The following is a 144,179-nucleotide window of genomic DNA, read 5'->3' as shown; positions in this document are numbered from 1 at the left end:
AAAAGCCACATGTTTATCTCAATAGCTGCAGAAAAGGCTTTTGATAAAATTTAACACCCCTTCATGTTAAAAACTCTCAATAAACTATGTACTGAAGTAACACACCTCAAAATATTAAGAGTTATCTATGACGAACCCACGGCCAACATCATACTGAGTGGGCAAAAGCTGGAAGCACTCCCCTGGGAACCTGGCCCGAGACAAGGATGCCCTCTCACCACTGCAATTCAACATAGTCTTGGGAGTTCCAGCCTGGGCAACCAGGCAAGAGAAAGGAATAAAGAGCATTCAAATAGGAAGAGAGGAAGTAAAAATCATGTCCCTGTTTTCAGACATGATCCTATATCTAGAAAGCCCCATCGTTTCAGCCCAAAAGCTTCTCAAGCTAATAAACAACTTCAGCAAATCCTCAGGATACAAAATCAATGTGCAAAAATCACCAGCACTCTTGTACATCCACAACAATGAACCTGAGAGCCAAATCACGAACGAACTCCCATTCACATTTGCCACAAAAAGAATAAAATGCCCAGGAAGACAGCTAACCAAGAAAGTGAAAGACCTCTACAAGGAGAACTACAAACCACTACTCAAAGAAGTCAGAAGTGACACAAACAAATGGACAAACATTCCATGCTTACGCATAGGAAGAATCAGTATCGTTAAAACGACCATACTTCCCAAAGCACTTTACAGATTCAATGTTATTCCCATTAAACTACCATTGAAATTCTCCCCAGAACTGGAAATAACATCCTAAAATTCACATGAAACCAACAAAAGAGCCCGAATAGACCAACGCAATCTTAAGCAAAAGGGAGAAAACTGGAGGCATCATGCTATCCGACTTGAAACTATACTCCAGGGCTACAGTACTGGTACAAGAACAGAGACAGAGACCAGTGGAACAGAATAGAGAACGCAGAAATTATTGTTGCTATCGTTATTATTATATTATTATTTTGAGAGGAACCCAGAAATTAAGACTGCACACCTACAACTATATGATCTTCGACAAACCTGAAAAAAGCAAGCAATATGGAGAGGATTCCCTATGCAATAAATAGTGCTGGAGGTGCTGACCAGTCATATGCTGAAGATTGAACCTGGACCCCCTTCCTTACACTGTATACAAAAATTAACATGAGATAAACTAAAAACCTAAAAGTAAAATCCAAAACTGTAAAAACCCTGGAAGACAACTTAGGCTATACCATTTGGGACATGGACACCAGTACCAGCAAAGATTTCATGACTAAAATGCCAAAAGAAATTTCAACAAAAGCAAAAATTGACAAATGGTATCTAACTAAACTAAGGAGCTTCTGCATAGCAAAAGACACTCTCATCACAGTAAACACACAACCTACCGAATGGGAGAACAGTTTTGCAAATGATGCAGCTGACAAAGGTCTAATATCCAGCATCTGTAAGGAACTTAACCACATTTACAAGAAATAAACCAACAACCCCATTAAAAAATGGGCAAAGGATAAGAACAGACACTTCTCAAAGGAAGACCTGCACAGGGCCAACAAGCAAATAAAAAAAGCCAGCATCACTGATATTAGAGAAATGCAAATCAAAACCACAATGAGATACCGTCTCACATCAGTCAGAATGGCTACTATGATGAAGTCCAAAAATAACAGATACTGGCAAGTTTGTGGAGAGAAAGGGACGCTTACGCACTGTCTTTGGGGAAGTGTAAATTAGTTCAACCATTGTGGAAGACAGTGTGGCAATTCTCGAAAGACCTGAAGTCTGAAATACCATTCGACCCAGCAATGCCATTACTGGGCATATAGGCAAAGAAATAGAAATCCTTCTATTATACAGACGTGTATATGTTCATTGCAGCACAGTTCTCAATAGCAAGGACATGAAATCAACCCAAATGCCCATGCCCAAATGCCCATGAATGATAGGCTGGATAAGGAAACTGTGGTACATATACACTGTGGAATCCTATGCCTCCACAGAACAGAACGACATCATGTCATTTGCAGCGACTTGGATGGAGCTGGAGGCCATTACCCTTAGCAAACTACTGCAAGAACAGTGATATGGTTTGGCTCTGTGTCCCCCACCGAAATCTCACCTTGAATTATAATTCCCATGTTCTCCCCATGTCACGGGTGGGACCAGATGGAGATGATGGAATCATGGGGGTACTTTGCCTCGTGCCGTTCTCATGATAGTGAGTGAGTTCTCACAGGATCTGATGGTTTTAGAAGGGGCTTTCCCCTTCCCTTCGCTCTGCACTTCTCCTTCCTGCCACCACGTGAAGAAGGATGTATTTGCGTTTCCATCCACCATAATTGTAAGTTTTGTGAGGCCTCCCCAGCCCTGTGGAACTGTGAGTCGATTAAATCTCGTTCCTTTATAAATAACCCAGTCTCGCCTATTTCTTCATAGCAGCGTGAGAACAGACGAATACAAGCAGAAAACCAAATAGTGCATTTTCTCACTTATAAGTGGGAGCTAAATGATGAGAACACATGGACACATAGAGAAGAACAACACATATTGGGGCCTATCTGATGGTGGAGAGTGGGAGGAGGGAGAGGATCAGGAAAAATAACTAATGGTTACCAGACTTAATGCCTGGGTGATGAAATAATCAGCACAGCAGAGCCCCATGACACACGTTTACCTCTCTAAAACACCTGTACGTTCTGGACATGTACCCCTGAACTTAAAATAAAACGGAAGACAGCCTGATACAATAAAGATTATGACTATATTAAAAATTAAGGAAACAGGCAGGGCGCAGTGGCAGATGCCTATAATCCCAGCACTTTGGGAGGCCGATGTGGATGGATCACTTTAGGCCAGGAGTTCAAGGCCAGCGTGGCCAACATGATAAAACCCTGTCTCCACTAAAAGTACAAAAATTACCTGGGCATAGTGGCGTATCCCTGTAGAGGTGGAGGTGGCAGTGAGCTGAGATCGCACCAATGCACTCGAGCCTGGGCGACAGATTGTTGTCTCTAAAATTAAATAAAAGAGAATTAAGGAAACAACATAAGGAGTATATATTATAATTCTGCATCACGTAGATGATGGGAACATCCTAATGAGAGCAGCTCATGCCATAGTCACTACTGGCTTAGGCAATAAAGGCTTTCTAGCCGTTGAGCCACCACAAGCCATGGCTGAATGTGTGGCGAGGTGACCCGGAAATGAACCAGTGAGAACCTCCCTGGGATGTTTAACCTTGCAGATTGTGAAGAAAAACGATGTGGCTCTTTCTCTGTTTTTTGTTTGCCTTTTTTTTTTAAAGAAAAATGTCTTGCTGACTTACTGATATGAATACAGAGATTGTTGTGGACAGGTCTCTTGTGCCTTGTACCAAACTAAGGGAAGGATTGGCTTGCTAAGCGTTTAAGTAGATTTATAAAATCATCATTTGTAATGGGGCTGTCCAGAAATGGTTAACTAGAGTTCAGTCACGGAGCATATCATATACGATGTTATCTAATAACAAAAATGAGCCTTTTTGTCCTTCTTAATTATGAACCGAGTTGTTAGGAGTAGAATAAGTTGTTTGTTAAAGACATGACATCAAATACACTTGAAAGCCTGGCCTTTGAAATGTCAGTTCATTGATGACCTTTATTTCTTCAGCATTTCTTAAGAATTTTCTTGTTCATTTCCTGCAACTTAATGTTAGTTAAATGCATTTAAGGAATGTCTTTGCATATATTGTCAGAGACTCTTGAAAGCTATCTTTCTAACTTGAACATAATTTTCAGTTTTGGAATCCCTTTCTCTCCCTCGTGGGCTTCCTAGGAGATTTAAGAAGATATTTTTAACCCAATATCTCTTAAAATTATTAGCCATTACCGCCTTCTGAGTTGTGATTTGTGGTTGTTATTTTGTTTTCCTTTTTTTATTACTTTTTAAAACCTGGTCAACGTTGAGTGTTGTCATATGTTTTTAATAAAACACCTTTCTGTTTCTATTATCTGCTTGGAGGCTGGGGTAGGGCCATTTCTCGTTCTCCTGATTCACGGAAGATGTTGATCAGAACTGAAGCCAGGAGCCAGACCGCTAGGTCCTTTGATGCCCTGGAGCCCTCAGTAGCCATGTCAGGGAGTTTCTGCTCAAGCCAGGTGACTTAGCCCAGGATAACAGTAGATTCTGAGATGAGTGAGAATTGTTCCACACGTGGCCACAGTCATTCCTCTGGCACAGTGGACTTGGGTTCAGGAGGTCTATCTCTCTTCAAGGATCATGAACTGAAATTGCTAAACTTTGGGAGTTTTCAGTGACACCCTTCAAAGTGCTCACGCTGTGACATGGATCAGCTGAGAAGGGCGGATGCGCTTTTGCCCTGTGGGGCATCTGTCTGTGTAACTTTCTCCGAGCCAGGCCACAAGGGGCGCTTAGGCCCGCAGACGCGCACTGTGATTGGTTGACGAGATGCCAAGCAACGGGACCATCCAGTCACCTTCAACGCAGGTAGGTTTGCTGAGAGACTCCCTGCGTGACACTTCATCCAATCAGAAGTGAAGCTGGCCCGAGACTTGGCGCCATGCTGCGTACCCAAGTGCCCCCGCTTCTCCGATCCACAACCGCCATTGTCTGGTCGTGCCGTGTAATGGCCGCTGCCTCCGCCATGGCTGAACCTTCCTCTGAGACGACCTCTGAGGAGCAGCTGATCACCCAGGAGCCCAAAGAGGCCAACTCCACGATGGCCCAAAAGCAGAGCAAGCAGAGGAAGCGAGGGCGCCGTGGGCCCTGCAGGTGCCACGCCAACTGCCGCGGGGACAGCTTCGCCACCTATTTCCGCCGGGTGCTGAAGCAGGTTCACCAGGGCCTCAGCCTTTCCCGGGAGGCCGTGAGTGTCATGGATTCTTTGGTCCATGACATACTGGACCGCATCGCCACCGAGGCTGGTCGCCTGGCCCGCTCCACCAAGCGCCAGACCATCACCGCCTGGGAGACCCGGATCGCTGTGCGCCTGCTGCTGCCGGGGGAGATGGGCAAACTGGCAGAGTCTGAAGGCACGAAGGCTGTCCTCAGGTACACCAGGAGCAAGTGCATTCCCTCAGGAGCCCCCGAGCACCACGGGAACCCAAAGGGTCTTTTCAGAGCCACCCAACATGGCCTGAAAGACCAGTGCCTTGCCAAGGAGGGGACCCCACCGGAGGTTGGGGTGGGTGGTGCCCTTCCGAATTGGGGGGCATGTGGTGTGTGGCATCCTGCGATTTTTCAAGCATTTTCCCCTCAATACTAAACATTGTCAACTCCAATATATCTGTAGTGCAGTTTGCTCCAAGGAAAAGTAGTGGGTGTTTCCATGATCGCGTTTCATTTCCTCAGTTTCCTAAGTGGTCGTTTTTATTAGTTATGTTTCTAGATTACCTTAATGGTGATATTATTATTGCACTGATCTTTACCTTTTTCTCTCTCATTCTCTTGTGACTGGATGGTGGAATTTTCCAGAACTTCACTATATGCCATACAGCAACAGAGAAAGTGAATAGGCTGATACAAGAAGCAAGGTAACCTTCCTAAACCTTTTCAACACCTCTCCCATCGCGAATCCATGTAAGTAAGCAAATGAGGCGCAGTTAAAGTGTACATACAGCTGAATACAATTTTCAAGAATCCGTTCATTTTCCAGCTTTCCCGACTCTGAGATCACTATTGCAGTTCATCCTTTTTTTGCCATGACGATAATCTTTTCGTTTCTTTTTAAACAGAAACCTTCGTTACTTCCAGGTTTGTATCAGTAGGCTTAGGGAGTGTCCACAGAAACGGCTCATGCCCTAGTGTTCAGTGGTGCAACCAATGAGTGACTTGCAGTCTATGAGCAACAGTCATTGTCCCAATGTGGGGGGAGTGAACCAGGCTGAACCCACAACAGCCTTGCACTGAAATGCAGTCTGGTGTTTCGGGGGACACTGTTGTGATTCTTCACCTGATGTTTTTGCTTTCAGTGCTTGTCATCATGGTCATTTAAGGATATGAATCCAAAGCTAGGAGTAGTATATGTTCCTTGCCCCTAGCATCAAGTTATGCAGAGAATGGTCAGCCTTTAGGAGAAGTCAGACAACGTTTATTTCCTCAAGAGATTTACATACTAATATTCATGTTAATGTTAACATCGGTTAGCTTTCATAGTGCTTTCGTCTGGGTCCCAAGTCTTTGTATTTTTAGCACTTTTTCCTATAAGTGTATTGCTGAATTTCAGAGCAGCTGTGACTTTCCCATTGCTTTTTTTTTTCAGTGGATCTCCAGCCACCCGAGTATGTGTACAAGAGAACATACTCTGGGATTGCAACCCAAAGGAATTTATTATGTTGTGCCTTGAAGCTCAATATGTGGTCATTTTTGTCAAATGTTTCCCGTGAATTTTGAAACATCTCGTAAACAGCCCGTCTCCTTCATATGTAGAACACAGTAAAGGATGGCATTCTCAGTCAAACCATGAAACGAAAGCTGGATAAATGACAAAAATCAAAAATTTTCTTGAGCCCATCAGAAGTGGGAAATACATACCCCAGAGGGCCCAACCTGTAGCCACATAGATTATTCTACCTTTGTCAGAGGACAGTTTGGTCAAGAGTGAAATGGGGGTGTGGCAGGATAGTAGCCAGAGCTTCCCTGAATAGTGCAGTTGGGCAATGTGGTCAGGTCACCTCCAGAGCTCCACTTGGGATCCATAGAGAAAAGATGTAGAGCCAAGAAGTCCCCTCATCGGGATTTCCTACTTTCTGTTTTTTCAGAATATTAGAAAAGTGTTATGAAAGTAGTTGAAGAGAAATGCTCACTGCACAAGTGGACCAAGAAAAACCCCCATGAAGACAGCAACAACTAAATCGTTCTGGACGGTGCCGCCGGGTGATCCTACATGTCTGGAGCAACACTTTGAAAACCAAAGACACTTGGCAGAACCCTGTTCCTATCCAGAAACAGAGCTGTGTACCTGGTCCAAAGCACCACATCTCACTGAGTGACTTATTTCTCATTATGCTAATTGTTTTGCTTTAAAACGCCAATCTTTCTGTCAAATGGGATGTACAAATAAATTTCTAAGTTATCCTTGCATGTCTACTGGGTAATTTGACGTGTCTTTTTCTGAAACCATATCTTGAGATATTTTACCCTGGAGTGTGTGTTTTCCATTTGTAAATTCAGATATGAACGAAGAGAATTAGTAAAACAGGGTTGACAATGAACTCTGATTGGGCTGTGGGGAGTGAAGTGTGAGAGTTCCAGGGGACTGATGCCTGTGAGTTATAGGAAGAAAGAGAAAAAGGCTGCTTTGGTGTGAAGATTGGCAGAGGAAGCTCACACATCTGCTACAGCATTTCAGGGGATGATTGAGAAGGGGAACCTAGTGAGCAATCGTGATGTCAAGCTGTAGCTTACTGAAAGCGCAAAATAAGGGAAAGAGCTTTATGGCTTAAACAACAAATAAGAAGTATCAATGTATGGAAAATAGGATGAATAGGACAAACATAGTCCAATCAATATTTTCATCAGCACTCCTTGTACCATGGAGTTCTTTTGTAAACATGAGCAGGGACCCAAAGACAGTACAGAGAAAACGAGATGAAAAATTTTAAGGAACATTACCTATTCTAGGTTCCCTAGAAATGGAATCCCACTTGCTTAGATTTGTCTGATTCTTCTCTTTTTCAGACTAGAATCTTTTGTTTTTTGAGACCTTCATGCCTGGCCTCTATGCATCCTGGGGATGATGGAATGCTGTCTGATGGAGCAGCGCAAGCTCCATTGGATCCCTGTCAGCCAGTGAGTCACCTGCAGCCAAGGAGCTACAGCCCAATGTGTGATCAGGTTTCCCGGTCTGAACTCGGAAGAGTTAGTTGTCCAGGAATGTTCAATGGGAGATGAAGGGGAAACCTGTGATTAGATGGGTGTGTTTCTTTGGTTCTACGATGGGTTGTATGCTTTTAATGCTGTTGATGGAGGTGTATTTTATTAGTTTTCTAGTGCCGCTGCAAAAATATTCCAGAGACTGTCTGACTTAAACACTGTGTATTTTTCATCTCACAGTTCTGGATACCTATTGTCACCTTTTTGTAAGGAGAGCAGCCCTGTTGGGCAGGGTCAATCCTCATAATTTCACTTTAACCACATGACCTGACTAGAGACTCTCTCCAAATAAGGTCACATTCTAAAACACTGGGGGCTGGGACTTCTTCCTGTGAATTGTAGGGAAACACAACTCCATCCATAATAGTACATCCTCTGCATCCACTGCACGGCACAAATTAACATCCTCACGTAGAAAATACATTCATTTCATCACAACATCCCCAAAGTTTTAACTCACTCCAATATCAGTTCTCCAATATCTCACCTGATAATCTTCTGTATCTGGAATGGGTGAGTCTCCAGGTATGACTCATGCTGAGATGGGAAGTTTCTCCACCACTGCACCTGTGAAGCTAGACAAGTTATCTGCTTCTGAAAGACAATTGTGGGACTGGTACCGAATAGGGCTTATCAAACGAAGAGCAGGAAATCTGAAAAACTACTGGAGTACATGGGCCCTAAGCACTTTTGAAACCTAGTGGGAACAAATTCTGTTACATTCTAAGGATGGAAAAGATTCTGCTTGGGCTCAATGGTCTGTCCTTCAGGCCCAGTGGGGTAACAGCTTCACACCCTAAGCCCTGGGCAGCGGGGTGGGAGCTCTTCCCCCAGCCTGGGCTGCTACAGCCCATCCATCCCTCTGAAACCGTGGAGGTGAGACCAATGCCTGGAACTCAGGAGGTGACCTCTGTTTCTGGGACCAAGAGAGAGATGTCCCAGTCCCCTAGTAACGTGCCCCTGGTTCTTGGGGGAAGTGAAGGCCACGCCAACCTCTGATCCAACTTTGGAGTCCTACTTCCCCGTCTCGAAAATGAAGAAATGGTCACAGCTGGGTACCTCAGTCAGTCCCTTTCTTGCAGGTACAATCCAGGAACTCCAACAGCCTCCTTTCATTTCATCCCATTTTTGTCCCCGTTCAGTCCAGTCTGGCAACATTTTTCTGGTATAAAATTCTCAAAAAATCGTTGGCTTCCCATGGAATTCACATGAGTCCAGCCCATCAGACGAGAAGTTGTCTACAGATCTTCCTTGAATATCCATATCTCCCATATCTGAATTCCTAACTTCTGCAGAGATGGTTGATTGGATCCGTGAGACACATGCCTCTCCTCTTAGGCTAATAGTTTTCCAGGCACACCCTCGCACCTGTTTCCAGGACCAGGTATCAGCATACTTTGAGTACCTTCTGAATCATCCAGTGCTGGTTTCCTTCTCCTCAGTGCTTCGTTGGCTAATTTCTCTCTCTTCTCTCCCATTTACTATATGCATCTAGGAGTAACCAGATTAAATACTAAATACTTTTCTCAGTGTGTCAGTGTGTTGGCCAAGACTCCCCCTGGTCCTCCTAAGTTTTGCTGAAAACTCAAGTCACAAAAGGCAGATCCATAGGACATAAAGCATACCAGCTTATTCGAAGTGTATCCCTAGGAGCCTTTAGTGTTAATAGCCGAAGATACATGGGAAACAATCTATTTTTATGCCTGGGCTCAAAGGAGTACGGACAGTTGTGTAGAAATATCATGGGACAAAAAGGCTATGATCTAATGCTAATAGACGGAGTCGGGGAAACCCGGCAAGGCCTGTCCATCTAGACTCTGCTTGGCCTATCTGATCACACAGTCCTTCCTCCCGGATTTGGGGCAGGACACCCTCTGGAATGGGGGTCTTGTGACTTCCATTCAAACAAGATAGGTTAGATCATTTCTTCATGGACAGTTTTTACATGAAAATGTGGAAAACATTACAATACCGTCTCTAGGTTTTGTGACTATCTTTAGAAAAAAGAGCTTCTGGTTTCAAGGACCTACCTTTGGGAAGAGGGATTCTGGTCTCTATGTTTAGCCCCTGGGGCTGAATGGGACTGAGAGACAGGAGGACCAAGAATGTCAGAGAAAATCTTCTTCACCTGAAACTACTTCTGAAGCCCTCATTTTGGGATACTGGGCCCTGAGCTCCAATGCTAGAAATCAGCTACATGGGCAAGTTCATCACTTACAATTTCTACTTTCCTCAGAGACACTCAGAACACAATACAGCCCAAACCTTTGCCACTATAAAACTAGGATCGCCTTTCCTCATGCTTCCAATAACCTCTTCCTAGTCTCCATCTGAAAACACACCACAAGCACCTTTAATACACATAGTGCTAGCAACATTTCTGTGATCATGATATATGTATTCTCTAAGTCAGAGATCCTTTCTCTACAGCAAAGAATTCTTTCTTAACCTTCGTTTCAATTGCATTTGGTGTTCATATTTCCCCCCGGCGTTTCCTAAAGACACTCTAGGCTTCTTGTGTCATGCATGTCAAAACGCTTCCAGCCTGTATGCATTACCTAGTTCCAAAACCTCTTCCAATCTTCCAGATGTTCCTTATCACATCATCCCACTGCTTGGTCACAGAATCTCTAGTAGTTTGATAGGGATATTCTGACAAAGTACCACAAACATGGCGGCATAAACAGCAGAAGTTTATGGTTTACATTTAGGCAGGCTGGAAGTCCAAATCAAAGCGCCAGCTGGGTTGGTTCCTTCTTAGTAGTAAGAGAGAAGAATCTCTTCCAGGGATCTTTCCTTGGTTTGTAAATGGCCCACTTCTCCCCATGCCACTTCACATTTTCTTCCCTGGACGCATGTGTCTGTGTCTGAATTTCCCCTTTTGGTATGAGGCAGAGCAAGTGCTCAACCCTGCTCACTCTCAAGTAGGGCGAGCTCTGCGTTCCACGCATTCTTCCACTCCTGTTCTGCAACCACTCCAGTTCCAAACAAGGTGGGTTGTACTAGGAATCTTCTCTAAATCATATTCCCCATCTCGTTATTCCTTATTTCTTCCTCCAGGAGCCCGCTCTCTCCTGGGAGAGCTGTGGATCCTCACTCAGCATTGTGTGTCAGGGTTGCCAAAGACCTGATGTGTGAGGCTTCTTTGCCTTTTCATAGGTAAGGTGAGCACATAATTTCTTGTCTAATAAATGTGGGGGCAGCATTTGGAGTGAATGGGACACTAGGAATCATTGGGTTGGGACGATAGGCAAAACCTGTATGTGTGGCCACTCTTCTGGGGAAAGATCTGGGGATAGAATAAAAACATTCCTTGGGGTTTGGAACACAAAGATTGGTGGGCAGTGAAAGCGATTTTCTTTTAATAGCATGTTTTTCATGATTTCTTCTCTTTGACATTCCTGTGCTTTTGTTTCCTGGAGACAACAGGTGTGGCTAGGCTGCATTAACATGGGAAAGAGGCACAACACCATTAGAGCATCTGTTTGGGTCTCTGGAATCATGTGAGCTAGTGGGACCTGACTCGATAGCAAGAGTCATTGAGGGCATGGGATTGGGGGTCAGAGGAGACCTGAGCTCAGACCCCAGTTGTGCCTCTTACTGGCTATACTGCCTTGGGCAAGTGGCTTGACCTCTCTGAGCCTCAGTTTCCTCCTCTGTGGAATACGGGTCTAGAAGGTGCTTGTGAAGATCCAGGGTGATGATGCAGATGGGGTGCCAGATACATAGTCAGCAACCAATGAATGTCGGCTGTACCTGGTCCCAATTCCGAGATTCACGCCCTCCGGAAATCGCAGGTGGTAGGGGTGGGATCCAGTGCCAGACAGCTCTATGAACACGCTCTCCTGGCTACCTGGGCTTCATCTGTTTGCTTAGGACTGACAGTGAGATAAGAGAGGATGATTCCCCCGCCACCTCCGCCCCCGAGCCACATGTTAGTGAAGCGGTAGAGATAATGCTGCTGTGAGTCCTGACGGAAAGTTGCTGGGGAGCATCTTTAAAGTGCTCCTGGCTTGGTACACTACCCACTAGGGGCTTTGTGGCAAACTATTCCCCCTGACTGCCACGGAACCTGGCTTCCAATACCATCTCCTCGCCCCTGCCTACTGTCTCCCTATCTGAATCCTATTCACTTTTCAGGTCTTGGCTCAAATGCTGCCTCCCCTATGAAGATGTCCTGACCCTCCCAGCCTAGAGTGACTGCTCCCTCCTTGAGTCTCAGGATCTCCAACTGTGACATGGCCATACTGTTTGCAACATACCCACAGATGGATTGTGATGAGGAAGGAAAGAGAGAGTCCATGTAGCATGCTAAGTGTAGTGTCTGGTGCAGGCCTGTGGTGAGTTCCCTGCCTCTTCCTCTTCCTCCCCTCGGAACCCGCAGCATGCAGGCATGGTGGCCTTGATCCCATGCTGTCTTCTCTTGATAGTCATTGGGGAACATGCCTGTGCTAGTTGCCCCTCAGTTGGAATGTCACAGATGATGGGGGCCACATCTCATCCTTCCTTACCTTCCAGCATCCAGCACTACAATAAACGCCATCGCAACCATTTTTCATTGGGCACCTTAGGGTACCACGTGGCAGGCACTTGGCTATGCATGTAATGCACATAAGTGTAGTCCTCACTCTTTTTCCCTTCTAGCTGTCTTTCAGGATGCGCAAGTATTGATTCTTCTTTGAATTATATCAGACAGATTGGGTCAACCGCTACCAAGGTCTCATAATGTGGAAGTGGCCCTGACAGGCATCAAGTCCTATGCTAGGTTAAGTTTCTAGTGAATGCCTGTGAATGGTTGGTTTGCAGGAGGGACAGACGTAGAGCCCAGAATAGGAGTGCCTGCCCTGTGACTTTTACCCAGCAGAGGTAGGCCTGCTTGACAGAAAGCTGTAGGCAACAAAGCCATAGGACTCAGTGGGTTCTCCAGCTCAGGTAAGGAGATATAGTCGCTCCAGGACAGGGGGAGAAGTGGAGAGGGGATGGTTCAAGCTAAACCTCAAGGCAGTTGTCCCAGGGAATTCCACAGTGGCTCCAGGATCCCCCAAAATAGTAGCAGATGACCCACCCACTGGCCATCCTCAAGGTGAACTGTAGAACAAGCCCGGGTCAAGCAAGCCTCCTTGGAAAAGCTTTGTTCGCATAGAGGATGTTGAATCCCTTGGGATTCCAAGGTGGGCATTTCACTGCCACAGATCCTTGAGAGAGATCCAGGCCACAGGATCACCCATGGGACCTATGATGCAATGAGGAGACAGGCTCCACTGTGCTTAAGTGGCCCTAACAAGTAGAAGCCAGAAGAGCCTCAGTCAGTGCTATTTATTCACCCGACACCTAAGGTCATTAGGGAAGGTCCCAGACGCCTGGTACCTTGGAGGGGCTGACTGGAGGGCTGAGCTCAGCTGGGCCTCTGCACCTCTCCAAGGCCCCTCAGAGCATATCACTGTGGTATCTCCAGCAGGAAAGGACGACTTCTTAGTTAGCAGCTCAGAGCTCTCAGACAGCCAGGCGAGGCACTAGTCCTCTGAAAGGTTACCTGTGGGACAGGCTAACATCCATCATTCTCCATGTGTCAAAGCCATCAAGGGCCTGTCAGGAGCCCAGAGGGAGGGGAAAACAGATGTGACCAATGGGCCAATAGGAGGAGCATTCAGGAATGAGCAGCCTTTCTGAGATGCAGCCCATTCAGGACACACTTCTTGAGATACTTCTGGGTGGCACACACAAGGCATGTGCATAAGAAGAGGTCCTTTACTCTCTGGGTCAAAGTGGTAGGCTCTCGAATGGTTTTCCATTGGACCTATCACTATCAGGGTGACATCTCCCATTTGGTGAATCCTCCTTCTCCATGCCGCAGTGATTGCCCTTAAGTGACATGAAGTTTCTAACCATTATAGACACACTTTCTCCCTTCTGGAGCCCTGGCCTAACATAAACAGACACGCAGAGTAACAGTAAGGAGAATATGGGGAGTCAGTACTTCTTAATAGGCACTTGACTAGAACCTGGTCTCAATATCTGATCCTCCAGATTTGGGGCCCCTGAGTGTTGCGAATTCCCTCATCAACCTCTTCTTTCAGGACTCTCCAGAATCTGACACTCCAATGACAATCCATCCCTCTCTATGGAGCCTACGACAGCACACATGTCTGCGTCCTAGAGAGGACAGGTTTCAGGTCACCGGAGGAATTTAGGGAGTGAGAACTGTAGGAGCGACCTTATCCCAAGCTGTTTGAACAAGCCCTGTGGGCCAATGGCCATGGCCCAGGAGCCACAAGGCTTTCATGGACTGAGCCAGTGGAGAGTGGGGCTTGGACTCCTCTGATTGGACGTTTCCATCCTCCCAACGATGCGTTAGTTCCAAGTCTTGAAGGTGGGTATTTCCAGAAATAAAACAATATAACCTGGAAAAGAACAGACAGAATCAGATACATTAGAAATAGTTGGAGTAATAACTTCAGTTTCTAGGGAGCTTGGAGAGGTGTTGCTTCTTGAACTGTGTGATTTACTTATGTCATCAAAAACAAATACATTTTGTGGATGGGTGATACTAAGATATTTATTTCTTCTTTGTATATGTCATATATATGTGTGTGTTATATATATGTTTTTATAATATATATATTTATATATTTTTTTATTTTTATTTTCTTATGATAGGGTCTTACTTCGTCACCAGGGCTGGAGTGCAATGGCGTTATCTCGCCTCACTGTAGCCTGGACATCCTGGGTTCAAGCGATTCTCCTACCTCAGCCCCATAAGAAGCTGAGACTACAGTCATGTGTCACTGCACCCGGCTAATGTGTGTGTGTGTATGTGTGTATTTTTTTAATTTTAGTAGAGACGGGTTTCTCCATTTTCCCCGGGCTGATCTTGAACTCCTAAACTCAATTTATTCACCCTCCTTGGACTCCTAAAGTGGTAACATTACAGGCACTATGCCGGGCCCTAGATATTTAAATGACTTCCATAATATGGGTCCTGTTGTGAAAAACAACCTGGTGGGTTACGTTTGTCGTATTAATACATCTGTTTTCCAGGTTGACTGTTGTCAGAAGCAGTAAAGCCGTTACCTTATAGGTTGCCTTTTCCGTAAACCTCACCATCAGATCATGAAGGCTCCCTAGGTGTCCATTTTCCTCCTGCGCCCACTGAAGTGAAAAATCAGATGTCCTTACTTCCCCTTGGATCTTCAGCATCAAACCCCATTTCCCCCATCTCCTTCCTAAATTTCATTAGTGTCAGTCAGCCTTGAGCTTTCAGGCTTCAAGTCTACAGCCCGCTTCTGATGCATTTTTTAATGTTGTATGGACAAACACTGGCATTTTGAAGCAACAGCAATGAGCATGATAGAAATTAGGTCATTTGTAGAGAAATTATGTTTTTTTTTTTCACTCTGATGTGCAGAGATCTTCTTTGGAAAGTGTGCACATGTCCGCAGAGATCCTTTGGCTTCCAAAAGTTTTAGACAAACTCAAGGCACCACTGAGCAGGATTGAATTGCAGTTGAATTCTGGTAGTTTCTCCTGATCTGCTTGGGAAAAAAAATGTTTTTCCAAGTCTTTTCATGATGCTTGTTTAATTCCCCAGAATAAAAATAAGTAGTGATTCTTCTGAGGTGGCTCTTTATGCTAAATCTTCACACTCATGATATATGCAAAAATGCAATATATATAATAAAATTACTCAACATTCAAGTAGACTTGAAAAAACATGGGGAGGGATCACCTTATTTCCCTTCATTAGTCACCAGTGTTCTCTTAACATACTGGAAGAGGCAGGAAATATTCACACCTACAATTCAGGATTCTTGTGTCCTATGGGTTCTGTGTGTCCCCTGTTGCCCCTGCCCCACCAAATACATGAATTGGACTCCTAACCTCTCATCTCTATTCTACTTAAAGATTGTTTCTTTACTGGGATACTCAAGTTAAATTACATTCATTAGGGTGGGCTCTACCCCAAAATGTCTAGCATGCATTGTGCCTATGAAAAGGGGAAATTCAGACACGGAGACATGCGTACAGGCAAGAAAATGTGAAGTGCCATAGGGAGAAGTGGGCCATCTACAAGCTAAGAAGGGATCCCTGGAAGAGATCTTTCCCTCTTTCTACTCAAAAGGAACCAACCCAGCTGACACTTTCATTTGGACTTCCATCTTCCATAACTGTGAACAATAAATTCCTGCTGTTTAAGCCACCAGGTGTGCAGTACATTGACAGGATAACAGACGAAACTAATAGGGACTCCATTGCCATGCAGTGGGGCTATTCAATAACCCACGTCTGAAAGAGCGGAAGCGGTTTTGGAACTCAGTTAAGGATTGAGGCTGGAAACGTTTTGGCATGCATTACACAATAAGCCTAGAGTGTCATAAGGAGACAGCCTGGGGATATATGGAGGCCAAATGCAATTCAAATGAGGGTTTAGAAAGAATTATTTGCTGTAGAGAAAGGATCTCTGACTTAGAGAATACATATATGATGATCACCAATATATTGCTAGAATTATGAGTGTTAAAGGTGCTTCTGGCGAGTTATCAGACAGAAACTCAGAAGATGTATTGGAAGCTTGAGGAAAGGTGATCCTGGATTTACGGTGGCCAGGAATTGGCCTGTATTGTGTTCTTAGTGTTTTTGAGGAAAGTGGAAACTGTTAAGTGATGACCTTGCACATGCAGCTGATTTCTAGTGTTGGAGCTCAGAGCACAATACCCCAAAATGAAGGCCTCAGAAGTAGTCTCAGATGTAACAGATTTTCTGTGACCTTCTCAGTCCTCCTGTCTCTCAGTCCCATTCTGTCCCTGGAGCATACTTTACAGACCAGAAACCCTCTTCCCCAAGGTGTCTCCTAGAAACCAGAGGCCCTTTTTCTAAAGATAGTCACAAAACCTAAAAGTGGTGTTCAAATTTTTTCCACCTTTTTTTTTTTTATGTAAAACTGGCCATATGGAGATGAACTGCCCTACCTTGTTTGACTGTAGGTCATAAGACGGCCATTACAGAGACGGTCCTGCCCTATACCCAGGAGAAAGAAACGTGTGCTCAGAGAGGCCAAGCGCAGTCTAGACAGACAGGCCCTGCCAGGTTTCCCCACTTAGCCTGTTGGCATTAGATCATAGCCTTTTTGTCCCATCGTATTTCCACAGGGCTGCCCATACTTTGTTGAACCTGAGCATATAAATCGGCAATTTCCTCTGTATCTTTCTGCCCTTATTCCAAAGGCTGCCGTGCATAAACATTAAATTTATATTCCTTTTCTCCTGTGAATCTGCCTTTCACCAGTGGATTTCTCAGCAAATCTTCACACAGTTTGGCATAGCAATCAGGGTCACCAAAGCCAGTCCGCTTTTCTGGAACCTGCAGTTAAGGGAATGCAGGAACCTGACAAGCTGACAAAGGGTGAGAATTTCTTACCAGTCGGACTCCCAGGTTCTCTCTTGGTGCAACCCAGTCGGGCAGATGGTAGAAAACAAATCTCTCTGCTTCTCTTCTCTACAAGGTTTCATGCCTGGGAGAAAAAAATCTTTGTGTGACAAGCCTGGATATACTGACCCTGGTATACTTTTACACCACTTTGTGATATGAATATTCATATTGTTTGATCTCTTTCCTGTCAGAAATGGTGTATTCCTTTGTCTTTGTCTTTCTGTGTTGTTCATAGAGAGGGTTACAGGGAGAAAGTTCCCTCTCATCTTGATCTGTGTTCTTGAGAGCTTGATTTGTGAGCAAGAGGAAACACTCTCTCTTGCTCTCCACCATGCAGGGGAAGTGATTTTTGAGTCACAGCAGGCGTCTGGTGTAGGAAATCTCTTCTCTTGGGAAGCGGAGATACTTTGTTTTGTTCCGAATGTGCCAAGCTCTCAGCAGGGTTTGTCACAAGAAGTTCCATCCAGAAGGGGCTTTGTCATCTCAAACTTTATTGCCTATGGCAGGGATCACCAATCCATAATCCTGGGAATGGTACAGGGCCTTGGTCTGTTAGGAACCGGACCATACAGCAGGAGGTGAGCACAAGCGAGCAAGGGAAGCTTCATCTGTATTTACAGCCACTCACCACTGCTGGAATTACCGCCTGAGTTCTACCTTCTGTCAGATCACCAGCGTTAGAGTCTCATAGAAGTGTGAAACCTATGGTGAACTGCACATACGAGGGATCTTAGGTTGGGTTGCACACTCTTTGTGGGAATCTAATGCCTGATGATATGTCACCCTCTCCCATCACCCCCAGGTGAGAACATCTAGTTGTAGTAAAACAAGCTGAGGCCTCCCACCGATTCTACATTATGATGAGTTGTGTAATTATTTCATTATATATTACCATGTAATAATAACAGTAATAAAGTGCACAATAAATGTAATGCCCTTGAATCATCCCAAAACCATCCCCCAAATGCCCCAAAGTCCGTGGAAAAATCATCTTCCATGAAACTGATCCCTGGTGCCAGAAAGGTTGGGGACTGCTGGTCTACCAGCGAGTCCTGGCAAACCGCCATCTCAGGAGTCATTTGCTATCATAGGCTATCTCTGAAAATGGGGAATCTTCGGGATTACTTCTTCTCTTAAGAGGCTACTGCATCCAGTCACTATTGAAATTAAGTATGCTATTAAGAATCCTATTTGTCAATGGCCAAAAGATCGATCCTTTAAATTAGCCTCAATTTTATTAAAGGGATTTTAGAGATTTCTTATTCTAACCAGTTGATAGAAAGGTAAAGTATATAAAAAGACACGTAACGGTATGACCACTATCCTTAAAACTTTGCTTGACAAAAAGAGAGTGAAAAGTCCAACCTAAAGAAAGTTAAACGCCTGTGTCTGCTCAAACTGCCCCTGTGAGAATAACAACAAAGGCCACTCCACCTTGCGGCCTTTGAATTCAAATTCTGTGCTTTCATCTCGATGCCATGGTTTACATTCCTGGACAGGAAACCAGCCCCTCTTGGTTTAGAATTTGTGCGACTTTGGGGAAGTACCTATTTCATACTGATCTCATTCCCTTCCTTGGATTGCTTTTGATTTCCTGTCTTTTTCCATCTGTGACAAGGGCACATGAGCCCATGTGGTTATTGTGTGTAGATAGCTGAGAATCTAAGACCCTAGAAAATTTTGATGAGACAAACATGTGGGCTGTGTCCTGTTAATGCCTAGCAAAACTTCCTTTTCTCTTTGAGCTGTCTCTGTAGTTTGGGTCAGTTCTGGATCTTGTGAAACTACTTTCCCCCTCTTTGGAGACACCTCCTGCATCATTGCTTAAGTCACAATCTTGGATAAACATAACTGAAAAGGTAACTTTATTTTACAAGTAACACAGCAAACAACAAAAGCTCAAAAGCCAGAAATACCAGTTGTTTGCCCTGGGTAAAGTCTAATGAGAAGAAATTTCAAAGGATTTTTAAAGAGCTGGATAGTAAAAAGTCAACTCAATATATGTTAATACTTAAGATACACTCACGTGTTGATTTGCTGGCGTGATGACTGAACAGGAACAGCTGCAGTCTGCAGCTCCCAGGAAAACTGACCCAGAAGGCCATGATTTCTGCATTTGCAACTGAGGTGCCCTGTTCATGTCATTGGGACTGGTTGGACAGTGGGTGCAGCCCAAGGAGGACAAGTCGAAGCAGGGTGGGGCATCGACTCACCCGGGAAGTGCAAGGGGTTTGGGAATTTTCTCCCCTACCCAGGGGAAACCGTGAGGGACTGAACCTGAAGAACCGTGTACTCTGGCCCAGATCGGTGCTTTTCCCACAGTTTTCGCAACCCACACACCAGGAGTTTTCCCTGGTGCCTACCCCACCAGAGCCCTGGGTTTCAAACAGAAAACTGGGTGGCCATTTGGGCAGACACCGAGCTAGCTGCAGGAGTTTTTTTGTTTTGTTTTGATTTTTGTTTTTGTTTGTTTGTTTGTTTTCCATACCCCAGTGGCGCCTGGAATGCCAGCGAGACAGAGCAATTCGCTCCCCTGGAAAGGGGTGCTGAAGCCAGGGAGCCAAGTGCTCCGGCTCAGTGGCTTCTACTCCCACAAAGTCCAGCAAACTGAGATCCACTGGCTTGAAATTCTCACTGCCAGCACAGCCGCACCCTGATATCGACCTGGGATGCTCAAGCTTGGTGGGTGGAGGGGTGTCCGCTATTGCTGAGGCTTGAGTAGGCAGTTTCACCTTCACAGTGTAAACAAAGCTGCTGGGAAGTTTGAGCTGGGCATAGCCCACTGCAGCTCAGCAAGCCGCTGTGGCCAGACTGTCAGATTTCTACTCTCTGGGCAGGGCATCTCTGCAAAAGTATTCCACAGACTGGCTGACTTAAACACTATTCATTTTTTATCTCATAGTTCTGGATGTGAATTGTCACCTTTTTATAAGGAGACCAATCATGTTGAGTAAGGTCAACCCTCACAACCTTCACTTTAACCAGATGACCTGTGTAGAGACTCTCTCCAAATCAGGTCACATTCTAAAACACTGGGGGCCAGTGCACACTTCTACATGTGCATTGTATGGAGACACAACTCCATTCATAATAGTACATCTTCTGCATCCACTCCCCTGCCCAAATTAATATCCTCACATAGAAAATACATTCATTTCATCACAACATTCCCAGAGGCTTAAACCACTGTGAAATCAACTCTCCAACATCTCATCTGAAAGTCTTCTATATCTGGAATGGGTGAGTCTCCAGGTATGACTCATGCTGAGGCAGAAATTCTCTCCATCGCTGCACCAGTGAAACTAGACAAGTTATCTGCTCCTGAAAGACAGTTGTGGGACTGGTACAGGATAGGGTTTATCATACCAAAAGCAAGAAATCCGAAAAACTTACTGGAGTCCTAAGCACCTTTGAAACCTAGTGGGGCAAATCCCATTACATTCTATGGGTGGAAAAGATTCTACTTGGGCTCAATGCCCTGTCCTTCAGACCCAATGGGGTAACAGCTTCACACCCTAAGCCTTGGGCAGAGGGGTGGGAGCTCTCCCCGCAGCCTGGGCTGCTGCAGCCCATCCCTCTGAAACCAAGGGTGTGGGACAAATGCCTGGAATTCAGGAGGAGACCTCCATTTCTGCGAGGAAGAGAGAGATGGCCCAGTCCCCTAGTACCGTGCCCCCAGTTCATGGGGGCAGTGACAGCCATGCCAACCTCAGACCCAACTTTGGAGTCCTTCCCTTTCTTAAAAATGAAGAAATGGTCACAGCTGGGTACCTCAGTCAGTTGCACTCTTGTCTGTACAGTTCGGGAACTCTAATAAAAGCTTCCTTTCATTTCGTTCCATCTGTGTCCTGTTCAGTCCAGTCGGGTAACATTTTTTCTGGTATAAAATTCTCAGCTACTTGTTGGCTTGCCCTGGAATGCACATGGGTCCGGGTCATCAGACAAGAAGTTGTCTACAGATTGTTCTTGAATACCCATATCTCCCATATCTCAGTTCCTAACTTCTGCAGAGATGGTTGATTGGATCCATGAGCCCCATGCCCCTCACCTCTTTAGCTGATGGTTTTCTAGGCGCACCCTTGCTCCTGTTCCCAGAGCAAGGTATCTGCATCCTCTGAGTACCTTCGGAATGATCCAGTGCTGGCTTTCTTTTCCTCAGTGCTTCCTTGGCTAATTTGTCGCTTTTCTCTCCACTTTACTGTAAGTATCTAGGAAACATCAGATCAAATCCTAAGTACTTTCCTCAATTTGCCAGTGTAGTGGCCGAGGGTCCCCCTGGCTTTCTTAATTTCATTGAAAACTCAGCTCACAAAAGGCAGATGATTAGGACATAAGGCATACCTAATTATTTAATGTGTATCCCCGGGAGCCTTTAGTGTTAATAGCCGAAGACACATGGGAAAATATCTATTTTTACGCCTGGGCTCAAAAGAGTATGGACAGCTGTGTATAAACATGATGGGGGAAAAAGTCTACGATCAAATGATAATAGACTGAGTGGGAGAAACCCAGCAAGGCCTGTCTGTTTAGACGCTGCTTGGCCTCTCTGAGCACAGTCCTTCTTCCTGGGTATGGGACAGGACCCTCTCTGGAATGGGGATCTCTTGACCGACAGTCAAATGAGCTAGGTCAGATCATTTCTTTACCACCAGGGTTTTACACAGAAAGACTTGCGAGTTGGAGAATCAGATTAATGTTTTCAGTTTTTATGAACTGGCTGTGTGGGACAGGGTCTCTGGTTTCGAAGACTTGCCTTGGGAATGAGGGATTCTGCTTTCTATGGCTAGCCTCAGGGGAGAATGGGACTGAAAGGCAGAAGGGCAGGAGAAGCTCAGAGAGAAACTTGTGCTTCTGAGGCTACTTCTGAGGCCTGCATTTTGGCTTACTGTTTTCTGAGCTTCAACCAAATGTCTCAGTATGAATCTTCCCCAAGGAGTAGTTTCACAGTGCAGAAACTGGGTTGTTGGATTGTCTTATACAAGCCTTGAACCAATCTTCCTGGATTGAAAATAGGCCAGTCCAGTTAGACAGTTAACAGTTTTTTCTCATTTTAGACAGTAAATTTTTAGAGGGGCTTCTACCAGAGTTAGTCCGATGTATGATTCATGCAATCAGATATTTAGTAGGAGGCATTTCTATGAGAACAATGACAAACACAAGTTAATGGTTAGAACAGAGTATAAACTCAGCCTTCGAGTATAGAGGGCAGTCAGTTGAGATTTTTAGATGCTCTGCTTGAAGCATCTTCAGCTAAAGTGAGAGGAGATAGTCACAACTGGACAGATTCTTCTTGGTGTGAAGTTTGCCTCAGGTGTTCCAGTGAGCCTTTTCACGAGTCTGTACCTCAACAAGCCTGAAAGCTGTTCATATCCTGCTTGCTATAGTCATTTCTCTCAAAGTGTATATCAAATTTTCTAGTTTCAGCTTGCAGGGCCTTGGGGGAAGAGCACTTTTAGTTTTAGGGATGCTGAAGTCAGTAAAAATGGGGGAAAAGTTGGAATCATTCGTTTGGAGACTCATAGCCAGAAAAGAATTCAGGATTCATTCCAAATGGTAGGGAAAGAATCTGAACTGAGAAACAGTGCACATAGCTGGAATATAGTAACAGGTATTTTGTAGATTTTTTTTGAAACATGAATTTCTTCTCTCCAGTTTCCCATTTTTATTAAGGATGAATCACAGTAGGGCCAAATTGTTTGCAAAACAAGTTTCACTCATTATACTTTGCTTGATTATTGGCATAAACTGTAGCAAGAATAATGATTGGTTGTATAGGCTCTTTTCAGTGGGCTTTGTAGAAATATTTTTTATAAGAAACTTTAGATTGGCCTTTTAGAAGCCTCGCAAGTTTATAAGGGCAATCTGAGGATTTATCTGTATATGTAGATATCTGTATGAATTTTGAGAATTCCTCTCTTCTCAAAGTCCCCAAATTACCTGAGGTTCCTGGGCCTGTCAGAGAGTGACATTCTTTACTTATCACAGGAAAGGAATGCTATGAAGGAACTGCTAGCCAAAGTACCAGTCCAGTCTTTTTAAGGGACTTTTTATCAACTCTATGAAGTCAACCTAAATTTTGCAAAGCAGTCTGGTCATATCTGAACATATGCCTTTCTAGCAAAGCCTTGGTAAAATCAGAAGTGTTTCAAATTATGTCCTGTTACAAAAGAGAACACATTCTTACCAAACTTATGCAGGTAACTGTATTGCCATAAGTTAAGAATACCCACAAATAGTTTCTCAATTTTGGAGGAATGAGGCAGAGAGAAATAGAAATGCTTCAGATTTGGCTCACAGAAGTATACTTTATCTAATGTTTTGTTAGCTATATATAGCTCAAAACGAAACAAAGAAATGCTGTCTTGACTCTGGAATGGAAATCATAAAAGGAATCAGTAGTGTTTCAAAACAAACCAAAAAAAGGTCATGAAAAAATCTTTAGTTTGCTGTCCGTTCAGTCCCATGTAATTAACTGTTGTTCTGCTTGATGTTGGGTTAGTAACCCTCATGCCCACATCTGTTTTTCAATTGGAGCCCTGAAACGGTTTTTCCTACTCTAATAGTATGATCACTAAGGTTATGAAAAACTCTTATTTAAGAGTGCTTGTGGCTGGGCATGGTGGCTCACGCTTGTAAACCCAGCACTTTGGGAGGCCGAGGCAGGCGCATCACGAAGTCAGGAGTTCGAGACCAGTCTGACCATCACGGTGAAACCCCGTCTCTAGTAAAAATACAAAAATTAGCCGAGAGTGAATGGCATCTGCCTGCAATCCCAGCTACTCGGGAGGCTGAGGCAGGAGAATTGCTTGGACCGGGGAGGCAGAGGTTGCAGTGAGCCAAGATCATACCACTGCACTGCAGCCTGGGCAACAGAGTGAGACTCCGTCTCAAAAAAAAAAAAAAAAAAAAAAAAAGTGCTTGCCATCGTCCTTACCATGAATTTTGTACCATCGCTGCTTATAAACTACTTTTTGAGAAAAATCAAAGTAAAAGAAGAATTATCAGTTCATGACAAACATGTTTGAATAGCCATGGTGAAAGGCACAATTGACAACGAGATATGGTCATTTCTGTGGCATACAACAATTTAACATAATAATCATAATTATTATGGATAACATATCCCAAGACAGGTTAGAATTTTAGGAATTTCATACAATTTTGGGACTTGTATTTATAACACTCTTAAACAGGTATAACGCAAAGAAGTTTAAGCACAGTTTCATATTTTTCAATGTTACCTGTATGATGTTAACAGACCAAATAAGCCTAATATGTCTCTCTCAGACTTCCAGGGCCCATAATATGCAAAAAGCTGGTATGAGGTCAAAAGAGCAAAGTCCAAATTTGAATGGATTTGGGAAGTTTTTCTAATTTCCAAGGTTTCAAATTCTTGCCCACAACAGGAACCCAGGACACTGTAAAATAACGGTCATTTGTTTATGCAAAGTGATGAATTAAAGATTTTAAAAAGCAAAAACCTTTACTCTTTGATGGAGATGAGGCTTGGTTTCCCAAACAACCATGAGAACTGGTAAGGATGGCACGAGGTCAACTGAATCCGTCTCTCTCTCTCCCTCCCTCCTCTGTATTTGTGTGTTTATGCCAAAGGTAAATAAAAGTCTTTTACTACCTATTCCCAAATTTAACCTTGACATTGGTGTATTCTTAACACCAAAGTTAATTTTCCTAAAATCTTTTAAATAAATACATTCAATTTTAGTTCGTTTGACCACAAGGTAAGATTTTTAATAAAGCTTTATAAGTTTTTATTCTTTTTTCACTTTTTCTTAGTTATTTCATTTTATTTTAAAATTTAAAACAGTTCTTAATAGCTTTTAAACTAGGCAATGGTACATTTCTTCACAAAACCTACATTCCCATTTCTTTTCATGACCTTTTGTAAATTACAGAAACTCATGTTGCTTTTTAAATATGCCTTGTACATATCATTTCTCTTGTATCCAGAAGTTTTAGTTGTACATGTTTACTATAATGTTAACTCTCAGTAGCCCTGATTATTATTGAATAACCCAGCAGGTAAGTAATTTTACATATGTATCAGATGTAGAGCCCAGGACAAAGGGCAATGCCTGGAATCAGGCCTCCCCATGAACCTCTAAATGTTTAAATTTAAAGACATAAGTTCCCAGACAAGCGGGTATGAAAGTATTACAGAAGTAACTGTTTAATGACCTTAAACCATCTGATAGAGACAGTATCTGACCAGTAGACTCAAACTGTCTAATTTAAGTTTCACAGACATTTTTCATTTGATTTAACAATACTTTTCAAGTATTTGAATTTACCATAGTTTATTGAGGTCTCCTGAACTTGAAAAGTATTTGACCTGGTTATTTAATTTATGAGTACTCATTAATGTTTAAGTTCACTTGGTACCATGGGTAGCCAATATATAGACATATGCATAGACATATACATATATGTAGGCATAATATATAAAATTGACATGCACACATGTGTGTATCTAAAAGCCAAAGAGGTCAAGGGTATCATCTGAAAGAGGGTAGAGCTTTAGACTTGAAAGGAATCTGTCCACTTGCTGCTTTTGGGGTTCAGTGAGGAAACACCGAAGTTTTACCCCCCAAAAGGAGTGTGTGGAGCGTTATCTGTTTTCCTTATGGGATCCCAGGCTGTTGCAAAGGAAAAAAAAAAAGGTTTTTGGTCCTCTCACGTGGCATCGGGGTTGGCAAGAGAAAGGAGGGACAGACAGAAGTAAATGGAGAAATAGACAAAGGGAGCACATATCCTTAACAGGGTGCTGGAAGAGAGGAATTTAATTGGCTGAGAATTTTTTACAGAGAACAGAGGCGTTAAAACTCTGTCTCTGTCTCTGTCTCTGTCTCTGTCTCTGTCTCTCTCTCTCTCTCTCTCTCTCTCTCTCTGTGTGTGTATGTGTGTGATTGTGTGTATCTTTTATTTTTCACACTTCAAGTTCTGGGGTAGTTGTGCAGAACTTGCAGTTTTGTTACATAGGTACACATGTGCCATGGTGGTTTGCTGCACCCCTCAACCCGTCACCTACATTAGATATTTCTCCTAATGCTGTCCCTCTCCTAGCCCCCCAACCCCTAACAGGCCCTGGTGTGTGATGCTCCCCTCCCTGTGTCCATGTGTTCTCATTGCTCAATTCCCACTTATGAGTGAGAACACGCAGTGTTTGGTTTTTCTCTTCCTGTGTTAGTTTGTGGAGAATGATGGTTTCCAGCTTCGTCCATGTCCCTACAAAGGAAATGAACACATCCTTTTTATGGCTGCATAGTATTCCATGGTGTATATGTGCCCCATTTTCTTTATCCAGTCTATCATTGGTGGACATTTGGGTTGGTTCCAAGTCTTTGCTATTGTGAATAGTGCCGCTATAAATGTACATGTGCATGTGTCTTTATAGTAGAATGATACATAATTCTTTGGGTATATACCCAGTAATGGGATTGTTGCATTGAATGGTATTTCTAGTTCTAGATCATTGAAAAATTGTCACAGTGTCTTCCACAATGGTTGAACTAATTTACACTCCCACCAACAGTGTAAAAGCGTTCCTATTTCTCCACGTCCTCTCCAGCATCTGTGGTTTCCTGACATTTTACTGATCTCCATTCTAACTGGCACGAGATGGTATCTCATTGTGGATTTGATGTGCATTTCTCTCATGACAAGTGATGATGAGCATTTTTTCATGTTTGTTGGCTGCATAAATGCCTTCTTTTGAGAAGTGTCTGTTCATAGCCTGTGCCCACTTTTTGATGGGGTTGTTTTATTTTTTTCTTATAAATTTGTTTAAGGTCTTTGTAGATTCTGGATATTAGCTCTTTGTCAGATGGAAAGATTGCAAACATTTTCCGCCATTCTGTAGGTTTCTTGTTAACTCTGATGGTAGTTTCTTTTGCTCTGCAGGGGTCCAGTTTCAGTGTTCTGCATATGACTAGCCAGTTTTCCCAACACCATTTGTTAAATAGGGAATCTTTTCCCCATCGCTTGTTTGTGTCAAGTTTGTCAAAGATCAGATGGTTGTAGATGTGTGGTGTTATTTCTGAGGCCTCTGTTCTGTTTCATTGGTCTATGTATCTGTTTTGGCACCAGTACCATGCTGTTTTGGTTACCATAGCCTTGTAGTATAGTTTAAAGTCAGATAGCATGATGCCTCCAGCTTTCTTCTTTTTGCTTAGAATTGTCTTGGCTATGCAGGCTCTTTTTTGGTTCCATATGAACATCAAAGTAGTTTTTTCCAACTCTGTGAAGCAAGTCAATGGTAGCTTGATGTGGACAGCATTGAATCTATAAATTACTTTGGGCAGTATATGGCCATTTTCTTGATATTGATTCTTCCTATCAATGAGCATGGAGTGTTTTTCCATTTGTTTGTGTCCTCTCTTATTTCCTTGAGCAGTGGTTTGTAGTCCTCCTTGAAGAGGTCCTTCACATCCCTTGTAAGTTGGATTCTTAGGTATTTTATTCTCTTAGTTGCAATTGTGAATGGGAGTTCACTCATGATTTGGCTCTCTGTTTGTCCGTTATTGGTGTATAGGAATGCTTGTGATTTTGCACATTGATTTTGTATCCTGAGACTTTGCTGAGGTTGCTTATTAGATTAAGAAGATTTTGGGCTGAGACGACGGGGTTTTCTAAATATACCATCACGTCATCTGTAAAAAGTGACAATTTGACTTCCTCTCTTCCTAATTGAACACCCTTTATTTCCTTCTCTTGCTTGATTGCCCTGGCCAGAACTTCCATTACTATGTTCAATAGGAGTGGTGACGAGGGCATCCTTGCATTGTGCCAGTTTTCAAAGGGAATGCTTCCAGTTTCTGTCCCATTGGTATGATATTGACATAACTAGCTCTTATTATATTGAGATAGGTTCCATCAATACCTGGTTTACTGACAGTTTTTAGTATGATGGGGTGTTGAATTTTCTCAAAGGCCTTTTCTGAATCTATTGAGATAGTCATGTGTTTTTTATTATCATTATTAATACTTTAACTTCTAGGGTACATGTGCACAACATGCAGGTTTGTTACATATGTATACATGTGCCATGTTGGTGTGCTGCACCCATTAACTCATCATTTACATTAGGTATATCTCCTAATGCTATCCCTCCCCCCTCCCCCTCGCCCCTCCCCACAATAGGACCCCTTGTGTGATGTTCCCCTTCTTGTGTCCAAGTGATCTCATTGTTCAATTCCCACCTATGAGTGAGAACATGCGGTATTTGGTTTTCTGTTCTCGTGATAGTTTGCTGAGAATGATGGTTTCCAGCTGTATCCATGTCCCTACAAAGGACGCGAACTCATCCTCTTTTATGGCTGCATAGTATTCCATGGTGTATATGTGCCACATTTTCTTAATCCAGTCTGTCACTGATGGACATTTGGGTTGATTCCAAGTCTTTGCTATTGTGAATAGTGCCGCAATCAACATACGTGTGCATGTGTCTTTATAGCAGCATGACTTATAATCCTTTGGGTATATCCCCAGTAATGGGATGGCTGGGTCAAATGGTATTTCTAGTTCTAGATCCTTGATGAATCGCCACACTGTTTTCCACAATNCATCACAGAAGTGTGGACAATAAATTGCGCAAATGTTCCGTTCAACTCTTGCCTGCAATTCGGAACTGCTATAAATGCCAGTTGTTGAGAACTGACCATAGGGTGAGATTGTGTGCTACCACTGTTTGTTTAGAAGTGAAAATAAATGGCTGAACCCCTTCAAGAACATGGACATGGAGTGCCCGGTGTCAGCTCTCTGAGGAGCGTGCTGGGCAGATGGGCTGAGTCTCCCCTCATCACCCCCACCGCAGGTGCTACCCTGAGACTCCTCCTTGAAAAGTGCACCTTCGGGAAAGGGAGGGGTTGGGACGGTGGATGGAAGCCCCTGGTGTGCCAAGGTAACATGCCTGCTTCTGTGGGCCTCCAGGTCGAGCATCTGACAGAGTCCCACTGTCTCTCAAGGCCAATCTCTGGAAGGAGCGTGTGTCCTTTCTCATCAGGATTTATTGACAAAATTACCTATGAAGGCAAGCCAGATTGATGCATCTGCTAAGGCCAGCCAGGGATGAACAGGGATGCAGTGCTTTCAGTCCTGGCCCCGCTGGCTCACGGTTGGGGCAGGGGAAGAGCAATCCAGGGCACACAGCATACAACATGTAACGTCACTCTTTATTATGAAAATAAAACGGTGATCATGAGTGGGGCGAATACACAGAGCAACTGGCTCTCTGGGTGGTTATGTCATGCGGCCTGCAAGTTAACTCTGGCTTCCTGGTCAGCCAGGCCTTACGCTGGTGAAAAGAGGAAACAAAGAGGATGTGAACGAAGACAAAGAAGACATCGAAGGGCTCCTTTTAGGAGATTTGCTTGAAGGCCTCCGCTGGGATCTTGCCCTCGGTCTAGAGAAAGTAAAGAACAGGAGTTGGGATGTTAGTAAAGCCAGGTGCCCTGGGTTCCATCCCCACACTACCCGGCCTCCATCTTCTTGGCCCTCCTGACGACCCAGAGACAGCTGTCTTTTACCCACTTGATTCCCAGACCTCACCTGGAGCATAGTGAAGACCTGACCAGCTCTAGTGTAGTTCCACTCATTGTCCTGAAGGCACCTGGGGTGGGAGAAGAACAGGTGCTCTCCATTACTACCCCAGGACAGACACGCTGACTATGCAACGCCACCCTTAATCTATGCTACCTTTTTGGTGGGTCACATGTACCAATATGAGCACTATTGTAACAATGAAAAAAGGCCTAGGGAAAACCAAAACGCCTATCCCTGACATTAATACCCACTGGAATTCAAATCAGAAACATAGGGGTATTCAAATGAACAAGGGAGCTTAATACATATTGATAAAGAAAGATGTTCAAGAAATAACAAGTGGAAATTCAATAATACGTTTCTTTTTAATTGAGATATAATGCACATACCGTAGCAGTCACCATTTTAAGGTGTACAATTCAGTGCTTTTAAGTCTATTCACAAGATTGTGCGACCATACAACTATCTAATTCCAAACTATTTTTATCACCTCAAAAAGAAACTCCTTAACTGTTAGAGATCACTCCCTGTTCTCCCTCTTCCCCAGATCTTGGCAACCACTACTCTGCTTTCAGTCTCTACGGATCTGGCTATTCTGAACACTTCATATGAATGGAATCATATAATTATGTGGCTTTTTGTGACTGGCTGCTCTCACTTAGCACATAATGTTTTCAGGGTTCATCCACGTCATAGCGTATATCACAACTACATCCTTTTTCATGAATGAGTAATATTCCAATAATATTCCACCGTATGGATGTACCACATTATCCATTCAGCTAAAGGTCAATCGATGTGTTTCCACTTTTTGGCTATTTGGAATAACGCCACTATGGAAATTCATGTGCAAGTTGTTGAACGGGCATATATTTTCATTTCTTTTGGTATACACTTAGGAGAGGGATTACCGGATCATGTGGTAACTCCATGTTTAAGATTTTGAGGAATTACCAAAATCTTTTGCCCAGCAACTGCTCCGTTTTATGGTCCCAGTAGTAATACATGAGATTTCCAATTTCTCTGCATTCTCACCGACATTTGTAATGTTTCCTTTTACTGACTAAAGCTATCGTAGTGGCTATGAAGTGGTAACTCACTGTGGTTTCGACATGCGTTTCCCTAATGACTAATGATGTTGAGAAGATTTTCACACGCTTCTTGGTCATTTGTACATCTTCTTTGGAGAAACGTCTATTCAAATCATTTCCCCATTTTTTAATTGGGTGGCTTGTCTCTTTGTTGTTGAGTTGTAAGGGTTCTTCTTGTCAGCGATGTGATTTGCAAATATTTTCCCTTGTTCCCATCAGTCGGTTTTCTGCTTTCTTGATAGTGTCTGCTGATGCACAAAAGCTTTTAATTTAGATGAAGTCCAATTTACCTATTTTTTTCTTTGGTTGCTTGTGCTTTTGGTTTCATATGTAAGAAACGGTTGCCTAATTCAAGGTAATGAAGATGTACACTCACGGTGTTTTACAGTTCTAGCTCTTATTTTAGGTCATTGATCCATTTTCTGCCAGTGTTTGCACATGATGTGAGTTAGGGGTCAAAATTAATTGTTTTTGCGAGTGGATAGCCACGTCTCCCAGCACCACTTGCTAAAAAAGACTATTTTTTTTTCTCCATTGGATTTTTTCAGCACCCTGAATGATAATCAACTAGACACAAATATGTGAGATTATCTGTGGACTCTCAATTATATTCCATCGATTCCCACGTCTGTTCCTATGTCGGTACCATACAATCTTGATTAATGTAGTTTTGTAGCAAGTTCTGAAATCTGGAAGTGTGAGTCTTCTAACGTCGTTGTTCTCTTTCAAGATGGTTTTGGCTGTTTGGGGTCCACTGCATTTCCACATGAATTTTGGGATTACCTTGTCAATTTCTGCAAAGAAGTCAGTTGGGATTCTGTCAGGGACTGCAATGAATCTGTAGATTGTTCTGGGTGGTACTGCCATCTTAATGATATTAAGTCTTCCAATCTATGAACGTGGGATGTCTTTCCATGTACTTAGGTCTTCTTTAATTTTTTTCAGCAATGTTTTGCAGATTTCAGAGCATAAGATCTGCGCTTCTTCTCTTAAATTTGTTCCTACACACTTTATTAATAATTTTTGATGCTACTGTAGATGGACTTATTTTCTTAATTTCATTTTTTGGATTGTCCATTGCAACTACATAGAAGTACAAATGATTTTTGTATGCTGTATCTTTCAACCTTGCTGAACTGGTTTATCAGTAGTTTGTTGTGGTTGATTCAGATTTTACAAATGGAAGGTAATGTCATCTGGGCATTATGCCATTTTAAAAAATATTTACATATATCAGTATAAAAGTATAATACCTTTTTCATGGGCCCACTTTTTTTTGGAAGCAAAATATCCAGATAGTTACTCTTCCAAATTGCATGTGAGTTTCCATTACTCATTCCTCTGATGTCCCAACTCCCCCCATCCCCATGTACTCCCAGCACTCACTTCTGAGACCACTCCAGTTTCATCCCAGACTGGGCAGAGAATGCCTGCACCATTTCCTGCTGCTCCTGGGAGAGGGAGGGCTCAGAGCTGGAGGAGAGTGTGGACACTGGGATGGAGAAGGCACTCTGAGTCTCTTGGGGGCTGGCGTCCCTCACAAACAGCTCATCATTCACGATGCACAGACTGGAGGAAAGAAAAATGCACCCTCAAACTGGACAGGTAGATAACTCCACACCCCCAACAACAGGATCCTTCTTAACCACTGCCACTCAACAACCAAATTCCTTCCATATCCCTAACTGTGCCTGCCTCCCAGATTTTTTGGCTGGTGCCCTCTAACCCTCCCACAGAGTCCACCTTTGGAGAGGTTGTCTACCAGCTTCACTAGACCTTTAGCTCTAACCCCAACGCATTTACCCTGTACAACAGTCCAACGAAGTGGATAGTCTTATTCCAATTTTCAGAAAAAGGCACTGAATCACAGAGAGGTCGAATAAGTTGATCAACGTCACACACTTTGTGAATGTTGGGGTGATGAACAGAATCTGTATTCTGACTCCAGGGTCCACACTCTTAAACACTAGGCTAGACTGTTCCTTGGATCTTCCTGTTGGCCTTCCACAATATTGAGAACACCCCGAGGACTGCACCCACCACATTTCCACGACACGGGCCCCAAGCTTGGATGGGTGCTCCCACCCACAACACAGCACTAACCTGGAACTGCCGCCAGGGGTAGCGATGAAGGTCCGAGTGAAGGCGAGAACAGAACCCTGAGACTGTCCTTCCACTTCAAAGACAACAAACACCACCACTTTAGAGTTGCACAGGCTTTAACATGCTCACACGGTGATCCCCCGTCAGAGTCTTGCTTGACACTCACACAGAAGGCGGGGCAGACCAGGACAATTGTTCACTTGGAGTCAGGCGGATGTGGCAGGAATGGGGAGGGCAGCAACAGGAACAATCCGCTCCCAGTGACAGGGCCCCTATCATATGTGGGGCCCTGTGAAAACCACAAGTTCACTTAATTCCTATTTCACAGTAGCCCAAGAGATAGGTTATTAGCCCCATTTTGCAAATGAGGAAACTGAAGGGTTAAGTAACCAACCACAAGTTCACAGAGTAAGGACCTGGGATGAGAGCTGCCAAACTCCACAGTCTATGTCCTTAACACACGCCTGAGCTGTGCAGGGCAGACAGGCATGGACCTAGGTCAGAGCAGGGTGGTTTGAGGGCAGAGTGGGGGTGGGAAAACACGGAGGGAAGAAGAGGAAGGAAAGGAAAGGAATGAAATCAGGGAAGCTGGGGGAGTTCTGAGAGGGAGCCCAGCCAGCGGGAGGGAGCAGTGGCGGATCTGGGGAGGGGACAATACAGACACTCACCTTCCTTGAAAACCCCATTGACAGAAAAGCAGAGCATCCATTCCTGAAAGGGAAGAGCTCAGGTGCTCAGGATCCTCCTTAACCTCCTACCCACCTCTGGCTCTCTGGGCCTGCCCAAGGGAGGAAGCAGGTGCTCACCGTCTGGCACCACATGTCCACCAGGATGGAGCTGAGGTCATGCTGAGTTTTGGGCAACGCACTGAGGGAGTCCACAATGTCACGTTTTGTGTGCCTCAGCAGTTCCCCCTTCAAGTCTGTAGAGAAGAGAAGCAAGGAACGGCAGGGTGGGGCGGGGCAGGGGGCTGCCACACCCTGGTCCTTGGCCCCTGTGATTGTTCCCATCACACCCCCTTACCTTGCCCACTCTTCCCCATCACACACTTACGGGGGTCCTTGAGTGTTTTCATATTCCTGCTATCCTCAAAGTACTTGCGCAAGCTGTTCCTAGGAGAAAAAAAGGAGCAGGAGTGGGTGGCCCGGCCAGTGCAGGCATTTCCAGGAGTTGGCCTGTGTCTGCTGGGGAGACACACAGCCCCAGAGCAGGGTCTGAGTCGTGATACTCACGGGGCTGAGCCCTCGGCGTCGAAGGGAATAGCCAAGGAGAAGCAGGCCTCATCGTGGTAAGCACCGAGGAGACCCTGTCGATCTCCAGAGTCATAGATCGAGTAATACCTGTGGGGAAGCAGTGAGGATAGGCTACCTCTGTGGCCTGGGCCCCAGATGAGACTTGAAAACTCCCATGAGCTGACCTGTGCATGGGTAGCCCAGCCTGTCTCAGCCCTCCCCTTCCTCATGGTCCCAGCGTTCCAGGGATACTCACTGCTGCAGGAATTGCAGGACTAAATGCTTTAAGGTCTCAGATCCAGTAAAGTTTTCCTGAAATCAAAAGACAATTTGGATCTATGCGGTGGACAAAGCCTCCCTTACAACACCCCAAATCTTGCTTGGTCCTTCTTCCTCACCTTGCAGGGTTTCATTATCTCAGAGCTGTCAATGTCAACAATCATTGGTGCAGATAACTCTCGGCCGTCCTGGAGAAGGAAAGAGGAAGTCAGCAGTGGAGACCAAGGAGGTGGAGCTCGATGACCGATAAGATGAACATGCCCAGGGAGACAAGCATCAGAGGCCAGGTGGGAAATGGGCCTGGAAATTCCAGTGGGCAGCTTTCTCATGGGGTGCTGGACATCTCTACTATTACATGCAAACGTGTGTGTGTGTGTGTGTGTGTGTGTGTGTGTGTGTGTGTGTGTGTGCGTACACATTTTCAGGGAGAATATTCTTGTCTTTTTCAGGAATCCTTGCCTGTAAAATGGATGAGGGTCTGATACAAGCATGTAATCTAGGCAAGACCCAAAGGACTTAAGGGCAGGTGTGGAGGTCATGTTCTTGAGTAAGAGGAGACAATGATGACGGTATTATACATACTTACCAGGCGTAACAACTTGGGGAAACAGTCCCGGATGGCACTGTCCAAAACCAAAAATTGAATGAAGTGACTGACAGTTCAGGGTGGCACAGTCTCTCTCCCACTCCCTCTCACTCTCCTCCCTCTCCTTCCTCCTGGTTAGCTTCCATCTAGACTGTCCTGACTCCCTTTTCTCCAGTGCCACACGAAGCAGCACTGGGAGCCCAGGTTCCAGGGCTGTCTTCCCCTCCCTCCCTCCCCTTTGTCCAAGTCACTGTGGAAGGCTCTGCAGGGAGCAGAAAATGGGGTGGGAGCCCAGAGCTCTGCTACCTCACTGGCCGTCCATCAACTTGCCTGACCAGGCCCTGGCCAAGACCAGGTCAGCCCTTAGGGATGGCCCAGGATGCTGGGACAGGGAGGTGAGTGAGGCCGGGCTCAGGAGGCAGAAAGGGGAAGGCAGAGGGGACGACATCAGAAATGGGGCGAAGGTAGGGGAGGGAGAGATGGGTGAGACATAGGAGAGGAGAGACAAGGGAGAAACAGGATGCAATGCAAAGGGGAAGGAAAGACGCTCTACTGTGGAGGTGGAGTTTAGGGAGGAATAGAGGAGAAAAGGGCTCCCCTGCTGCAGCCCTTTCTCTCACTGCCCCCTGGCTGGCCCTGGGGACTGAGGCAGGAAAGGAAAACATGCACCTGTTGGGCTGGGGCCCACTGGATGCAGCTGGAGCCTTTCTCACCTGTGTGAGCTCAGTCTGAGCTGCGCATGGGAAACAGAGCAGCCACGGGGACAGGAGACCTTCTCCCAGGAGGAGTGAAGGGTCAGGCCCCAGCTCAGCATGGGGTTCAGAGTCTGGGGACCCCCTCTCCCGACCACTGCATTCTCTTCTGATGGTCACTGACTCCTGTGACCCTCTGTGCTGACGCCTTGACCGAGGAATGCTACCCGTCTCGGGCTACCCAGGGCTCCTCTGAGGGCCCAGGCAGGACAATGTGAGGTGTGGAGGGAAAGAGGGGCAGTGCCCTGAGAGGCCTGTCCTTCTGTCTCCCCAACCTCCTCGGCCCTCTGCCTTCCACTCCTGCCTCAGGAACGTGGCCCGCTTCTGGTCCCTTGACTCAGGAAACCCAGGTTTCTCCCCAAGGAGGGCCCAGCTCCTGGCATTGGGCCAGAGGAAGAGATGGCATGACAGCAGCCACCCAGGGCCTCGGCCCTCAGTATGAAACAGGGAAGCCCCCATGCCAGCCCAGGACAGGTGGGGGGACCTTTTTGGAGCAAGAGAAGGAGAACGCCTCTCAGGACAGGGGAGGGAAGCCCCATCTCAGCATGGAGGCAGGAAGGCCTGTGTCACATGAGGCCCTGGACTAAAGGACTCTTCTCAGTCCAGGGCACCAGCATCTGAACACTGTTGGTCCTGGGGAGGTGGGGGAGTCCTGCTTCCTGGAGCACACTCACGGAGGGCACGCTGGAGGAGGCTTGGTGGAGACAGGCAGGAAATGCACCCCAGAGCAGGTGAAAAGGGGAGCATGTCAGAGGAAGGAAAGGAGACCTCTAAGCACAGATGAGTGAGTGACACAGAGAAAGGAGTGTGTGTGTGTGTGTGTGTGTAGGAGGCGAGGTTTGTGGTCCTCCTAGAGGACCAAGGCCACTCCTTCCTGCAGAAGGGCACTTTCAGACACAGCTCAGTCACCCAAGGAGCAAAGGTGCCCAGGAAGGGCGATAGGGGTTGCCACTGACCTTACATAGGCGGACTGGTCCGAGAAGGTGCTGCACAAGGGGTTCCCTTCTAGCCATAGCTCTTCGAGCTTCAGCCCTTTCACCTTGCCCAACTCCCATGCCGACTCCAGCTAAGAAAGATGGGGAGGAAACTGGAGAAGGAGGGCCAGGGAAAGAGAGACACCTGGGACCGTGGGTCCCGAATTCCCCCAGCCCTCATAGTCACCCACAGGTACCTCTGCCTGCCTGTTGCCATTATCCTGATGTGTACTGCCATCCACCCTCCATCCAAAGTTGATCTGGCTCCCCCTTCTCACCTTATTTTTGGAGAGGTTCAGGGTCTTGACTTTGGGAGCCTTCTCTATAATGTCAGACAGGCCATCCAGCTGGTACAGTTTGTTGTTGCACAAGTTCAAAGACAATAGCTTTGGGTCAAGAAGAGTTAGAGTGGGGGCTACTATCTTGGGCCTCGGAGACAAATCTGCCCTCCACCTTACCTATTCCACCCCTCTAACTAAATACCAGCACTGGGCCTAAGGCTTCACCTCAGGGAAATGTCTTTCAATGATCTTCAGGGTGGCAGCCATGCAGTTTCTTCGATTCAGGATTATATCAATGTCACGGCCCATCAAGTCTTGAAGAAGCCAGGAGAAGGGAATCAGAAGGCTGGGAGGGCCCTGGCTGGACCAGAGCCAGCACCAACCGCTCCGTAAATTGCCATCCCTAAGTCTCCCTCTCAGGCAGACCGCTCTGCCCCCGCTTGCCTTAGAATTGCTGCTGTCAGCCATACCTGGGTCAAAGCGGAGATTCTGGAGATCAAGAGCTTGTTGGGAGACATTGTACCGTTTGTTCATAGTCAGCTGCAGAGATAGAGATGAAGACAGAGGCTCTGAGGCTCTGGTGGTGGTGGTGGTGGTGGTGGTGGTGGTGGTGGTGGTGGTGACGGGGAAAGAGGGGACCAGGGGAAGAAGACGTGGGTCCAGGAAGTGAGCATACAATGATCCTTGAGTCTGTATTACCTTAAGCATCTCCATTTGGCCTGGCTTCAACTTATTCTTCACAGAGTAGGGCGCAGTAGAATGATTGACAAATATACATATCTGCAGGGAGGCAGCGTGGTAAGTACCAGGACCTCTAATCCCAAAGAGGACGACCAGCCCCCTGGCCTGTCCTCCTGCCCAGAGACTAAGTACAGGGAATGCCCTCAACACACACCTTTCGGTTCTCGTCATCACAAATCTTATAACTGACATCCTTCAATACGGAGGCAGTAGTAGCATCCTGGACAAAGAAGCATGCCCGATTTCGGATGTAGTGAAACTACAGGGAGTGAAGGCAAGAGCAACAGCATCAGAGGCCAATGGCCCCTGCTGAGCCAGGCCTCTCCTCGTCCCCCGTGCCCACTCAACTGGCTTCACCATCCTCTCTTACATCAACCGGAGTGAAGGGGGCACTGCAGTGGCTCTGGATTGAATTCATTAGCCATGACTTGTCATACTTTATCCCGTAAGGAATCTAAAGGTAAAAAGAAGAAATAGGAGAGAAGGGAGAGACAACACGGAACTAAGGATGGAGAACAGAACCAACCAGCTGGTTTTTTTTTCTTTTTTTCCGACCTTCTACTTAGCTTAAGACCTCTAAAGAAAGGACCGCTGACATGATTTCTTATTTTTGTGCCAAATATGGACTCCCTAAACTCCCGTTCCCCCTATTCCGAAGCTCTCCTCCGAATAATCAGCTGAGGGTGTTTTAAGTGGTCTTCCTTCTATCAGGTTTCAGAATAGTCTACCTAATGCAGACCCCACCCAGATACTCACTGTGACCTTGAACCAGTTCCTTGTGTATCCATCCTGTGTGTTCTGCCTCATTTTTCTCCCTGGAGGTTTTCCATTTCTCCACGTGGTAATACAGATTTCGTCTTCACTATGCCATTTCATTCTTCTGTCGCATCGGATGCTATAAGGAGTGCTGTGGGGAAGAGGAGAGAAGGCGGGTATCCATTAAATCTAAGAACGTCTTCTCTACATGCTCCACTCACTGACGCCAGGGCTACAATTAGGATTGCTCAGCCACTATTCCACTTCCAGCATTCTTCAGCTCTCTAATGAGAGAAGAAAAGGAAGACCACAGAGAATGAAAGGGCTGCACAGTCCCGGGGGCTGCTACATGCAAACCAAGCTGCCTGGTCACTTACTGTCTTAGTTGTTGGTCCTTGTGGACATCCCGCATCTCCACGCTTCCATCATTCTCCTGGCAGTGTGAAGACGGACGCTCGTACCCACCATGTTCATGATGACAGTTCCTCTTGTCAGAATTATCCCGGAAAGAATTCCCACCTTTCTTTCTTCCTTGAAAAGGGCTACCATGGTCATGGCATTCTGCAACTGAGAACAAAAAGACAAGTTTGAGACACATCAATGGTCCACTTACCATGTACCATGTCGTGAGCTAACTCCATGGTAGGGCAAGTAAAGTGCCAACCCGCCACACAAGCCCCAGAAAACAAACTCCTCTGCCTGTCCAGATACAACAACCTTATCTCACAGGTGGCACAATCAGGGGAGGAATCTTGGGAGAGGAAGCAACTGTGTCGAACCTCTTAAGAAATGGAGCAGGAATTATAAAGAACAGAGGTGCGTATGTCCATGGGTTGGACTAGACACTAGTCACACCCCTGGAAGGGGTCCTAATCTTGCCTTCTCTCAGGCTTCTCTAACCTAACAACCACACCAACACCTGGGAGACAAGCTCTCTCACACCTCCCAAATCCAATCTCCAAATGCATTCTGTGAACAATCAGCAAGTTATACTTCTTTGCCGGTATAGTACAAGCTTTAATGACAGGTGGGTCTGATGTAACAGCTTCTCAAGCTGCCCTCCTGCCTCCAGCCTTGCCCTCAACAATACTCAGTTTGAAATATCCAGAGCAAGCTTTCTTTTTGCCCAGCCCGAAATGCTTTCAGCCCAAGAGACAACTCTTCCTAAGCAAGTGACAGAATTACTAGAAAGAAAATCAGCAGATATTGAAAACCACTACAGTAACAGGATCTAAATGACATAAATTAAACACTGTACCCAACACACTGTACCCAACAATGAAAACAGAGCGCTTTTTTTTTCCCCTCTACTGTCTTGCAGCATTCACGAAGGTAGACCATCTCCTGGACCGTCAAACAGACCTCAACCAATTTCAAAATGTACACCTTGTCTCAGGGCACCCTTATGAATAGAATTTCGGTCACTGCTGACCTCTCTGCAATGTACTGATTATGGCCAGGCCTCAGATGAACTTCTGTAGGGGGGTCATTGCTTTCACCGTGTGTGACCCACTGTCAGGACAGTCCTGCTCCTCTCGACTGTTGGGACTTTCCCTGTGTGCCATTAGAAGTGAAATTAAATGTGGGCAGAGTGTCTGACCCAGACATTCCTGATGCTTGGTCCCCACAACTTGGAGGTGGGGCTGGAGTGCTCTCTTTCTCTCACACTCTACATCCAACGGATCAGGATGGATGTATCTTCTCTTGGCTCCACCTTTAAAAGATATCCAGAGTCTGGCCACTTCTCACCCCCCCTCCATTGCTACCTACCCTGGCCAGGTCACCAACATCTGTCTCCTGGATTATGCTGCCTTCCAAGTTGTCCTTCTGCTTTGGCCCTTGACTCCCCTACCACCTATTTTCAACACAGGAGGCAGAGTGACTTTTTAAGGCATAAGTCAAATCTTGCCATTCCTTTACTCAAAATGCTTTAACCGGGGTTTGGAGCCCATCAGTATGTTAAAAAGCTATGAGTCCATAACAGTACTCAGCAACAACAACAACAACAACAACAACAACAAAGACCCCTATTGGTGACATTTGGAGGATGTCCAGAAACCAACTCATTTTCATGAAAGTCCATAGATGAAAGGGAAAAAAATCAAAGATTAAAGTGAGGGTTAAGGGCACATGGTCAATATATGGAGCACAGGTATTCCTGAGTCAGAGTCATTTTTGAGAATACGCATTACTTCAGAAATAACGTCACTGAGGGGAAGAAGGTGTAAAAGTGAGCTAGCCAACAGCTACAGCTACAGCCTCAGGCAAGGCCTTGTGTTGGACAAGAGCACATGTGATAAAAAGCCACAGAGGGACCGGACAGAGAGAGATGCCGAAGACAAAAACACACACAGGCGCACGTCCACTTGCTGAACTCTGGCATCTCAGCACAATCCCTGTCTCGCAGTTGTGCTGCCAGAATTACAGGTGATCTCAAGAGTATTATAAAGCAGCTAGTACTTCTCACCCAGACCGCCTGGGTTTCCGCTCAGGCCCCACCATATACTGGCTGATCCTCCCACACAGACATAGTAGTGAGTAACCTTTATGACATCACGTGCGTTCCTACTGGTACTTCCTATGTTAGTCTGGAATTCTGCCTACATCACTGCCGTGCCACTGAGTGCATGGCATCAGCATCCCTGCTATGGCACGGAAAGAATGGGATACGAAGAAAACCAACCCTTGCCCAGTGGCAACCAACATTTGCTCAGTGTTGGGCAGACTCACTAGGTTTCTCTCGACCTCCTCACAGAAAATCCATGAGAATTCTATCCACAGTCCCTTTTCAGATCATGAATATTTGGTTCACAGATGTCGGGTACATTTCCCAGCCAAGTCAGTGGCAGAACAGGAATTATGTCCTCATGTATATTGGTCTGCCTCTATACCCTGAGTGTTCCTCCAGAGACTGCACTGGTTCTCCCTTAAATGGCAAGCTTTCAAGTCTCATCGACAGATTTTTTTGTTGAGCAGGCCAGGGATGATGTTTTGTGCTAGTCACTCCTGTCAGGGTGGGAACCAGGCGTCTTGGATAAGGTGGAGATCTCTGTCTTGGACCAGATGGGTGTAATCTGTTTGGGCCATGGGTTTTCAGATTAAGAGTCACTTTGGGCTGGTAGTGTCTGGCACAGAACAAGGACCTAATTAGTATTTGTTAAATGAATGCATGTGATGTAGGTTTGAGATCATCGACAAAACCACTTTTGAGAATACATCCATCTGAACCATTTCTACCGACCTCTATTTATATTTATTCCAGAGCTATTCGGGCTGCAGAACTATTTCATAACCTGCCTGCAAAACTAGAATGAATTAATTTTTTCTTCTGCAACATTAATATTTTTTCATTAATGTATCCTTAGAAATAGAACTGAGTACCTCCCTGCAGACTGTGGCTAGAACTGCAGCTTTGAAGATCCCAGAGAAGGAGGCTTTTGCAAATAGTGGTGACAGAAATGAGGAGAGGCGTTCCCTGAATCCAGCAGACAGAGCTTTCTGGACATCTGGTCTCTGTAGGAAGAATGTTCTGGACCTAAAGGCATGTTGTGTTCACTCAGCCTTGTGACAGACAGGAAGCATCATCATCTCTGTCTCAGAGGAAGGGAAGAATGTGTGGTCTGTGTGTCCGTGTTGCCCATGCAAGCAAGTGTTAGTGTTTTGTATTACATGCTTCTACAATTAGGTTACAGATATGCGTACTCCAAATCATGTTGGTAAACACATTGCCACACAACACTGGATCCCACTGCACATTTCTTTTCATGTGTTATGTATTATATATGGCCAAATTTTGTTTCTTGTTCAGAATATGCTTTTTAATGCTTTTTTTTTTCTTTTTTACCTCTCTCTCGGTGTTTTAATATTTGAACTGACAGTTTTAAAATAAGAAAGTAATGAAGTTCCCTGTACACAAAACTAACGGAACAATATCCACAGATTGACCAGGGTTGCAGAGCACCTCCAGCGGGGGTGGCCAAAAAACCCAGTGGAACACAGCCAGGGCTTCAAAGTGGGTCTAAGATTTTGAGTCCCTGCTCTACAGCTTCCCAGGAGAAGCACATGAGTACTTTTAAGCATAAAGTGATATTTTCCTAAGGATTTTCAATGATATTTACACCAATATACACTTCCACTAACCGTGTGTGAGTCTAATTTTCTGCAATATGCCTAACCATTCAGAAGTCATTCTTACACTTTGATCCAGACTTTTCACTTTTTGAATGTATTACATAAATCACTCTCTGTCTAAATACATACATATAATTATAGGGCTGTGCTTTACAGGTTCTTTGGGACACAAGGATGACGGGACCAGAGAGTGGCTGATATTGTCAAGGGGAGAGGTAGAAATGACTGCCCTTGGAATGAAGTAGACATGGCAAGGAAGGGGCATGAGTACCTGACACACAGGGTGAAAGAAAAGGCCAAGGGATGGATGTGTGGGTCAGAAAGAAGAGGGTGAGTACAGAGAAGACAAAGAAACACACATTGAAAACGCTTCCAGGGAACTGAATTCATCCTGGTGATACGCTCCCCTCTGAAAACTCTCCTTCCTTCCTGTCCATGCACATCTTGTCTGTCCCTGTTACTTCACTTCAAGATGGACACCAGAGAAACAGTTCCCACACAGTCCGAAAAAAGGAGAGATGATACAAGGCAACAGTGTGCAATGATGACTCTCTTGGACAGAAGGCTGGAGTCGGGACATTCATTCCAGAAACCACACCCATCATTGCCCAGCAGACTTTGAGTGGGCTCTGTCGTACCGCTCATTTCAGCCTTGACACAGAGTCGCACATTATTGGTTATGGGCATAGCATTTGAGGTCAGATCCATCAGGATTTCAATCCTGGTGCTAAATGCTACGATCCAAGGCAAGTAACTGACCTCGCTGTGACTCAAGTTCTTTTTGCTTGTTTTCCCCCTAACTCAAAGATAGTAACAGTTTCTACCTCATGGGGCTACTGTAAAAATTAAGTGAGTTAACACATGGAAATACGTGAAAAGCACCAGGAGAAATGCCCGTGACCTAACAAGCACTATAAATAAGCTGTCTACTACTATGTCGAGAACTTAGTACAACATCTGGCATTTATCGAGGGAGAAATACATGTTAGTTGCATTCGTTGTTATTAGTCCTCCTGTAAATGACAAGAGATGAGTGAGTGGCATCCGGTTGCCACGTCAGCTATTAATGTATTTTACAAAGCGGCAGTAGTAAAACAGGGCAGCCCCGGCTCCAGTGGGGAATCATCTGACGTACGGATTAAGGGAACCAAAACTGAAAGCTCAGAGCATGAAACAGGTTATGTGGAAGGATTCAGTAGGGAGCTTAAGTCCCCGTTTCCAATCTTTGAGGGAAAAAATGTATTATTATGCAAGAAATGTTTCAGGTTTAAGTGGCAGACTATAAGCAGCAAGGCAGAACACTCGTCACACCACACGATACAAAGGGAAAGAAAAACAAAGTCAGGTTATAAAACTGTATATTACGGTATGATTCCTCAGAAGAAAATATTAATGAAAAACTATGTTTTCATTTGTAAATATAAACACAAACAAGTCAGGGTAAAGGGACATGTGAGAATGTCAACCATGTGTAGAAGTAGGTGGCTGGAATGCAGAATGGTTATACTTTCACACCTACACTGTATACTTGTATAAGAGGATGTTTATGGCTGGGTCAGGGTTTTGTCAAGTGCTTGGGGAGAAGCACTTTTCCTATTGACCCATATACAGCATAATGGAAACCATCTATTACTGATAATCAGGTGTGAATATCTTCTCTCCGATTAATATGCTAACCTCACTTTTGACGACTCATTCAACTTCTCCTGATCCCAGGTTTCTTATATGTAAAAATCAGAGATTAGGGCTAGCTACCACCTCAATCAAGATATAGAACCTATAACACACCCCAAAAGGTTTCCAGTTGATCTCCTCTTCATCCCTTGGCCCCATACAGACATTGATATACTTTCAGTTACTATATATTCGTCTTCCTGTTCTAGGATTTCATACAAATGGACTCATACAAGCTGTACCCTTTGGGTCTGGCTTCTTTAACTCGGCATACTGTTTCTGAGACCCATCCATGTTCTTGACTTTTCCTTGCTGAGTAAAAGCCCCTTGATGGATGTACCATAATTTGTTCACCTTTTATGTTGTTGTTTTAACGAAGTTTCAGGAGGAAGTGAAAGGAGATCCTTGCCTTCAAAAAGCCATCTTTCTTGGGCAGTCTTCTATTCTTTTGTAATAGACACAATTTCATCCTTTATCACTCCTTTGTCTCTCTGGGAAAATACTATCTTAATGTCTGTTTCAGCCTCTTCCATTTTTTCTGTTCCCTCAGTGCCAATTATTGGATGTGTTGAGTTTGTGCCATCCTTCCATGGTGATCCTGGGTTGTGACTGTCTTCTGCAGAGGAGGCTCCACTGCAGAATCAGCCCTGGGCTGATTAGCTTTAATCCATACCTTGCTCTGGCCTTGCCGGCAGTTTAGCTTCAAGCCGGACACAAACTGTGGTGGCCCCGGCTTTACCACTGTGTTTTCCCATTTCCTTTCTCTTTGAAAAAGACAATCGTCTCGATTTCTTACATGGGAATCTTTATTTCATATTTTCCAGTGTAACTATGTATTTATTATTATTGTAATATTATCATTCTGAAACCACAATTATAACATTTTTAAATTAAATATTGTAAAGGGCTTGCATTCTTATCATTTAAATTGTTCAAGCAGTTCTCAACCATGATTACACATTACAGCCACTTGGGGACACTGAGACAATTCACTAGCACCAGGACACACCCAGAACAGTCAAAGCAGAACCGTGGTTAGATCCAGGCAACCACATTTTTTAACTCTCCACGTGAATTGCAGTGTGCAACCAAGGTTGAAAACAACTGTGCTAAGCCTCAGCTTTTGGCTTATGCTTGCCAGAGGATCCTAGGAATAGCTGCCTCCTCATTCTGCTCACTTCCCACTCAGCACTGTTTTGGGGACCCAATGAGTCTATTAGCTTAGAGCGGGTGTCAGCAACTATGTCCTGTGGGCCAAATCTATCCCAGATCCCCATTTCCTTCAAGGTCTTTTGCTTGCAACCAATTTTACTGCCAAGCACTGTGTTAATCAAGGTCCCAACTTGCCTATGCCAGAATTCACTCTAGTTCTTTTATACAAACAAGATATCTGTAATAAAATATATTACATAGCTTACAAAAACTCTGTGAGGGCCAGAAAAGCAGGCCTGGATGCTGCACAGCCAGGAGAAGTCCACCCACATTATGGAACTGCTACCGCTGAAATACCACTGCTGCCTGCCCATTAATTGACATGCATGACAGAGACTGAATTCTAGAAACTCTGCAATGGCTGCCCCATAACAACTGGAGACCTCCCTCATCACAGGTAGTCCACCCCACATATGGCTCCCATGTTATTCAGTTCCACCTCTGAGTCTCATGTTGGCACATATGCTTGATGCAATAGGTATCCCATTTGGGACCCTAACTGCAAGGGACTCTGGTAAATTGTATCTGTGTGAGAGTGTATTTGTGTGTGTGTGTGCGTGTGTGTGCGTGTGAGAGAGAGAGAGAGAGAGACAGAGAGAGAGAGAGAAAGATAAAGAGCGAGAGTGTGTGCACACATGTGTGTGGTCACGTGCATGTATGTTTCCTTTCATGTTCCAACTTTCTAGTCTCTACAGTACAGGAAAGCATATAAGAATGTTTAAGAGCGTTGGAATAGTTGCCAAGTAAGCAGATTCATCGTATATTTCCAAGACATGTTTTCCGTTGTAAATGGTATATTTACAATAAAGATGGTATTTTCTATTTGTTAACATGGTTTGTGTATATTCATCTTATATCCAACAAACTTGTTGATCTCCATTATTAATTTTAATTTTCTGTAGCTTCTCTTGAGTTTCATATGAAGATAGTCACATTGACAGCTTTATTTTCACTTTTATACATGTATTAATTTGTGTGTGTAGGCATCCATGTATGACAGCTTACCGCACTGCCTAGTATGATATATGGCTTACTGCACTAGACTCAGTACGACATTGAACAGAATTCGTCATACCAGTCATCTTTATCCCTTTTCTGATTGTAAGGAGAATACTTCTAATGTTTTACTATTAAGGGTGGTGTCTGATGGGGTGTATTGTTTTGATACCCATTGTCAGTTTAAAGAGATAGCTTTCTATATTACCGATCTGCTGAGAGTTATTGTTATTGTGGTTGTTCAATCCCGGTTGGTTAATTTATTGCATACTTTTTTTTTTTTAACTGGATCTTTTGTTGTATTTGTCCTGTCCTCCTCCCTTTATTCAGCTAATGTGTTAGATTACATTACAGATCTCTTAAAATGTTAAACTCAGCTTGCATGCTTGGGATTAAACACAACCTTGTTATGCTGTATTATCTGTTTTACCCATTGTTGGGTTTAGTTTGCTATTAATTGATTCACATTATTTGCGTTTATGTAACTAATTCAGATTGGCTAGTAATTTTGCCTTGTCAAGAATACACTGAATAAACCAAGGTTTTCTATTCTTTGGGTTTGGAAAGTTACATATATTTTTCCCCCGGAATTCATCTATTTAATCTAAGTTTTCAAATTTTCACATCTTTTTCATAATGTGATCTTTTTCGATCTTTTCTGTCACTGTAAGTGTGACACTATCTTCATTCCAAAAGTGGCTTACCTGCACCATCTCGCTAATTTTCTCTGCCCATGTGGCCAGAGATATTATCATTATCCTGTGCTTCTGAAACACTGACATCTAGCAATTTTGTTCAACTCTCTCACATCTGTTTTCAGTTTCATCAAGGTAGGCTCTATTTTTTATCATTTTTCCTTAACATAATGGAAAGACATGGAGATTATTCCATATTAAGTAAATGATCAATGAAAAGTCCTTTCATCTACCACCTGGTTTTATTTTTATAGTTGAATACAATGGATATTCAAATATCCAATACATTCCCTCGTTTGGAAAAGACCTCTGGCTTATCAATGTTGGTCTTTTTAACCAGCGCCATCGTGTCTATTCAATTAAACTATCAGATGATTAAGGAAGAGGGCATTGCATCATTGATGTAAAAGAATTTTTACTATAAGCTTCCTTTAAGAGAAGAGCAGGCAGCGTAGAAAGAAGCAGAAAGGATGTAAAAGAAATCATACCTGGGTGGATTCAAATCCTGATTCTGTCACTTACGGCCGATGTGATGTTAGGCAAGTACTTAATCCCTCCCAGCTTCGATTCCTTCATGCAGTTGTCAGTGCTGCCATTTACCAACTGTTTACATTCTCCCCTGTACCAGGCACCTGGTAGGACTGCCCGACCCGACTGTCTTCCTTGGGGCAGGGCCGTGCATGTGACTAGCTCTGGCCAATGGGTTGTGAGTGATGAGTGACATGGGTTATTTCTGGGTCAGAACCTTTGGTTGCTGGCTTGAGACCCTCTAGCGCTCCCACTCTGACGCAGTGAGTAACCCTTTTCTAGATGGTGGCTGCTCCATTAGTTTGGGTCTCTGAGTCATTCCAATAAGAATCGCTCAGAACCCTACATCCACCATCCCCCGAAGGATCTGCACCTGCCATAAACATGCAGCAGGAGTGAGAAATAAGCCACTGAGGTCTGGGGATGGCCAATAAGCACGGCGTTACACTCAGCCTCTCCTGACCCATATATCTCATCTGTCAATTAAAATAACACCCTCTCAAGATTTTCCTGAGGGTTAAATGCAGCAACTTGCATGACGGCTGAGGTTATCACAGTGCTTGACATATGACAGGGGCTCAAACTATGGCAGTTGTAATTATTAAGTAACAATAGGTACTGCATCTGCTTGTCCTGACAGGTAAGTTGTATCTTGTTTTCAAGAGTGGGGCACTTTATTTGCTGCCACAGGTAACATTTCCTAACGACTTGCATTTAAGCACATATTGTTTGCCACCACCATGGTATCAGACGCATGCTTGGCGGCATCTCTGAAGAGTAAACAAGTAGGAAGATTCAAGCAGCAGAGACTGACTGATGACATAAGATAAAATTAATTAAAGAGCAATAATCAATTTCTTAATGAGCAGAATAGATTACAACTATTATAAACCCACATTCCATTGTGCTGAGTAAACAAAGGCACAAGGTTTTACAGTGTTAGAAGATGTAGTCTGAACCGGGTTTCCCCAAATATTTCCTGAAGAACACTGGCACCTCAAATGCTCTGTGGAAAAAAATGTTCCATTCCCATACAAGTTGGGGAAAGTAGCCCTCCCTTTGAGACTCGTGTTGTATATTAGTATATCATCTAAAAAACTCCTACAGTATTCATTTACCTTCAGTTCTGTATGTCCCACACTTCCTTAGAGTAGAGCACATGTTGTTGTTGCTTTGTCCTGACCCTAGAGTCTCACAGAACAAACTTGGAAATGCTGAAATGAGAGAAAAATAGATTATTCAAGCTACATGTAATATCAAATATCACAAGTGACAACATTCTCTGACCATCTGCCAAGCAATATTTAAAACCCCGTAAGATTAAGCACAATCTTGCTATTTGCTCAACTTCATTCACCCAACACCGCTTTCATGACATACCAAATGTTATCACCCATGATTGTAACTTAAATCCGTTCACTATACTTTTCCACAGGAAGAAACGGAGAGAGTTTTCAGGAAGGAACCTAAGAAGCCATCATTAGAAAACCAGGGGTTGATGGGGGAAGAATCAGAAACAAAAGAGTGTCAAGCTATACTACTATAAGCCACTGAGACATCCTAAGCACATACACACACAAAAAATTGTCACCCCACTCCCAAATGTACTTTTTAAAGCCAGTGAAGTTCAAACAAAGTATAACAAGTAAATTCCGAATCTTCACATCATGACGACTTGGACACTTTTATTGAAATATCAAATTCTCTTTAAAAAAAATTCCCGATTCCCCTCTCTCCCTTTCGCCCACCCCCCTGAGCCCATGTTTAGAAAATTTAGTAGAAAAATAAATCATGGAAACAAAGAGAATCTTTACATAATGGAAAAAAGAGACAGAAACTAAGATTGGATCTGGAATCGTCTATACAAACTGGGATCTATGAAGCCTCGAGTGTCCTTAATAACAATATGATCTGAGGAGGGGCAGAGGACAGAATCACCTGGCACGGACGGTGAATCAGGCAGGGTGACTGGCAAGGGTAGGGTTTTTCGTGTGGGGGCGGGAAGAGGGGGGATCCCATGAGGCTTCCACAGCCCTGCCCGGGAGAAACGACTTACAAGTTCATGAATTCCCGCCGCCCCACTACCAACCCTACCCCTATCCCGCCAACCCCATATTCTGCCCCAGTGCTTTCTCCTCCTTCACTTCACTCTCTACCAACAACAGCTCCTGTGAGTCCAGGATCAAGGCGAATGGCAGACATAGATGCATGGGTGCATGCGCGCGTGCGCGCGCGCGCGCACACACACACACACACACACACACACACACACACACAGAGTTTCTCTGCCAGGCGTTCACAAGTTTGGCCACATTAGGAAAGTCCTCCGCTACCTTCACCCAAACCCCCCATACCCCCGACCCTTCCGCAGCCCCCACCCTTCCCCACCCCCCCCCCCCCCACATCACCACCCCTCCACCCCCCTCACCACCCCACCCCACCCCTTCAGAGCCTCTGCTATTTGGAGATTGCTCAGCCACCCCTTAAAGCCCAATTCTCAGTACCGGCTGGTTCCACTCGTACCAGACTTCCTTCCAGCGTGGCAGGATATGAAAGTTGCCGGAAGGCTTGAGATCTGAGCTGCAGTCCAATAAAACTTCCGCCTGAGTCAGGGCGTGGGGCCGGAAGCACCTCTCTGACGGGATTTGGAGCACTCAATCTTCACGTGAATGGGAGGGTGCGGAATCTCACGTGACCATAAGAGTCACATGTACAACAGCCATTGGTTAGCTGTGGTGCTCACAGGACCACAAAGGCTTTGCCTGCCACCAGATGATAGGAGCCACTTGGCTGCCCACGCACGCATCTGCAGAGTTCGGCAGCTCACAATCTTCACGTGACAGAGAGGAATGAGCCTGACACTGTGGCCATGGGGAGGGGTGGGTGGGAGCAGTGTACATGACCATAACATCCACATGACCCTAAACAGTAGGTCATCTATATGACTTCGAGGGCTGAGACTTCCACATGCTGGTGGCCAGTAATGGCCAGGTGAGGGAAGAATCCATGTGAGCAACAGGGTTCAGGAGTCCACCATACTGCAGTGACTGGAAGAGCTGGGCCCATCACATGACCATAGGAGCAACACGACAAGAGAGGCCACATGACCTCAAAGTTTTAGAACCCTTGGTGCTGATATGACCAGCAGGGCCCTGTCAGTAGGACTCACAATTGTAGGGTTCACATGATGGTGGCATCCACATGACTTGCAGCCTTGGGATCCTGCAAGGCTCAAGTACCCAGGATAGGTGGGTCAGCTTGGGTCAATTTCCTGACAGTAGAATCCAACCACTGTAGAGTTCTCCTGATCTGCATGTTTCAGGGGACCGTTCTGTTCATGAGACCCGGAGCTCTGAGACTGCCCGTATTACTGAGATGGTGGTACCTCCAGATAACCTTCCACAGCACACAAACTTGAGCTTTTGCTACCCCATCCCACGTTTTATTTATTTATTTATTTTTATTTTTTGAGGCGGAGTTTTGCTCTTGTTGCCCAGGCTGGAGTGCAATGGCACAATCTCGGCTCACTGCAACCTCTGCCTCCCGGGTTCAAGCGATTCTCCTGTCTCAACCTCCCAAGTAGCTGGGATTGCAGGCGCCCGCCACCACGCCCGGCTAATTTTTGTATTTTTTTAGTAGAGATGGGGTTTCACCACGTTGGCCAGGCTGGTCTCAAACTCCTGGCCTCAGGTGATCCGCCCACCTTGGCCTCCCAATGTGCTGGGATTACCGTGTGAGCCACCGCTCCTGGTCCCCCATCCCTCTTTAATATATTTTATGTGTTTCATTTCTAACAACACGTGAAATTTAATACTTCACGATGAAAAAGGCCCTCACTAAAACCATAATCGCTGACACTACTGCAAGAGCCTAAGCAGTCCGCACAGGTAAGCACTGTTGACTTAATTTCATACAGGGCCAAAGGAAATTAAGGCAAACCTAATGAATTTTAGTTGTTCATTTGAAAAAGAAAATGTGTATAGTGATTAGTATGTGCCACACACTCCAAAAGGTTAACGCATTTAAGAGTGCTAACTCTATGGAGTGGGCAGTATAACAGAATTTTACAGACGAGGAAATTGAAGCACAGAGGCGTTAAGATCACTTGCCTAAGAGGTCACAGACATTGCAGGTGGCAAACCAGCTGTCTCTCCCAGGCAGTATGGTGCTAGACTGTTCTGACCACCCCCCGGGTTTTCCAAAGGAAATTAATTTTAGTTCAGCCGTATTAATTCACAAAAACTGGAAGACAGACCCGGTTACTGAGAGTTGAGGTCTTGGATGTTCTCATTGAAATACCAACTAAGTAATTTCAATTACTATCAGTAATTAGCACCAGTCAACGCTGAATCTAATTAAGGACCTCAGGAGATTCATTTAAATGTATACGTATAAACCTACTATTAATATATAAAATATGTGTATACGAAAGTCAGTATAAAATGTTTGAGGTTAGCTGAAAACATTTCCTTCTTTACAAAAGATTACTGAAAAGAGAAAGATTGGCATTTTTAAAACATCATACCTGGCTCTGGCCTGAACTGCAACAATTTTGTACGAGTGGAATCTGAATTATAATTAGATTTTACTGTATTTTTATTCTGCCTGTGTCTCCCCAGAAAGGATAGAGAAAAGAGAAGGAGAGTACACACTGCAGTTGTTGTTAATCACAATTTCACGACCACCTGTTTTGCTGATTTGCGTGGGAAACTGCAGCTTCATCTGCATGTCCAAAATAAATTTGGTGGAGTGGAGTCTTTCTGGTTTGTTTGCAGAGGCAAACAATGCTATACAAGCGTTGGGATTACTTTGCTAGGTTCCCGCACTGTGGCCTGGCTACATGAATAAGCAGAAGAAAACTCAACAGACCAAATTTTCCACCACAGTTAAAGTTGAATATACTAGTGAGGACAACAGGCTGTGTTTGTGGCTTTAAGGTTATCAAAGGAAGTCATGACATTTGGACGAGATCGGGTGCGTTCAGGGTGGTATGGCCGTAGACTGAAGTCATGATATTTGGAGTGAAAGACTAGGAAGTGCCAATCAGTGGGTCTCGGATAATTCTGGAGAATTATTTATGGGACTCATGTAAATAGAGAATATAAAATGGGGCTACATATTTATGAAAGAGCCTATTATGAAAGTTCAAGTTGGATTTAGGAAGTATCTATACAAAGTCACAGGATGGAAGCCTACTTCAAGACCTGGTATCTGCCCTGGCCCCAGTTTCTATCATTACATACAGATGAACAGATCACCAGTAAAAGACAGAGCAGAATTTTATCTAGCCCACCTATGCTCAACTGGAACTTTCACAGTATTGATGATGGTCAAATTCTTTCACCAAAAGACAAATCCTGATTATAACTCTTACGTTAAGTCATAGTTTCCTCCTGTCAGACCTGATACTCATATCATTCGCTCTTTCTCTGAGATGATTATCAGGACTTTGTTAGGATTTTAAGTTACACCAATGGAAGTCTGTCAGTGCTCTAATATACACAAACAATGGGGGAAGGTAACTCTACAGACAAAGACTCGTATGTCTGGGGTCCAGTTTAGGCACTGAATTTATTAGGCGCTGTGTTTACTGGGGTGAGACAGGTTGATAAGCCATTTCTCTTGCATGTGATATGGCAGGATTTAACGGGAACAACTTCTCCTTCTTTTACCTTTTCGTTCTGTGGTGGACATTTTGGGGATCCATGCTAGTGGTTTTAGGAGGAGTGGCTTTACCTAACAGAAAAGAGAGAAAGGGGAGTACTGGAACTCCCCTTTCTAGAACTTACTTACTTTACTTAGAACTCCCCTAAGTATCAGAACGGTTGTGACGTTGTTAAATTAAACATACTCTAAGGCTTTTGGTTTGAACACAGATACATACACCTGAACTAGGTGTCCTATGTAAATTAACTTTCAGAAAGTAAAAATGACTGACCTAGCAACAGCATACAAGGGAAAGCATAAGATGGGACTCTATCATTATGGGCAATGCATTCAAGACATATTTTTCTGTGTTCCTTTGTGAAATTCATTGACGTAGCTAGAAGTAACTTTATGTCAGTGCCAAGCAATAGGAAAAAAAGAGAAGCAGTTGCAGATAGTGCTCCCTGGCAAATTACTCAATATGCCAACCCCTCAATGCAAGGTAAAATTCAACAGCTCTAGGTAATAGGCTCACTCTTTGAGGATTACCACAGCATACAAGTACAAAATTACATCTACAATGAAAACTTCCTTCAGGCAAAGGATGGAGAGGAGTGAAAAGGTAGGGATTCCATAGAGGGTGTTTACTCAAGAGTAGTGCCACATGTGAAGATGCAGCTCTCTGGTCCAATGTGCAAACCCCCTCCACTGTGAAGACCATTTAAAAAAATGAGCAATTATGATTCAAAGATTTCTAATGTATTGAAAGTAGAGAATTTTAAATTTCCCAGATTGCTTCTTGTTATCTGCTCAAGGCAACTATATTTTGCAATTCAAAAAATAGCTCAAAATACTCTGTTGGAAAACATTTTCAGATAATTTTTAAAATATAGCCAGCCACATTGTTTTCTTTTTAATGTATGAAAAATTTACACTTTGTTTCTTGTGATCAGCTTATCACTGATAAATTATTATCAGTGATTAGATCCTGTGAAAAAATGCAAGATATATAACGTTTGTGTTTTCTTTTAATCCTTGGATTTAAAACATCACGTAGTTTATCAACAGTTATAGAATGACTCACTGGTTGGATTGCTCAATTGGCTAAGTCCATCAAGGAGTTAGCAAATAATGAACCAGTGAACACGATTAAGCTCATTTGACAGTGTAGATGCAGACTAAGGCAAAACATGAGCAAAAACACATTACATATCTTGTCTATGTGATACTACAACGTCTTTATTAAAAGCTTCCATTTATATATTGATAATTAATTTTCAAATCTGCATATTCGCAGATTGGGTGATTATCTTATTCTTAATTTTCTTTTCATATGCATATTCGGTATCGTTATGGAAACATATTCTTTTCAAAGCGTGAATAAATGCGTGCATTAGAGGAAAAGGTTGTTGTTCAATTTTGGTACATTATCGGAGTCTGACTCTCTTCTCTTTTCTCTCTTTGAGACGGAGTCTCGCTCTGTTGCCCAGGCTGGAGTGCGGTGGTGGGATCTCGGCTCACTGCAACCTCCGCCTCCCAGGTTCAAGTGATTCTCCTGCCTCAGCCTCCTGAGTAGCTGGGACTACAAGTGCGTGCCACCAAATCCTAATTTTTTGTGTTGTTGGTAGAGACGGGGTTTCACCTTGTTAGCCAGGATGGTCTCGATCTCCTGACCGCGTGACCCACCGGCCTTGGCCTCCCAAAGTGTTGAATTACAGGCGTGAGCCCCCACGCCCGGCTGAGTCTGACTTTCTTCTAAAGACCCAGGGCTTTTAAGGCTGTTCCATATTGAAATCTGAGGATCTTTGATATCTTTATGAAGTCTGTGTCACGTGTTTACAGAAAGACAAAACTTAACAGTAACTATGAAGAATTCATTTACCTCTGGTCAAATAATCCCGACACGACATCATCTCAGGACAACAGCGAATAGAAAACTTTGCCAACGAATCGAAAAAGAATGAAAATGCAATTCAAGCATCCCACGGTGGATGCCTGTTGAGGTTCTTCCAAAACATATACTGCACAGGGGAGAGCTCTCATGCTTTGTAACTGCCTATTCATGAATTCAATATAGGTAGCTCCTGAATAAAGTATCTGTCTTTGTTACCCGAAGAGTCACTCTATTAGGAAACAAGAAGGACTTGAATATTGTGCTTACTATGCTCATAGTGGTATATATAATTTGAGTCTGTACCTGCAGGTGACATTTTTGTTTACCTACACAATATACATTCCTCACCTTCCTGACTGGGCTCAGGCCTCCATCAGTGTATCGCCTCCATCAGTGTATCTCCTCCCAATAGAGTCATGTGCTTGAGCATATATGGTCACATTCTTAGCTCCAAGAGTGGGCCCAGAATTAGTCTAATCTAATCCAATAATCCAATGCCCAATCCAGCAGTGGTTGGGTCAAGACTTAGCCTGGATCTTTACATCTTTCAGTTACTGGCTCGGTTAACCATGAAACTCACCTTGCCTCTGAACTCTCAGTTATATAAGCAAATGTCTTTCCTTATCGGATAACCCAGCGAGACTTGCACTTTCTGTTAGTTGTAGTTTAAATATCCCTGGCCAATACACATTCAATTTTATGGCCATCCTGGACATCTTACAAAGATGGCTTTCTAAAATAAAACCAACATATTGGTCTTTCGGTCAAAGATTTTTACGTCCCGTTCAGAGTTTCTACACCTAATCTTGTCACAATCCCGGGTGACTTCAATGTCCATGTAGAAAACCAATCTGATTCCAAGCCTCATGGTCGCAAGACCTCTTATTTGACTGCCATGCTCATGGGCACTCCCTGGATCTTGCTACCTCTTGGAACTGCCCCAACTCTAAAATAGTGCACTTTTAGATTTTATTGTGGCAACCTTCTTGTAACTCTGAACATCGTGCTTTATATATTTCTTGGCTATGTTTTTGAGTGCACATGAGTTCAGACTTTTTAGCTCTTTGATAAATGTTCTATCATGACTACCTGGTGGCTTTCTTTATTCCAAATAATTATTGTTGTCTCAACATTGATTTTTTGTCTGATGCTAATACAAAAGTAACAGTTTTAAATGGTTTGACTTGTGACTGGTATTGTGGGGTTTTTTTATGTTTTTTTTTTTTTTTTTCCTTCCATCACTTTATTTACTTCATTTCTGTGACAGGCCAGGAGAGTTACGTGCATGATGCCCGATACTGAGATGACATTGCTATGAGAGACAAGAGAGCCAAGGTGAGAGAAGGGGCAATGAGCAGGCAAGTGTATGACATGCTGGGCTTTCATAATCCTGCAGCTTCTCAAGTTCAGAAGACTCTCTACAGGCAAAGAGGTTCTGGTGGATGGCAGGAAAGATCTGGGACAACTAAGCCCCAGATAAGACTACACTAAGACTACTTTATTAATCAAGAGTGGTTTCACTGAGGAGAGACGGGCATTTACTACTGAGGATTTGGGACTGGAGCACAGTTAGACAGGAGGAATATGTTTTGGTGACCGATTGCACAGCATAGTGAGCAGAGTTAATCATAATGTATCATATATTTCAATATTGCTTTAAAAGTAGATTTTAGATCTTCTCATCACAAAATGTGATAAGTAGGTGAGATGATGGATATATTAATTAGCTTGAGTTAGTCTTTCTAAATGTATACACTTATCAAAATATCACATTGTGCCCCGTAAATATATACAATTTTGTAAAATTAAAAAATAAATAAATAAAATTTTAAAACAAATGAAAGGAACACAGAACTTGAAGTCCAACATTTTGCTATTACTAACGGAACCTCTCTTTTACTTCATGACACTTGACCTTTCTTAGTTTCAGCTTTCTATTTAGCTATAGACAAAATTATCCGTCATGACCCTCACTTTGGTGTGAGAATTAAATGAAACTTACATAAAGCTCTGTGTAGAATAAGGGCTGAGTGGTTTAGCACTGTGGGAAGCAGCTGAGTGCCAAACGCTCCTCCTCTACACCCTCTTTATTTAATCATCGGTCCCTGGGACACCGGCTGCCATGGCTACGCACATGAATACCCTTGAGGGTAAGGAGAATGTATGCTACGGCAGGAACTGTGGTACTCACGCCTGAAAAACAATGACTGTTAACCAACTTGGTGCCATGCTTAAGTCTCCCTGGGGTGATGGGTTCCTTCCTTTTCTCTTTCTCTCTTTCTTTCTTTTTTTTTTTTTTTTTTTTTTGTAGTAACGGACAGGGGTTCATCCCCAGGCCCATCTCAGGGATCCACAATCACAAATAATGTCCATATGGCTGCCCCAAGCAGCCATTGATGTTCACCAGGCTAGACACAGTGACCAAAGAGCTCTAGCTTGATCCTTGCTAAACAGGACTCAAGTGCTGTATTCGTTTCTTCAGGCTGCTATAACAAATTTCCATAAATGGGTGGCTTAAAACAACAGAATTTTATACTCTCACATTTCTATTGGCCAAATGTTTGAAATCAAGGTGTCAGCAAGATCGGTACCTTGTGCTGGGGGTGGCAGTTAAAGGGAGAATCTGTACCACACATCTCTCTTAGCTTCTGGTGGTTGCTGGCAATCCTTGGCATTCCTTGGCTTGTGGCAGCTTACCGCTAATCTCTGCCTCGGTTGTCACATGGCAATCTCCCTATGTGTCTGTCTCTGTGTCCCAATTTTCCTCTTCTTATAAAGATACCAGTCATTGGATTAGGGCACGCCCTAGTCCAGTGTGACTTTATCGTCACTTGATTACATCTACAGAGACCTTACTTCCAATTAAAATCACCTTCACAGATTCCAGGTAGACATAAATTTGCGGGGCTGGGGGGGATGCATGCACTATTCAACCCAATAGAGTCTACCCTCTGGCTTCCCAATATTTACATTCTTACCGTGAGTAAAATATAGTCACCCCATCTCCAAATCCCCCAGATCTTCACCTATTCCAGCATTAACCCTAAATCCCAAATCTCATCTAAAATTGTCAGGATCTTACCGAGTAGACTTTGGGTAAGGTCCACCCTGGGGCAATGTTCCTCTCTGTCTGCAGGCCTATGAAGCTAGAAAACAAGTTATCTACTTCTAGAATACTACGGTGGGACGGACGTAGGTTAGACGTCCCCTTCACAAAAGGGAGACGGTGGAAAGATTAAAGGGATTGTCGCTCTGGGGCAAGTTCACAACCCAGCAGGAAAAATGTCCATTAAGATTCAGGCCGAGAGTAAACTTCCATGGTTCAATCTTCTGCCCCATGGGCCCTTCAGGGAGGCAGCCCCAAATTTTGGGACCCTCCAGGGAGGCAGCCCCATCTTCCTGGCTTTCTGGGTCAGGGACTCAGTCCATCTAGCCCTCCAGGGTAATGACAATGCCATTTCTGGTCTGGTCTTCCATGTTTCTGCCTTCAGAGACATGCTTCTTTCATTTTTGTCCCATCTCCGGCCATTTCAGTCCAGGCTGGCAGCATTTCTGCTAGTATAAAACTCTCAAAATCTTTGCCAGGTTTTTGTGGATGCCAAAGGAATCCACGCAACTAGATATGTAGGCTCTGTGTGGGTCCTTCCTGGATTACCCTATCTCGTTTCCTGGCTTATGCCAACACGGTTGGTTGGGTCCACATGCCTAGTCTCATGAGCAAATGGCTGCTCAGCCACACCTTTCGCCCTGTTTCCATAGTGCACTATCTGGGTAGACTGTGAATTTTCCAAATCATCAAGCATGGTTCCTTTTGGCTTAACAGTTCCTGCCTCAACTTATCTCTTTACTCTCACATTTTAGTATAAAGAGACAAGGCCACGCCTTCCAGAGTTTGCATGGAAATCTCCTAGCTAGCTACATATCCAAGTTCATCACTTACAAGACCTGCTTTCTGCACAATTCAGTCAAGTTTTCCGACACTCTATTACAAGGGTCACTTTTCCTCCAATGTTCATTAACATGTGTCTAATTTCCATCTCAGACCACATAGTAAGCAGTTTCAATATTCATATTTCTAGCATGATTCTGTTCATAATGATATATGTGTTCTCTGAGATGATAAACACTTTTTACAACTCTTCTCACTTCCTTCTGGAGCTCTCACAAGAATCACCTTTAGCATTCATATTTCTACCAACACTCTCTTTGAGGCAATCTAGGGTTTTCATATCATGTGCCTCAAGTCTTCCAGCCTCTAGTCATTATCCAATTACAAAGCCACTTCCGTATTTTTAGACATTTGTGACAGGAACAACCCACGTCTTAGCACTAAAATCTGCATTAGTTTCTTAGGGCTGCCATAACAAAATACCCAAATTGGGTGGCTAAAAGCAAGATAAATTTATTCTCACACAGTTCTGGGGGCTAGAAGTACAAATCAAGATGTCAGGAGGGCCATGCTCCATCTGAGGGAAGAAGCCTTTCTTAGCTCTCCTAGTTCCTGGTAGATGCTGGTAGTCCTTGGCACTCCTTGGTTTGTAATGCCTTACTCCAGTCTCCGTCTGTGTCTCCACGCGACTCCCCTATGTGTCTGTGTCTCCTTGTCCAAATTTACCTCTATTTATAGGGACAGCAGTCATATTGGAGTTAGGGCCTACCCTAGTTCAATATGATCTCATCTTAATGTGACTGTGTCTGAAAAAACACTATTTCCAAATACGGCCACATTTACAGGTTCAGGGTGGACAGGAATTTGGCAGGGGCCACTATACGACTCAGTAGATGCCTCAATTTTTAAAAACTGTAGAAGAGTATCCTACTTTCCATCCATTTGAGTGCATTTTATTAACTATTTTTTTTTAGGTTCTAGATCCATTATGTTTCAGACATAATAAGACATTTGTCAGTAAAGTCAATGAGATTATTTTTAAAGTCTCTACCATGAAGCTGGTAAAATTACACACTACAAGTCCAAAAAGGACAGTATGAGCAGTAAAAATTATCACATATATAATTATAGGTGCAAAACTTCTAAATTAATTATTACTAAACTTAACTAGTGTATGTCTATTAAAAAAGGGTTCGTTCCAGGAATGAAAGGGTACTGGAACATTAGAGAATCTATCAATCTACTTCTGATCACTTCAGGAATACTGAGTGCAAATGCTTTTTATGCTCCCACCAGAAAACTCCTAATAACGAAGTCCGGGGATGGGGGGTGCAAAGCAGGACAAAAAAATCAGAAGGTATCAGTCAACGACACCAGACCAAGACAACTATGTTAGCAAAATTTTATAAGCTAGAAAACAGACGAATAAGTCGTAAGTCCGTAGAAGACCACAGAAACTAATTCAGCAAGAAACAAACTTCAGAACTCTGGTATTAGAGGTGCTAAATATGGTCAGAGACTAGAAAATGTGGATAATTCCTGGAGTATTCAAGGAAGGCATCATAGGGAGAGCAATCACCCCTACACTTTCCAACATGCTGAACAGCCAGGATTTCCACCCCAGGCTCAATATGAACCCCAGTTTTCTTCACATCCTCATTCTTCTCTAGAAGACCCTGTAAGAGCCACTGTACCACATCCTACAATGGTTTATTTTTACATTCTGTGGGTGTCGAGGTGGGAGTATATTGGTGAATGTTCCTTTTAACAATTAAACTGCCAAATGAGAACATAACGATCTAGACCTTCTCTAATATTCTCTTCTGTATGACTGAGAAGTCATCCATGTTGGGAGAATCTCAGGACTGGTGGGCAGGTGATCAAAGAAGCAGGACAGAGGTGCATAAACAGGGTAAGAGTGGAAAACACTAGGCACGTGCCAGAACCCACCCAATGTTTTTAAACAGCTAAACCACTCTAAAGAGGACTGAGAACCTGCTGCATGTAGCTGTGGCAAGTTTGGATCTTCTCTTTTTTCTTCTCTTTCAGAATTGTTCCATATCTCTGAAGTAAAGCTCATGTTTAACCACTCGACTTCCGCTGACATAATTTGCAATGACTGCAGCTAACTTACTGAAGCAAAGTATTATTAGGGCGCCAAGAGCCACCTTTGCTCTTGCCCTGCTTTGACAGTAGATGCTGAAATTCACCTCCGACTCCCAAACCAATGATAAATCTGATTACCAAAACTTTCAATGTGCATTTATACACGTCTTCATGGGGACAAACGGGGGAGATTCAATGGCACATGTCCCAGTGAAATGTCACCAAACAGTCTGCGTTAGACAATCTTGCCTCTCTTCCTCATACCCTCATGAGATGGATGGGCATCAGCTCCTGTTCTTCCTGAACAGTCTCATTCCCTTCAAATCTCTTTTCTCTGTGGAGCCATTTATCTCTGTGAGGTTCTGATGACTGAATCCTCAGACTCATCACCCTGATCAGCACATCAAGGACCTTTATTCTTAACTCCCTTCTTTACAATATAAAAGAGTTGTATATAATAATTGTTTTTCACTGTCACATTGATTTTTCTCACATCCTACTCAGAGCTTCCTACCATAGGTCTTTGAGCCCAAGGACCAAGTATCTTTTCAACAGACTTCTTGAGCTGGAACTTTGGTTCCTGGCTGAGCCAACAATGTCAGCCAACCTATTTGTTTGTTTGTTTGTTTGTTTGTTTGTTTATTTATCCATGAGAAATCAGCTGTGTTTATTGCTATCTAGTTTTGGCCAGATCAGGGCTGCTTGTCTGAAAAGCATTTACTTAAGCACCACTTTTATTAAGGTTTGGAACTTGACCAAGGCTGTTGGGTCTTTCATATAAAGAATGGGTCTGGAGAGAGTAGTCATGTCTTTTACGCCCATTCCTAGAAACCTTAGAGAGTGAACACTCAGGGGCCTGGCTCCTGGACTCTGAAATATGAAACAGATGATTATGCGTTTGAGTAGGAAATCTGAGAAATGATTGTCCTAGGTTATGAGTTTTACAAGCTCATTCGTTTATTCAAACAACAATTAGTTCAACAGTTTTATTTATATGTAACTGGCAAGCAATAAACTGTATACACTTACATTTAGATTGCACAATTTGATAAGTTTTGACACATGTGTACATCCATGGAGTCACAATCACTAAAAGGTAATGAGTAAATTCATCTCTACCTAAAGTTGCTCATGTCCCTTGTTACTTCCTCCCCACTCTGTCCCTCAGCCTTTCCACGATCTCCAGACTATCATTGATTTGCTTTCTGTTACTGTAAATCAGTTTGCATGTTCCCGAGCTTTATATAAATGGAATCCTACAGTTTGTTTCTTTTTTGTTCTTCTGGATTATTTCATTAGGCATAGTTATTTGGAAATTCATCTATGTTGTTGAGTGTATGTACTGTGTTACTTTTTTCCTTTTTAATCATCAAGCAGTACACCACAAGTGTTTTCCAGTCACCAAATAATATGATGAATATTTCAGTTGTTTCCAGGTATGGGCTATTATTAGTAAGGCTTTTATGAAAATTCATGTATAAGTCTTTGGGTAGATATATGTTTTCATTTCTCTTGGTTAATTGTCTTGGAGTAAGATGGTTAGAAAGTATGATGGGTGTAAGTTCAGCTTTTTAAGAAACTGCCAAACTGTTCTTCAAGGTAGTTATACCATTTTATATTTCCATTCAACCGATAATTATTAAGGATCTACTGTGTCCCAGGCGCCATCCTAGATGCTGATGACACAGCAGTAGTCAAACCAGGTAATTATGCAAATCCTTATTCAGGAAAGCTGGAGAGTGTCCCAAGTTTGTTCACAGGAAGCAGTGGGGTGGAGCTTCGTAGGTTAGATGTTTACTAGGGACTTCCCTGGAGCCAACATCTGCAGCAGGAGAGGAAGAGGAAGAAAGTAGGATCACACTAAGGGAAAAGTCAGTCTGCAAGTGCAGGCCCAGTGACAGCTTTCGGGAACCCCATGGGGAGTTGTGGAGCTAAAAAATGCTGAACCAGAGTTGGCTGGCACTGGGCCCAAGTGGCTGGCATTTATACCCCACCTACATCGGTCACTGGTTGTGGAATACCACAGGAAGGACCCAACCTTGGGCAAGACAGCTCTCTTCAGCAGCGGGTTATCCCTGAAAATAGTGACAGCTGAAGGCTATCTGCTGATATCCGTGCCAGCAAGTGGGGCAACAAGACTTTACTTGAGTTCACGGGGATCTAGTAAGTATGTCTCTGTGCCTGTCACAGTCTACCTTTGCACTGATTGGATCCACTTCTCCATATGCACCCGGGGAGGGGCTTCTCCAGGATCCAGTGAGTCTGCATTACTAAGGAAAACTGAGAAGAAGATGGTTACCAGAACACACTCTAGCCTGCACCAGACTGCTGCAGCTAGTCCTGTGGCCAAATAGGTACTTAACTCCGTTCACCATCCATTCTAGATTCCCTTCACCTTCAGCTTCTAAGTATGATGGTCTTAATGGCTTATAGGTGGCATTGTCTGGACCTTCATCCCTTGTCACCCTGCCTTTCTCAAGTCTGGATTGCTCCCTTGTACTTTTATTGACAACCCTGGGGAGTACCAAGAAGCACTGAGTGGATTGCATAGAAGCTAAATACATTTCTCCTTGATTCCAACGTGTAATAACATCTCCACTTTTCCCAATGACCAGATTCCATTACCCCTGTCAGGACACTGACTCCTCTCTCTGTCGGTTAGTTGATGGGCATAGAGAGGATAAAAGGGGCTCAGGTGGAATTTGTAGCTTTTAATTCAGTGAGACTCTTGTCTCATCAATGACAATTAATGAAAGTGATCCTTCTTTGAGGACCAGGGCTTCTGACACAGCAGAACCCATTGTTCCCGGTACAGCTGTATAAATTTCCCCAACTGGGTCAACTGGAGTGATGGCAAGTTGGGGCACTCCTGCTTGCACTTCTTATTTTCCACATCCATTTTTATTTTATTATTTTATTTTATTTATTTTATTTCTGAGGACACAGAGCTCTTCAAATGTCCTTCACTCCAGGTGTATACTGAGTTCAGACGATGACTCCCAATGGTATTAAAATTTTGCCTCCTTCTGCAGTCCGTTCCGATGTCCTATTAGGGAAGCAGCTTCTGCTTGGCACAAAAGGTCATACAAGCATCGGCTCTCATGTTCATGGGTCTATTTCCACAGGCCATTGCTGTAAATTCGGTCTCCTGATCTGCTGGGATATTCTATGGGGATCCCATCACAGCGGGTCAAACATTCTGTAAGATCTTAGATGAAAGTGAAGGCAAATAAAGGCATGGAAAATGTTTGTATTTCTCTCAAAAGGATCATTGGCCATTCCACAACGAAGAGTCCAAATCTCTTCAATGCACTCGCATATTTGACACTCAACACTAATTTCTGCTGCTGGAAGTTTGGACATTGAACAGCAGCATAGCTAGATTTGCCTATGAAATGCAAAGACCCATCTTGTTAGGCCCAGACATATAATCTGTCTGACGCTTTGTGCACGTTCACATCCTAACAGAAATGAGGTAGCAGTTAAGAGAGGCTAAGTGACATCAGCTGACCGAGTCATTCTGTCTTCTTGGTTGTTCAAAGCCTTTTTGATGCTGGATGCTGTCCATTGAGTGTGAGCTTGTGATATAAAAATTTTCACACTGCAAGCTCACTCCCATATTTCCAACCATGTATGTCTTCTCAGGCTTCCTATCCCTGGGCCTCCATTTTTTCTCCTTACAAGCTATGAGTCAACATATATTCTAACCTCCAGTAATTTCTCTTTCCACACAAAGTGGACTACCAAGTGTACCACATGAAGTCCTTCCCACTGAGGAGGTACTTTTCTCTCCACTGTCTTTAAAGGCCACCCCTGAGTGCAGCTGTGTAGAGTCATACCCATGTTTGAAAGAAGAGTAAAAGAAAACCCCCCCCCAAAAAAAAAAAAGAAAAGAAAAAATAATATGAGGAGAGAAAGCAATGAAGAATAAAAGAAAAGTACAATAGAGGCCGGGCATGGTAATCTCAGCACTTTGGGAGGCTGAGGCAGGCAGATCATGGGGTCAGGAGTTCGAGACCAGGCTGACCAACATGGTGAAACTCCGACTCCACTAAAAATACAAAAATTAGCTGGGCGTGATGTCACGTGCCTGTAATCCCAGCTACTCAAGAGACTGAGGCAGGAGAATCGCTTGAACCAGGGAGGCGGTAGTGAGCCGAGATGGCGCCACTGCACTCCAGCCTGGGCGACAGAGTGAGACTCTGTCTCAAACAAACAAACAAACAAAAAACTATATATATATATGTATACACACACACACATACACACACATACATATATATACACACACATATATATACACACACACATATATATATATACACCTATATATAGAAAGCAAGAAAGAGAAAAGAAAAGTACACTAGAGAGAATCAACAAAATCAACCAAACCAAAAGTCGGTTTCTGAAAAGACTGACAAAATAGCCAACATTGGCAATATTGGTGAAGAGAGAAAGATGGAGAGCAGTGGGCATGAGAAAAGAGAGAGAGAACACAAAGGAACAATATTAAAAATTAAAAAGCAGAATATGATTAGACATAAACAATAAATACCAAAAACAATTTCATACTGAGATAAATGAAGGCCTAGACGACGTAGAAATTTTGAAAGATAAACATATCTTGCCTAAACTAACTATAGAAGAAATAGAAAACTTGACTAGACTTAACAATCATTAAAGAAATTACTGTGGACTACTAGAGGGAGCAGGGAGCAGATATGGGTTGAAACTCTATTTATTGGATACTATGCTCACTACCTGAGTGATGGGATCTGCACCCCAAACCTCAGCATCACACAATATCCCCATGTAACAAACCTGTATGTGTAACCATTCTATCTAAAAATAAAAGTTGACATTAAAAATAACAGATCTTTAGTTTAAAAAAAAAAAAACAACTCAAGGAGTAGATAATTCCAAGTTCATACAAACTTTACCAAAGACTGAGATAACAGCATACACTCCCAAGTATATTTTATGAGGATAATCTTGACTCTAAAATGAGATAAGTATAACAGGAGAAAGGAAATGTATAATTCAAGCTAAATGCTAAATTAAATACTGCAGACTTAAGTGATGCACAGAAATGATAATAAACCAGAACAAGTTTGGTTTATCACAGCAGTGTAAAAATGCTTTAACATTAGAAAGGAATGTTAATGTAAATCATCACATTAATGGAAAGAAACAAGATTGGGCTACCATTTTAATAGACAGGGTAAAATCATTTAATACAATCCAGTGCCTGTTCATGGAATACACAAAAACAAACCAAAACACAACTCTTACCAAACCGGAAAAAAACAGATGGAAAAATGCATATCTACAAAATAATCTGCACCAACAGTTGTGCACACTGGTGAAGATTAACATGGATTATCCTTAAAAATCAAGAACAGGACAAGATTGCTCAATATTGTCATTTGTGCTCAACAGTGGTGGCTCTAGCCAGTGCAATAAATAAAAGATATAAAAGATATAATGATTGGAATTAAAAAAAAAAAACAAACGATCATATCTATACAGACAATATATTATTTACCTGTATGGAAAAACCTGAGATAATCAACAAACTCTCGGCATTAATTGCAGCTAAGAAGAAAGTCAACTGTATTCCTATAAATCAGCAACAACCACTTAGAGGAAAAACAACTCTTCAATGAGCACCAGTTATAACTGCCACAAAATAGTAAGGTACACAGAAATAAGTCTAACAAAGATGCTTAAGACTTTAAATGAGAAAATTATCAAATGTTATCGAGAACTATCAACTCCAAATTAGGCAGATATAAAGCATGCTCATGGAAGAACCCGTATGATAAAGATGACAGTTTTCTCCACTTAATCTGTGTATTTGACGTGATTCCAATAAAAAATCCAACACAGCTTTCTATGGAACAATAGACTCTATGACTCCAGAATGCATACTGAAGGACCAAGGGCACATAATATCCAAGAATATGTAGAACAAAGTAGAGGGGACCGGAGGGGACATGACTTACAAGATAGCAAGTTTTAATAATTAAGGTAGTAAGATAGTTCACTCATATGACAACTAGGCCAATATAATTGATAGGATAGAGAGTCCATTAAATATAGGAAAACTTGGCACGAGAGGTTTGCCATTGAAGGCTAGCTGAAGAAAAGACAGGCTATTCAATATATAGTGCTGAATCCATTGGTTATACCCATTTTTTAGAGAGGAGATTGGTATCTCACTCCATACACAAATATAAATTCCAGAAATTATAAAAGAAAAAAAACCTTAGTGGAAAAAGAAGGAGGTTAAAGATATCTAAATGAAAAACTACAAAACACTGCTGAAAGAAATCATCGATGACACAAACAAATGGAAACACATCCCATGCTCATCGATGGGTTGAATCAATATGGTGAAAATGACCATACTGCCCAAAGCAATCTACAAATTCAGTGCAATTCCCATCAAAGTACCATGATCATTCTTCACAGAATTAGAAAAAAATAAATTCTAAAACTCATGTGGAACCGAAAGAGAGCCCGCATAACCAACACAATACTAAGCAAAAAGAACAAATCAGGAGGCATCACATTATCCGGCTTCAAATTACACTACAAGGCTATAGTTACCAAAGCAGCATGGTACTGGCATAAAAATACGCAGGTGGACCAATGGAGCAGAATAAAGAACTCAGGAATGAGGCCAAATACTTACAGCCAACCGATCCTTGACAAAGCATACAAAAACATAAAGTGAAGAAAGGACACCCTATTCAATAAATGGTGCTGGTAAAACTGGCAAGCCACATATAGAAGAATGAAACTGGATCCTCATCTCTCACCTTATTACAAAAATCAACTCTCAAGATAGATCAGAGACTTAAATCTAAGACCTGAAACCACAAAAATTCTAGAAGATACCATCGAAAACCTCCTGTAGACACTGGCTTAGGTAATGAATTCATTCCTAAGAACCCAAAAGCAAATGCAACAAAAACAAAAATAAGCAAGTGGGACCTAATTAAACTAAAAAGCTTCTGCACAGCAAAAGAAATACTCAGAAGAGTAAACAGACAACTCACAGAGTGGGAGAAAATATTCACAAACCATGCATCCAACAAAGGACTAATATCCAGAATCTACAAGAAACTTAACAAAAATCGGCAAGAAAAAAGAAAACTCCCATCCAAAAGTGGGCAAAGGACATGAATAGACAATTCTCAAAAAAAAAAAAAAAAAAAAGATATACAATCAGCCAACAAACATTATGAAAATAAATGCTCACCATCACTAATTATCAGGGAAATGCTCATTAAAACCACGATGAGATACCACCTTACTCCTGCAAGAATGACCATAATTAAAAAGTCAAAAAATAATAGATGTTGGAGTGGATGTGGTGAAAAGGGAACACTTTTACACTGCTGGTGGGAATGCAAACTAGTACAACCATTCTGGAAAACGGTATGGAGATTCCTTAGAGAACTAAAAGTAAAACTACCATTCGATCCAGCAATCCTACTACTGGGTATCTACCCAAAAGAAAACAAGTCATTATATGAAAAAAGACTCAAGCACATGCATGTTTACAGCAGCGTATTTCACAACTGCAAAAATATGGAAACAACCTTATTGCCCATCAATCAACAAGTGGATAAAGAAGATGTGGCATATATACACCACAGAACACTACTCAGCCATAAAGCGGAACGAAATAATGGCCTCTGCAGCAACTTGGATGGAGCTGGAAGCCATTATTGTAAGTGAAGTAACTCAGGAATGGAAATCCTAATATCGTATGCTCTCACTTGTAAGTGGGAGCTAACCCATGAGGGTGCAAAGGCATAGGAATGACATGATGGACTTCGGGGACTAGGAGGGAAAAGTGGAAGGAGGGTGAGGGATAAAAGAAGACTATACGTTGGGTACAGTGTACACTGCTCAGGTTACGGGTGCACCAGAATCTCAGGAATCACCACTAAAGAACTTATCCACCTAACCAAAATCCACCTGTGTGCCCCCAAACTATTGAAGTTTTAAAAAATATTAGAACAATTATGAGAGTGACTAAGTTTATGTCCTCTGAGCAGGAAAGACTTTTTCGCAAAAGTAACCACAACCCATGAACACAGGACGTCTTTCCACTTATTTATGTCTTCTTTAATTTCTTCAAGCAAAGTGTTGTAGTGCTCAGGGTAAATGCTGATTACGTCTACTCCTGAGTATTCTATTCTTTTCGTGCTACTGTAAATGTAATTATTTTCTTAATTATTTTTGGACTGTTGATTGTCAACGTACACAAATGCAACTGGTTATGGTGTATTGATTTTCGATCTTGCAACTTTGACAAATTAATTTATTAGCTCTAGCAGCTTTTTTGTGTGTGTGTGTGTAATCTCTAGGGTTTTCTACATAGAACATCATGTCGTCTGTGACAGGGGATAACTTCTTTTCCATCTTAGATGCCTTTTATTTCTTACCCTTGCCTAATTACTCTGTCTAGAGCCTTCGATAGTACATTGAGTTAGAAGTGGCAAAAGCAGGCATCCTTGTCCTGTTCCCGATCTTAGGGGAAAACCTTTCAGTCTTTTCCGTTGAGTATGACGTTAGCTATAGGTATTTCCATACACGATTTATACTCTTAAGAGAAGAGTATCCTTGTCTTCCTAATCTGTTGAGGCTTTTTATTATAAAACCACGTTGGATTTTGTTAGGTGCTTTCTTCTGCATCAGTTGACATGGAGATGTGGTCTTTTATCATCAGTCTGTTATAATAGTGTATGGATTTATTTTCATGTGTTGACTCATCTTTGCATTTCAGCAATTATTCCCATTCGGTCATGGTGTGTAACCCTTTCAGTATGCTGCAGGGTTCTGCCTGCTAGCGTTTTATCCGGGATTCTGAACATCGGTATTCATAAGGGATATTGCTTTGTAGCCTTCTTGTTGTGGCTTTGGCAGACTTTGGTATCATGGTAACATTGGCCTTATGTAATGAGTCAGGAAGTGTTCCCTCTCCTTCAATTTTTTGGAAGGGATTTAGAAGGAATGGTGGTAATTCTTCTTTAAATGTTTGGTAGAATTCACCAATGAAGCCACCTGGCCCAAGACTTGACTTTGTTGGAAAGTTTTGATTACTGATAATTCCTATTACTGATAACTGCTTACTATAACTAGTAAGGAGATTGTATCTCATAAGAGATATGTAGTCCTCGAGCAGTGGACGATATATTCAAAGTTCTAAAAAAGGAGAAACCTGTCAATCAGGAATTACATATCCAGCAAAAACCATCCTTCAAAAATGGAAGGGGAAATTAACACATTCTCAGATTTAAAAATTACTGAAGGCTTTGGGGCAAAGAAGGCGGACTAGATGCAGACAGGAAGAACTCCTCCCAATAAGAGACCAGATCATCAAGAAAACCAGCACATTCCAAACAGATCTTTGGAAAGAAGGCATTGATAGTGGATGGAGGAAAGACACAGACCCTGAGATGAAAGGGGAGGAAGCTGGGAACCCTGCATCAGGTTGCTGAGGACCAGGACTCATTTTTGGGCCTGAGTGACTCCTGGGGAAGGGGCGAGTAAAACAAGCATAGAGTGGCTCATTCTCGCCCTGGACCTCTGGAATCCGAGTTGCAGGAGACCCCACGACCCCCACAGACATTTGAGATTGCAGGGAGAATTGCCGGGAGAGTTGGCAGAGACAGAATTCTTGCCTGCATGGAGTCCAGAGGGTTTAGCATGGGAACAGCGGCACTGAAGCGTGGCCATGGGCACCCAACCCCAAGCCTCACCATACTCCTCTCTGTGGCTTTAGTGTTTGCTGGCTGCTGGACCTGGACACAGCAGGGAAATCTTGGACACGGGATCGGGCCAGTCTGATCTGAGTGTCCCGCTGTCTGCTGGCCTATCCCAGCGTCCCTCCCTGGCCGCACCCACTTGCAGCACAGCCTCAGCTTCCCAGATGAGGCATTTGCCAGCAGCCACCACCGTAGCTCTTTCACTGGCAGATGCTGCCTAACAGTTAGGGATCTTCTGCAGGCGGGCCCCTGCAGACAAGTGCACCCTCCCGCATCCCTCCTCCACCGATGCACTCTCACCCATAGCCTTCCTGCACTGCTTCACTGGTGAGCCCATGCATTCCGGGGTCCTTGCTGCCCTACCGCTGCTCCATGGAAGTACTTTGGCTGGCACATCCCATCAGAGTGCTGTTGCCAGTGGAATGGGAACACCTCAGCCCCTCCAGAAGGGCAGGTAGTAAACCCTGAGAGTCCAGAGAAAAAACCGTGGACACGTCCCAGCCCCCCAGGGGTAGAGCATGCAGCCCAGGAGCGCTGAGCTGTGGCTTGGCTCCCAGTAATCATCCACAAATGAAGCCAGCTGACTAAATTGACTTATACCACATCAAACCCTCAAGGTCATCAAAGAATATAAAAGCAAAAAGGCCCATCCACAGGGCAGCAACTTCAAACATTAAAGGAATGTTAGCCCACACAGATGAGGAAGAACCAGCCCAAGAACTCTGTTAATGCTAAAAGCCAGAGTGTCTTCTTGTCTCCAAATGGCCACACTAGCTGTGCAGTAATGGTTCTTAACCAGACCTATGTGGTTGAAATGACAGACATAAAATTTAGAATCTGGATGCCAACAAAGATCATTGAGATTCACGAGAAAGTTGACATGGCAGCCAAGGAATCTAACAAATCCCATAAAACAATACAAGAGGTGAAAGATTAAATGGCCATTTTAAGAAAGAACCAAACTGACCTCCTTGAGCTAAAAAACTCACTACAAGAATTTCATAACACACTCAGAAATATTAACAGTAGGCTAGAACAAGCTGAGGAAATCATCTCAGATCCTGATGCCCAGTTGTTTGAATCAAACCAATCAGACAAAAACAAGGAAAAAAAAGAATTAACAAAAATGAACAAAACCTCTGAGAAATATGAGATTATGTGAAGAGGCCAAACCTATGACTCATTGGCGTCCCACAAAGAGAGGGAGAGAGCAAGCAACTTGGAAAACGTATTTGAGGATATTGTCCACAGACATTTCCCCAACCTCGCTAGACAGGTTAGAGAGGCAAATTCAGGAGAGTCAGAGAACCCCAGTGAGATACTACAGAAGACGACCATCCCCCAAGATGCATAGTCATAAGATTCTCCAAGGTCAAGGTGAAAGGGAAACTACTAAAAGCAGCCAGAGAGAAGGGGCAGGTCACATACAAAGGGAGCCCCATCAGGCTAACAGTGAATCTTTCAGCAGAACTCCTACAAGTCAGAAGAGATTGGGAGCCAATATTCAGCATCCTTAAAGAAAAGAAATTCCAACTGGGAATTTCATATCCAGCCACACTAGGCTTCATAAGAAAAGCAGAAATAAAATCCTTTTCAGACAAGCAAATGCTAAGGGAACTCATTAACCCCAGATCTGCATTACCAGAGGTCCTTAAGGGACTGCTAAACATGGAAACAAAAGAGCGTTGCCTGTCACCACAGAAACACACTTAAGTACACAGCCCACTGGCACTACCAAGCAACTATATAATCACGTCTACATAACAACCAGCTAACGGCACAGTGACAGGATCAAATCCTCACCTATCAATATTAACCTTGAATGTAAATGGGCTAAACGCCCCACTTAAAAGGCAGGGAGTGGCAAGTTGGATAAGGAAGCAAGACCCAACTGCATGCTGTCTTTAAGAGACCCATCTCACACGCAATGACACCCATCACAGGCTCAAAGTCAAGGGATGGAGAAGGATCTATCAAGCAAACGGAAAACAGAAAAGAGCAGGGGTTGCTGTTCTTATTTCAGACGAAACAGACTTTAAACCCACAATGATCAGAAAGGACAAAGAAGGGCAGTGCATAACGATAAAGGGTTCAATTCAACAAGAAGACTTAACTATCCTTAATATATGTGCACCCAACACTGGAGCACCCAGATTCACAAAACAATCACTTCGAGACCTACAAAAAAACTTAAATAACCGCACAATCATAGTGGGAGGGTTCAACACCCCACTGACAGTGCTAGATCACTGGGGCAGAAAACTAACAAAGATATTCGGGACATAAACTCAACACTTGACAAAATGGACCTAACAGATATCCACAGAACATCACACGGAACAACAACACAATATACATTCTTCTCATCTGCACAGGGCACATACTCTAAGGTCGACCACATGCTCAGCCATAAAGCAATTCTCAAAAAATTCAGAAACAAACCCGGAATCATACCAGCCACACTCTCAGACCACAGTGCAGTAAAAACAGACACCCGTAACAAGAAGATCTGTCAGAGGCAAACAATTATATATAGATCTTTCAAAACCAAACAATTATATTATAAGGTTGACTACATGTTCGGCCCTAAAGCAATTCTCAAAAAATTCAAAAACAACCCTGAAATCATACCAGCCACACTCTCGGACCACAGTGCAATGAAAATAGAGATTAATACCAAGAAGATGTCTCAAAACCAAACAATTGTATGGAAATTAAACAACCTGCTCCTGTATGACTTTTGGGTAAAGAGCAAAATTTAGGCAGAATTCAAAAAAATTCTTCGAGGCTATTGAAAACAAAGGTACAACGTATCAGAATCTCTGGGGGCACAGCTAAAACGGTGTTAAGAGGAAACTTTATGGTGCTAAGTGCCCACATGAAAAAGTCAGACAGATCTTACATTAGCAATCTAACATCGCACCTAGAGGAACTAGAGAAACAAGAGCAAAGTGACCCCAGAGCTAGCAGAAGAAAAGAAATAACCAATATTAGAGCTGAACTGAAAGAAGTTGAGACGTGAACCACCCTACAAAAGGTCAAAGAAACCAAAAGTTGGTCCTTTGAAAAAATAAATAAGCTCGACAAACTGCTAGCTAGACAAACAAGGTAAAGAAAAGAAAGGGAGAGAGGACTCAAATAAAACACAATCAGAAATGACAAAGGTGACATTACTGCGGACCCCACAGAAATACAGCAACAACAAAAAAATCCTCAGCGACTATCATGAACACTTGTACGCACATAATCTAGAAAACCTAGAAGAAATAGATAAATTCCTGGAACCATACAACCTCCCAAGATTCAACCAGGATGAAACTGAATCTCTGAACAGACCAATAACGAGTTTCAAAATTGAATCAGTAATAAAAAAGACCTACCAACCAGACAAAGGCCTGGACCAGACGGATTCACAGTCCAATTCTATCAGACATAGAAAGAAGAGCTGTAACCAATCCCTAATGAAACGATTACAAAAAATCGAGGAACTGGGACTCCTCTCTAACTCATTCTACGAGGCCAGCATCATTCTGATTCCCAAACCTGATGGAGACACAATGAAAATAGAACACTTCAGGCCAATATTCCTGATGAACCTAGATGCAAAAATCCTCAACAAAATACCAGCAGATTGAATCCAGCAGTACATCAAAAAAACGAATCCATCATGATCAAGTAGGCCCTATTCCTGGGATGCAAGGTTGGTTCGACATGTGCAAATCACTAAATGTGATTCATCACATAAACGGAACTAAAAACAAAAACCACATGTCATCTCAATAGATGCAGAAGAGGTTTTCAACAAAATTCAACATCCCTTCATGTCAAAAACCCTCGACAAACTGGGCATCAGTGGAGCACACCTCAAAATAATAAGCGTCATCTAGGACAAACCCACAGCCAACATCCTACTGAAAGGTCAAAACCTGGAAGCATTCTCCCTGAAAACCAAAAAATAGCCCTGAATTACCGATGCCACTCCTCTCCCACCCCTGGCCACAGCAGCGTGGTGTGGAGAGCATCTCTGGGTGCAGGGGGAGGGAGACCACAGCATTTGTGAGGCAATTACCTCAGTGCTATCCTGTTAGAGCAGAGAGGTAAACCGGACCAAACTCAGCTGATGCCCACTCACAGAGGGAGCATTTAAAGCAGCCCTAGCCAGAGGGGAATCACTGATCCCAGTGATCAGAACCTGAGTTCCCACAAACCTCACCATGGCAGGCTACAGCACTCTGTGTCTCCAAGTAAATTGGAAAGGCAGACTAGGCCATAAAACTGCAAGTCTTAGGTGAGTCCTAGTGTTGAATTAGGCCCAGAGACAGGGGCCCGGGGGGGGGGGGGGGGGTGTCACACGACATACTGAGATACCAGCTGGGGCAGCCAAGGGAGTGCTGCCATCACCCGTCCCCTAACCCCAGGCTGCAAACCTTGTGGCTCAAAAAGAGACCCTTTCCTTCCACTTGAGGAGGGGAGAAAGAAAAGAGTGGTGAAGACTGTGTCTTCCATCTGGGATACCAGCCCAGCCACAGCAAGATAGGGCACCAACCAGAGTCACGTGGCCCTTGTTCCAGGACCTAGCTACCAGAGGACATTCCTAGACATGCCCTGGGCCAGAAGGGAACCCACTGCCTTGGAGGAAAGGACCTAGTCCTGGCAGCACTCACCACCTGCAAACTGAAGAGACCCTGGGCCCTGAATAACCAGCAATGATGCCCAGGCACTACACTGAGGGCCTTGGGTGAACCTCTGAGACTTGTTGGCTTCAAGTGAGACTTGGTACATAACCAGCAGTGGTGGCTATGGGGCAAAACTCCTTCAGTTTGAGAAAAGCAGAGGGAAAAGTAAAGGGGATGTTGTCTTGCATCTTAGGTACCAGTATGGTCATAGTGGGGCAGAGCATCAAGCAGACCCTTGGAATCCCCAGTTCCAGGACTGGACTCTTGGACTGCATTTCTGGACCTGTCCTGAGCCACAGGGGAGCCCACTGCCCTGAAGGGTGAGTTCCAGGCCAGGCAGCATTCACGACAGTTGACTTACAAGACCTTGAGCCTTAAGGGAACATTGGCAGTAGTCTGCCAGTACTCCTTGGGGCCTAGGGTGGCGGTGGCTACAGGGTGAGGCTCTTCCGCCTTTGGGAAGGGGAGCAAAGAGTGGGAAAGACTGCGTCCTGTGGTTTGAGTGACAGCTCAGCCACAATACTTAGAACCACAGGTAGCCTTCTAAGGTTTTTGATGCTAGTCCCTGATTCCCAGATGGCACTTCTGGACCCACCTGGGGCTTGGTGGACCTCTCTCCAATGAAGGGAAATACACAGTCCTAGCTGGCTTTGCCACTTGCTTATTGTAGAGCCCCAGGGCCTTGAGCAAACAAAGGCAGTAGCCATGGAGTAATCACAACAGGCCTTGGGGGAGACCCGGTGCTGTGCTGGCTTTGGGTCTGACCCAGTGCAGTCATAGTAGTGGTGGACGCATAGTGGTGGCTGCAGGGGTGCTTGTGTCATTCCACCCTCAGCTTTAGGTGGCTCAGAACAGAGAAAGAGAGAGAGAGAGAGAGAGAGAGAGAGAGAGAGAGAGAGAGAGAGACTCTGTATGTTTGGGAGAAAGTACGGAAAGGGAACAAGAGTCTCTGCTTGGTAATCTAGAGAATTCTCCCGGACCTTGCCCAAGAGCATCAAGGTGGTACCTCTATGAGTCTGCAAGAACCACAGTGTTACTGAGCTTGGGGTGACCTCTAAAGCAGACACAGCTTAGACCCAAACACCCAGGTCCTTTCAAATATTTGAAAAGCCTTCTGACAAAGGACGGCTACGAATAAGCCCAGACAGTAAAGACCACAATTAATACCTAACTGTTCACATGCTCAGAAACTGAAGAAAAAAATATTAGCATCACAACCATCCAGGAAAATATGACCTCACCAAATAAGCTAAATAAGCTACCAGGAACCAATCTTGGAGAAACAGAGGTATGTGACCTTTCAGACAGGGAATTCAAAACAACTGTGTTGAGGAAAGTCAAAGAAATTCTGGATAATGCAGAGTAGGAATTCAGAATTCTGTTGGATGCATTTAACAAAGAGACTGAAATAATCTAAAAGAATCAAGCAGAAATTTTGGAGCTGAAAAACGCAACTGGCATACTGAAGAATGTATCAGAGTCCTTCAAGAGCAGAACTGATCAAGCAGAAAGAAAGCATTAGTGAGCCTGCAGACAGGCTATTTGAAAATACACAGTCAGAGGAGACAAAAGAAAAAAATACACAGAAATGAAGCATGCTTACAGGACCTAGAAAACAACCTTGAAGGGGGAAAGCTAAGAGTTACTAGGCTTAAAGAGGAGTGAGAGAAAGAGATAGGAGTATAAAGTTTATTCAAAGGGATAATTACAGAGAACGTCCCAAACTTAGAGAAAGATATCAATATCCAAGTACAAGAAGGTTATAGAACACCAAGCAGATTTAATCCAAAGAAGACTACCTCAAGGCATTTAATAATCAAGCTCCCAAAGATCAAGGATAAAGAAGGATGCTAAAAGCAGTAAGAGAAAAGAAACAAATCATTTACAATCACGCTCCAAATGTCTGGCAGCAGACTTTTCAGTGGAAACCTTACAGGCCAGGAGAGGGTGGTATGACATATTTAAAATGTTGAAGGGGAGGAAAAAAAAAACAAAAAACAAAAAACGCTTTTATCCTACAATAGTATATACCCTAGAAGATATCCTTCAAACATGAAGGAGGAATAAAGACCTTCCCAGACAAACAATACCTGAGAGATTTCATCAACACCAGACCTATCCTACAAGAAATGCTAAGGGGAGTACTTCAATCAGAAAGAAAAGGATGTTAATGTGCGATAAATTATCACCCGAAGGTACAAAAGTCACTGGTAATAGTAAGGACACAGAAGAACACAGAACACAGTAACACAGTAACTGTGGTGTACAAACTTCTCTTACCCTAAGTAGAAAGACTAAACGATGAACCAATAAAAAATAATAACTAGAGCAACAACTTTTTGAGACATTGTCAATGCAATGACATATAAATAGAAACAACAAAATATTAAAACGTGGGGGGATGAAGTTAAGGCACAGAGTTTCCATTAGTTTTCTTTTTGCTTGCTTGCTTTATGTTTGTTTGTTTGTGCAAATAGTGTTCAGTGGCTATCAGGTTAAAATAACAGGTTATAAGATAACATTAGTGAGCCTCATGGTAACCTCAAACCAAAAAAAAAAAAGACAATGGATACACAAAAAATAAAAAGCAAGAAACTAAATCTTATCACCAGAGAAAACCATTTTCACTAAAGGAAGACAAGAAGGAAAGAAAGAATGAAGAAAAGACCACAAAACAACCAGAAAACAAATAATAAAACGGCAGGACTACATCCTTACATGTCAGCCGAAACACTGGATGCAAATTGGAAAAACTCTCCCATCGAAAGTCACAGACTGGCTGAATGGGTGAAGAAAAAAGGGTCATTGATCTGCTGCCTAGAAGAAACACACTTCACCTATAAAGCATACATAGACTAAACATAAAGGGATGGAAAAAGATACCCCATGCCAACGGAAGCCAAAAAAGAGCAGGAGCCGCTATACTTATATCATACAAAACAGATTTCAAGACAAAAACTATAAGAAAAGAAAAAGAACGTCACTATGTAATGATAAACGGGTTGATTCACCAAGAGGATGTAACTTAATTTTAAATATATATGCACCCAACACTGGAGCACCCAGATACATGAAGGAAATATTATTCGAGCTAAAGAGAGACATGGGCCCTGACACGGTAACAGCTGGAGACTTCAACACCCCACTTTCAGCATTAGACAGATCTTCCAGACAGAAAATCAACAAAGAAACCTCAGACTGAATCTTCACTGTAGACCAAATGGATCTAACAGATATGTACAGAACGTTTCATCCAACAGATGCAGATAACACATTCTTTCCCCCAGCACGTGGATCATTCTCAAGGACAGACCACACCTTAGGTCACAAAACAAGTGGTAAAACATTCCAAAAACCTAAAATAATATCAAGCATCTTCTCTGATCACAATAGAATAAGACTAGAAATCAATAGCAAGAGGAATTTTGGAAACTGTACAAGTACATGGAAATTAAACAATACACTTCTGAATGACCAGTGGGTCAATCCAGAAATTAAGAAGGAAACTGAAACGAATGGCAATGGAAACACAACATACCAAAACCTCTGGGATACAGCAAAAGCAGTACTCAGAGGGAAGTTTATCGCTATAAATGCCTACATCAAAAAAGAGGAAATTTTTCAAATAAACAATCTAATGATGCCTCTCAAAGAACTAGAAAAGAAAGAGAAAACCAAACCCAGTATCAGTGGAAGAAAAGTAATAATAAAGGGGAGAGCAGAAATAAATGAAATTGAACTGAAGAAAACAATACACTGAACAATCACGGAAACAGAAAGTTGATTTTGCGAAAAGTTAAACAAACGAGACAAACCTTTAGCCAGACTAACTAAGAAAAAGTGAAAGAAGATACACGCAAATAAAATTAGAAATGAAAAAGGAGACATTGCAACTGATACTGCAAAAATTCAAAGGATCATTAGTGGCTACTACTATGAACAACTATACGTCAATAAATTGGAAAACCTAGAAGAGATGGACAAATTCCTAGATACAAACAGCCTACCAAGATTGAATCAGGAAGAAATTCAGAACCAGAATAGACCAATAACAAGTAACGAGATCAAAGCCATATGAAAAAATCTCCCAGTAAAGAGAAGCCTGGGACCCAATGGCTTCACTGCTGAATGCTACCAAACACTTAAAGAAGAACTGATACCAATCCTACTCAAACTCTTCCAAAAAGTAAAGGACAGAGTACTGCCAAACTCATTTTACCAGGCCAGTATTACCCTGATACCAAAACCAGACAAAGAAACATTAGAAAAAAAAAAAGAATGAAAGAAAAAGAAAACTACAGGCCATTGTCTCTGATGCATATTGATGGAAAAAAATCCTCCACCAAATACTAGCAAGCCCAATTCAACAATACATTAGAACAATCATGCATCATGACCAAGTGGGATTTATCCCTGGGTTGCGAGGATGGTGCTACATACACACATCAATCAATGTGTTACATCAAATCAACAGAACGAAGGATAAAAGCCATATGATCATTTCAATCGATGCTGAAAAAGCATTTGATAAAAAATTTAACATCTCTTCCTGATAAAACCCTCAACAAACTGGATATAGAAGGAACATACCTCAACATAATAAAAGCCATATACAACAGACTGACAACTAGTATCATACTGAATGTGGAAAAACTGAAAGCCTTTCCTCGAAGAACTGGAATACGACAAGGATGCCCACTGTCACCACTGTTGTTCAGCATAGTACTGGGAGTCCTAGCTAGAGCAATCAGACAAGACAAAGACATAAAGGGCATTCAAATTGGAAATGAAGAAGTCAAACTGTCCTTGTTTGCTGATGATATGGTCTTATATTTGGAAAAAACAAAAGACTCCACAAGAAAATTACTAATAACTGATCAACCAATTCAGTAAAGTTGCAGGGTACAAAATCAACATACAGAAATCAGTAGCATTTCTATCTGGCAACAGTGAACTACCTGAAAAACAAAATTAAAAAGTAATCTCATTTAAAATAGCCACACATAAAATTAAGTACCTAGGACTTAACTTAGCCAAAGAAGTGAAGGATCTCTATAATGAAGACTATAAAACACTGATGAAGAAAATTGAAGAGGACACCAAAAAATGGAAAAATATTCCATGCTCATGGATTGAAAGGATCAATATTGTTAAAATGTCCATAATACCCAAAGCAATCTACAGGTTCAATGCAATCCCTATCAAAATACCTATTTTGATACTATTTCTATTCGCAGAAATAGAAAAGAATTCCTAAAGCTCCGGGAGGCGGAGCTTGTAGTGAGCTGAGATCTGGCCACTGCCTGGGCGACAGAGCGAGACTCTGTCTCCAAAAAAAAAAAAAAAAAAAAAAAAACTTCACGCAAAACTGCCAAATTATTTTTCAGAGTGTCTGGGCCATTTTATATTTCCACCGACAATGAGAGACAGTTCCTTTGGTTCTTTTTCCAGCACTTGACAGTGAAACAGCATGGTACCGATAGAAAAACAGACATATAGACCAATGGAACAGAATAGAGATCTCATAAATAAGACCGCACATCTACAGCCATCTGACCCTTGACAAACCTGACAGAAAGAAGCAATGAGGTAAGGATTCCCCATTCAATAAATGGTGCTTGGAGAACTGGCTAGCCATATGTAGTAAATTGAAAACGGACCCCTTCCTTACACTTTATGCAAAAATTAACTCAAGATGGATTAAAGACTTAAATGTAAAACCCAAAACTATAAAAATCCTAGAAGAAAATCTGGGCAATACCATTCAGGACATAGGCACGGGCAAAGACTTCATGACAAAAACATCAAAAGCAATTGCAACAAAAGCAAAAATTGACAAAGGAGATCTAATGAAACTAAAGAGCTTCTGCACAGCAAAAGAAACTATCATCAGAGTGAACAGACGACCTATAGAGAGGGTGGAAATTTTTGCAATCTATCCATGTGACAAAGGTCTAATATCCAGAATCTACAAGGAACTTAAACAAATTTACAAGACAAAACAAACAACCCCATTAAAAAGTGGGCAAAGAACATGAACAGACACTTTTCAAAAGAAGACATTTATGCGGCCAACAAACATAGGGGAAAAAAAAAAAAGCTCAACATCACTGATCATTAGAGAAATGAAAGTCAAAACCACTGTGAGGTACTATCTCACAACAGTCAGAATGGCGATTTTTAAAAAGTCACGAAACAACAGATGCTGCCGAGGCTGTGGAGTTTGATCGCTTTCAAACTGTTGGTGGGAGCGTAAGTTAGTTCAACCATTGTGGAAGACAATGTGGTGATTCCTCAAAGACCTAGAAGCAGGAATACCATTTGACCCAGTAATCCCATTACTGGGTATATATCCAAAGGAATATAAATCATACTATTATAAATATATATGCATGTGTATGTTCATTGCTGCCCTATTCACAATACCAAAGACAACGAATCAACCCAAATGGCCATCAGTAACAGACTGGATACAGAAAATGTGGTACATATATACCGTGGAATACTATGTAGCCAAAAAAAGGAGCAAGATCATGTCCTTTGCAGGGACATGGATGGAGCTGGAAACCATTAGCCTCAGCAAACTAACGCAGGAACAGAAAACCAAACACCACATGTTCGGTAGCTGAACAATGAGAACACATGGACACAGGCAGGGAAACGACACACAGTGGGACCTGTCAGGGAGACGGGGGGAGGGAGAACATCAGAATAAATAGCTTAATGCATGCGGGACTTAATACCTAGGTGATGGGCTGATAGGTGCAGCACACCACGACACACGTTTACCTATATAACGAACCTGCACGTCATGCACATGTATCCCGGAACTTAAAATAAAATGAAACAAAATTTAAAACCGCATGAGAATTTTTAAAAAAGAAAAAGTTTTAGGCCTAAAAATGACATTAACTTCATGAAAGCAGAAATCCAAGAGTTCATATTTTTAAAGCGCTGTGAAGTGAAAGCAGAAATGTCAATGAAAGTGAAATTGACAATTAATAACTAGCCACATACAAAATTTTTTTTGAGACAGACTCTCACTCTGTTGCACAGGCTGGGGTGCAATGGCGTGATCTCGGCTCACCGCAACCTCCGCCTCCCGGGTTTCAAGCGATTGTCCTGCTTCAGCCTCCTGAGTAGTTGGGACTACAGGTGCCCGCCACCACACTTGACAATTTTTTTTTTTTTTTGGTAGAGACAGGGGTTTCACCAAGTTAGCCAGGCTGGTCTCGAACTCCTGATCTCAAGTGATGCGCCTTCTTCAGCTTTCCAAAGTGCTGGGATTACAGGCATGAGCCACCACGCCTGGCTGCCACATACAAATTTTACTTAAGATCAATGTAAATAACTATTGGATTAATAAGAAAATTCAAATTAAGAATATTTTACAAAGTCACAGTAATTTAGAGAAAGTCTTCTGACTGGAGTCAGGGGACTTGAATTTATCTAACTGCTTCTACCAATACTAGCTTAATGTTACAGAAAAACATCAATTATGGCCTTCTCCACTACTATTCACTAAAATAGAAGCTATTGTTTCAGAAAAGTGCTCAAAACATAAAAATGTCTTCAAATATTAATAAAGTAATCACATTCTAAAAATAATTATACCATATATTATTGCCAGAGAAGGTGGTGACATTCCAAATAAAACTAAATCCAGAAATTTCTCATGGAAAAAAAAAAGAGAAGTATGAATACTTCTTGCCTTCTTCTCATCTTATTAATTGTGACACGGAGTAGACATTTTTTTCCCGTGACTTGGCAAATTTTGTGTCTCAGTTTCGAGTGTTGATCAGCTTCCACAATTTTATTCTTTGTTCCTTCTATGTCATGAATATCTCCAAGGAATCCTATAGTGTAAATTTTTTTTTTTGCAAGTGTCACTTTCACTGAGATATCTTAATCCTTTCCATCAAAACCGTTTTGCAATTTCCACTTCCAGCGTTACTTTTTGTCATTTGTTTGCATGCTTTTGTCTTTGTTGGCCAATTACCTTTTTAAACTATCCAGTTCTTTGGTAAAATGTCATATGAGTGGTTCACTGGAAGACAAGGAGGAAACTCAGCTTCATTCTTGGCTGTTGATGCATGAAATAAATAATAGATACTCAGTGACCAAAGATGATTAGATTTTGAAAGAAAAGTGACATGACTGGTCACTGACCCTGATGCTCATCTATAATTTAAATAGTGATTTGTGGAGTGACACAAACAGAATTTGAAAGAAGTGACATGACTGGCCACCGATCATGATTCTCATCTGTTATTTCAGTAGCGATTTGTGGACTGAAGAGCCAGCAGCAATGTTTGGTCTTTATGTAGTTACTGACAGTTAGTTTACCATGGTAAGTGAAATTTGACCCATACTGTGAAGGGGCTGGTGGTATTTAACTAAATCACGGTAAATGACCTTAGTGCATGTCGGAACTGTGCAAAGGGAGGACTGTATGTAAAAATACGGTTGACCAATTTTTAATATTGACCTGGTATACGGCAATCTAGGTACACTCACTCATTAGTTCTAGGAGGTTTTTCATAAATTCCTAGAAATTTTATACATAGCCATCATGTCAGTAAATAGGGACACTTTTTCATGACTTCATTTGCAATCTGTGTGCCTTTTAGTACTTTCCTTTGCTTTATTGTACCGATTGGGTCTTCCAAGGAGGTATTCAATAGGAATGCTCAGAGTGATTGTCTTTGCCGCAGTGCTATCATTTCAACATGTTGAACAATGTAAACACATTAGTAATCTGTCTTCTTTTTTTTACTATGTCTTTGACCTGCAGTATCTTATCATTTCAACCCATAAACAATACAAATAAGTTATTAACTAGTTATTCTACATTTTTTGTTTCTCACTAAGTCTTGAATATACCACGTGCATTTTACAGTTATCGTACATCACATTTTGGAGTAGCCAAATTTCTAGTGCTCAGTAGCTACATGTGGCTAGTGTTTACTATACTGAACAGTGCAACTCTAGGGGAAGAGCAGAGGGTGCAAATACATATGGAATGATGTGTACCATGAAGGAAATGTACATGGTACATTTTAAAACAGCATGATGAAGTAAGGGAAGTAATGGGAGAGAAGTGGGATAAGTAAGGAGAGGGAAGAGAAAAACCTCTCGGAGGGCGTAACATTTAAGCTATGGCCTGAGTCTTGATGAGCTATCCAACAGCATAAAGAGGCCAATGTGGTTTGAGCAGAGTATGCAACGGGCAAAGCAAAAAAAAAAAAAAAAAAAAAAAATCTGGGATATAGATGGGTTAAATAACTTTCCCAAATCCCCTAAGAAAAGAGCGGGGAAACCGACAAATCATAGGAAGATCTGTACTGTGAGTGACTTCGTGTAGGGTCTTGTTTGCCTATTCCATCTTAGCAGCAGGAACAGTACCTAGCTAATAACAGATCTTTGGTGAATCTGTGTGAAATAAGGGCAAACTGAGCCCCACGCTTCTGAGACCTAGGAAAGGAGATAGCAATATACTGATAAAGGCACCAGTAGGTAGTGGGCATAGTTTGTTTGTTGTTGTTTTTCATTTTAATTGCCAATGGTTTGTCATAAGCAGCCTAAGGCAATCATGAATACAAGAAGATTAAAGGACCTCAGTGAGTAATATTATTAATATTATTGGCTTCAGTAACCAGCATCTACTCCAGAAAAACATCCAGGAAAGGTTTCAATTGTCCTGACTTGCGTCAAGTACCCATAAGTGAACCGATCAGTGTGGACAGGGAAATGGTGTGCCACGACTGGGTCAGCCCATGTCACGTACCCAACACTGTGGTCAGTAACAAGGAGGAGGATGTAGAGGACAGTGAACAAGAGACCCACAGGACTTCGTAAAGTCTGCTGTTTCCTTCTTAGAGTTTTTCTTTTATAGAGGTCAGTTACACATCCAGTCTTCCTAACACCAGTTTCCTGGAATAGCAGAATTGTACATTATGTGTCTTTACAAATTGGGTTTCAGGCAAGAACACTCAAGTGTTTTAGTGGCCACACATCAGTGATGAAACAACTCCTTGTCCTGTGAAAATCACTCAGAGTGGGTGGTCTAGTTCACGTCGTTCTGTGGTACTGCCTGCAGCATCACCTTCAATGAGGCCTGCACTTCAGCAAGCTTGTATGTCCAAACTGCCATGAGAATGCCATTGTTCATAGCAATGGACAGGGACAGGATAAATCACGTGCTTCAACTCCATCAAGGCTGGTAAGTGCTGTGCTGCAGAAGACTCGTGAGCATAGGCATTGTAATGGGGTTGAAGACAAAGCTAGAGACACAGAGGTAGGAACAGTGGTTCAGGGTTGGGATGACAACAGAGAAAGCAGAATCAGTTATCGGGCAGTTGTCTATCTCCAGATGCTGCAGGGCCCCTGAGACCATCTCCAGCAGAGCCGGGAATGGCTCAGAAACTTCCCAAGATATCTGATTGTTTGTCAGACTCAACAGTCTTAGGTGGGTAACCTGAGAGCTCTGGGATAGGACAGTGATGTCTCTGGTAGAAAGTCCACAGAAAGACACATACAGTGTACACAAATGAGATGGCAGGACTCTGTAGAGAGAAAAAAGGAAGGCATTTCTGAAGAATAAGGGTTGGATTAGAGCAAGCAGTCCTGAATTATAGATACTTATGACTCTAGAATAAAGTAATCTGTATATCCATTGCAACAGCAGTTGACATTGTGAACTTCAGAGTCAGACTCAATAGATTTGTGACCCTAAGAAAGTTACTTTTCCACGCTGAGATACTTTTTTAATCTTTCAAATGTGCACAACAGTGATTATTATAGACGGTTGTGGGATAGATTAAGTGAAAAAGAATTTAACTTAGTGCCTACGGTATAATTAGCGTGTATCTAGTTCAGTTATTTGATGGGGATGGGTCTGGGAAAGCAGCCCACTGAGAATTCCCTTTGATGAATTTCCAAATGACAAGTTCTCCATTCCTGTCCTAAGCCTCGGGAAAACTACAGGAACAAAACGATCTGGCGGTATTACCTATTGTGACCAGCCCATGGGGATGTGCATCAGTGCTACAGCATCAGATATTTCTCCGACTGAATGCCTCCCTTTCCTCTCTAGAAGGCTACATACTCCAATAAAAGAAGGACTGCTGTCTTTTTCACCAATATGTCGACAGAGTTATCTTAGTGTCTGCACATGGTTGATTGACTGACTGACTGACTGGGCACAGCTGACTTTTCTAATCGTGTCTTTCTCCTCAGCATGAGGGACCACACTCTCTAGCTTGGCCAGTTTAAAACACCCAGTAGTGCCCGTGCTGATGTGGAAGGAGAAATAGCTTACAATGTGTTTAAGAATATCTAAGAATACTCACGACTGTAATCCCAGCACTCTGGGAGGACAAGGCGGGTGGATCACGAGGTCAGGAGATCGAGACCATCCTGGCTAACATGGTGAAACCCGTCTCTACTAAAAAATACAAAAAAAATTAGCCGGACATGGTGGTGGGCGCCTGTAGTCCCAGCTACTAGGGAGGCTGAGGAAGGAGAATGGCATGAACCCGGGAGGCGGAACTTGCAGTGAGCCAAGATCGTGCCACTGCACCTCCAGCCTGGGCGGCAGAGCAATACTCCATCTCAAAAAATATCTAAGAATAGTTGCAGTCCTTTGTTCATAATGGGGCATTCAGGGAACCTAGGTCCTTCCCCAACTTCTCACCCGAAAATTTTGTCCAGCTGATCTGTGAGGCCGAAGAAAGACAAGCTGAGTTCCTGGAGGTTGTTCATCTGCTCAAGATGAGTGAGAAGAGTTGAGAAGTTTCTCCCCTTACAGGATTTTAAAAAGATTTTAGACAGACCAAGTCTGTCCTGGTGGATCATCTGTGTCAAAAGGGCTTCACTCAAATAAGCCTGATCTACTTCCAGGTGATCAGTGCATCCCAGATCCAAAAACTACAGGACGCTTTTGTGGGCAGACACTTGAGGAATTTGCAAATCTGTGCAGCAGAGATACAAGGACCCAAGGCTCTGCTCAACTTTACCCAAAAGGAAAGAAAAGAACTGCCTTGTTCTCAAGGTACCATCAAGGGAAATGTCCACTAACAATCCCATGCATTCCCTGGATGGGCTGAGACTCACACTCTAAATGCACAATTTCCAGGCACCTAACACTTCGCTTGGCTTCTTCTATTTTCAGGATAGAGTGTTGAGAGTAAACACAAGACTGAAAACAAAACGAGAATGTGCTCCTGATCTCAGAGCACGTGGTTCTGCTGTCTGGGTCCTGCTTTAAATCCAGGACCCTCCGTTTTGGCCGTCTGCAGGAAGAGGAAGAGACAGAATATGAAAGGTAGCCGATTTTAATATAACCCAGCAACATCAATGAGGGGAAGGAGGGACAAACCTTTATCTTCGCTCTTCACTCGGTAAACAATCTACCAACAAAGTTTTCTTCCGTACAAACTCAACACCTTTTACTGTTTTTCCCATCCTTCCTTCTCCTCCAATCCTCCCTAGTCTCAATGTCCATGTTGTTCTTCTATGTAATCATACCCAGTAGGTAAATCCATCAATAGTATTCTCAATCACCTCTATTCCATAATCACCTTTGTAAGACATTAGAGTCCTTGAGGTGACTCCAAGCGTTGGATCAACAACCTCACAGAGATCCTCGGCATTCACCATCAACTACGTTTGGGAGACTGTTAGGCCACCCCCTGCCTCAGGCTCCAGCATACCCTCCTGATGACTCACTACGTCTCTAGTGTACATAGGGTTACCAAGAGGAAGAGCTCTGGGCAGGGAAGATCTGCGGACCATCAATCGTGGCTCCCAAGATTTCATAGTGTGACTCCTGTACACTCAATGGTCCAACATGGAGACAATGGGAGGGCCAAATCCTCACCATGGCCTTCAGTTTCATCTTCTGCCCACCTAAGAAGGCAGTGATGAACAATGGAACAAAGAGGTCTCATGGGAGCTCCTCAAGAGCATGGATAGCTGCAGGCTCATCACTCAGCCGACTCCATGCAGCAAGCTCTAGCAGTGTGGCTGGAACCTTTTGGTCCATCGACATGAACCTGCTTTAGGGTGAGGAACATTCACATATCCTGAGAGGATTTTCACAGTCTCTTGCCTGCCACCAAAGATAGCAATAAATGAAATATGTATTGAACAAGTATATGGTGAATCAAACAACCACTTCAAGAGACCTCTACTATTGACATGGAATAGAAATAGACTTGTATGTGTGTATAAATGTCTCTGTGTCTGTCTGTCTGTGTGTGTATACACACACATATATATTTAGATAAGATAAAATGCCATTTGAAATCAGCTGCAAGTCAGCAGAAGGCAATGTCGACCACCCAGGCACCTGCCTCCCAATGTTTCGTGTCAAAAGGATATAAACCAATCAGAAAGGAAGAGGTAAATCTATACAGAAGCCACATCCTCATCGTTACTTAGAAACAGATAATGCCAAATCTTTAGTAGTGAGTAAAAGGAGAAAAAGCATGAAATCCCAGCACATGATCTGTCATGCTCCCATCACTAGGCTTTGTGGCAAGCAGAGACAGACCCAGAAAAGCTGCAAGAGACACAGAGAAAGGAAGAGGCAAGGGGCCTAAAGTTGATCCGAAACTACAGTTAAAATGACTGAGCCCAGACTAAGTCTAAAAAAATACCAAAAAGGTGTCCCAGATAATAAGAGCAGGGACTACAGGGAAGAACCCCTAAAATATGTGTAATTTAAAGAGGTAGAGATGATCTTAGAATGCAGTCTTTGGGTTGGGTGCAGTGGCTCACGCCTGTAATCCCATCACTTTGGGAGGCCCGAGGCAGGAGGATCACTGAGTCCGGGAGTTTCAGACCAGCCTAGGCAATATAGTGAGACCTCGTCTCTATGAAAACTTAAAACAGCGGCCGAGTGTGGTGGTGTGCGCCTGTGGTCCAAGCTACTCGTGAGGCTGAGGTGGGAGGATCGCTGGAGCCCAGGAGGCAGAAGGTGCAGTGAGCCGAGATCACACCCCTGCACTCCAGCCTGGGAGACAGAGCGAGACTCTATCTCAAAATAAACAAACAAACAAACAAACAAACGTAGCCTTTGAAATGCACAGCTTCTGGGGAAGAGTAGGGGTGGCAAACGGAAAGGGAGAAGCATGCTTTGCCACTTTGGTAATGATGGGGAAGGAAACAAAAGGGGAAAATGAAGAATCTTACAAGACATAAGAGAACCACAGAATCAGAGCACTCGTAACTTCTTTGTCCACTACCAAAACAAGCAAGCGAAGTCAGTAAATTTAAGGCCTGAATTTTTCTACACTGACAGAAAATAGCACCATTAAAATAGGAATCTGGTAAAACAAGCCAATATCATAAAAATGAACAAAAGGAACGATAATTCCTTACAAAAACATTCCAGAAAGAGTAAAAGAGCAGAAGACAAAATTTCACACATATTAAACAACCATGAAACAGAAGGAAACTGTACGTCAACCTTCCGGACAGAATTACTTCCATTCAAACAAGCATTTGAGGATATAAAACCTGCCTTGAATTAGAATATTATTTAAAATTCTAAACTCAGAAATGGGCTTAGAAAAAAGTCTGAAGTAATGATTTGATATCCAGCTCAGCTGATCCTTCACAAGTATCACAGCTTATAGAAAAGCAGACAGGAACTTAGGAAATTACCTGCCCATCAGCCCTTCCTGAGTACTCCACTAGAGCAAGGGTCAGCAAACTATGGCCCATTGGCTGGAATATTTACTATATGGCTCTTTACAGAAAACGTTTGCTAACTTATATTCTAAAGGATAAACTGGGATTGTGATTCCACAGGTAATGACAGGAAAATCTTCCCTACGACATCTGATGGCGAGCATTTGGTATCTAATACTAAAATAAAGGTGGAGCAAGGAAAACGACTAATGTGCATTTATTTTATATTGTGGAAAAAAGAAATAGTGCAAGTAAAATAAGAGAAGTGAGAGAGAGAGGGGAAAAAAAAAGAAAAGAAACTTTTTTTTTTTTTTCATAAGGCAGTAGACGAGTGTTAAAAGGAGATTGGGGGTTAAAAACAAACTAGTGGACCAGAGAGTAAAATGTTCAATAAGAAAGCAGGTGCTAAAAATAATTTTTTTAACGTCAAAGTTTACATGCCAATGTTAAAATTGAAAATTCACAGTGAAGATATAATACTTAGGAATATTTATGCACCAAATAACATAGCAACCACCTTTGTAATGCCAAAAGGTATGGAGACATGGAAGCACAGTAATAATAGGAGATTTAATACATGGCAAGTCTCAGTACAAGGCAACTCCAGTGGTACAATAAAGAGACGTATACCGAAAATGTAAACAACACAATTAATAAGATACATTGTGTGTTTGTATACACACATAGGCATACATACACACACATAAATCTATACCTTGGAAATAAAGAATATACCACCTTGTCAAAAGCTGATGGCACGTTAACAAAACGTGATCAAATTACCTCACTAATGTCCATAAAGTAGAAATATTACAACCAACCCTCTGCAATCACGATGCAACAAAAGTAGAACTTACTAACACAAACTGAAAGCAGAAAGGATCTTCTACCTGGAAAAAATGTTAAGCCTTCTATTAAGCAAATGTCGAGATAAAGAGGAGATACAAACTGAAGTTACAGAAATATTTAAGAAGAGTGACAATGAGAGCTTACATATGAGAATCTGTAGAAGATATTTAAAGCACTGATTGGAAGCAGATTCAGAGCACTAAATACTCTCATCAGTGAAAATGAACGAATAAAATTAAATAAAGTAAAGCATTGCCTCAAAAACCTAATAAAAGAACAACCCAGGAAACCAAAATAAACACAAATAAAGAAATAACATAAAATCAGAAATTGCCGGGTTTGGTGGCTCACACCTGTAATCCAACCACTCTGAGAGGCTGAGACGGGAGGATCTCTTGAGGCCAGGAGTTTGAGACCAGCCTGGGCAACATAGGGAGACCCTGCCTCTACAGTAATAATAATAATAATAATAATAATGATTCATTAGCTGGGCATGAAGGAACATGCCTGTAGTCCTACTTACTGAGGAGGCGGAGGTGGGAAGATTGCTTGAGTCCAAGAGCTCAAGGCTACAGTGAGCTATGATCACAACGCTGCACTCCAGACTGAGTGATCCAGGGAGACTCGGTCACTAAAATGAATGAATGAATGAATGAATGAATAAATAAGCAGACATTAATAAGATACATAGTAGAAAAACAATGTGTGTATATTTATTAAATCAAAATCCTATTTTTTTAATTGGACAAACTCACTAGCTAGACTAATGAAGGAAGAAAGGGAGAGAGCACAAATATGCAAAATAATAAATGACAAATGATAATCGTTTAAACAGAAAAGATTAGGTTACTTTTCAAACCTGTATATAAAGAAATTAAAAATACACATGAAATAAATAATTTCCTAGGAAAATACAGATTATCAAGATTTTTACTCTAATGCTGGAAGGCTTCAATTGGCCAATTTTCACAGAAAAAAAAAAATAGAAAAAGTTATTAAGGAATAACTCCCAAGGAGCACCTGGCTCAGATGCTACTACAGGTGAATTCTACTGAACCGTCAAAGATCAGATAGTACCACAGTGCCAATGCTCTATAAATTATTCAACAGCATTATAAAGGAAATTTTCATAACTCCCTTTACGAAGCAAGTGCGACATGGATAGATAAGTGTAGATGCAAAAATGCTAGATAAAATATTAGCAAACAACATCCAACAACACATTTGAAAAATCATAATATACTTTGGCAAAGTGGGATTTCTCCCATCAATACAGATTAGTTCAATATTAGAAAGTACCTTGATATCACCCACCATATTAATACACTTAAAGACAAATATCATATGGTTATCACTGCAGATGTTGAAAAACCTTTGGAAAAATTCAATTCCTCTTTCTGTTAAAAAAATAGAAAAGCCTTAAGAAAATAGGGACCACGGGATGCTTTCTTAACATGATAAAACATATATACCTAAGTCCTAATGCTAGCAACTCATTTAATGGGGTTGCTGGGGGACACTCAAAGTTTTCCCCTGGGATCAGGAACAAGGAAAGCATGCCTACTACCTCACACCTATTCAATCTTGTATTACAAGTATTAGTCAATTGACTAGAGAAATCGATCATTTTCCTAGGAATGAATAAGAAGAACTAAAAAGCACAGCAAAGAAAACAATCAAGAAAATGAAATGGCAACTTACACATTGGGGGAAAAAATACTTGCGAACCACATATATGAACAAGGAGTTAATATCCAAATTTTGTAAGGAAATCACACAACTCCATAGCAGAAAAGCAATCAAATTTAATCAATGGGCAAAGGACCTGAATAGACATTTCTCCAAAGAAGACATACATAATGACTAACAGGTATATGAAAAAGTGCTCAACATCATTAATCATCAGGAAAATGCAGATAAAAGCTACTATGAGGCAACACCATACAACCATTAGGATAGCTATTATCAAAAAGTCAAGAGATGGCAAACATTACCGAGTCTGTGGAGAAAAGGGAACCCTTGTACACTGCTGATGGGAATGTAGATAGGGACAACCATTATGGAAAACAGTATGGAGGTACCTAATAGATTCTTTTTTCTGTTTTAGAAATAAAATGGTCGTTCTAGATTTTTCTATTTTACAAAAAAAAAAAAAAAATATGGTAGTGTAAAACAGAACTATCATACGACCCAACAACTCCTTTGCTGGGTATCTACTCAAAGGAAATAAAATAACCACCTTTTAAAAGCAGCTGATCTTTGAAAAGTATCTGAACTCCCATGTTCACTGCAGCATTAATCACAATAGCCAAGATATGGAAACAATCTAGGTGTCCATCAAGGGACGGACGGATACAGAAACTGTGTTGTATATATACACTTTAAAAAGGAGATCTTGCCATTTGCCAAAACATGGATGAATCTGGAGGACATTATGCCATAACAATGAAATAATAGTGAAATAATCCAGATACAGAAAGAGAAATATTGCATGATCTCACTTACATGTGAAATCTTAAAAAATGAAAGTAAAATAAAACTCAAATATACAGAGACACAGAATAAAGCAGTGGTTATCAGGGTCGGGGTGGGGCAGAGGGGATGGGAGGAGGAAAGGGGAAGATGTAGGTAAGAGGATGCAAAGTAGCAGATATATAGGATGAAAGAGACTAGAGATCTAGTGCACAACATGCTGGAATACAGTTTATACAATTGTACTATTAAATGCAATGTGGGATTTCTGCTAAATGAATAGATTTTAGATACGATGTGGGATTTCAGCTAAATGAATAGATTTTAGCACCTCCTGCTACCAAAACCAAAAATGGGTAACTATGTGACATAATGGGTATGTTAATTTGTTCCACTATAGTAACTATTTTACTATCTATATGTGTCCCATAACACCACGTTGTATACTTTAGATATACACAATAAAACTTACTTTTTACAAAGAAAAGTAAAGCCATCTCTATGTGCGGATGATATTATAGTATACCTGAAAACCCCTATAGAAACAATGATAAATCAACTGAACCAGTAAAAGAAGTCAGTAAGGTAGCAAAGTATAAAATTAACATACAAAAAATCAGCAGTCTTTTAATACACACACAAAAAATAAGCAGCTGGAGGACGCATTCACAGACAAGGCCCCATATACACTAGCAACAAGGATTTAAGTTTAGGAATAAACTTGGTAACAACATGTATACAAGAAAAATTGTAAAATATGCCTGAATGACACCACGGGAGACTTGAACAAATGGAAACACATACGCTGTCTGAGACGGTCTGAATGTTTGTGTACCCCCAAAATTACTATCTTGAAATCTTTACCCGCAAGGTGATACCATTAGGAGGTGGGGCCTTTTGAGAGGTGACTGGGTCATGAGGGTGGAGCCCTTATGAATGGGATTAGTTCTCTCATGAAAGAGGCTCCAGAGAGCTGCCTTGTCCCTTCCACCATGTTGAGGAAACAATTAGAAAGCACCATCGATGAGGAAGAGGGCCCTCACCAGACACCAAATCAGCCAGCATCTTTATCTTGAACTTGTCAGTCTCCAGAACTGCAAGAAATAAATTTCTGTCATTTATAAACAACCTAGTCTACGGTATTCTGTAATAGAAGTCCAAACAGACTAAATCACTGTCCTAGATGGAATAATTCGGCATTAAAAAGATGTCAGTTCTTCCTCAATTGGCGTATAAATTTAATTCAGCCTCAGAAATGCCAGCACACATTTTTATGCATTTAGGCAAACTGATAATAAAGTTAATATACTTTTTGAAAACATGCAAGCATAGCCAGGAAACATGTGAAAAAGAAAATCTATGAGAGGGGACTTATGATACCAGCCAGAAAAGCACACTATAAAGCCCCTGTAATTACGACATTGTGGCACTGGTGCAAGAATAGACTAATAGCCCAGTGGACTAGAATAGAAAACTCAGAAATACAACCAAATCGTATGAAAGTTAGTACATGATAAAGATGGTATATAAACTCTCTAGGGCAAAGATGGACATTTAATAAATGGTCCTGGAACAACTGAGACGTCCGGAAAAATAAAGGTAGATCCACATAACACAGCGTGCACAAGAATAAACTGCAAATAGGTTAGGGATCTAAACATAACCAATGAAACCATGTAAGTTCTTGAAGAAAACATGGCAGTGGTCGGGGAAGGAGGGGTGGCTCACGCCTGTAATCCCAGCACTTTGGGAGGCTGAGGCGGGTGGATCGCCTGAGGTCAGGAGTTTGAGACCAGCCTGGCCAACATGGTGAAACCCCGACTCTACTAAAAATACAAAAATTAGCCGGGCGAGGTGGCGGGCGCTTGTAATCCCAGCTACTCGGGAGGCTGAGACAGGAGAATTGCTTGAACCTGGAAGGCAGAGGTTGCAGTGAGCCGAGATCGCGCCACTGCACTCCAGCCTGGACGACGGAGCGAGACTCCATATCAACCAAAGAAAAGAAAGAAAAAGAAAAGAAAAGAAAACACGGCAGAACCCCAGTGTAGGAAAAGGCCTTCTAACTAAGATTCAAATTCCGGAGGCAATGAAAGAAGAAAATAGTCTATTGATTTGACCACATAAGGATAAACGAAAGTGATGCAAATGCTTCATAAATATATCAAAGAGCAACTGACGAATTGGTATAAAGTACTTGCAGCATATAGCGCAGACAACTGGATAACATTCCAAATATATAGAGAACTCTTAAACATTGAGGGATGAAGGACCACAACAGCAATAAAAATATGGGGGAAATATATGAACAGATAATTCCAACAAAAAGTATAAAAACAGTCCTCAACATATGATAAGTGTCAAAACTTACTCACAGTTAGACAAAGGTACATCACAGAAACAGTGACATACCATTTCTCACCTAACCTGTAGAAAAAAGTTTCAAAACTAAGGCGACGTGTTCTGTTAGTGAGGCTGTGGGCAAACTGTCATTCTCTTATATTGCTAATGGAAACGAAAACCAGTACAATCCTTCTGGAGAGAAACTTGGAAACACCTGAGAAAACTACATGTGCACTTAACTTTTGGCCCAAAAATCCTATTAGTGGGAATATACCTTGAAGGTACATTTCTACCAATACAAAAAAAAAAAAAAAAATCATGTCCAGGTTTATTCGCGGGAGCAATGTCTGTAACTGTAAAATCTTGGAAGGAATTTAAAAGCCCATACAGGCCAGGCACCACGGCTCATGCCCGTAATCTCAGCACTTGGGAGACCAAGGGGGGAGGATCACTGGAGGCCAGGAGATCCAGACCACTCTGGGCAACATAGCAAGGCCCTGTATTTACAAAAAAAAAAAAAAAAAAAAAAAAAGTCTTTAATTAGCCAGGCATGGTGGCACACACCTGTAGTCTTAGCCACTTGGGAGGCTGAGACAGTTGTGAATTGCTTGAGCCCAGGAGTTTGAGGTTACCATGGGCTATGATTGTGCCACTGCACTTCAGTCAGCCTGGATTATAGAGCGAGACCTGGTTTCTATATTAAAAACCAAATGCCCAAACGTAGGTGAGTGGTTGAATAAACTATGTGTGGTACAGCCACACAATGGAGTACAATGCAGCTGTAAAAAGGAACGATGAAGATCTCTGTGAAACAATATGGAGTGATTTCCAAGAATGCTGTTAAGTAGGAAAGGCAAAGTGCAAAGGAACATGTATAGTATGCTATCCTTCGTGTAAGAAGGGAATATAAGAAAACGTGTATGTATTTGCTCATTTGGGCAAAATAAATACAGGAAAATTTAAACCGGAAACCGAAGGGATTGATTACCCTACAGGGAGGGCCAGAGAAAGAAGTGGAAAGAAATGGGGAATGGGAACAGGGTAGAAGGGATGACGAAGGAGTGACACTTCCCCAAGTATAGGTTTTTGTATACCCCTGACTCTTTGGATCATAGTAATGTTGCACATACCCAAAATATAAATAAAAAATTAAAATCAACCAGGATATTGGGGTGAGGGTACCCCAAATCAAACAGAAACAGGTTCAACTAACAATATTACAAATGAGTGTCTTAACCACCCTGAAGGAGACAGGAAGAAAAGATCTAAGATACATAACTTTGGATAGCAGTATTTTGACCATATCCTCTAAGGCCAAAGACAAAAACAACTGTACAAAAATATAAGTTATTAATATGTTTGCAACAGGGGCATTTGTCAGCAATTCAGATGCTACTTTATGTATCTACTGACCAGAAATAAACAGGTATATAAACTATCTGATAATGAAAGCCAGGTCGGAGAACAAATCGACCAGAAAGTCCAGAATGACTGGAATTGAAAGTATCAATACAAGCTCCTGGCTTTTAATAGTTATACATACAGATAGATACCAAAATAAATGTACATGTGTCTATAGGCATGGGTATATACATACATTATTTCCTACCCCTTTCCATAGAGAGCCTTAGCGGCAATGAAACGCCATTAATAATGAACGCACACCAAGATACTGGTTGGTAAATGTCATTCCCCATGAAAGGGAACCAGGGCTCCTTGTAGAAGTTGTTTTAATCCAGGGCTATAAGGGGTGTGTGTGTGTGAGGCGAGGGGGGCACGCTCATGATGAATCTGAACATCTTATAGTGCCAGAAAAAGGTACCAAAAAAGGATAGGGTCATATCAAAAGACCACAGAACCAACCAAAATGAGCTCCCAATGGCCAAGGCTAGAAGAGTTCAAGGAACAAAATAATGATATAATTAGATTAAATTTTTATTTTAATTTATTTCAAGTTCCGGGATACAAGTGCAGGATGTGTAGGTTCATTATATAGGTAAACCTGCGCCCTGGTGGTTTGCTGCACCCATCAACCCGTCACCTGGGTATTAAGCCCGGTATGTATAACATAATTATTCAAGAGCCCATACTGAGATAAATAAGTTGAAGAAATAAGTAAATGAGGGAGTAAAGACAGCTCTTCCTTACAGAAGAATTCCAGTTAAAAAAGGTAGCAGAAATTAGGACAACAGAAAATCACCATTAGGTAATATTTGCTGTAGGCAAGATCCCTAGACAGATTTTAACAGTAGTGGGTCAAAGTCTGCAAAGAAACAGGAATATAAGAAGATCTATTGTGTTTCTTCTTAAAGAACTTTTCATACTATATTTATTACTAACAAAGAAGAAAATAGTAGCATTACACTGGGGCAACATAACTCCCACCCCTTTAACCAAGTGATCAAGGTGAACACCACCAGTAACACAAATTATGGATGTCATGTACCCGATATGATCCACACAGAAGGAAACAAAATCATGTTTGCGGTAATGTGGCATAAGACCTAAAATTAGAGGCCCAATTAGATGGATGCCTTGACATCTGGGGAAGAACAGGAGGACCCTGAATGGCCTCACCACAGGTTATCTTCCCTATTGGGTTCCCAGGGAGAAAGGCCCCCTAGCCAAAGTACCCTCCTTATTATTGTGTTGAATAGACACAGTGCCTGCTTATCTCTGGGTGGCATGTTTCAGGTCCCCACCAGCCTGCAGAATTATTCAAACAAGCCAGTCGTCCTCCCCTGAACCAACGGTCACTTCATCCTCTGGTTACTACAAAGACTTCCCCCTGAAAGCCCCTGCTTGTTCACTCTCTTCCAGAGTGTGACACCGTGTGGCTCTACCTGGCGTGAGGTGCCCTCCTCTCTCCGGCTGTGAGTAAATGTTACTAATAAATTGCTGTGGATTCCATCTGCCCAGTATAGGGTACCATGTGTTCAGTCACCCCCATAACACTAGGGTGGGAATCCCTCCCTCACCACTGGGAAAGGGAGGAGAATAAAACAGGTGTGCTTGCTACAAATGCACAACTTCAATCTAATCATAAGAAAACATGAGACAAACACAAATTGAGAGACATTCCACAAAACACCTGACTGGTATCTCCGAAAGTGTCAGGGCTGTGAAAGACCAATAAACATTAAGGAAATGTCAGCCTGGAGGATTCTAAGGAGAAATGAGGACCAAATGCAATGAAGTGTCCTAAATAAGATCCTAGAATAGAAAAAGGACATCAGTGAGATAACTGGTGAAATTCGCATAAAATCTGTAGATTAGTTAATAGTTATAACATCAACGTTAAATAATATGTAATGTTATATAAATGTATATAATTATACATTTATATACATATATAATTATATGTATATGCATATATACATATACAATTACAATTATACAATGTTATATAAATGTAATAACATCAATGTTAACTTTTGGTAATTAGCATCGATGTAGTACTGTTAATTAGTACATCAATGTAATGTAGTAATTAGTTTTGGTAATTTTTCTATGGTTGTATAAGATGTTAACATTACGGAAATCCAGGCGAGGGCTCTCCGTATAATAATTTTTGTAACTTTTCTGTAAGTCTAAAATTATTTCAGAGTAAAGAATTTTAAAAGACAGAATCAGTGGCTAAAGGGCTGGCAACCTATAAACCACGCTGCTTAACAATAACCACCTGAAACATAGTTAGAAGGATGCATACAAACAGGGATACATGCTCATACCACATCATTCATTAAAAAGGTTATAAGAGATGAAAGCCCAGTGATCTTCAACACATAGGTGAATATGTATTTACTCTTCGGATGAGGAAAGCATTTTTAAGCATAAAAGGCATGAAATACAATAGAAAGAAAAATATCTATACAATCCAATATTTACAATTTAAAGCCCACCATATCAAAATTAACCAGAAACAAACTAAGATGCAAAAGAGAAATACAACTTGTTGAAGAAGAGAAAACCTGCCTGAGGAATTGTAAAGAGAGAGCAAGAAGTGATTAGCCATACAATTGAAGCTAATCACACGTGAGGATAAGGGACACAGAGAGAGTGGAGTGGAGAGTGGACCACTGAGCAATCCAGCTGGATTTGCCTTTCCTATTAATCCCTAAACCTTGACCCTAGGTAATGTAGGCCAAAATAGGCCTAATTTATAGAAAATTTACAGAAGGGCCGAGCGTGGTGGCTCACGCCTGTAATCATAGCACTTTGGGAGGCCGAGGTGGGGGGATCACCTGGGGTCGGCAGTTGGAGACCAGCCTAACCAATATGAAGAAAGCCCCTCTCTACTAAAAATACAAAAATTAGCCTGGCATGATGGCGCGTGCCTGTAATCCCAGGTACTTGGGAGGCTGAGGCAGGAGAATCGCTTGAACCCGGGAGGTGGAGGTTGTGGTGAGCCGAGATCGCGACATCGCGCTCCAGCCTGGGCAACGAGAGCCAAACTCCGTCTCAAAAAGAAAAGAAAAGAAAATTTATAGAAAAGATATTGTTGTAATTTACCTAACTGGAAGAAGACTTGGAACCAACCTGGGAGCTACACTTCCTCTCAGAATCTTGCCACAAACAAGACGCAATCTTGTGAGTGGGGCCCAGCGTCCTAAGGGTTCCTTCTCGAAGCAGTGGGGAGAGGACTTCAATTGGCTCAGCTTGATCAGGTGACATCCTTTGGCCAATCAGCTCTATACTGGGAGGTGGAGCCAGGTTCCTGTCCCTCCCTCTCCTGGAGCTGGCGGGAAGGGGAGCAGCGAAGGAGATGGCGGAGAAAGCAAGGGTGGAAAAGCAGGAGGGGCGGGAAGGATTGTGGGACAGTGGGGTGGGAGTGTGTGAGGTGGAAAGGGAGGGGTGCTCTGATTATAAGCCTGCCCCACCCGCTGATTTCGTCTTAGATGAAAAGTGAGGCACAATTCCATTGTGCACGGCCTGGGTACTGACCAGCCAGGGTTTCTTTTCTTTTTTTCTTTTTTCTTTTCTTTCTTTTCTTTTCTTTTCTTTTCTTTTCTTTTCTTTTCTTTTCTTTTCTTTTCTTTTCTTTTCTTCTTTTCTTTCTTTCTTTCTCTTTCTTTCTTTCTTTCTTTCTTTCTTTCTTTCTTTCTTTTTCTTTCTTTCCTTCTTTCCTCCTTTCCTCCTTTCCTCCTTTCTTCCTTTCCTTCCTTTCTTTCTTTCTTTTCTTTTCTTTTCTTTTTTCTTTTTTTTTTTTTTAGATGGAGTCTCGCTGCCCAGGCTGGAGTGCGTTGGCGGGATCCCATCTTATGCAACCTCTGCTTCCCGGGTTCAAGCGATTCTGCTACATCAGCCTCCCAAGTAGCTGGTATTACAGGCGCCTGCCACCACGCCCGGCTAGTTTTTCTATTCTCAGTGGAGACGGGGTTTTACCATGTTAGCCAGGATGGTCTCGCTCTCTTGACCTCGTAATCCGCCCGACTCGGCCTCCCAAAGTGCTGGGATTACAGGCGTGAGCCACCGCGCCCGGCCCCAGCGAGGGTTTCTACCAGGCCACGTCTCAACACAGGCAGTTAAAAGCTCAAATTTAGTGGACGTGTAGCAGGAGATGTTTACTTTAAAAACCCGTGGCCACTTGATGGCAAAAGGCTGTCAGATATTAGTGTCTCTGGTTCTCTGATATATTAAAGAAGGAACTGAGTCCTGACCAAAGATAGGAAAAATGTGGTGTTCTCTGCAGTGAAGCCAATAGAGCATTTACACTGATGCCTGGCAAAGGCGGCACAAAGGAGAAAACTTCCACTCATCTAATGATACTATCAATTGCAAGGCAGCCAATATTTGTTTGAATGTCCAACCCTCAGGCCACCCTCCTGATTCCACTTCTTCCCTATTTGATTTTTCCCCTCACAGTCATCTTCTGAAATACCATATATTTTACTCAAATGCTGTTTTTGGTTTTTATTGTCTGTCTCCCATGGTGGAAAAATACAAATTCCAGAAGGGCGAATATCTTTGCCTTTTGCTCATTAATGTATCCTAAGTGCCTATATCAATGCCTGCTTCAGTGGATACTTTGAATGAATAAATGGATTTTTCTCCAGCCACACTAGCCTCCTTTTTGTTGCTCTAAAACTAGCTCAGCAAGCATACTCCCATACCATTATGTGTTTTTCTGTAACAGCCTGGCCTTAGATATCAATATAGCTACCTTCCTTACTTAGTGTACATCTCTGATCACCTTATCAGACATGTGGTACTTTTCTTCATGACAGTTAGCATGTCACTGTGTTGTTTTTATGTTTTGCTTTGTTGTTTTCTTTTACTCTAATTACAGGTAAAGAAGCAGATCAGCTATGTCTGTTTTAATTTTTGCAGTACAGTGTCATCTTTCAGTAGATGGGGTAATGGGCATCAGATATCTTAGGATTCAATCCGTGGCATTGCCACTTTGTAGCTAAATAACCTTGGCCAGGTAAACTCTTCCAAACTTTTATTATACATCTTTCAACTGGGAATAGTAATAAATTCAACCTCATAAGGCTGTGATGACATTTCATTAAGACAGTCCATATTCAGTCATGCACCGCATAATGACTTTTTGTTCAGTGATAGGCCACATATATGATGGTGGTCCCATCATATCGTAAGGTGATAGGTGCGGATTCCTGTTCTGATACCATCCTAAGAAGCTAGATTGCTTGTTCACCTTGCCTCTTCACAGATGGCTGGGGTGGGAGCTGCATTTTTACCCTAGCCCCCCTGAGAACATTTCTAATAAAAAAGGGGGTACCAATTCACAACACTTTGTTACCTCAGAGGTGGGGTGGGGGAGTATAGGCACAGTTCCTTGCTAGGCTTCAGGGAAAGGGGAACTGGATGGCTGACTCAACGTATTGTTGCTGCAGTGTGGTGGGACAGAAGCCTAGGTCCCCACTGGTCTCTGAGAACATCAGGGGAAGAAGGGGGAAAGGAGACTGCCAACAAACCCTGCCTCCCACCACCTGATTCCATCTTGATGATGGGTGGACGCGGAGGCACAGCTCTCCATAGGGCCTAGCTTGCACAGAATGCCTGAGGGGGAAAACAGAGTGTCGATTAGCCCCACCTCACACCACTTCATTGAGTTTGGATGAGTGTAAAGGTTCAATTTGCCACTGGGCATCACTGACACCAGAGATGGGGATAAATGGAATGCTTACTAGTCCCAACTTGGACTGTCTTGTTCAGTGTTATTGATGTCAGGTGAAGGTGAAGGCTCATCTTGCTGCTGGACACCACTGACACTACCCTGACTGGTGAATTGGATCATCACCATCTGCTTCAGAGAGGCAGGATAGAAGACAAGTTTCCTTCTCGTTCCCTGAAACCTCGGGGGGTGGGGGAGGTAAGGTTTTTCCATTGCTGTTTGTCTAGTGTAGGGGAGGGGAATCTGTCACAAAGGTTTTTCAGTCTTTAGATCACTTTTTTTCTGGTCTTTTGGCAGAGGAAATAGGCTTTTCTTGGAGCTTTGTGTCTGCCATTGTTGGTGGTTCTGGACTGTGGGCTTCTGCAGTACCCTGTCTGGGATATTAGGTGGAATTAGAAAAACCAAGGGAATGCACTGCCTGTGTTCTTGCTCGAGTCCTGAGAGCACGAGTCAGTCTGCTTTCCCCTTTCCACGTTTCAGAGTTCCTTTTGCTGGTTTGCTGTTACATTCAGGGTGTTCTGATGTAGAGGGACCTTCTGGGAGGAAAGGGCAAACTCCAGCTTGGCCAGAACTGAAGGTCTCTAGGATGTTTAGTTTTGAGAATTTTATTTTGACATCTCTTGTGGGCCTACCAAGATCTGACCATCTCTTGATCTTCTATTAGCTGGAGAGCAAGCGGTTTCTCGATTAGTAGATGTAATCATAAACTTGCCTTTGTGATCTTTTTCTTCTCCCTGTACTTCCTGATTTCTGAACTCCTATGACTCATGATGCATTCCCAATAAAATCTGCCATATTAAATTCATTTTCTAGCCTGTCATGTTTCCAAGTATGCCTATTTAACTCTCTGAGATGTATTTCTTTACTTATTCATTTTTTAATATTTGTTTCTCTCAGCAGTGACCAAACACTAGTTGCAAACTGGTAAGTTTTCCTTACACAAGATTTTTTTTACAAGTCAGAGTCTGAAAGGTCTGGCCTGACTGGCGGATGGAATCTATATGAAAGAAAAGGACATCTTTATGGAAGATACCGGTAAACTTTTTTGTCAGCTTAGAGCCCGTTGTCCTGGCTTTGCTCAGAAGATTCGACACTGAAAGACTGTGAAACCTTCTGAATGTGAAATAGTGTATTGGAAGTGTGTCTTTGTTTAATTAATTCCATAGGTTGGGGGTCATGACATTCTAAAGTAAATATGAAAGGAGACTATTTTCTGAAGAATAGAAAAGGCGCGTATAAAACTCATTACACTGACCAAGCATCCACTCTCAGGCATCTTCTTACAGTGACTTCTTAATACAGGCCAATATCTCTGATGAATATCGATGCAAAAGTCCTCAATTAAACACTAGCAAACCCAACTCAACAATACATCAGAAAGATCCTTCATCATGACCAAGTGGGATTTATCCCTGGGATGCGAGGATGGTTCAACATATGCAACTCAATCAATGTGACACATCACATCAACAGAATGAAAGATAAAAACCATATGATTATTTCGATTGACGCTGAAAAAGCATTTGATAAAATTCAGCATTCCTTCCCGATAAAATTCCTCAACAAACTGGGTATGGAAGGAACATACCTCAACATAATAAAAGCCATATACAACAGACTGACAGCTAGTATCATACTGAATGGGGAAAAAGTGAAAGCCTTTCCTCTAAGATCTGGAACATGACAAGGATGCCCACATTCACCACTGTTATTCAACATTGTACGGGAAGTCTTTGCTAGAGCAATCAGATGAGAGAAAGAAGTAAAGAGCATCCACACTGGAAAGGAAGAAGCCAAATTATCTTTGTTTGCTGATGATGTGGTCTTATACTTAGAAAAACCTTAAGACTCTACCAGAAAACTATTAGAACTGATCAACCAATTCAGTAAAGTTGCAGGATGCAAAATCAACCTGCAAAACTCACTAGCATTTATATATGCCAATAGCGAACACCCTGAAAAAGAAATCAAAATTAATCTTACTTAAGACAGACACAAATAAAATTAAATACCTCAGAATTAACCAAAGAAGTGAAAGATCTCCACAATGAAAATTATAAGACATTCATGAAAGAAATCGAAGAGGACACAATAATGGAAAGTTATTCCACGTTCATGGATTGGAAGAATCAATGTTGTTTAAATGTCCATAATACCCAAAGCAATCCACAGATTCGATGCAATCCCTACAAAAGCACCAGTGACATTCTTTACAGAAATAGGAAAAGCAATCTGAAAATGTATATAGTACCACAAAATACCCAGAATAGTCAAAGCTATCCTGAGCAAAAAAGAACAACACTGAAGGAATCACATTACCTGACTTCAAATTATACTGCAGAGCTATAGTAACCAAATCAGCAAGGTACTGGCATTAAAACAGACCCATAGACCAGTGGGACTGAATAGGCAACCCAGGAACAAATCCACACACCTACAGTGAACTCATTTTTGACAAAGGTGCCAAGAACATACATTGGGAAAAGGACAGTCTCTTCAATAAATGGTGCTGGTGCTGGGAAAACTGCGTATCCCTATGGAGAAGAATGAAACTTGACCATTATCTCTCATCTTATATAAAAATCAAATCAGAATGGATTGAGACATCAGCCTATGAAACTACTACAAGAAAACACGGGGGAAACGCTCCAGGATACTGTTCTGGGCAAAAATTTCTGGAGTAATACCCAAGACGCACTGGCACCCAGAGCAAAACTGGACAAATGGGATCACACACAACTAGTTAAAAAGCTTCCGCACAGCAAAGGAAACAACCACCAAAGTGAAGACACAACCCACAAAAAGGGAAAGAATGTTCGCAAACTACCCATCTGACAAGGGATTAATTACCAGTATAATATATAAGGAGCTCAAACAACTGTACTGGAGAAAAATCTAATAATCCGGTTAGAGAATGCGCAAAAGATTTGAATACACATTTCTCAAAAGAAGACGTACAAATGGCAAACAGGCAGATGAAGAGGTGCTTAGTATCACTGATCTTCAGAGCAATGCAAATCACAGCCACAATGAGATATCGTCTCACCCCAGTTAAAATGGCTTATATCCAAAAGACAGGCAATAACAAATGCTGATGAGGGTGTGGAGAAAAGGGAACCCTTGTACACTGTTGGTGGGAATCAAATTAGTACAACGACTGTGGAGAACACTTTTCAGGTTCCTCAAAAAACTAAAATTTGAGCTACCGTATGATCCACCAATCCAACTGCTGAGTACATACCCAAAAGAAAGGAAATCAGTATATGGAAGAGATATCTGCACTCCTGTTTGTTGCAGCGCTGTTTACAATAGCAACACGTGGAAGCAACCTAAGTGCCCATCAACAGATGAGCGGATAAAAAAAATGTGCTACATATACCCAATGGAGTACTATTCAGTTGTAAAAAGAATGAGATCCAGTCATCTGCAACAACGTGGATGGAATTGGAGATCTTTATGTTGAGTGAAATAAGCCAGGCACAGATAGACAAACATCGCATGTTCTCACTTATTTGTAGGACCTGAAAATCAAAACAATTGATCTCGTGGACATAGAGAGTAGAAGGATGGTTACCAGAGGCTGGGAAGGGTAGTGTGGAGGCAGCGGGTAGGTGGGGATGGTTAATGGATACAAAAAATTATAGAAAGAATGAAGAAGGTGGGATATCACAGCATTTTGTCTAAAGTCAATAATAGTTGAATTGTACATTTTAAAGTACCTAAGAGGGTATAGATTGTTTGCAACACACATGACAAATGCTTGAGGGGATGTGATGTGATTAGTACACATTGCATGCCTGTTCCAACATATCTCATATACTCCATAAATATATACACTTACTATGTACCCACAAAAATGTAAAAATGAAAACATTTAAAAGAACTTCAGGCTAATGAACTAGGATATCTGGCAGTAAAAATAACTAAACAGCAAAACATTCAAGGTACTGCGTGACTTTGTTCAGCCACTCAGGCAAAAATGAGAGGAGAGAGAAATGCTTTAAAGATGGAATTTGTAAATTAAAAGATAGGGAGAAGGTAAATATGTTGAAAAATTTCACCCTAGCCATGTAAAGAATGAAAAAGCGTGTTTAGGAGTGCAAACTAAAGACATGGCCAAGTGACCACTTTGCTAATGAGATTACCATGGATAGAAGGGAAAGGGGTGCTATTCAGTAAGACAAAGACCACTGAAGAAAGGCCCTGATGAGATTTCAGAGTTTTCCAGGCTGCTCCTCCAGTCACATGTCCAGGGCACAATGCGAAGGCAAAGTTTCCAGAGAGACGCCCACGGGACCTCAACATCTGCTGCCCTGTGCTGCTTTAAGTGTCTGCTCCCCACACCTTCGTGCAGCACTCCTCGGCTGTCCCAGCCATAGTTCAAGGAGGGGGGGGCCGTGTGCTGAACAGGCTGCCGGTCTGGAAGGCTCAAGCAGTGGACCTTGGCGGCATCCAAATGGTGCTAATTCTGCAGGTGCACAGTGTTGACGAGCTGTGGGTCTGTGATGGCCTCCACCTAGATTTCGCAGAATGCTGCAGACAGCCTGAGGACCCATGTAGAGACCTGCCACAGGGGCAGAGCTGCCAGAGAGAGTCCCCACCAGGCCAGTACCTGGTGGGGCTGTGGGAACAAGTCAGTTGCAAAGAGTCCCAATTTGGGTAATGTCTAGTAGAGGCGTGGGAGCTGGACTGCTACTAAGATCCCAGAATTTCAGAGCTACTGGCATTTAATGATACCCTGGGAGAGCTGGAGGAATAAGACTCCAACCTGTGAGAGCTGCTGGGTGGACTGAGCCTAGCAAAGCCATAGAGGCATGGCTGCCTGAGAATCTGGCGGCCCAATCCCTGCCTCAGTGTGCCCAGAAGGCAGAACTTGAACATTATTCTCAAGCCTCAAAATTTAATGTTGTTTGTTCTGACGGGTTTCGGACTTTCTTAGGATCAATTATGCCTTTTCTCCTGCCTCTCTCTCCCTCTTGGAATGAGAATGTCTATCCTACGCCTGTCCCACCATTTTATTTTGGGAATAGACGACTTGTTTTGATTTCACAGACTCACAGCTAGAGGAAATTTGCCTCAGTCTGGATCCTGCCTTGAGTCTCACCCATCTCTAATTTAGATGAGACTCTGGACTTTGGGTGCTGGAGTGAGTTAAGACTTTGGGGCTACTGGGATGGAATTAATGTATTTTGCATGTGAGAAGGACATAAATTTGGGGGACCAGGGACAGAATGCAATGGTTGGTTTGAATGTGTCCCCAAAAGAGCATGTGTTGGAAACTTAATCCCCAGTGCAACACCTAATGGGAGGTGTTTAGGTCATGAGGGTTGCACCTTCATGAATGGATTAATACCAATTATAAAAGCGCTTGAGTCTATGAGTTTGATCTCTTGCTTTCTCTCACTTGTGCACTCTAGCCCTCCCACCTTCTGCCATTGGATGACACAGAAAGAAGGCTCTCATCAGATGCAAGCCCCCCCCACCTTGGACTTCCCAGCCTCCAGAACTGTAAGATATAAATTGCTGCTCTTTATAAATCACCCAGTGATACAGTTTGGCTCTGTGTCCCCACCCAAGTCTCATCTTGAATTGCAATCCTCACGTGTGGAGGGAGGGACCTGGTGGGAGGTGACTGGATCATGGGGGCGGTTTTCCCCGTGCTGTTCTCATGATAGTGAAGGAGTTCTCACGAGAGCTGATGGTTTTAAAGTGCGGCACTTCCTTGCTCTCTCTCTTGCCTGTCACCATGTAAGACATGCCTTGCTTCCCCTTTGCCTTCTCCCATGATTGTAAGTTTCCTGAGGCCTCCCCAGCTATGCAGAACTGTGAGTCAATTGAACCTTTTCTGTTTATAAATTACCCAGTCTCAGGTAGTATTTTTATAGCAGTGTGAGAACAGACTAACATACCGTACAGTGTTGGGTGTTCTCTTATAGCAGCACAAAATGGACTAAGACAGGTATCTCAGGGTTCACTTTGCCCTCATTCTCAGGACAATGGAAAGCACTCAGCCTGGGCCCTTGCCACCTACCACCTCTAACTGAAAGTGAGTCTGCTGGGTGTCCTGTGGGTTGGAGTGGGAGAGGGGGCCCAGAACCCTTCATGCCCTGTGAGATCCTGAGGCCAAGGATTGGCACTGACCAATTCACCCATGGTGTGGCATGTGGGAAGTGACCTGTCACCACTGTCTTCACACGGTGTTTGTGAGGAGAATCTGTGAGATCTGGAGCTGGGGTTCAGAGAAAATTGAGGGGATCTGTCAAACAAGGCAAGAGTAGGCCTCAGACCATTTTGTCAGGGTCACATGAGCAAGGTGGAGTTTTCAAAATAAGTCATTTCCTGAAGGGCATAGTGAGGAGAGCCCTAGGAGCCAGAAGAGACTCTACTTCCTGTTCTTAGTGCCCCCTGAGTTTGCTACCAACACCCAGGGAGCTGTTTCCAATTGAGTCACCCCTGCAGAGCAAGCTAACTATAGTCAGGAGACCTGGAACCCAGGTACTTGTAGCTACGGACATGGGGGAACTCTGAGGGCCTGCTGCATGCCAGGTTCTGTGCTTGCTGCATTACATTACATTTTCTTCCTCCATGTACTCCTCATAACAGGATTCTGACAGGCAGAATTACCAGCTTCTTGGCCTGTCTTAGGTTGCTGAAACTTAATGAGTTGCAGAAGCTTGTCAGGGTTCAGTCAGATGCTACGTGAAATTGCCAGCATTAGAACTGAGCTCTATTGGATGGGCGTGATTTCACCATACATAGTTTTAATAAACTCTTGCTTATCACATATTCTTAAGGAAGGACAAAGTTACAAAAATATCTGAAAATAGCTGAATGACAGAAAAAAAAAGTTCAGTCCATCTCAGAGAAGGCATATTAGAGACAGACATGGAAAGTATAAAGGACATAGGAAAGATAATTTAGTGGCCACTGGAATGAGAGTAGAAAAAAAGAATCACACCTTTTCCTTTTAAAGTACTGAATGTACACAGATGCTATCTGTTTGTCAGAATCAGACTTATAACCCCAAAAGTCTCCAGACAGATCAGTTTGCAAGGGGAAGGGAGTGATAAAAGGGACTGATATGCAGTGCATCAACCAGAAATTTCTATAATTGTCCATCCCTTAAGAGCAATCCCTTCTTGTGTCTCTATGCCCCGAGAGAGGACACCCAACCCCTGAGAGAGCAGAAGATAAGTCCGCACATGAGAGTTTTAACATTCTGAATGATGGAATTGTAATATACAAATCACACACCTACACAGGTAGGGGTAACTCCCAAGTCAAGAGTTATAATCTTTCTTTAAAAAAAAAAAAAAAAGCATAGCATGAACACTTCTTAAAACAAAAATATATGGTTTTTTTGTTGTTAATTTGCTATTACGTATTTTCAAGTGTTTCTCTCAAGAAATTTTCCTAATTAAAAAATGCTAAACATTATAAATGTATATTTAGAAGGTGAAATCATTCTACATCTTCCCATCACTGCGACCCATACATATTCAATGTAAAAAGATTGGTGTATATTTTTCAGATGTGTTTCTCTTTGGGTAAGATGTCTACCTACCTGTCGTAGTCTGTTTTCTACTGCTATAATCAGAATACACAGGCTAGGCAATTTATAAAGAAGACAATTTTATTTGGCTCACTGTTCTGGTGGCTGGGAGGTCTCAAGAGCGTGGCACCAGTATCTGGCAGGGGACATTGAAGGTGTCACACGGTGATAGAGTGTGTGAGACAAGAGAAAATGGGGTTCGGACTTAGCCTTTTATCAGGAGCCCACTGTCATGATAACTAACGCACTCTCACAATAACGACATTAATCCATTCATGAGGGCTCTGAACCTAATCTGTTCTGAAAGGTCCTACCTCTCAACGTGGTTACAACAGCAATGAAGTTTCCAACACATGAACTTTAAAGGACATATTCAAAGCATAGCAGTACCTTAAATATATTTTTAAGTATTCGTTTGTAGGTTCTTTTTAAAATTTGCAATCACATAGATAATTTTCTTCAAATTGGCTTCATTACTCATTTGGACATCAGATTTTCATTTCTTCAATTAGTGTGGTTTTGTGGCAGGCCAAGTCTCACTAACACCGGCCTCCGTATCAACTGTTTCAGTTCTGACTCAGTGGTGAAGTTAAATATTAAAAGCTGAAAGAGCCAGTGCCCTCGTCCAAAGGCTGGAATGTAACAAAAGCCCACCAAGAGTTTTGCCTAGGCCTTTCCTGGGCCTTAAAGCATGACAAGATAATGAAGGAATTCTTAACAGGAACCATTCAGGATTAAACGACTTTCACCGGGGATCTGAAGAAACTCCCCAGGTCTCCACAAACAAGCTTTACTGGGGACTCCAGGAGACAAGATAAGGGTAATCACCCCAGCACAGGGACCCATTTAGACTAAGTAAATGTTCTGAGGCTCCAGAAGAAGGTCTTCAGGACTCAGATCTTAGTCATAGATTAGGAGAAGCTAATCACTTGTGTCTTTCGATGAATGCACACTTACACATAGACATAGAGCTTATAAGGTATATAAGCTCTGGAAAACTTTGTAATTCTGAGTTGGTCTGGCGATAATTTCCAGGCCTTCTCCCTGTAACCGGTCACGGAAGTAAAAACTCCCTTCTCTCCTAGTTCATCGGCATCTTGTTATTGGGAATCAAGAAAAAGCAGCCCGACCCTCGGTTTGATTCAGGGACAGTCTGACATGTGTCCATAGGTTTACTGGAAAATCATTTTGCTTTTTAGGCAAAGTATCTGTTGACATCTTTTGCCCCATTCTCTACTGATTAGCAAAAGTCCTTTGTGGTCAAGCATATTAGGATCAAAGTCTGTAATATTGTTCACAAATATTTACTCACGGCTTTTCACACTTCTGGCGGTGCAAAAAATGTTTTAATTTATTCATTGATTTTTTAAATATAAAAATAATGCAACCCATGGTGGAAAACATAAAACTGAGCAATTGTGTTGTATCAACTACTCAACCACTGGAGATGCCAGCCTTCAAAGGCTTGAAGGCTTCAGAACACAATGGAAAAAAGCTTTAGACCTAATTCTATATTTGTGAGCAATGGGAATAATTGAATGCGTGTTTGGCTTAAAAGTGATACCATGTATAGTGCCTCTGGCTTAAAGTAATTCTGTAAATGTTAATTTCCTTCCCTCCCCGGAGGTCTTTTTCCTGTGCTTCTGCCTGAACTCCACACACCACCAATCCATGTGTCCCTATATCCAAGCCTCTAGAACTGAGGGGCAGGATTTCATCTCCACCATCATCTTCGCCGTCAAGTGAGGGGGATGTTTGTGCACCTTGTGGGCATGACGTAGACACCAGGGTACTTAAAACTAGACCTGTGACCCTGGAAAAGCTTTTAGTTATATTACAAATTTATTTAGATAAATTAAGGCAAAATTTAAAAAGACATCCATCCACACCTCACCCCCCCTCCCCCGAGAAAGTCACATATAAAAATGTGAATTATTGAAAAAAATATTTGGAGCATATTTTGTAAGCAAATGCTTGGTATGTAAATACATCTGACTACCTGAAAAAGTATTGTTCAAGCTCTACAGTGAAATAATTCAGAGAAGAAGTATACATCATGATCAAATGTAAAGATAAAAGTAAAAAAAGCAATGAGATATATAAATATAAAGGCAAATTAAAGATTAGTGTGTGCATATATAGTGAACCAGACTTTGAAGAGTATATATGCCCCTATAAAACTAGCTTTACAATATTATACACATGGAAATATATCTAGAAAATAAAACCTAAATTACCAAGAGCAGACATCTTGTTGTGCAAAATGATTGTTAAAAGAAAAGCTTCAGGCAAATTACGTTTAACAAAGTTTGAGCAAAGAACAATTTACACATCAGGGATCAGTCAGTGCCAGAAGTGGTTCCGTGAGTTCTGCTCCCCAACTTGAGCAGTATTTACAGACAGAACATAGAAGCAAAGTGCAGAAATAACTTGATTGGTTACAGCTAGGCATCTGCTTTATTTGGACGTGGTCCAATCAGTTGGCAGCCTGTGATGAGCTGAAGCTGAGCCTCCTGTGATTGGCTAAGATTCTGTTGTTCGTTATACTCCTAGTTCGGTTTTCAATTTGTTTACAAACTAAGTTAGGTTGCAGTTTGTTACCTAGGAAGTCAAAGTAGGAAAACAGACTCAGGCCAATGAATACCTGCTTATTAAATTTAACAGGGTGAAAGGAAATTTATCTAATAAGGACGTGTTTTTCCATTTCATTTACGTTTAGAACAAATGTATTAATTTTGAAATCATCCAGAGTAACTGACATACAATTTTTGTAATTTTGTGATAGATTCTGGGATACGAATTTCATCACAAAAATGTTGTCTAAATATATTTCTGGATATGAAAAGATAACACACACACAGCGTATTTATGTCCCACCGCACACATATGTGTGTGTGTGTGTGTGTGTGTGTGTGTGTATACGCATACACCACACCCCATGTAGCTTTCTTGACATCAGTGGTCAGTGACCTCCGATTTCTAAGTTTTCTTCAGTGAAAATTATTTGGAAGAATAAAACAATACTTACTAAATGTTTTTTTCATTCACAAATGCTGAAAGAAAGTAAAATGCAATCATGATGAAATCTCCTTACTCAGCAATTCTCTTCTTTATTGTGACACACACGACTATCATAGTGACCCTCCTCTGCACTCGCTGAAACTAAAGCCCCTGTCACTGCACTAAGACACTCAGTTTATGCCTCCCCTCCCTTACACACTCGGCTGAGGGAGCTAGTGGCTATTACAGGGTTGGGGTCACAGCAAAGATGGCAGAAATGTGATTTTTATTGAGATAGTGAAATACTTTCTGCAGTCTGGAAATAAATGAATTATACATAAGAAAAGAAAAGTCATGATCAACACCCTACTCAGCAATAATCACCACGTGGCTGGTTCCCGAGAAGCTGTAGTGTGCAGGGACAAGCCCAAGTTTGGGCTTGTGGAAGAGCCAAGAGACATATATAAAGTCACCAATCTGCTTCTTTGTGGATAAAACTTGTTACGTGATCTCCTTCAATCGTCGTGAAACCTTTCACAATAGGTATTACCACTGTCCTACCTACAAGGAGGGGAAAAGTTAGAGCTGATTAATAACTTGCCTGCTGGGGCTGCTCTTTAACACTGATCAATCCAGAGGCTGAAGTTCTAAGACCTCCAGGTATTCTTCATTAACTTTTTAAACACGAAACCCATATTACTTCTTTAATCATAAAAATCTATTATAATTAAAAAATAAACTACTTGCAAAAAAAGTAAAAGATATATGAAATAATTGGGAAGACAACTTGGCAAATATATCTCAGATGAGACATTAATATCCTTGATACAGAAATAACTGTATAGAGGAATAAGAAAATGATGTCAACCTAGAATTATCATGAAGAGCAACAAATATGCCAAATAAAATGCCATGAAAATGTTCCCAGTTACAGTAACTACAGAAGTTGTAATGCAAAACTTGAGATAATGTACTAAATGAAAAGACAAATTTTCAGAAGTGCGAAGGCTGGGACATCGAATAGACTTTCTTTTTTCCCGATGGGAAGGGTGTCAGGAAACAGGCTCTTCTTATGTACTGTGGGTTTTCATGTCAAAATTTTAAGTTTCACTTGGCAGAATCCATTGAAATTTAAGATGTTCATACTATTTGCATGAAATTTAAAATGTTTATGCCCTTGGTGTAGAGAGAGCCCCAGGGAGCTGATGAGGAGCCAGCATAACATGGGGTCCCTTTTGAATTTCTCCTTATGGTCAATATCCCTGCTCCCCATTGACCCTGCTGCTAAGGGTTAGGGGTTAAAAATTTTCCCAGTGTGCTGATGAGAAATTCTGTGTGGAAGGCCCCATAGAGAAGCTCATCCTCAGACATGCAGACACGGCTCCATACTTGTGTATTCCTTTACACCAGAGCCTCTAGCCTCACAAACCTCTTCCCTGGTGACGTTTCTGAATTTGCAGTTTACTCCATACTTAGGGCCCAGTGGAGTTTGTAGTCAGTAATGGCCACAGCTTTATCTCCTTGCGTGCAAACTGACCCTGCTCTGCACTCGCTGAAACTAAAGCTCCTGTCACTGCACGAAGATACTTAGTTTGTGCCTCCCCTGCAGACACACAAAGTCACAGATGGACAGGCAGACATGAGAGACAAGGGAGTTCATGCTCAGTGAAGGTGGAGGTGTATTCATAGGGGTCCAGATATGTGTTGGAGGGCCCTAGTTGTCATACATTTTACAGATCACAGCCTGCATGAGGTGGTGGGTACTACCACTCACCCTGTGCCACACGAAGCTGTAAATAAGAGTTTGGGGGCTCAGGAGAGAAGAGTGGGCTGGGAAATTAGACTAGTGCTGGCACTTTAGACTAGGGCCTGGCACTTAGATGATGAGGTTTGTTAAAGCTGTTAACATTTCCAAATGCTCTACCTTGAATTCTGGAAAATGAGCCACTGGCTCTTCTGCCTGAAGATGCAGGTGCCATTTAATTGTGAAAAACTGAAGGCGATTGTTGCTCTATAGGCCTCTTTAGCTGACGGAGTTATAATTAAACCTTTCAGGCAAAGATCTGTCTGAATATTTAGGGAATTGAAACAAACAACTAACAAACACTGTTCAGACTTGCTCTGACTTCGAAATATGTGACCTATGTTCTTTGCCACGTAGGCCGCGCCAAAAGCTGCTTGAACGTCCTCACAACATGGCAGCTAAAGCCTCCAGAAGAGGGGATGAGCGAGAGTGAGTGCGGCGGGCCGTGGCCAGTCTCTTAAGTTGCACCCTGTCATTTCTCCTCGTTTTTCTAGATTTATCCCCACTTCCTAAGAGCAATCCAATCCAGAGCAAATCTTGACTTCCTTAAGCCCCCGACAAAAGTCAATAAACACAAGCCCAAATCCTAAAATAAGTCATCCCTAACACCCTCTTATTGGGAGATCCCCCATGGGTCTCCCTGGTTCTCCCTCACTGCAATGAGTCAAAAGCCCACGTTTGTTTGGCTCCAGGTATGCTCCTGGTGATCTTTTGGCCAGAGAACACTGCCAGAGGCATGGTCCTGAATTGGCTAGCCACCCAGGGGTGGTGATGCAGAGTTTCTTAAGCCTCATCACTCCTTGTTTCCACAGTATCTGGGCTCCACACTGGTCAAAACAATCTGTGGGGGACAGCGTCCACTGCAGATGCCTGTACCAAGCTGCGGGTAGATTATCTGTGGTATGGTGAGGAGTGTGAGGTATAAGTAAGGGCTGATTAGGATGGAGGGCAGCAAACGGCAGCCACAGCCAGGAGGGTCCAGCTACAGCTGCTCTGCTCGTGTCGCCGGGCCCTGGAGCACTCCGCTTAGGGATATGGTGGCAGGGAGGCCTGGATTATGGAGTTCATGAGGGCTTAGCTCTGAGAGGAGGCATTATTCCCCATATGTTGCTTCTCTTCCTGCCCATCACGTACGAAGGCATCAAGTTCCTAAACACCTCCAACAAGGGGTGCTTCTCACAGGGAGCCTCCGTGGGGAATGAGCCCAGAAGCAGCTGTAGAAACTCCTGAGGAGAGTAGCCTTCAGGCCCTTTTCCATCCCTTATCTCCAACTAACTTGTGTGCCTTCCCTCAGAATACCTCTGGCTCCTGTTATTACTCTGCACTCCTAAGAGTCTGTCCCAGAACTTGCCTCTGAACTGATATCCTTACCCTTGGAGTCCCTGCTTATAGCACCTGCCCTCAGCCCTAGTGCATAATTGCTGCTGATCTTTGCAAATATGGATTCCATTAGTCCTAGTTGTCTGCTCATGAGACTTTAATGGCATCATTCCCTTAATGATCTCAGAATTCCCCTCCATGCAGCACTTCTTGAGATCCCAACCTCCTGTAACCCCCCTGCTAAAGAAAGCAAGTGGTTGGATGTAAACCCTTCACCCCTTCAATGGCCATATCCAAGAGCAGAAACCTCAAACCTAGATCACTGTTCCTCACCCACACCAAAATAAAATAAAATGGGGAGAAGCAGTGTCTGGGTGTTTTAGCACCCTAACCTGCATGAAGGAAAGCTGGTGATGTAGTGGTGAGAGGGCGCACTTTCTAGGGGTTGAGGAGGGAGGTGATATAGGCACGCCCTGAGGGAAACCAGTAGTCAGGGAATCCCAGGACACTGCTTGCCCCCCAGGAGAATGTCACTGTTGAGCAGGAGATCTGTAGGCTGGACTCATCAACAGCGCTCTGCCAGTACCTTCTTCGTACTTAGCAATTGCTTGATGTGTACATGAAGTCTTCGCTATCACTCAGTCTAATTCCTCTGTATTCAGTGGTGTATTAGTTTGCTAGGGGTACCATAACAAAATAGCACAGACTAGGTGGCTTAAACAACAGAAACTAATTATTTCACAGTTCCAGAAACCAGAAGTCCAAGATCAAGGTATTGGTAGGCTTGGTTTCTTCTGAGGCCTCCCACCTTCATTTGCAGATGGCTGCCGCTTTGCTGCCTCTTCGCATGGTAGTCCCTCTGTGTGAGTGCATCCCTAGTATCTCTAATACTGTATGTCCTAACCGCCTCATTTTACAAGGACACCCGTTAGATTGGATGAAAGCACACACCAGTGGCCTCGTTTTAACAGAACTACCTTGTTAAAGGTCCTGCCTTCAAATACAATCACATCGTGAGGCACTGGGGGTTAAGCTTTCAACGTGTGATTTTTGGGGGACCATAATTCCGTACATAACAATTGGTGACATTAAAGCACGGAGGAAGGAAGGGGCTTGCCCAACACTTCAGTGACAGGTTCTCCTAGGTCAGGCAAGGTCTGCATTTTGCCCAGCCTTCCTCCTTTGTCGACATGGAGGCCCTATTTACCAAACCTTCGGTCTAATACTTTATGTGACATTCTCCCAATTTTCTTCTTTGGGGCGCCTGTGCTCTCCTGGGCAACAGATTTTAAGATGAGGTCATACTGGCGTCCTTATAAAAGGGGGTAAATTTGTACAAGACATGCACAAAGTGAAAATAATGTGAACAGACATAGGGAGAACACAGCCATCTCTAAGTCAAGAAGAGAGGCCTGGAACAGATCCTTCCCTCTTAGCTCTCAGAAGGAACCACCGTCGCTGACACAGATGTCTAGCCTCCACAACTGTGAGAAAATGCATGTTTGTTGTTTAAGCCACCCAGTTTGTATACTTTATTATGGCAGCTCCAGCAAGCTAATCCACCTTTTACAGAGCTCCCTGCTGCCCTCTCAGTACCAGGGTGGATGTTGCTGTTAAGTGTCAAGAGAAAATGGTGTTTTCCAAAATATGCGTGGCTCTGGATCCCAGACAACTCTTGGCACTCCCAACGTCATTGGAATCTTATGTGTGTCCCAAATCTTACCACCTGTCTGGTGGCAGTGGGGTGTTTAGGAGCAGAGGCTCTGGTAACAGACTGCCTCCGTTTGATTCTGGGCTCAGACACTCACTAGCTGTATGATCTTGTACAACTTTCACTGTGCCTAGTTCCTCAGCTGTAAAAACTGGGATATAGTGCAACCAATCTCAGAGGCTTCTTTTGAAGACTAAATGGGGCAACTTAGTTACAGATCGTGTAACTGTAGCTCACATTGCCAGTATAATAATCTCTCTGGTCCAGATTATGCCTGTGCTGGTGCTCTGCGTAGGGGCATGGTGACACAGGACAGGCATCAGAAAGAGAAGAAACAGCCCCTAATCCCCCAAATTATTTCGGTTGTAATCTGTTTCCTCCCAGGATCTGACACAGGAGACCATCCTGACTTTGGGGCGGGCATTTAAGGTGGCCGATCAGCTAGCCCTAAAGGCCCAGAAGTCCAGGCCGATGGAAGATTTTGCAGCTGGGAAACTGAAACAAAATCTTCCAAACCAGTCTTTAAGCCTTCAAGTTGGCATGAGGAAATTGGAAATACATAGATTCCAGTCCCCAAGGCTCTCTACCTCCTCTCTAGCCTTGGGATTTGAGGTCTTTACATGGGACTGCATGCAGAGAGGGTCTTCCCATACTTCTAGAGACTTTGCCCCTCCAAAAAAAAAAAAAAAAAAACTTCCTTCTTAACTACTTTCTCTGCTGCCAAGGTCTTTGCCTTGGGGGGGGCAGCCACCACTCTGGCACCAGGTAGACAGTGGTCAGCCACAGTGCATTGCTTTGCTCCCCTCCCTTGCTGGACTTATCCCAGGGCTAAGCCACTGTGAGGCCACAAGGAATACCGCTCACAGAGGAGCCCCTGATAATGTAGATTAGTAACTACTGGGGGTTAGGGCAGGGATCTGCTAATAGGTACAGGATTTCTTTTTAGGATGATGGGAATGTTATCAAAATAGATTATGGGAATGATCGCACACAACACAGTGAGCACACTGAAAAAAAAAAACTGAATTGTATCTTTTAAAATAGGAAACTCTTGTTGTGTGAATTATATCTCAATAAAGAATGTAGCACAAGGGAGTGACTCGTGCAGCAAAGAAAGCCTATATTGTCTTAGAGAATACCTAAATTATCACAGAACTGTTGGTAGAAATATGGATGATAAAAGGCACTGCTGTTGAGGGCTCAGAAAGAAGAAACATGTTTTTGGAAACTGGGAGACAGGGTATTCTTGTCACATCGGGGCAGAAAGCTCAGCTCAATTGTGCCTTACATTTGTGTGGAAAGCAGAACTTAAAAGGGATGAACCCGAATATTTATTTGAGTAGATTTCCCAGTAACATGTTGAAGCTGTGGTCTGGTTTCTTAGTGGTGCTTATAGCATAATACAAGAATAAAAGGAGAAATTGAGGGATGAGAGCTGTTAAGCAAAAAGGAACCAAGACTTTAAGATGTGGGAAATTCTCAGCCTATTCAGACTGCACAAAATGCTAAAATTGGGAGATTGACTCTCAGGAAAACATGCAGTAAGAAGAAAGCCAAGGATATGGCTGGAGAATCTTTTGCTAAAGCATTGAAAGGATGAAAAGATCAGAATATTCGCAGGGCTCAATTAAATCATGCATGTGACTCGTGGGTCCCCTCGATCTTCTCAGCAGAATCCAGGAATAGAGATAAGATTATCCAGGAAAGATCTGTCAAGTAACCTCTTGTCCAGTGGAGAGAATCCTCAACACATAGAGTAGACCCATGAGGTTTTCAAAGAATGCCATGCCAGCAGAAACACTGCCAACTTGAACTGAAAGTGACAGAGAGAGGATGAAATAAAAGAAGGCTGTTGGACTTCCAAAATTCTACAGGCAAGAAACAGGCAGATAAAAGTATTCTGCTGCAAACATGTATTACTCTTCAAAACAAAAACAAAAACAAAAACAAAAAAAGATGACTCTGAGGACAGAGCCTGGCTCTGTTCACTTAAAGGATGGAACTTCAGGCATACAGGGCAGAACCTCTAGCCACGGAGGAATATTCCCAGGCCTTGAAACCTAAACGAGTTTACCCGATTGGATTTCAAGTTGGTTTGGAGCTCGTAACTTTTTGCTTGCTTTCATTTTTTTCCCGTTGGGAGAGGGAATGTCTATAACTATTATCCTATGTCCGTGTCACCACTGTAATAAAAAAGAGGTAACCTTTTTTCTAGCTCGCAGGGCCACTGACGAAAAGAAATTTTGCCTCAAGAAGGATCATGCCCAGAGTCTGTCTCATACCTGGTTTAGATGATTTACAGATGAGATTTTCAACTCTAGTTGGAGTCAAGACTTTTGGGGATATTGAGGTGAGGCAAATATATTTTGCATGTAGAATGAACATGAATTTTGGGAAGTTAGAGGGTAGGCTGTGGTAAGCTAAATAATGGCCTCCAAAGATATCCATGTTGTAGTCTCTGGAACCCTTGACTGTCACCTCATATGGCAAAAGGGACTTTACAAATGTGACTAAGGATCTTGAGGTGGGGAGATTATCCTGCCTGGCGCTAAATGTAAGAACGTTTCCTTATTAAGAGGGAAGGAGAGGGACATTTCACATAGAAGGACGCAATGTGGTGACTGACACAAGACGCTATGATGCTGGCTTGGATGGTAAAGGAATGGGAGCTCTGGAAGCTCCAGGGAAGAATCCATTGCCTTGCCAAGGAATAAAGAATACAGCTTCAGAAGCTAAAAATGGCAAGGCAATGGATTCTCCGTTAGAGCTACCAGAGGGAGCCTGGTCCTGCTGACTTCCTGATTTTGACCCACTGAAACTGATTTTGGTCTTCTGACACTCAGGATGATAAAAGAATAAATGTATGTTATTTTAAGCCACAAAGTTCAGGGGGTAGTTTGTTACAACAGCCATAAGAAAAGAAGAAAATAATACAGGAACCTCTAGAGATGATCTAGTCCAGTGGTTTTGAAACAGTCCTCAAAACTCCTTCTTCCAGCTCTACTTCAACTCAAGCTGCCTAGCTTTGATCTCTCTTATTCGTGGTCTTTCTGGAAAGATTTCATTTTTCGACAAATAACTCTATAGAATTGAACAACAAAATCAGTAATTTAGTCAAGTATTGAATTTTATAGATGAAGACAAAGAAAAAGCCCAAGAAAGTGAAATTATTTTCCCTTACTCACTCAAAGAAGACCAGATAAATAAATAAATATATAAACAAACAAACACAGGTTCTCACCCTCAATTAGAGCTTTCTGTACCACATTGTTCTAAAATTGGAAAAGTAGATTGGAGATAAATTGTTAAAGAATAATTGAAATAATATATGTAGAGTGCTTAAAAGAGTGCCTGGCGCATACACACTCACAAATATTAGTTGTAATTATAATATATACTTGCATATGCACAGAATATCTTTAGAAGTATACACAAAAACCTGGAAATAGTTTCCTCTAAGTAGGACAAATGAGATACAGGGGTGGGAAAGAAACCAAATTTTATCTGTACTGCATGTCATTTTTAACCATGTGCATGTTCCACCTATCTAACTGTGCATCCATCCATCCCTAAATGGTGAACAGAATTGAGCGGAGCTATCTTTCCTTGTTTAGGATCAGGATTCCCATTTCCTCCATGTGGAAGCACAAGAGAACCAATAAACTCAACATCTCCAAGAAATCAAAATAAGTCAGATTTTAATTATAAAGTATAAAGCAAAGTTTCACTGCAGCCGAAAGTCAGTATCCATCAACTACTCAGTCATCTTCACAGGGATCGCTTCAGAACACACTTGTCTGTAAGATAATCTGGCTCCCAAAATTAATATTTTTTTAAAAAATTGTACTAGTATTGTCTAATCAGATTAGATAATTTAACTAGGCCGGGCTCACTGCCTATTTATTAATTATAAAACATTCATCTGCCGTGGTCTCTGTCCTGAGATTATCTAGTCACAAGATTAGAACACTTGAGTGATCCATTCCACAGCTTTTCTGTGTGCCTTATCTCCAGCCAAAGTAAAAGTAGCACTCTGTTTACCCAGCTATGTCACCCATCTGGTATCCACCCTCTAGGGAAATCAATCAGGTGGTTCCCCTGGGACTAAGGGAACTCCAATCTCATCTGTTACTTTTCTTGGGCTGAGTAAATTGTACTCAGCTCCTTCCATCCGCCGAAATAATGAGGATATGATTTTTTTTTTTTTCACCCAGTTTGGGTCTATCCCACAAGTAAGTTTCTATTTTTCCCTGTCCCTTCTAAATCCAAACCTAGTCCAAATCCAAACCTAATTTTTTACCTAATTTTCTAGATTGCTGCTTGTCTGCTGCAGTTGGCCTGGGAATGATGGGATGAACCTCTGCAGTCTTTAAAAACAAGCCCAAGTCCTTGTGGACCAAGAACATTTATCATTTGTGTTGCCAAGTCAGCTCATATTCATAACTTGGCAGTTGGAGTCCCAGACTAGGAGTGGGAAAAAGCATGGCAGCGGCCCCACGCTTGAATACGCACATCGATTCTGTCAAGAAGAATGAGATGTTCTAAGCCTAGAGATGTGGAAAGATAAGATTAATTCAGCTATAGAAATAGGATCGGAGTGAACTTGATACGACACTCACTGACCTAATTGCTTCGGTTTACTGTCATTATCAGAGATTCCAAGCCTGACCCCCAGAATCACTTGAAAGAAACAGAAATCCCATGGAAGCTGAGACCTGTCCTTAGCTGAATGCTTGTTGGCACACAAAGTTGATATTCACAATATCAACTTTCAACCAATCCCCAGTTTTCATACTGTTTAAAACCGGACATTGGAACAGGAGCTGGGAACTTCTTACTATTGCTGTATCCTTGAAAATTATAAGGAAATGTGGTGCTAGAAATGGAGTTCTATGACTTCTCTTCATCTGCAATTCAGTGAATTTCTGACTTCCAGAAGCCCTTATATTCATTCTCTGGATAATCTCACAAAGAGTTTTCAAAGCCCTCAAGGAAATGAGTTTTCACTGGAGAAAATAATGCTAGTGACTGCAGGTTAATGAGTTCCCCCCTCCCCCACCAGATTACTTAAGGCTGTATGTCTGCTGCCTGAACCCTGAAGGCCAGGTGGTGATCCAAGGCCACGCATGGTGCCCAGCTTAGGAGCCAAGGTGTCCGTGAGAACCAAAACATCCCAGGGCATACTGGGAAACATACCAAGAAAAAGAGTCTCATTGCATATGGAAGGCAAAGAGCCAGAAAATTAGCTTAAAATCAGCTTGCAGACGAGTGTCAGGGCAGATCCCCAGAGCTGTCCTGCTGCCACCCAGGAATGCCCCATACGTAAGTCCCAATAAATTCATCTACTTATCAAGTTGAACTTGTCCGGGTCATTCTTTGGTCTCTTAGCTCCTTCCCAGTTTTGAGGGGGCATTATTCTATACAGTCCCAGGATTTTCCCTTACCAGTACCTGATGCCCAGATTCCAGCTCAGGCAAGCATACTGAAGAATGATCAGCCAGTGAAGGGAAAACGGAGGGCCCACTGGATTCTCACTCAGCTAGTTAGGGGATGAGGGTGCAGAACCTGACTTTAGCTAGAACACAGGAGGAACTGAAATTTTCTTGCAGCTCAGAAGTTTATTAGTGAAGGGGATTGGGCCATTTGGTGTTTACATGCTTGACCCCTGCATCCCTGTGTCCTGGCTGTAGCAAGGAAGAGGGCTGAGTGTTCGACTGACCACAGGTGATGTCCTCCCAGAAACATGCTGACCTCTCTCTCCTGGATCCCTGTTGCCATGGCTGGGGTCCAGCACTATCAGTTATGCTCCACATCTGTTTCTTGTGCTTGAGCTGGATGGATGATGTTTTTTAGGATCTCAGCATAGTATGGGCCAAATACCTGCTGATTATGATGCATCAGATTGAGAAACTTCCAGCCCAGTTCTGCCAACTCCCTTTCAATGAGAATGAGGCCTCCAGGAAAGTGTAGCAGAGACTCCTGCATGCCATGAAGCAAACAGCATTTGAGAAACAAACGGATCCGCTGATCTGGGAGCAGGGGAAAACAATGAAAAGAGGAACAAACAGGGTTCAGAAGAAATTCACAATGCCTTTGCTCTATCTGCTCACCAAAGTTTTGCGTTAACAGAGTTATTCACTGACCTCTCCGCTCATTCGGGTAAACTGTATACATGTGATTTTTGTTTGTTTGGGGGAGTGGAATGCCTTCAAGCTCCCAAAGGACAGTGCATGATCAAAAGATGCTGAGGTAGTAAATTTCTAGGGGGTTCATAAGATTATGTAGCTGGACGTGAGATCCTAGTGCCCATTTAACTTAATAAGAGGACTGTAGACCCGGTACCTGAAAGTAACAACACATGTTGCAACCAGTGCACCACGTTCAGGCCCATACACCCAATCCAGGCTACGATCCGATGCTAAAGTTCAAAGCAAGCTGGCCAAGTGTGCTGCTTCCATTCCAGCATGGAACATACCCTACAGCCTAACTCAACAGCACTTCCATGGAGAGGCGTAGGGGCCCAAATGGTAGCTTAAAGCATAGGATAGAGAAAGGGTTTCTCCATATATCTTGACCGACATTTAGAATATGCCCTGGAACGGGCTGGGTGCGGTGGCTCACCTATGTAATCCCAGCACTTTGGGAGTGCGAGGCAGGCGTATCACGAGGTCAGGAGTTCGAGACCAACCTGGCCAACATGGTGAACCCCCATCTCTACTAAAAATACAAAAAAATTAGCCAGGCATGGTGGCACCTGCCTGTAGTCCCAACTACTCGGGAGGCTGAGGCAGTAGAATCGCTTGAACTCGGAAGTTTGAGGTTACAGTGAGCCTAGATCGTGCCACTTCACTCCAGCTTGGGCAACAGAGTGAGATTTTGTCTCAAAAAAAAAAAAAAAAAAAAAAAAGAAAAGAAAAGAAAAGAAGAGAAGAGAAAAAAGAAAATACCAGGAATGATTCGTAGGGTTACTGTGACAGTATCCAACACCTGTGAATGACATATCTTGGGTGCAGAGCTGCCTTCAAACCATACATGCATTCTCCAAATTGAAAAAGATCTATTTGAACCATGCACATTATAGAAGAGGAAACTAAAGCGAACAACTTTCCAAATGATCATGCCTTTTCATTTTTAAATGGTTAGGTAACTCACTTTCAGGGTAAGGTCTACCCACCCCCGCACCCCCCACATTCTTGCCACTTTTCTGCACGACGACCATGGGGATTCTTACCAACAATGCTCCGAATGCAGTTTTCTTTCTTGGTGATGTTCTGGAGTTGGCCTAGGAGAGATGCTGTGTTTTCACTGCTCAGAGTAGTGAGGCCCATGTCCTTAAGGCCTTGATGGATTTCCTGAGACACCTGTTCACTCACACTCAGCATAGTCTCTTCAGGCCTAGATAATGAGGGATAGAATGCAGAGTGGGCCTGGCAGAGGGACAAAGTCCGGAGAGCCTCATACCACAAACCAGGCCTATTCCAGGAAGAATTCCGGCTCTCTGCCACCAGAAGACAGCATTAGCCACCGGGCAGATGACATACACTCATTGTTACCCACAAGGCACCACTTGATCCAAACATACAGCACCATACGCCACTTCGATGAAAACAAAGTAAATTGGGCAAGGGCTCGGTTCCATCCTTGGATCTACTCAGCATTCTCCAGTCCCATCAACTGTATTTAAATATTGTTTTAAGACTCTATTGGATATTTTTCACGGTTTTTCTCCTACCCCACCAATTAAATTGCAAATAAATTAAGAGGCCTGGACTTCCAACTCCTCCTTTTACTTTGGTATAATATCCCTGCCCCCACATGCAGTGAATGGTCACTATCACTGACCAACTGATCAACTTCTGGATACACATAGCACAAATCCACTGTCATTCAATCAAGTATATAATGATGCATTTTTAGCAAGCACATAAGGAATATTTGCAGCAAACTGGCTTCCACACTCTCCTCTTTGGAAAATAAGTTTTATTCTCTGTATCCCAAACCTCAATACAACTTATCAAAGATACCAAAATCTTTGCAGATCGTTTCCAAGGGCCTTTGTGTGGTTTGTGATGAAGAATAAGCAATAATAGTATTGATATTACCTATGTCCCAAATACCACACATTTTTCCCTCTAACAGAGATCTACGAATATTACCTGGAGATAAATTCCTCAGTTAGGGCCTTGGTGATGCATTTCAGTCTATCCACAAATTCAGATGAGCTGAATAAAATTTCACCAGAGAAGCTTCTGGCCACTAGCAAGACTGAGGCCAGGACAGTTAACTGGTGCAACTGGAACGCCATTTCCTGGAGCCGGGTTCTGTCCATCAGCAGAGTCTGGTGAGGGAGCGAAGGACAGCCCATCAGAAGAGGAGGGTTTGAATGGAGGCACTGAATAGCATAGAACAAGGCAATGCCCCAACACACATCCCTACCTCAGGGAATTCTTCGTTTTCAGGATCCCAGAGGAGGAGGTTCAGGTAGCCTTGGTATAGCACCATTGTTGGACTCGGGGGCTCTGAGTTATTACCTGCCCCGTTTGGAAGTGAACACGCCATGCTGCGAGAGGAGCTAGGTGACTCAGGAGAACTCGGACATGGTGTAGTGATGTCTGTGGCTGCTTTGGTTAGCCATTTTGTGGTATAATCGAGAAGACCTACGACGAGAAGGAAATATGCATCGTAAAATTCCAAGGCTTAAAGAGGACAGCTTTGAGACATACTCCTGGTCTATAAAGAAGTGATTTTGTAGATCTTTCGATCTTAGAGAAACACTCCCTCTCCCTACCCCTTGCCCAAGGAAGAATCTTCCTTTTCAAGAAATAGAAAATAGCCTCTATTGCTATAAGAAGGCAGACCTGAGGTCGAATTTCCCCTCTCTTGCCCTTAAATTTTAAACATACTGGGCTGTTTATCAAGGAGTTCCTGGAATTTAGCTTGTTCATACTGGATGGAATGCTCCTGCAGGTAGGGTCGAAAGCTCTGGATGGTATAGTTCACCATGTCCATTTTCATTAGGCCCAGAACACGGAAGATGCCCCTGCCATAGGGAGAAACAGAACATTTACACTATTAAAGGAAATCTAGTGTGGAAGGGTGGAATCCAAGCAAGGAGCCATAAAAGCAGAGTATCTGAGAGTTAGAAAAAGCCTTAAAAACAAATAGTCCTACTTCAACTTATGAATAATGGTATTGTGACCAGTGACCCAAGGCCATAGAGTGAGTTGATGGCAAAACTAAGGACAGTTATACCTCCTGACACTTTAACTACCATATTAGAGGTCTTTCGCCTGTAGTCATTTTGTCACCTTAAAAAAAAAAGGGTAGTCAGTGAAAGGAAAATCACCAAGGTGTTAACAATTATATGTGGGTAGCTGGGATGTGGGTGACTGAATTTCTAACTCCTTGAGCAGATCATTTTACTATTCCAGGTCCTGGTTCTTCTAGCTGTGAAACACGGAGAATCCTCTTTCCTGTCCCCTCACAAGGTTTGAGTTGGGACAAACAGGACAACATCTGGGAAAAGGCAATTTGCAATCTATAGGAGAAAGAATTACTGTACCTTAATGTCTTAACAGTATCATGACATAAAGGAGACCCAACTGATCTAAAGATCATCAAAGGAACCCTGGGAGACTGTCCTTGGAAAATAAAAGCCAATAATCCAGAAAGGAGAAAGGGTGTGTTAGTCAGGTCATCAGTACACAAGAGCTAGATAAGACAGGGGCTATATCACAGCATCTGGCTCAGAGTTCTCCAGCACAGTGTCAAGAGCTAGATAAGACAGGGGCTATATCACAGCATCTGGCTCAGAGTTCTCCAGCACAGGGTCTAAGGCAGATTTGGGGGACAGCACATCTAGACTCTCACCTCAGTAACTGTACTGGATCTGTTATGGCCTCTAGTTTCTGTATCGCTTCATCTCGAACTGGTGCACATAGCAGAGTCATCAAATTGAGAATGTAGTTAGAAAGATGAGGGACATCCAGGGCCCCATGTTCTGCTTCCTGCTTGAGGAGATCTGTGTCCAGAGCTTCTTCTATCTCATTTCTTAGGCGGTTCTGCCATGGTAATAGCAGTGATAGCAAGGTCTGCCCAACAAAGGAAATCAAAGGAGCCAAGTTCTGTTTAGAACCTCAAACTTTCTCCAATGAACTACACTCTTAGGCCAAAGGCATCCCAGATTATGTCTTCTGGGGGGTAGAAAACTGAGTCTCTAACTCTCTTAGAGAGTATGATTTCTTTCTGTTTAGAGGACAGTTACCATTCAAGGTTTCACTGGGATCAGTTATATTAGTAGTCATTATTATTTTTTAGGTAGAATGAGGTAAAAATATGAATAAAAATAAGAATGTGGTTTTAAATGTGTAGGATATTAGAAATATGAAATACACACCACCACAAGGAGATGAGTCATTCTTAATAAAGGATAAAGACATTTTTAGATTGTTTTACTCCAAAGTGTGAGGATAAAGTAGCAAATTTGGAATCTTTAAGGTTCCCTTGAAATAGCCTTTTGACTCAAACAGGTAAGTTCCTTGTGGGCAAGGGCTCTCCTATTCATCTCTGGGCTTCTGAAACACATAGACCATAGTGGGGTTTCAGTAAGAATTTGTTTATTTGAGTTATATATTGTTATAGTAATCGCCCAATGGTCAAGTTTCATCTCATACAAATAAAATGGAAGCTGCCCCATCTTATCTATTTAAGTAGTAGGTTACGTTAATAAAAAAGTATGCTACTTGATATATTAATAGCCATTGACGATCCAAGGTTCTGAGATGCCCAGGAACTTCCCATCCACGAATGGGAGTTGGTTACTCACCTCCTTAACATCTTTTAGAAGTTCAAGAGCACAGGTGAAGTCAGGAGGAGTACTCAACAGTTGTTCCTTCAGATGGTTCCAAAAAGCATTGTACATTGCCTCCGCAAACCTGCCTTCTACACTATAAGAAGGGTTAAATGAGCAGATTGCTCTTTACCTAGAGAATTGATACAGGATCATAATTTCCCAAACAACATTTAAAATTATGAAAGACCATTAAATTGACAGGCTAGGAGGACCTATGTTTACACTTGAGAAGGGCTGAATAAACTGAAGTTAGTCTCAGATGGAAAAGCATTGGCTAAATTCTCTCAGAAGGGTACCTCAGGGTTCCAGAGATGCTCTCTTTCTGCAGCAGAAGAACCATAAACTAGGAGTTGAGACTCTGACTTCTAACGCTAGTTCTGCATCTAGCCTGGATGTGTGACTTAGTTTCCACAGCCAGAGACTTAAAACTTTGAACCAGATGCTATTTTTCCTTCAGGCCTGAAATCTAGGAAAGGACTTTATCTCTTGATAATACTTGAAGGTCTTTTGAGACACTTTAAATTCAGCAAGCCCAAAACTGAACTTCTGATCTTCCTTCTTTATATTTGTTCCTCATGTATACTTAGTTCTGTAACCAGAAATCTGAGACTTTTTCTCTTTAAAAAATGTAATAGTAGGCCGGGCGTGGTGGCTCACCCCTGTAATCCCAGCATTTTGGGAGGCCGAGGCGGGCGGATAACAAGGTCAGGAGTTTGAGACCATCCTGGCCAACATGGTGAAATCCCGTCTCTACTAAAAACACAAAAATTAGCTGGGCGTGGTGACAGGCACCTGTAGTCTCAGCTACTCGGGAGGCTGAGGCAGGAGAATTGCTTAAACGCGGGAAGCAGAGTTTGCAGTGAACTGAAATAGCACCACCGCACTCCAGCCTGGTGACAGAGCGAGACTCGTTCTCAAAAATATATATATACACATATGTTTGTGTATGTGTATATATGTATATGTATAGCACATATCTGTGTGTGTATGTATGCATATGTATATATACACACCTGTGTGTATGTATGTATATGTATATACACATATCTCTGTGGGTATCTGTGTATATGTATATACACATATCTGTGTGGGTGTCTGTGTATACACATATCTGTGCATATATATGCATATGTGTATACACATATCTGTGTGTGTATATATGTATATGTGTATACACATATCTGTGCGTATATATGTATATGTGTATACACATATATGTGTATGTATGTGTATGTATACACATATCTGTATGTGTGTATACACATATATGTGTGTATATGTATGTATACACATATATGTTGTGTGTGAATGTATACACATATATATATTTGTGTATATGTATACACATATGTATGTGTGTATGTCTAAGTATACATATATGTGTTATGTATACACACATATATGTGTATGTGTGTGTATGTGTATACACACATATATGTGTATGTGTGCGTATATGTATATACACACATATGGGTATGTGTATATGTGTATATATACATATATGTGTATGTGTATGTGTATATCTACACATGTGTGTGCATGTGTATGTGTATATGTACATAGACATATAGCTATATGTACACATACATATATGTATGTGTATGTGTATATGTACACATACATATATATAATAGTAATGTATGCTTTCTGTTTACAAAAACACAAGTGATTAATAAATATATGAAATAAAAATTCAAAGTTTCTCCTCCAACACAACAATCTAACCTGTGAAAGTTCAACTATTATCTATCTGGTATGTACTGCAGCCCTTCTTAATTCCTTTCCCCTCATGTCTTTTATCCACTCAGTCACCAAATTCCAGAGATTTTGCTTCATAAATATCTCTGGAATCAGTCCCCACCCACTGTCATCTCTTTCCCGAACTATTGCTATGGTCTATTAAATGGCCACCTTCTACCTACAAAACCTTACCCCAACAATGATACATATTTTTGATAAAATCAATGAGTTTTCTAAGATAGAAATCTGATCATAATAGCATACTCATTTAAAGTTTTTCAGAAGCTGCCTATCTCTAGCAGTGTACGTGGCCTTTAAGACCCTTCACGATCCTATTCTGCCACTTCTCCTACCTTAACTTTCTTTCTCCTCCTACGTCCTGTGCTCTAACAATAACAGTCCACTTATAATTAATATATAATTGTCTTCCATCCCTCTATGCCTCTGAAATGACATTTCCTCTTCCAGGAGAGTCCCTTCTCCCCTAAACCACCTGAAAAGACTCAATTCAAGTGTTACCTTATTAAGAAAGTCTTCACCAAAAAACAATAACTGTGCTTAGTATAATTTTATAAGCCCAAAGGGAAAACTAATTGTCAATTATCTGTAGATAATGTATAATCCCAAACTCTATTTCAACCTCTTATCCAGTATACATTTTGTATTACTACATTTGAAAAAGCCCGTTAATTTGAATACACAGTGAAATTCAAGCCCTAAATAATATCATTCCTCCTGCGTCATCTACCCACCCCCTGAGATCCCTAGCCACTGTAACAGACCTTCATTCTCTTAGTTTCACTTTTTTCTACACCCCTACCAGGAGAAAAATGAATCTAACTCAGGCCCCAGGGACTATAAAGGCAATGAGGGAGATGCTACAAGACCTGTGTTTTGGTAAAAACTTCCTTCAGGTAAGCCATCCTTGGCAACAGGCAAAGGCAAATCTAAGAAGTATGAAGATCAAGAGAACCACTGACAAAGCGAGGAGTGCTTTATGTAACAGAATCCCAAAAGTGGCAAAATAACAGAAGCATTTAAGGTGGGAAATTAGAAATACCATAAAATACAGACTCAGACAAAGAAATCAACCCATTTAACTCTTAATAAATACTAGAAGCATTCAATCCATAAATGCTGAATGATTCTTAATCATATATTGCGATATCAATATAATTAAGAGAAACCAATATAAAGCCTAATTGTAGAAGCACACTATTTATTGACAGGGATCTAATCTTGATTTGCAGAGTCTTTATTACACTGATTATGAAGCAGAAATGTCCCCTGAAATTTCCTACCCATGAAGACTGAACAAAACCACTATTAGAAAATCTACTCATCTGCGTCTCTTTAATCCGTAGACAATTAAAAGATGAACGGCTAGGAGTTACTTCTTCCAAGTCTGTCTGAAAAGATCTGAAAAATCACTCTATGTTTCATTATTAACTAAGATCCTGAAATGAACATTCTGACAATACAGAATGAATACCCCTTTTCCAAGATGCTTGGGACGGGAGTACTTTGGATTACGGATTATTATTATTGTTGTTGTTTTTTTGAGACAGGGTCTCACTATGTCGCCCAGACTGGAGTGCAGTGGTGCGATCGCGATCTCAGTTCGCTGCAACGCCTGCTTCCCAGGCTCAAGGTATCCTCCCACCTCAGCCTCCTGAGTAGCTGGGACTATAGGCATGCACACCATGCCCGGCTGATTTTTGTATTTTTTGCATAGACAAGGTTTTGCCATGCTGCCCAGGCTGGCCTTGACTTCCTGGGATCAGGCAATCCACCTGCCTCGGCCTCCCAAAGTGTTGGAACTTAACAGTCGTGAGACACTGCGCCTAGCCAGATTATGGATTTTTTGGATTTTGGAATATTTGCAGCATACTTGTAGTATACTGCAATGAGCATTTCCTTTGAGCATCACGTTGGTACTCGAAACGTTTTGGAGTTTGGAGCATCGTGGATTTCAGATTTGGGATGTTCAACCTGTAACTGGAGTGGTTTATTACCTGTTTAAATATAATTTGCTGCTTTGACCCTTTAAAAGTTGTAATTACACTGGTTTGTTGGTACTATATAAGACATACTCAACCATTAAATTTATTAATAAGATGCTTCAAACCTGACCAAAAGCCATTTGTCTATGTACCTACGCCCCAGGAAGAGTAAACTGGAAAAAAACCTGAAAAATCTGTACCTGTTTGAAGGTAAAATGGTCTCTTCCACATAGAAATCTTGGTTTACTACGATTTCATGTGCGATGCTCAGCTTGGAAACTTCATTAACTGTCTCTATCAGATCTGTGACAGAAAAGACATCAGGTCTGCTCTCTGGGGAAAAAAAAAAAAAAAAAAAAAAAGTGTAACCATCATCAACAGGGAACCCACAGAAGGAGAATTTTTATTTTATTTAGAGATTCACTCTGCCAAGTAAGGCTCCCAAGTTTAGATTCATCAAACGGATCTTACACAGACTCATTCAAACATTTTACTATTAGAAGTTTTCTGAAATCCTTGCTCTTCAGTAACACTGAACATCTCAGAGAAGTCAGGCATGGGAGGAAGAAATTAGTTTTTGAAAAACATAAAACAGATTTCAAAACCTTCCACTTGAAATGTAAAACCATAAGTAAAACACAGCAAACAATGAATAAGTTGTGATTTGTAAAATTAACGTGTATCTAAAAGTAACTGTGTTCCCACTGTTCTCTTCCTACCTCAGGGGCTACACACAAGATGAAGACTAAAATCTCCTTATAGATACCACGCAAATCTTACTAGATGGCTCTAAAGCTGAATCCTGCTTCTAAAACAGTAGTTTCCAAATCTGGGAATTCAACAGACAACATTTCAAAACACGAGTGACGGATAATGATTAGAACAATTTTTATTTTTCCACATATGGACACGAAAGCAAACAAACAAACAAACAAGAAAACTACCCTACATCATCAAAATAATCACTTCATAAAAAGAAAACATATTTTAATACCTCAGAAAGTATAAAGAAAACACAGTCAGCATTAAGAATAATTTTAAATTGAATCAATTTAACATTATTTTGAAAACTCATTACAACATCTTTATTGTTTTATTTCATTCAATATTGGTAAGAACTATGTCACAGCCCGGCACTGGAATTTGGGAACCAATGTTCTAAATTCATTATGCAGAGTACTTTTGGTAGTGGAACAAAGTATATATAGTAGTTACAATTATTACTTGATATGTAAAATAAAATATGCAATAAAATGATTTTGTAACTCAATTTCAATGTAATTTCATAACTTGGTGAGAGAGAACTATTGATCCTCAAGATATAATAAAACTCACATATAAGAATCCTAAAACTCACTCCAAGAAGATGGTCTAGGTATGCCCATTTATTTTTCATTAAAAAACAGTCGATGAGACTTTTCTTGAAAAGTTAGTCTCATCAACTGATATTTCCTTTCTATCCTAACGAAAAAGCTACATATGTTAAAATACACCATCTACTTAATTCATTAAGACATCATTTATTTGAGAGGCATTATGAAGTCTGAATTGTGCCATTCTGCTTACTAGCAGTGGCCCCAAGTGGCCACCAGAGAAACACATGTGATTCAACTTCATACTTTTTCCCGCTTCAGTCTTCAAGAGGTTAGATCAAACTGCTACATCTGGAGAGGTCTGCAGATTAATCTTTGGTTAAATTCACTGGAGATTATTGTAAAATAACTGCAATTTGAGTTCCTGTGAGGTTGGACTAGTCAAGCCAAAGCTTCAAATGCCTAATATAAGGTGTGAAAAAGATTTAAAGTCCCAAAGTTCACATAAAAATGCTATTATTAAAGATCTAAATAATTTTACCCCAGAGCAGTGGTAATTTTTATGTCAACAAAGCACCCCTGGAAAAGGACAGAACACAATTGAAGCAACAGATAATTTGGATCACTTCTGATCTGTCCTAGATCTACCATTTACACTTTACAAAATCAAAATACAAAAATGCTATTTATTTCCCGTACTTTGAACTGACTAAATCACTCTCGACTATTGTAAAACACAAGTAATTTGCTTTGTTGGTCTCTTTCTCTAAAACCAAAATCTTTTAATTTTACTTACCCATTAGGGGCCTAAGTCCTGCATGTAAAAATTAGAGGGGGCAGAAAGACAAGAGAAAGAATAATCCAAAAGAAGACTAACAGAAGGATTAGTAAGGAAAAATGCAGGGTTGCAAGAGCCTTCTATATCCCTTAAAGGCCCTTAAATCACAGGCTGTCTATTCCTTTAGCCTAATTGCTGTCCATAGAAGTGATGACATGATTCTAGACCTACCAGGACACTGGTCATGTAAACAGAAACTCTTGCTTTTCTGGCTCTGCCCTGGTGTTTTAGGCTCAGGGGCCCCATTCTCCGCTACACTGGGATCATTCTGCAACACAGTTTCCTCAGTCTTCGGCATCTTGATGTTATCTGGAATTGGAGAGAAAAGAAGAGGCAAGCTGTGTAAGACCTGACTCTCGCCCACGGACAAAAAGAAAGAGCGCTCTTCAACTACAATTGGGTGTCCTGGTGAATGAACCCTCTGTCCTCAGTTGAAAGGATTAAGGACTAGGGCTCAAAGGTTCTCAAAGGAACAACTAGGGTCTTCAAACAGGCCTTGAGGGGAAGGGGAATTAGCGGCACTTCCTTTACTGAAATCAAGAAGTTTAGTGTTGGGCAAGCAGAAGAGGAAAACAAGGCCCAGAGATGGACAATAACTCGCCAGAAGCGGGGCACACTGCACATTACTGACCAAGCTAGGAAAGGAATCTTTCTCGGCTCTGGCTACCTTTCACTGGTCCTGGAATACCTTCTAACTCCTTAGCTCCTGCTCCAGACCTTCCTGAAGGGGCTCTGGCGGCCTGGACTCAGGCAACAGGGTATCCCCCACGGCCCTCGGAACCCTAGTCCCTCACCTCCTCCTAGTCCTTGACTGGCTGCCTCGCCGCTGTGTCTGCTAGTGAAGCCCCTCTGCCTGCCCAACCTGGTCCTGGGAAGTACCATTGTAGCCAGCAGGAGAGGGGAGATCATCAGAGAGGAGTAGGACGGAGCCATGGAGATTATGAGGTCCGCCAGGATCGCACCCCTACCAGTGGCACTAGATAGGAGAGTCCAAACGTGAAAACAAAGGGTGATCCATTTCCAGGGTAACAGGGTGGTATCAATTGCCCAGGGTGCCTTGGAAACCAAGAGAACAGGAAAGGCAAGCAGGGCCTCACCATTGGGTGATAAAGGCAGGAGGCTGAGATAGACATAAGGAGGCTTCGTGTTCATACCCTCCCGCCCAGGCTCGGAGCCCCTCAGGAACTTGAAAGTAATCTTCTCAAGCCCTGCTCCTCATGAGTGAACTGTTCAAAGCTTTTATCCCTACTGCCCCAGAAAAAAAAAAAAAAAAAAAGATAGCATTGAAATAACTATTTAGGGGAGAAAATAAGCATTTGTTATTTATTTGTTTCACTTCATGCTGTTCATACAGCCCCTACAAATGAAGAACCAACAGGGCTACAAAATTCCAGAAATCTGTTTTGGGTTTTCTTTTATCTTTTGTATAAGTGAATCCTCCACACAAAGTAAGGAGAGACACATAAACTGTTAAACTCTCATTTTACAAATATGGAAATCAAGAATCATTTTAAAGGGCTAGCCACAGAAGCTGTGTGGTAAAGGGGCAAGACCATAAGCCTGAGAGGAATCCTACATTTTGGTTAGGGGTCTTTCAGCTCAATTCTTGGCATGCTCTTCATTGCAATCCAATTGTGAGCTTTGGAGCTCATCTGTAAACTGAGGGCACTGGAACGGATGATCCTAAGGGGCCTCATGCTGCTCACTCTTCAGTCCTAGTCTACTTTGTCTCTCCACTTGCCATTCACCACAGTCATATGAGAATCCCTGGACTGGCCTATTTCCAGCATATATACATTTCCACACTATACTATTTGATCCCTCTCTTACTCTGACTTAATTTCTTAACACATTGACTTGTTTCTTTTATAAATTAAGACTATGCGGTGACCAGATTCTCACCACAATCCTCACCTTGTTAGTGGCAATAGTACAGTGTGAATATCTTGCACAACATGGGAATTTTGAAGAAGAAAGTTATGGGAAAGAGGTTCAAGAACTTTCCAGCCTAGGAAAAATCCACCTTAACTTCCAGGCACAAGAGGATATGAGGGAACTTGGCTAGTAAAGTTAGCTCTTAGCTAAAGAGTTTATTTTACTAATAAATACTAAATCTGAATTTCCTCCTCATCCTCTCCTAGTATTTCCTTCAGTAATGTCAACTGTGAAACAAATTGCTCTCACATCAACCCCAGGATAAATGTTTAAATATGTTTTTCTTGATTTGAACACAAAATTACACAATCATAAGCCATATGTTTCACTATACCAGAAGTTCATTTCTCATTTTAAAAATCAGAATTCTATTGTATTTCGTTCTAAGAAAGACCTTCGAGAATGACACCAATTCATCTTCTCACAAAACTGCATTGTTAAAAAAAAAACTCTACCCAGTGATACCTAAAATTCTATCAGCGCTTCATTCAAATAGTGAAATAGTCTTTATAAGTGTCTTGTAATATTGAAATCTCCTGGGAGATGTAATGAGGGGAAATAGAAGTGCGGGAAAAATAAAGGAAGAGAACTAGTGGAAAACAGCAAATCACATTTTGCCTAGGGATGGCCCAGATACTGCATTTAATAATACGTTTTATCAATAGTTGTCAAGAACCAACTAGAGGGACAGAGAAAGATGGTGGAATAGGAGGCTATACCTTGTGTACTCCCTGCAGGAACACCAAATTGTAACCACTATCTGCATACAGAAAAGCATCATCATGAGAACCGAAAATCAGGTGAGCAATCACAGTGCCTGGTTTTAACTTCATATTGTTGAAACAGGCATTCAAGAGGTCAGACAGAGACAGTCTTAAATCACAGATGCCACCCCTCCCCCATCCCTTGGCAGCAACTGTGCAGCCCAGAGAGTCCATACACTTGGGAGAAGAAGAGGGCAGTGACTGGGAAACTTCACATTGAACTCAGTGCTACCCTGTCATAGCAGAGAGCAAAGCCGTGCTGGGCTCAGCCAGTGCCCACTCACATAGGGAGCATTTGGACCAGACCTAGCTAGAGGGGATTCACCCATTCCAGGGTGGAGAACTTGAGTCTCTCAGCAACCCACACTACTACAGGCCAAAGTGCCCTGGGGTCCCAGGTAAACCTGAAGGGAAGCCTAGGATACAAAGACTGCAATTCCTAGGCAACTCCTAGGAAATTAGACAATATGCACATAAATGAACAGTGGATCAAAAAAGAAATTAAAAAGGAAACTGGAAAATTTTATGAAAGAAATGATAATGAAAACACAACATACCAAAATCTATGGGATACAGAAAAAAACGGTACTAATATCAAAATTTATAGCTGTTAATGCCTACATTAAAAAGAACAACTTCAAATAAAAAACCTAATGATGCAATGCATCGTAAAGAACTATAAAAACAATGCAACAGAACAGAACCCTCAGAAACAATACCACACATCTACAGCCATTTGATCTTTGACAAACCTCAGAAAAACAAGAAATGGGGAAAGGATTCCCTATTTAATAAATGGTGCTGGGAAAATTGGCTAGCCATAAGTAGAAAGCTGAAACTGGATCCTTTCCTTACTCCTTATACGAAAATTAATTCAAGATGGATTAGAGACTTAAATGTTAGACCTAAAACCATAAAAAACCCTAGAAGAAAACCTAGGTAATACCATTCAGGACATAGGCATGGGCAAGGACTTCAACACCAAAAGCAACGGCAACAAAAGCCAAAATTGACAAATGGGATCTAATGAAACTAAAGAGCTTCTGCACAGCAAAAGAAACTACCATCAGAGTGAACAGGCAGCCTACAGAATGGGAGAAAATTTTTGCAATCTACTCATCTGACAAAGGGCTAATATCCAGAACCTACAAAGAACTCAAACAAATTTACAAGAAAAAAATAAACAACCCCATCAAAAAGTGGGTAAGGGATATGAACAAACACTTCTCAAAAGAAGACATTCATACAGCCAACAGACACATAAAAAAATGCTCATCATCACTCGCCATCAGAGAAATGCAAATCAAAACCACAATGAGATACCATCTCACACCAGTTAGAATAGCAATCATTAAAAAGTCAGGAAACAACAGGTGCTGGAGAGGATGTGGAGAAATAGGAACACTTTTACACTGTTGGTGGGACTGTAAACTAGTTCAACCATTGTGGAAAACAGTGTGGCAATTACTCAAGGATCTAGAACTAGAAATACCATATGACCCAGCCATCCCATTACTGGGGATATACCCAAAGGATTATAAGTCATGCTGCTATAAAGACACATGCACACGTATGTTTATTGCGGCACTATTCACAATAGCAAAGACTTGGAATCAACCCAAATGTCCATCAGTGACAGACTGGATTAAGAAAATGTGGCACATATACACCATGGAATACTATGCAGCCATTAAAAAGGATGACTGCGTGTCCTTTGTAGGGACATGGATGCAGCTGGAAACCATCATTCTCAGCAAACTATCGCAAGAACAGAAAACCAAATACTGCATGTTCTCACTCATAGGTGGGAATTGAACAATGAGATCACTTGGACACAGGAAGGGGAACATCACACACTGGGGCCTATTGTGGGGAGGGGGGAGAAGGGAGGGATACCCTTAGGAGAGATACCTAATGTAAATGAGGAGTTAGTGGGTGCAGCACACCAACATGGCACATGTATACATATTTAACAAACCTGCACATTGTGCACATGTACCCTAGAACTTAAAGTATAAAAAAAAAGAAAAAAAAAGAACTATAAAATCAAGAGTAAATTAGAAGAAAAGAATAAAGATCAGAACAGAAATAAATGAAGTTGCAATGAAGAAAACAATACAAAAGATCAATGAAACAAAAAGTTGTGTTTTTTGGTTTTTTTCTTTTTTTTGTCAAAGGTAAACAAAATTGACAAATGTTTAGCTGGACTCACGAAGAACAAAATGGAGAAGACCCAAATCAATAAAATCAGAGATGAAAGAGGAGACATTACAACTGATACCACAGAAATTCAAAGAATCACCCGTGGCTACTATGAGCAAGTATATGCCAATAGATTGGAAAATCTAGAAGAAATGGATAAATTTCTAGACACATGCAATCTACCAAGATTGAACTACGAAGAAATCCAAAACCTGAGCAGACCAATAACAAGTAACACAGTAAAGCCTTAATAAATAGTCTCCGTCTATATTAAAGCAAAGCCCGAGACCTTATGACTTCACTGCTAAATTCTACCAAACATTTAAAGAAGAACTAATACCAGTCCTACTCAAACTATTCTGAAAAATAGAGGAGGAGAAATATTTTCAGACTCATCGTACAATGCCTGTATTACCCTGATACCAAAACCAGACAAACACACATCAAAAAAGGAAAACTACAGGCCAATGTCTCTGATGAATGTTGATGCAAAAACCCTCAACAAAATACTAGCAAACCCAATTCAACAATACATTAGAAATATCTTTAATCATGACCAAGAGGGATTTATCCCTGGGATGCAAGGATGGTTTAACATACACAAATAAATCAGTGTGATACACCATACCAACAGAATGAAGGACGAAAATCATATTATCATTTCAAGTGATGCTGAAAAAGCATTTGATAAAATTCAACGTTACCTTATCATAAAAATCCCCAAAACACTGTGTATAGAAGGAACACGCCTCAACATAAGAAAAGCCATAAAAAGCAGAGACCCACAGCTAGTATCACAAGAATGGGTTAAAAAGTGAAAGTCTTTCCTGTAAGATCTGGAACACAACAAGGATACCCACTTTCACCCCTGTTGTTTCACCACTATGAAACTACTACAAGAAATCATTGGGGAAACTCTCCAGGACATTGGTCTGGGGCAAAAATTTCTTGAGTAATATCCCATAAGCACAGGCAAACCAAGGCAAAAATAGACAAATGGAATCACATCAAGTAAAAAGCTACTGCACAGCAAAGGAAACAATCACAAAATGAAGAGACAACACACAGAATGGGAGAAATTTTGGCAAACTACCCACCTGACAAGAGATTAATAACTAGCGTATATAAGGAGCTCAAACAACTCTATAGGAGAAAATCTAATAATCCAATTAAAACATGGGCAAAAGATCTGAATAGACATTTCTCAAAAGAAGACATACAAATGGCAAACAAGCGCATGAAAAGGTGCTCAACATCAGTGATCATCAGAGAAATGCAAATCAAAACTACAATGAGGTATCATCCCACACCAGTTAAAATGGCTTATATCCAAAGGACAGACAATAACAAATGCTGGCAAGGTTGTGGAGAAAAGGGAACCTTTGTACACTGTTGGCAGGAATGTAAATTAGTATAACCACTATACAGAACACTTAGGTTCCTCAAAAAACTAAAAACAGAGCTACCGTATGATCCACCAATACTGCTCCTGGGTATATTTCTAAAAGAAAGAAAATCAGTATGTTGAAGAGATATCTGCACTCCTATGTTTATTGCAGCACTGTTCACAATAGCTGAGATTTGGAAGCAACCTAAGTGTCCACCAACAGGTAAATGAATAAAGAAAATGTGGTATACATACAAAATGGAACACTATTAAGCCATAAGAAAAGAATGAGATCCTGTCATTTGTAATAACATGGATGGAATTGGAGATCATTATGTTAAGTGAGATAATCCAGGTACAGAAAGACAAACATAGCATATTCACACTTATTTGTAGGATCTAAAAATCAAAACCGGCTGGGCACAGTGGCTCACGCCTGTAATCTCAGCACTTTGGGAGGCTGAGGTGGGCAGATCACTTGAGATCAGGAGTTCGGGACCAGCCTGGCCAATACGGTGAAACCCCATCTTTACTAAAAATACAAAAATTAGCCGGGTGTGGTGGTGCACGCCTGTAGTCCCAGCTACTCAGGAGGCTGAGGCAGGAGAAGCGCCTGAACCCAGGAGGTGGAGGTTGCAGTGAACTGAGATCCTGCCACTGCACTCCAGCCTGGGTGACAGAGCAAGACTCTGTCTCAAAAACAAACAAATAAACAAATACATAACAAATAAATATCAAAACCTTTGAACTCATGGAGATAGAGAGTAGAAGGATGGCTACCAGAGGTTGGGAAGGGTAGTGGTGGGTAGTGGGGAAGGTGGGTATGGTTAATGTGTACAAAAAAAAACAATTTAGCAAGAATGAATAATACCTAATGTTTGATAGCAAAACAGGCTGACTATAGTCAATAATAATTAAATTGTATATGTAAAAATAATTAAAAGAGTATAATGGAAATATTTGTAACACAAAGGTTTAATGCTTGAGGGGATGGATACCCCATTTTCCATGATGTGATTATTACACATTGCATGCCTATATCCAAACATCTCACATACCCCATAAATATAACTACTATGTATCCACAAAAATTAAAAATTATAAAAAGAATCAACCAGAAAAATGTTAGAAATTGAGGCCTAAAAAGATTAAATGAAAATATGCCCTCTTCCCCTCCAAATTTCAGTTAACAATAACTGCTTTTTATGTAACTAAATATCCAAATACATGTTCTGTGCACACAATACTGCCTGCACAATAGGTAGGACATTATTTTATGCCCACTTAAAACGACAACAAGTTGGAAATAAAGAGAACTAGGTAAATTGATAAAGATCACACAGTAAGCAAGGGAGATAAGTCTTGGACACAGTTCTTCTGACACATGATGATACATTTTTTTCTTTTTCATGATACCACCTTGCATCTATGGCAGAGAAGCTGTGATCAAAATTTAGGAAAACCCAATTTGCAGTGGTATGGTAAGTACCAGAAGTTGGATATATATAAGAAGTGTGATAGGTGGTCGAGAAGAAGGCAAGATATCTTCCAGGATCTTGAAATCAAGTATTAACCCAGCCTTTAATTGACTCCCCAAAATCAAGATTATAAGGATTACTAGGCTTTCAGGGTGATAAGAGTCTCTTTCTTAGACTGGCTCTCCATTCGACCTTAAGATCTTATCTAAACCTTCATAATGACTGATATAATATTTGCCAGATATGCCCCATCATTTATCGGGACTTTCTCTTCTTGGTGACATAATTCCCTATTAAAGTGCACATTACCCAAAAAGGCAAATATTTTTCAATGTATCCCAAGAGAAGATGAAGAATCTCTAATTTTAAGGTGGAGTCCAAAGCTTTCCTTTTCATATAATATTTTATAAAATATTGAGGCAGGGAATAGGAAAAAAGAGGTAGGAGAATAGGGAAAATAAGGCAGGAGAATAGCAAAGGGAATTAAAAGTTGGATAAAGGGCAGAATAAGTAAAAGCAGAGAGCAAAAGCAAGGTGAAGGGGTGAGTGAGCCAGAAGCAAGATAAGAGGCAGAAGTTGAGCACCTAAACAAAAGGAAGCTAAAAAAGTGAGGAAGAACCCCGTGGCTGGCAAGATCCGGACCAAACCGGTAAGAGTTAGCCCTTCAGGGATAGGCACGTGCATTAAAGAGAAAATGTATCCTTAACATGACCCCATATGAAATTCAGCTCATTGAAGCTTACACATATGGACTGCATATCATGTGTGTATTTAAAATTATGGGACAGAGGCAGCCCTACAAACGCACAGGGGCCAAAGTAAATAAGCAACACACCCGTCAATTATAAAAGCAGACACTGGCTAGAGATTAGGCAGCCTTGGGAAGAGAAGAAAAAAACACACACACATAAACAAA

General features: G+C 42.3%; 3 protein-coding genes across 5 annotated transcripts; 1 reads left to right on the top strand and 2 right to left on the bottom strand.

The window, feature by feature from the left end:
• The first annotated feature begins 4,520 nt into the window (after window positions 1-4,520).
• Window positions 4,521-7,050, top strand: LOC112616501 (histone H2B type W-T). Its single transcript, XM_025373481.1, has 3 exons — window positions 4,521-5,031; window positions 5,455-5,513; window positions 6,741-7,050. Exons 1-2 carry the CDS (start codon window positions 4,541-4,543, stop codon window positions 5,489-5,491), a joined length of 528 nt encoding a protein of 175 aa, XP_025229266.1. The 5' UTR covers window positions 4,521-4,540; the 3' UTR covers window positions 5,492-5,513; window positions 6,741-7,050.
• Window positions 7,051-29,447: 22,397 nt separating this feature from the next.
• On the bottom strand, window positions 29,448-100,874 carry LOC112615458 (nuclear RNA export factor 2). Of its 2 annotated transcripts, XM_025372141.1 has the most exons (23): window positions 100,736-100,874; window positions 99,315-99,436; window positions 48,988-49,083; window positions 39,011-39,200; window positions 38,634-38,784; window positions 38,248-38,331; window positions 38,032-38,136; window positions 37,836-37,916; window positions 37,607-37,676; window positions 37,362-37,450; window positions 37,134-37,241; window positions 36,838-36,947; window positions 35,130-35,166; window positions 34,663-34,731; window positions 34,521-34,576; window positions 34,265-34,372; window positions 34,086-34,144; window positions 33,839-33,954; window positions 33,701-33,743; window positions 33,033-33,105; window positions 32,316-32,498; window positions 29,845-29,905; window positions 29,448-29,698 (listed from the first exon to the last, which is right to left on the bottom strand). In XM_025372141.1, the coding sequence occupies exons 3-23, from the start codon at window positions 49,028-49,030 to the stop codon at window positions 29,654-29,656; spliced, it is 1,881 nt and encodes a 626-aa protein (XP_025227926.1). In that variant the 5' UTR covers window positions 49,031-49,083; window positions 99,315-99,436; window positions 100,736-100,874; the 3' UTR covers window positions 29,448-29,653. The 2 variants fall into 2 exon arrangements, with proteins under 2 accessions (XP_025227926.1, XP_025227927.1); XM_025372142.1 differs by lacking the exons at window positions 99,315-99,436; window positions 100,736-100,874 and adding an exon at window positions 50,374-50,392.
• Window positions 100,875-124,349: 23,475 nt separating this feature from the next.
• Window positions 124,350-136,355, bottom strand: LOC112615459 (T-complex protein 11 X-linked protein 2). Of its 2 annotated transcripts, none has more exons than XM_025372143.1 (10): window positions 136,292-136,355; window positions 135,669-135,806; window positions 133,547-133,649; window positions 129,577-129,697; window positions 128,622-128,842; window positions 127,655-127,791; window positions 127,188-127,408; window positions 126,908-127,089; window positions 125,983-126,146; window positions 124,350-124,780 (listed from the first exon to the last, which is right to left on the bottom strand). In XM_025372143.1, exons 2-10 carry the CDS (start codon window positions 135,793-135,795, stop codon window positions 124,548-124,550), a joined length of 1,509 nt encoding a protein of 502 aa, XP_025227928.1. In that variant the 5' UTR covers window positions 135,796-135,806; window positions 136,292-136,355; the 3' UTR covers window positions 124,350-124,547. The 2 variants fall into 2 exon arrangements, with proteins under 2 accessions (XP_025227928.1, XP_025227929.1); XM_025372144.1 differs by having other exon boundaries at window positions 128,622-128,812; window positions 133,547-133,672; window positions 136,292-136,331.
• Window positions 136,356-144,179: the final 7,824 nt, after the last annotated feature.

The sequence above is a fragment of the Theropithecus gelada genome, chromosome X (genome assembly GCF_003255815.1).
Source record: "Theropithecus gelada isolate Dixy chromosome X, Tgel_1.0, whole genome shotgun sequence".
Classification (NCBI taxonomy): Eukaryota; Metazoa; Chordata; class Mammalia; order Primates; family Cercopithecidae; genus Theropithecus; species Theropithecus gelada.
The sequence above is the reverse complement of the archived record's forward strand: the minus strand, read 5'-3'. Positions and strand labels throughout refer to the sequence as shown.

What these genes read in the sequence shown, in the direction of transcription:
- LOC112615459 (XM_025372143.1), bottom strand. Translation starts at nt 135,795, where the DNA reads ATGCCGAAGACTGAGGAAACTGTGTTGCAGAATGATCCCAGTGTAGCG. An exon ending in TTTACATGACCAGTGTCCTG is followed by an intron (nt 133,650 to 135,668) that starts GTAGGTCTAGAA and finishes TTTCTGTCACAG; the next exon opens with ATCTGATAGAGACAGTTAAT. An exon ending in ACTGAGGAATTTATCTCCAG is followed by an intron (nt 126,147 to 126,907) that starts GTAATATTCGTA and finishes CTCATTATCTAG; the next exon opens with GCCTGAAGAGACTATGCTGA.
- LOC112616501 (XM_025373481.1), top strand. Translation starts at nt 4,541, where the DNA reads ATGCTGCGTACCCAAGTGCCCCCGCTTCTCCGATCCACAACCGCCATT. An exon ending in GGCACGAAGGCTGTCCTCAG is followed by an intron (nt 5,032 to 5,454) that starts GTACACCAGGAG and finishes GGAATTTTCCAG; the next exon opens with AACTTCACTATATGCCATAC.
- LOC112615458 (XM_025372141.1), bottom strand. Translation starts at nt 49,030, where the DNA reads ATGTGCTCTACTCTAAGGAAGTGTGGGACATACAGAACTGAAG. An exon ending in TGAACCTCTCCAAAAATAAG is followed by an intron (nt 36,948 to 37,133) that starts GTGAGAAGGGGG and finishes CATCTTTCTTAG; the next exon opens with CTGGAGTCGGCATGGGAGTT. An exon ending in GACGCCGAGGGCTCAGCCCC is followed by an intron (nt 34,145 to 34,264) that starts GTGAGTATCACG and finishes TTTTTCTCCTAG; the next exon opens with GAACAGCTTGCGCAAGTACT.